At 43.4% G+C, this 121,896-nt stretch overlaps 6 protein-coding genes across 9 annotated transcripts; 5 read left to right on the top strand and 1 right to left on the bottom strand.

Annotated features, from left to right (window-relative positions):
• Positions 1–540: 540 nt before the first annotated feature.
• Positions 541–37,261, top strand: map3k22 (mitogen-activated protein kinase kinase kinase 22). 2 transcript variants are annotated; one of them, XM_056433650.1, is made up of 19 exons: positions 541–781; positions 889–923; positions 12,612–12,695; positions 13,313–13,357; positions 18,250–18,359; positions 19,858–19,895; positions 23,168–23,267; positions 23,910–24,026; positions 24,373–24,487; positions 26,014–26,147; positions 26,984–27,057; positions 27,938–27,999; positions 29,476–29,547; positions 30,051–30,215; positions 31,499–31,647; positions 31,777–31,908; positions 32,952–33,081; positions 34,278–34,455; positions 35,106–37,261. In XM_056433650.1, exons 3-19 carry the CDS (start codon positions 12,677–12,679, stop codon positions 35,332–35,334), a joined length of 1,869 nt encoding a protein of 622 aa, XP_056289625.1. In that variant the 5' UTR covers positions 541–781; positions 889–923; positions 12,612–12,676; the 3' UTR covers positions 35,335–37,261. The 2 variants fall into 2 exon arrangements, with proteins under 2 accessions (XP_056289625.1, XP_056289624.1); XM_056433649.1 differs by having other exon boundaries at positions 541–923.
• cry-dash (cryptochrome DASH) lies at positions 36,652–43,001 on the top strand. The gene is given in 18 exon segments (XM_056434696.1): positions 36,652–36,658; positions 37,923–37,963; positions 38,653–38,825; positions 39,225–39,318; positions 39,410–39,540; positions 39,649–39,767; positions 39,875–39,879; positions 40,226–40,288; positions 40,404–40,477; positions 40,582–40,595; positions 40,598–40,678; positions 40,761–40,832; positions 40,911–40,949; positions 40,952–40,963; positions 41,072–41,229; positions 41,376–41,495; positions 41,708–41,884; positions 42,487–43,001. Coding segments are annotated over 18 exon segments (1,488 nt in total). The 3' UTR covers positions 42,595–43,001.
• A 1,917-nt stretch (positions 43,002–44,918) lies between these two features.
• Positions 44,919–48,783, top strand: myd88 (MYD88 innate immune signal transduction adaptor). Of its 2 annotated transcripts, none has more exons than XM_056434410.1 (5): positions 44,919–45,326; positions 45,629–45,760; positions 46,576–46,753; positions 47,801–47,892; positions 47,992–48,783. In XM_056434410.1, exons 1-5 carry the CDS (start codon positions 45,017–45,019, stop codon positions 48,141–48,143), a joined length of 864 nt encoding a protein of 287 aa, XP_056290385.1. In that variant the 5' UTR covers positions 44,919–45,016; the 3' UTR covers positions 48,144–48,783. The 2 variants fall into 2 exon arrangements, with proteins under 2 accessions (XP_056290385.1, XP_056290384.1); XM_056434409.1 differs by having other exon boundaries at positions 47,989–48,783.
• An 817-nt stretch (positions 48,784–49,600) lies between these two features.
• Positions 49,601–86,608, top strand: oxsr1b (oxidative stress responsive kinase 1b). 2 transcript variants are annotated; one of them, XM_056434031.1, is made up of 18 exons: positions 49,601–49,877; positions 59,380–59,492; positions 64,554–64,662; positions 69,409–69,550; positions 74,894–74,949; positions 75,167–75,276; positions 75,677–75,778; positions 75,895–76,028; positions 76,341–76,389; positions 77,635–77,700; positions 77,780–77,902; positions 80,238–80,273; positions 82,566–82,706; positions 82,839–82,894; positions 83,100–83,152; positions 83,541–83,609; positions 83,841–83,902; positions 84,367–86,608. In XM_056434031.1, the coding sequence occupies exons 1-18, from the start codon at positions 49,808–49,810 to the stop codon at positions 84,439–84,441; spliced, it is 1,566 nt and encodes a 521-aa protein (XP_056290006.1). In that variant the 5' UTR covers positions 49,601–49,807; the 3' UTR covers positions 84,442–86,608. The 2 variants fall into 2 exon arrangements, with proteins under 2 accessions (XP_056290006.1, XP_056290007.1); XM_056434032.1 differs by lacking the exons at positions 80,238–80,273; positions 82,566–82,706; positions 82,839–82,894; ... (2 more) ...; positions 83,841–83,902; positions 84,367–86,608 and adding an exon at positions 78,108–78,985.
• A 1,177-nt stretch (positions 86,609–87,785) lies between these two features.
• slc22a13b (solute carrier family 22 member 13b) lies at positions 87,786–91,981 on the top strand. The gene is made up of 10 exons (XM_056434551.1): positions 87,786–88,306; positions 88,703–88,806; positions 89,317–89,471; positions 89,584–89,755; positions 89,860–89,980; positions 90,074–90,168; positions 90,425–90,639; positions 90,812–90,920; positions 91,047–91,241; positions 91,322–91,981. The coding sequence occupies exons 1-10, from the start codon at positions 87,935–87,937 to the stop codon at positions 91,392–91,394; spliced, it is 1,611 nt and encodes a 536-aa protein (XP_056290526.1). The 5' UTR covers positions 87,786–87,934; the 3' UTR covers positions 91,395–91,981.
• Positions 91,924–100,018, bottom strand: LOC130206640 (xin actin-binding repeat-containing protein 1). The gene is made up of 7 exons (XM_056434694.1): positions 99,879–100,018; positions 99,477–99,524; positions 94,332–99,109; positions 94,242–94,248; positions 93,896–94,026; positions 92,562–92,751; positions 91,924–92,470 (listed from the first exon to the last, which is right to left on the bottom strand). The coding sequence occupies exons 1-6, from the start codon at positions 99,939–99,941 to the stop codon at positions 92,577–92,579; spliced, it is 5,202 nt and encodes a 1,733-aa protein (XP_056290669.1). The 5' UTR covers positions 99,942–100,018; the 3' UTR covers positions 91,924–92,470; positions 92,562–92,576.
• Between the last annotated feature and the right edge of the window lie 21,878 nt (positions 100,019–121,896).

Genomic DNA, 121,896 nt, shown 5'->3' with positions numbered 1-121,896 from the left:
GCCTGTGACCCAGAGGAGCACTCAAATCCTTGGAAAGTGATGCCACTCTGGCCATCAGGCTCAGTATACCTACACAAACTGTAGGTGAGCTCATCGGGTGACAGTCAACATCTGCAAGCGCTGCTACCATCTCTGTGTCAGCAGCTGATCAGCTGTTGTGTCCAGTCTCGGCAAGAGGAGAATACATTCTGTCATCTACACAGGGGTCTCTGCACCTTCAGGAATTGTATGTATACATTTATTTATATATATATATATTTATATAAATAAATGTATACATATATAAGTATACAAATATATATATAAATATACAAATATATATATATATTAAGTATATGAAGTTTTCTGAATTATTATAGAATATAACCACTTCTTTCTTTAAAAGGGCCTTTGAAGCAGTTGTTGCATTTGCTCCAGGTGTCCACGGGGGGGCGCTGCTCCCCGGACTTTGCCGCCGCTGACTTGGAAACGCACCACCGGAGAGCGTCACCACTTCCTGGAGCTCACGTTGTTGCTGACATCAGAGGCGCAGCTCCAGGGGAAAACTCAGCTCCTCTCTGTACCGTCAGTGTGTATGTATGTGTGTGTGTGTCAAGACAAGCAAAGAGCAGGCTGGAAAAAAAACTTTCCTCTGGAACACATCAGCCATTGCAGTGTATTCCTCTCTGTAAACACAGACCATGCACCCGGGAGGAGAGGAGCTCTTTCTGCCTGGACACAGCTTGTGTTTGTGAGGCTTCAGCACTGAGCGCAGTTTCCGGATACCAGTCCACTGTTTTGGGTGAAGATTTCTCTGCATCTGCTGGGATTTTTCCGCTCTTCCTGACGTGTAGGCTATCTGTAATAATTTACACTCGCCAATTAATTTCATCCTCATTCATCCTGCAGCCACAACTACAACATGGAGACACATTGATGACAAGGTAAGAGTCCATAGATTATAGGTCTCGAGTTGATTTGTGAGATCGATGCTTTTAGACTGTTATTTCCTGTTTATAGCAAATGCAAGGCCAGCACAATAAACTAGAGTTGCAGATTATAAAGTTGGTCATTGGTAGTTTAAATAGTTGTTCCATTAAAACACAAACATGCAATCTGTTTCCTGAAAGCAAACTTACTGGATAGTAGTTCACGCAAGTGGGAACTGTTATCTGAACAACTACAGATGCATTTCATTCTGTTTACAGTATTAATTTGGATAAGTAGAGGCACATAATCAGCCCTATAGTTGTTGTGAGAAGATACGCTTTGTTGATAAATTAACCTTTTGTTGCTCATAGAATACATGTTTGGATGTAATTATGAGGGGGTATTTACAGTGCAAGACACTCTTTTCAAATGGTTTTAACAGTATTTTGTACTTCACTTATCATCAGTAGAGTATGAAAGGATTTCTGTAAAGTCGTTGTCATCTTGTGTTTGTCGACTTTTCTCTCTGCTGTCACTCTTCCTGACCCCTGTGGTTCACAGTGGTCAGTTAAGCTAATGTTTTCCTAGAAAGGAGAAATCCTCGTCTCTCTAAGGGTCTTTCACACGTTTCATTTATCTTCTTCTATTTGGTCTTTGCCCAAGTCCATCCAAGCTTATCACGGTATGTTGAGGCTGCTCCCTTGTAAAAGGGACATGGATGCCGGTGAGCTTCATCCACATGAGCTGTGGATGTCTGCGATGGCAGAGAACTCTGAGACAATCCGCCAAATTAGATTTTAATGAGGCCATCGTGTTCATCAAACCAAACCAACATGAAGTGCACTCGTAGGAATCCGAGCAGCCGACTGACGGATGACTTTATCAGCACATTGGCGTGCCCCAGGGGGCTCAGAAATAGCCTTAAAGTGAGAGTTAAACTGTCAAGTGGAAGCCGCCCACAGATATGGTTGGTGTGCCTCCAGCAAAACAATCCATCGGGCTGATAACGATACTGGATCCCACAGTAATTGTGCCAGCCAGAGACAGAAGCGACGGGTTGCTAATTGTGTTTTGATGGAACTAATGAGGAAGAGTTTATCGCTTTCCGTTTTCGCAGGTTAACCAAGATGCTAGGTCTATATTGATCGGCGAGCACTGAAGGAGTGTGATGGAGAGTTATTACGGGTGTCATGGACGGCAGACTTCACTCATGCAGGCTTTTACGTCTCGGCAGAGAAAGTTGTGCTCGTCAATGAACTCCCCTTAACAGCCTGCTGACAACTCTCAGGACAATGTCATGCTGGGAGTCTTCATCAGAACGAGCCTCCTCTCCCTCACGCTGTCCTCTACGCTGAGGAGTGTGAAGTTGTGCTATGAATTCCCAGTCTTGCCAGATGCCCAGTGACCACAGGGCCGGAGGTGAAAGGTTCCGGTGACTCATAGAAACCGGCTTATCGTCGGCCCTTGAAGGCCTGTTTTGGACGTTGCCTGGTTACACAAGAAAGCAAAAGAAGTGTGTCATTAGGCTTCTTAACCCTTGTGTTGCCTTCGGGTCATTTTGACCCGATTCAATGTTTAATGTCGGTGTTCTTTCGGGAGTCAACAAACAAACATAAAGTACCTCACACTTAAACTTGGAAAACAATATTAATTCTAATAATTTTCTGGAGATTTTAATAGCTGGGGTCATATTGACCTCAAGGGTAAAATATGTCAGTAAATATAAAGGTAACAGGAGGGTTAAACATTGAATCGGGTCATATTGACCCGAAGGCGACAGGAGGGTGAAACATTGAATCGGGTCAAATTGACCCGAAGGCAACACAAGGGTTAACATGCTTGACACAGGGTTATTAGTAATTATAATACGGGTAGATGAAATCAAGCATTCACGAGAGGCAGTACTGTATCGTCAATAATGTCCTGTTCAGTGCGCGCCGGGCCGAGCAACACACTTGAAGCGGACATTATTGACGATACAGTACTGCCTCTCGTACCTTATTGCTTAAATAACTGCATAGCTTCTCAGACAGCAATCATCTTGGATTCAGGACAGTAGCTTTGCAAACTATTCCTCCTCTTTTACATATGTTAGTGTCTTGCAGTCTAACAGAAAGCTGCCTGCTCTACGAAGCACAGATATTGAGCTTGAAAGATTGAAAAACTGAAAACGCTATTGATTGTATTATGGGAAATGTAAGAGCTCTTTGGAGCTCGACCCATTCATAAGACTAAAGTGAGCACATCTTGGCCTCTGCTGGTGTTGCCATTTTCTCCCTGATGGAAAAAAAGAGTACACCTTTCTTTCCATCACTCTATAGACGTTAACCCGTGATGGCAAAGAAAACACGCTCTATTGGATCATAAATGCAGAAATGCCTGCCTCACATATGTCACCGACTGCTTAATGCTCCTAATTGAGCTCAGACCAACCTGCTTTTCTTCAGTCTTCATTGCAATAAGTTGAATCTGTGTGGACCAAATACTTTTCACCGGCCACAATAAGCTGTCAAAACCAAGCCATTAATCCCAGGGAATCCTCTGTAGACCTCTTAGAAAGCATTGTGTCGAGGCGAAGAGCCAGAGACGTCATGGAACATGTTTGGTACAACCACCATGACTCTTCCCGGAAGCAGCCACTCTGAGAGGCCTGACTGTAAGAAAGAAAACTAAGTAACCATTGTTAACAGGCGGGAAGGCAACCATCTCTTCAGCGCTCCATCGATCAGAGCCGCACGGTAGATAGAGAGCCACTCTTTAGTAAAACATGAAAGAAAGCCTTCTCAGACCTTGCCAGATGGCACAGACTCTGAGCACGAGAGGAAAAAGATGTCCAACAAGAAAAGAAAACATGCAGCTCTAAATACCAAGCTCCGTCTCTGGCACAACCCAAATAACCACCTGGATTAAACCACCTCTTAGGGAGAACAGGGTGGTTGCAGCACCGTGCTTCTCAGAGAGAGACAAATGAGCTGGGATACATACACATATATTTCATTGAAAAAAATAGCACAACCAGAATTGAGCGATGATTAATTCCTCAGCTGGGCAAAAGTCAGAGAAATTGCTGAAGTGACTTCAGGACAGGGCCCAGATATGAATTGACATAAAGATCCCAGTTTTCCAAGACTTTCTAAACAATGCAACAGAGCGTGGCCTCGTGTGCACTGAAGGATTAACGCTGCACAAATACAGGTGTCCAAAGCCGGTTGCGGCACACCCAAGATGACGTAAAGCGGTTTCTGCTGACTGTGGTGCTTCTGTGTGGTAATACTGAATTAAGAGTCTAATCACATATCAGAATCAGAACCGTCTATTGCCAAGTATGTTTCACATATAGGAATTTGTCATGGCGGGTGGTGCATTACAGTGGACAATAACATTCAACACAGTGCATTGTAATTTGTATTTAAATCTTTACAAAAGCCACAACCGGTTATTTCCCCTCCGGGTATTTTGTGAAGGCGAATGGAATGAAAATACAACTATTGTCACTTTTTAATTATGCCTGCAAAAGTAGAAAGTGAGAGGCTCTGTCAGCCCAGGTCGCCTCTCTCCATCGCGAGGGTCCGGCCCCCTCCTCCACACAAACCAAGAGGAAGTTGCCTGATTGAGCTTTGTCTGCACGGCTTGTCTGAGCGTAAGGACAAAGCCACCAGCGGCAGAGACCGCAAGAACAGCCGGATAGACACAACACTGCCGGACTGGACCCGTACAATAACACTAAAGACAACTCTGTGTCGGATGCCGTGCGAAACGCAGGAACTGGTCCTTGTTTTTGATTGCATTTGATTTATTCCATACATCTATAAAGAAGCGAGGCATGCTTTTGAGTTTGTTGCAGAGACATTAACTGGAATCCACAAATAAAATTGCTCTTGGATTTTTCATTGTCACACAGTACTTACTCAGACTCTTGAGTATCAAAAGCCCAGAACCACAGGCCCTCTTCATGGCTAAAGCTTTGGTGGCAAATCAAAAAATACTTCCCTTCTTCTTCTTGAAGCACAGCTGTTTGACATTCCGTCCCGTGGAAATGGGTTCAGGTCCACGAGCTGTGTCTGCATGGCTGCATTTGGGTGGAGGAACACAGTGAATGAATGTTCTTGTAATGGCATGTCACCGCATAATGGAAAAGACAGCTTACTTTACAGATTGTGCTTGGATTCCTTTCAAGGGGGGGGGGTAGTATGGTATTGGTGATCAAAGCAGTGGATATACTGTGGACGGCAGGAGGATCACTCCTTCGTTTGGCTATTTTTAGCCAGTGTTGTGTGGTTGATGATAATGGCAGATCTACTTATCTGTGAGCCGATAGAGCCATCACTTCCACTGAGGAGGATCCTCTTTCACTGGTACCAGTGGATTGAGTTAACGCAGCAAATCTCCACTCTTCATACGTTCCTTTGGGCCCTCATGACACCGGCTGCTTTCTCCTATATGACTCAAAATGGTTCCACGCGTAAGTGATGAAACTGGAGCTCAAACTTCGGATCGATGAATCTTTTAAGTAAGATTCACTGGGTCCAGATCCTCAAATGTGAGGATTTGCTGTTTCATATCATTTTTAACTGAATGTATTTGAAATGTGGCTTTCTGGTTGAATAAATCAAGCAACTTTCAGGTGTTTCCTTGGGCTTTGTTATTTTATGGGCAAAATTATTAAGTCATCTTGACAATAGTGCACATTTTTCTACAAAACCCTGTTTCAAGACGAGAAAACAAGACCAAACTAAAGTCTACCCACTGTGAGAGTATCCTTGCTTTAGCTAACGGTGAACATCGGCATGCTAACTTGCTCACAATGACAATAGTAGCATGCTGATAGTTAGCAGATAATGCTTTCGATTTCACAAGGACTGCACAGAATGCTGGTCTGCATCGTACTTTACATATTTACCTTCGCATTGAAAATGCCGGAAGGTTATGTTTTGATCGCCGTGTATTTATTTATTTATTTATTTATTTATTTGTATGTTTCGCAAAAAAAAAAAAGTATTGAACCGAATCGCATGAAATTTGGTGGGATGATTGTTTATTATCCGGGGACCAGTTGATTAGATTTTGGGATCGATCGGGTCAAAGGTCAAGGTCAAAGGTCATAAACAGGTCAAATCTTCTTGAATCACATGGAATTTGGTGGGATGATTGGTTATTATCCGGGGACCATTTGATTAGATTTTGGGATCAATCGGGTCAAAGGTCAAGGTCAAGGTCATGGAAAGGTCAACATCTTGTTTTACACCAGCATAGTCAATTTTATCCAATTGGCATGCAACTAATGCCAACATGTTCATAATTCAATGCCCAATCTTGTGATATGCGAAGGTATGCGCTCTACCGAGTGCCCGTTCTAGTTATACATGTTTGATTGAGTCTGGCTCGGACTTGTGCACTAAGTCTGTGTTTGCAGCCACACCCATAGGTGCAAATCGGTTATTTATTCAATGACACACACCTAGCTTAATCCTTCTGTACTTGATGAGGCGTCGTAAATTACAGCTGACGCTGATGGAAATGTCATTAGTGGTCATAAACTAAACCATCAGACAAATACATATGTGTTGAACTTTTCAAGGATAAGTGGACATGTTAACCTGCTGGTGGCATTCGATGAAATGCAAGCGGCTCATCGAAGTTAGTAGCATTCATCCTCTGGGGACCGAGAATGTTTGCCCAACATTTCATGACAATCCGTACAGTATTTGTTGAGATATTTCTCTGCTCGTGGACATATTCTGCTTCCAGATGAAAATGTCAGGATTTGCTGGTCAAGGGGTATTTCAAATATGTAACTTTGGGCAATTTTAACGTTTCAGCTTTTTTCACTGTCTATGTTAAAAATGTAGGAGTGCCATTTTGAACAGTGAAAATAATCTTAAAATTCAACCCTGAATGAGACTAGAGATCGAGCTGAATTATGATCTAATTGCCCCAATTGAGAATGCATTAACAGTTGAAACAAGAGATCCACATGTGCACAATGACTCCTGTGAGACAAAGCCAGGGGAACCACGGTAATGATAAATGAGCGTGGAGGCCCCACATGGAGTGACGTTCTCCTGACACCTACGTCTTCAAGAGCTTCTCTGCTTAGAGAACTGTGTGTGCAGGGCGACTTCCTCCATTGTCTTGTTTCCCAGAATCCGGCAGCTTTACGCTTCTGACTCATGTGGCCACAGCACAGGCTTGGCTAGCGCTCAGCGGACGAGACTCCCCCGCCACCCACGACTGACCTTATAAAAAGAGTAAGTCCTGTGTCGCAATTCAGTCTACCAAGTATTGTGACCAGCTTAACATCTCCGCGTGATATCAGGCCCGTGATGCATCATATGTGACCTCATCAACAGTGGAGATTTGTGTTGTTTTGTTTTGGATACAGCAATAAAATTTTTTTTAAAAAAAAGCCATGTCACTAACACATGACTTGTAATTGTGAAAGGTCAATTCCATTGTTTTGTTTTTTATATATCTTTAGCAATTAAATACACATAATTTACACTTTGCATTGCATCTAACTGTCCTGCTAACCATGCTATTGTTACCTTCGCATTGAAAATGCCGGAAGGTTATGTTTTGATCGCCGTGTATTTATTTATTTATTTGTATGCGTGTTATTCGCAAAACTCAAAAAGTATTGAACCGAATCGCATGAAATTTGGTGGGATGATTGTTTATTATCCGGGGACCAGTTGATTAGATTTTGGGATCGATCGGGTCAAAGGTCAAGGTCAAAGGTCATGAACAGGTCAAAATGTTCTTGAATCGCATGAAATTTGGTGGGATGATTGGTTATTATCCGGGGACCATTTGATTAGATTTTGGGATCAATCGGGTCAAAGGTCAAGGTCATGGAAAGGTCAAACTCTTTTTTTACCATAGCACGATACATTTTTGTCCAATTGGCATGCAACTAATGCCAAAATGTTCATAATTCAATGCCCAATCTTGTGATATGCGAAGGTATGCGCTCTACCGAGTGCCCATTCTAGTTTCTTTATACATTTGCATGTATTTCGTCTACTATTCCAGGCGTCAATTGGCTTCCATTAGAAATTAACTTAATGTAGTTCAAACTTCATGACTCTGATTCATTTGTATTTAAACTAGATTATCACAACATTAAATGAAGTATTAGTTAGTTGACGCAGGACAGCCCGCTGATGGATTGACTAATCACAGCCATTCTCACAGCCAGGCTGTCTCTTTAGATAGGCCTCCCTCCTCGGTGATCTCTACTCCACCAACGCTTCCACATTCAACCGCTGCTGGCAAAGCTCTGCCTCTTTCTCGATACTTTTATCGTGGCTCGAAGGTTAAACTAGTATTCAATGTCTTTCTTTGGGGCTACTCTTGGATACCCATTGCGCTCCCTGTTTCGGTTTAGCACGCTGCTTCTCTAACCCAGAGAGCATTCAGCACCAAGCATTACTGTATTTCCATTTGTTGCAATAAATGGTTAAATCTATTACAAGAAAAAGTTAGTGTATGTTTTGACTGTGATGAATTACACAATATTCACAATTTTATTCTACACATCCATTTCAACCAGCTATTGAAGTATAGCATGTTTTTAAAAAGCTATGTTTATTGGATTTATAGTTTCAGGAAAACTTGGAAATTTTTCTAAATACACTGAAGCTTTGTTTTACTTTATGAGGAAGACTTCAGGACGACGAGCTACAAGCATGCAGGAAGGCGTTAATGTTCAACGCGTCTGTTTTCCAAAACGCCAGAGGGAAGACAAATTCAAGATTCAAGATTCAAGATGTTTCAATGCTCAGCAGGAATGTGCTATTTACAGTAAGTGTGTGTGTGTGTGTGTGTGTGTGTGTGTGTGTGTGAGGTCGGAGTTCACAATCCTGATGGCCTGAGAGGCGCCTGCCTGAATAAAACGCATATGACGCGCAACCCATGATGACATCATTTCGCAATCGTAGTTGGTTTCTTGTCGAGACGTAGATGAGAAGATTGATACCTCTCGCTATTCCTGTTTGTTAAATTTGAAGCTAGAAGCTAGACCGAGCAGCTGGTCAGCTTAGCTTAGTATCAAGGCTGGAAACAGCTGGCCGGGCTCTGTCCAAAGATAAAGAAAATCCAGCAGATTCTTTCCATGTCTTTCATTGAAACCGTTCTTTGACCGCAGTTTGTGTTCTCGTTAAACAAACTCTCACAGATAAGATGTCTTGTCCTCACCGCCGACTGATCTCTGTGTTCTCGTTACGGACGGCCTCTCTTGGCTCGTGACGGCTGTTAAAAGCTGTACTGGGGAATGGAAACCCTGTGAGCACAACGGGCAAGTTGCACAGTTTAGAAGTTGGCGTCCGAAGTGGTCGATTTCTTTGGGACTCCACCGGAGCGATGTCAGACATTCGGTCATCCAGCTCAGGCCACCGGGCAGCTGGAGAGCAGACCTTCCACTTCTCTTGTCTAAAGAGGGAGGGGGGGTGGGGTTCCCTCGGAGACCTACAGCCAACATCACGCTGTTTTCTTGGTTCGAGAGTGATGTAACGGGGCTGAAAGAGGTTACTTAGTGCATAGTCCTGTCCTGGCTGTGATTCTTGCTCGATCCCTCCCAATAAAAATATAAACGCGGCTTGTGGTTGGAGGAGCACGGCTCTGCTTTGTCTGTTTCAGACAATTCCCCACGATCCCGTCCTCTGCCGTCTTCTTTTTAATTAACTTCCTCTGTCGTCGCAGCACAGTCCTCACGCTGTGACAAAAGAGAGGCCTCTGCCAGAGGAACATTGGCCCGGCTCGTGATGTTCTCCACATTTGACAGTGGAGTGCGTCACAGCTTTCAAAGCACTTCTGGATGTGCTTAGCCTTCGTACGTCTCATGCTCTGGTCGAGAGACGGGCCCGTCTTTTCTTGGCGGACGTGCGGCTGCAGAGGGACACGAATGAGTGGCGATTAGCATCTGATCTTCGGCAAACCGCCTTCCTGCCAAGCAGTGTGGGGAGAATTTGGCCGGGCGATCTGTGGGCACCACTAGTCCGGCGTCACGCTGGGCACAGGGGCGTAAACAGATGGGCCATCTGCTGACTCACTGGCACGGGACAGGGCTTTTCTGTTCCCGTGTGCGCGTGGCAAGCTTGTGTGCGTATGTGTGTGTGTGTGTGTGTGCAGCAGCGCCAGACTGGACCACGTGGTGGAGGGAGACCACCTGTCTTGTGGCGGTTCTTCATCTCTTTCATGTGTGGTCATCGGCACCACATTAACACAGCCTGACACAGGAACACATCGCACCCCACTTCAATGTTGCGACCGAATATCGAAGGTACATCAGTTTTAAATAAATGTATTGCAGTCTAAAGTGTGTTTTTAGTTTGCCCATATTTAGCGTGCGGTGTATTTAGAGCCCCCAGTTCTCAGAACGTGGTCGCCCTTGAAAATTTTTGCACAGGCTCTAAATATTTAGCTTTCCCATCCAGCAGCTCTTGTGATTTGTGCCACTGACAGCCGCGCGCCGCATGTTCCCATGTTCAAACTCTGCCGGCACCCTGTGACTCAGGCCCTCAGGCTGCACATTGCTCTGGTGGCCCTCTGTGTTGCTTTAACGAAACGTTTTCTGGCCGACACCAAGAGAAAGTGTTTGTGTCTCTGCAGACGGGCTGGAGCGTTCGTCTGCACTAAATGTTGGGGGTAAAAAGACAAGGGCACATGTAACGTGGACACTGGAGATAGCAAAACCAAAAAATAAGCGAGGCTTTAAGAATGAGAGATGTTTGGTAAGCGCTGCTATTAATCTCTCTGGAGGCTCTTTCGTCTCCTTCCAAATATTTTCTGTTGCTATTGATGGCCTCCTGCTAAACTAAATCCGCCGTGCAACTTTAAATACCCACACTCCTTTATTAATACAGTATTTATATTCTATTTCTTTGCAATCGTGCATTGTTTTGTCTGATACTTTTCTTCCCTGCAAGCATTGTATGAAAGTACACCGCTCTCATCCTTATGTTATCTCATCTTCACACTGTGCTGCCTGCGAATGGAGCGTGGAAATTAATCATGTGATGGAGTGTTTAGTTTACTACACAAATTAATTTTAAAAAAAAGATGTCCCAGCAGCAGCACCGGATCCTTTTCGTCAAACCGCGGCGCTGATGCCAACTGTTGGATGTCTACCATTGGAGCCGACAGGAGCTTGACACGCAGCCGGAGTTGTAGCTTTCAGATCTCTCTGCCATAACAACCTGTTAACCCTTTTCAATAAAATAATCGCCTGCGATGTCAGCATAAGGACTCATGAAGCGTTCTGATATTTGGTTTTCTTTGTGCTACACGTCTTCATTCACACAGAAGAGGAGCCGACACACTAAATGATGTCCTGTTGTCGGTTCTCTCTTACTTACTTCTTCACGATGTTCAGTTGCAAATTGTTCTTTTTCAGATTATGTCTTATTATTTTTTTCATTTTAAAGGCAGATTATGAAAGATAAATGGCACATTGGTCCTCCTGCAAACAATGAGTTGATTCCATAGACAGTAAAAGGCCCTCTACTCCTTCAATACACTCTGTAGTTTTGCTGATACAAGCTCTCTTGGTCTGGTATGACCGGTGGCTTAAGGTGACTCATGTTAATTTAAATTGATGAACTTTGAAAAGAGACTGCTGACACATCTCTAATCTGGTAATTTGTCTTTTTGTGCAACTGGCCCCATGACAGCTTTTACCGTGATATAATTGGCACTTTTAAGCAAGCTTTAAACAAGTCTTACATTTAGCTCAGAGAAGCCTTTTTTGGCTGTGTGCATCTTCCCGTTGGTCAGCCCTATTTCTCTCTGTGATTGATGCTCTCAATACACCAGCACAGACATTTTAAGATCACAAAATACTGTACGGCAGCTGTTTCTCTAGTTCCTCTTCCCCTTTTGTTAAAGCTTGCACAGAAAAAACAAAATGTTTCCCATAGTTTTTGTGTGTGAAACATCTGCACACCGCCTTTTACTGGATATGACCAATCCACTTTTAAAGACAACATTTCACTGCATTATAAAATGGGAGTTGGCTGTACCTAAACAATGTGAAGTGGGAAGTGAAGGTGTTTACTCCTCCGTGTATTTTTTAACTTGCTGTCATCAGTGGGGTAAAAAACAAGAGATAAAACACTCTTCGTTTTTTTCTCCATTATGGGATGTGACAACTGCTTTTCTTTGCTCACCAAGGTAATGCATAAAGAAGTCTCTGGCTTTGTGTTCTAAGTGCTCATGGTCTTTACCTGAGGCAGGCAGTTAGGCAAACACCCACGCCTGCTGCTGCGCCGCAGGATCTTAAGGGCACGTGCATCCTCCATCATCAAAACAACTAGGAATTCCTCCACGGATGCCGTGGTGTTCAGAGTTTACAGCCACGAAGAGACATCAGGGCATTCATAGGATTTTAGATGGATCGAGTTGGCAGCTTCAAATGCATCTCTTAGTTGTGGTGTTGTTATTTGTTTGCCTGTCGTAAAAAAAATCTTTTTAAAGATTACATCGGCCTCAAGAGACTGTTCTGGATAAATAACGATTGTGAAATAACAAGCGGTGACACTGATGGTGGAGAACAAGCTTTGTGTTGAAACTACAACCTGCGTCCTGTTTTGTCATTGTTTTCGCTGTTTTTTGTGCAAACCCAGAAATATTATGGGCGCAAAGCTGAAGGAAAGTGGCACAATTCTTGGTTGTTGAAACAGTGTTTTTGTTTCTTTCGCTCTCAGGATGAAATCTTCGCTTGCAGAGAGAAGTTGAGCTCTGGGCTCGAGTTCAACAGGGCCACTTCCTGATGATGACAGTAAACATGGGTGAGTAGTATTCAGAAGCAGGTTGCAGTGCAGCACAGTACATACAGAAAACTCACAAACATACTCACCTCTCTCGCATCCTCTGGCAGGAACAGTACGGAAGGGAAAAAAAACATGTGTCGGAGTGTGAGGAGGCTGTTAACAGATCCAGATGGCCTGTTTTCTTTTGTTCTTTGTAAATTGTTGTTCGTAACAATGTTATATTCTTGATTATTGTGCTGAATAAACGGATGACATTCTAGTTGCTCACATATCTCCCTCAAAAACCCAAAGTATACCGGTGTTGCACATTGTATATATATTTACACCTACAAGGCCTGAACACAAATGCACTCCCATATCTATGCAGAACCCACCCCTCCCACACACACACACAAACACAGACTCACACACACACACACACACACACACACACTGAACTCAAACAACAGATTCTCCTGTGGTGTATTTGCATGTGCACAGGACCTGCATGTTTTAAAAGCTCAAAACAAAACTCAAAACATAGAATCCATATTTTTGGTCTGTTCTTTCCTTTCAAAACCAAGAACAATGCACTATGTGTGCATCGTAACTTTATTTTCGATCCAAAACCGTGCTGCCTTCCTTTGTTTCCACAGATGACGGTCTCCAAACTGGACCGGGACAGCACAGGAATTCACAAGGTAAACCTGTTGCCTCAGATAAAAAAATCCACATTCCAGAAATTGCTTGACATGTTGTGGAATATGGAGATTCTCTTTCCTGCCAAAGGATTGTTGGTCATGCCATTTTTATCTTTTTTAAAGGGGGAGGGGTCCGGGGATCTTTAGAGGCCACATAGAAGCAGTGCACATCTCATTACATTTGAGACGCAGCGCAGCAGTGTGTGTCGAGTTGTTCTAGTCACAAATCAGAAATAACAATTCAGATCTGTCATACCACATTTATGCAATTCCAAGACTGTTAGTTAATATTCAAATACAATCATTTTGGGAATAGACTAAAATAACACATTTGTAGTGCCTGTAATAACATGCCTGTTAAGGGGAGACTTGTGGGTACCCAAAGATCCCGTTTTACATCACATGTCTTGAGGTCTAGGGACCCCTGTGAATATGACTATTCCAGTTTTTCACTTATTAGCATTATTTAGCCGCCAGCATAGTTTCATATGATACCAATAGCCTTCACCCTAGATTAAAAGACTATCAGTCGTCACTCTAACTGATAGTAAACAAGCTAGCAACAAACTCCATCCACAAATATAGGAGTAGGTGTAAATAACTATATAATAACTATAATAAACGAGCAGATGGGCATTCATCTGAAACAAGTCAAACTTTTCCTCAACATCGACTCAGTGTGCACAGAGTCCTCTTCCAGCCTTGTTACGGAGCGGTGGAGGCATACACGGACAAAGAGAAGGAGCGTCACAGTCTAGATGTTGAATAGAAATGATTGCAGACATTTTCCAATAAAAGACTTTCGGTAGAGACCTTGTACAAACATTGATTGCGCAACCATTTCACACGCCCACAGCACCCAGCCTTACATCAGCCGCATTATTCTTAGTGAAAGATTAACTTCAGGGGTTTAAACGTTCCACCCATTAGGTGGTAAATTAGCTGTATCGGAGTTTCGATAAACAACAAGGTGTGTAGAAAAGAGTGTGCCTGGCTTATTATAGCTGGTGTGTGTATATTTGCGAGTGTGTGTGTGTGTGTTGTGCGTCAGAGCTCGGCCTGTGCTGGAGAGTGAGGACACTTTTGGCTCCAGCTGCTAGTCCTGCCGGATGCCTTTGCCATGATGTGTCTCTCGGCACCAGGAAATCCCCTCAATGTCTTCATTCAGACACACACACACACACACACACACTCACGGGGCTGTGTGTTGAGTTGCAGCACTCGCCTCTTGAAGCCAGTGTTATTCTTTAAACACGAGCAAACTCTCTTAGCTGTACTGGTTTTGGAGAAGACTCCTTTAACTCCTTTAAACAGGTATTTTTATTGCACAATCTCACATTATATACAAAGAGAACACTGCATCACAAACCTGTACCACTAAATTAGAGTTTCGCTTCTTCATATTTGCTGCAGAGGAAAAGCCCATATTTTCCACAAATGTGAGAACAAACCCTTGGAGAGATAGATGTATCTTCTCTAGCTGCAGTATAAGGCGCTAGAGTGCAAAAGGCCACCACGTTGCACGATTAATTACTTGGGTGCAAACCCTGTGGAGCAACAGCAAGTAAAGCAATACAAGGATCTGATCGGCTTTTTAGAGAAAGTAATAAAGATAGACTGACCAAAACATTATCAATACTCGCAGGAGCTCGTTTGTATCGATACAAATCCAGTCTAACTTTCGACAGCGAGAATAACTCCTTTTACGTAAACCATCTTGAACTGGAGTTCCAACTTCGTTTCACTCGCTGACGCTTTCACAGTTCTCAGCTTTCGTGTGAGGAGAAAAAGAAAGATGCAAGAGTGATGATGCAATGCCCAGCAATCAGCCTCCATTGTGCAACGCTGCTCGCTCTGCTTAGCCTCCTGGAATTCCCCCTTTTTCTCATGCTTGTAACATTTCACCCAAGACACAAGTAGAAGCGCAGGAAGTAAACCGAAGGTATTCCGACCCATCCAAATACCAGACGTTGACTTCAGGTTCCTGAAGTTGGTGAAGTTGGTTTTGTGTGGCCGCTGCTGGCGGGGATGTGCGAGCTGGTTGCTTTCCACTGTTTCGGCGGCTAGCCTTGGCTGGCCTCGGCCTGGCAGCAGGCCTCAGTGATGTAATGCATCAATTTATAGGTCGCCATCACTGCCGGCTCTGTTCGCCACCACGCAATTCTCACACTCTCACCACCCCCTTCGCCAACCAGCGCTCACACTCTCGCCCTCTGCTATTATCCTTAGGTCACAAACACACACACACGCACACGGATACGCGCATGCAGGCCTCTGTTGTTTGTTTTGTATCCTTGACTGCCAGTGCTCAGGGTAGTCTGGCGCTCTAAGCCTGCAGAGGCTTGACTGAAACAACACGTGGAGAGAGAGAAAGAGAGAGAGAGATGGTTATTGCTATATTGTTGTTGTCTCAACAGTAATTAATGCACACTTGTCTTGCAGTGCAACAGCAACTTGCTGTTTATTTCACAGAGCGGCCTTGGACAAAATGCTCTCCTCCCTCGTGTCGATCTTTGACTTATTCAATCAAAAAGGCATTAATCTCCTGGTGTGGAATAACGCGGTGAGCCCTGCTCCGTATTCAGAACAGAGATGGTGAGTCAGTTCCTTCCTGGTCGGGGAGGACAGGCCCGGTCGGGCCGTTAGTCATCCAGCGCTCCAGACAGATCGCGGTTTAACAAACCGCGAGCTGGGAGTTTCAGTCCGCTGTGCTCTGCTGTGGTTGGAGGAATGCGGGTTGTTTACATATGTACATGCCATTTCACTCTTCTCTCTATTGTTCCTTTTGGTTTATCTCTTCAACAAGCATGCAGAGAGGAAGACGCCACAAGTGGCTCACCTGTTACCTGAGCTGATCAGTCACAGTGAGGCCTTGACGTGTTGCCAGAGAGAGAAATGTGCTAATGAGGCACAATCACAGCGTCTAGAAGAGACGGGCTTGTTTGGTTGTCTCTAATTATACTGTAATTCTCAATCATTTTCTCATGGTTTGGTGCTTTGACATAATAAGGCGTTAAAGTTATAATTTTTTATTTGCCGATTACCCTTCTCTTGATTTAGTTGGTGTGACTTATCGCTCCACCTTATCTAGCTTCTCCGTGAGAGGAGGGAGTGTGACGCCGTTACTCACGTCACTCCGGCTGCTATATTGGGATTGTCAAACAAGACGTCCACCTCTCTGCTGATTTGGTTTGACCGCAATGTAGGTCCGCTCTGTGATTGGTCCAGAGGTCAGCACGTGAGGTCGCCGAGGAGAGCTGGCAGCTTTCCAGTGAAAAGCAAAACGTCCAAGTGATGCTGGATTTAAAGGGAGAACTTCTGAAGGAATAACATGTACACATTCTTCTTCTTTGGAATTAAAATAAAAAAAGTAATACAGCCTAACTTGGTTTGGTATGACTAGTAGCTTGTGGTGGCTAAATTGAGGTAATTTTGGGTCTTCTCAAGTGGTTAGCAGGTCCGCTCTTTCAATCAAAGGTTCAGCGGTTCGATCCCCTAAGCAAGAAGGTATAGAGATTTTATAATCCTGAGTTGAGGTCTCAGAATGGTTGTAAAGATAAAGGTTGGAAGTGTACATCTGTGTTTGTGTCTGTTTGCTTTGACCCCTGGGCGAACCTAACGGACCGGAACGCTGTCGACAAACGGCTGGCAGCGACAGCCGAACAAGATCAGATGTCATCTCGGACCACAGCTGCTCCCCGTGCCACGACCACACTCTCTATGAATGACATTCCCAGTGGTCTTCCACACACACGGATCCCTTTTCATTTCACGAATGCGGTCTTTCCTGCAGGTGCTGTTTGAGTTACGTGGCGCACACCTGGCCTGGTTTCCCAGTGAACAAAGTGTGTGTGTTTTTTATAATGAATGCACCCAGGGCTCATCGGAGAGGCAGGCAGGAGCTTAGGTCAACGACCTCTTCGTTATATTGTAATCACCGCACTCAGATAATTGGTTCTATCCAGGTCTCATCTGCATGATTGCACCCTTTAGACGTGAGAGAGTGTGAGTGTGTGTGGCAGAAAGAGTGAAGTGGGAGATGAGGAGTGAGGAATGGAACACTGGCGAGTTGCTGAGCGTCTGTCTCTTGCACTCTCAGCTTTGCTAAATGATTTTTTAAGGGTCTAATGAGTGCTCTGTGGACCTGTCCCTTGTGAGAAGTGAGCTATCAATTTGAAACACACTTGACTCGACTTGCCGGCAGCCGCTTTGATTCCGAATCGCTCAGCGTTTGACAAAGGAAAATATCCAGCATCTTTAATTTAAACTAAATAACTATGTTCCTGAAATCTCTCCATTGATGCAGGATGAAATATTAAAGTGCTTAATAACCAAGCTCCACCGCATTGCCCCCTCCCCCGCCACTCATGCTGCATTATTAAACACCTTTTCTCTATTACGGCTTTTGAATGCAGAGTGCAGGAGTTTGAGAGCCACCAGCATTGTTATTAAGTTCATCCACAGCACCTGAACTCCTCACTTCCTCAAACCTAAAGAGCGATAAACACCAGAAAAGATACAGATTTTAAAACAAAACATCTATTTTCTGGGTATCTTTTCTTTTTCATAGGGAATATGTTGTTGTGATTATATCGGAGAGAAACCACTGGATTATTTCCATGAGTGGAAACTCTGCCGATGGCACCAGAACAGGAAGTAACCGACCAGGTGTTGCCTCATCGCCTGGTCTGAGCCAACACATGACAAATGATCAAACCCGACACGCGTTACCTCCTCAGGCTATCATAACTCATCCATGACGCTCTAAATGTGAAGGAATGTTCACACGTGTATACAATGGAAAGTGAGTTTATAGAGCTAGAGGTGATTGTGCAGTTTCAGTTCTTCTATCGAGTAACGTCGCTTAACTAATGTGTATCCTCTGTGTTTAGATGACGAGGAGGCCCTCAACTCCATTATGAAGGACCTGGCGGCTCTGGGTCGCTGCTACACCCAGCACAACAGCCACAAGCCCAAGAGCAGAACCTTACTCTACAAACAGGTACGCATGGCCTCCTGTCATGCTTCATTTAAGGGGACGACGACATTCAGAATATATATATATATAGATATATACATATATCTATATATATTCTGAAATGGTGTCCGTAAAAAAGGTTTAGTTCTTGACCGTGAAGACACGCTTGTTAATATAACTGTGTTCAGTGAAAACATCAGAAACTCATCGAACCTGCATTTTCCTTTGACAAAAGTTGTGTAAAAACACTGCTCCATCAGAATTGCAATCATCAGTGGCGCATGCAGCATGCAATGAGCCATATTGTGAGAAAACAGGGAACGATAGGGACATGCCAAGGAGACAAAAAGTGGATAATGTTGCATGAATAGTTTGAGATGTTTCTGCTGTAAAACCTCCCGATACCATAGAAATCATGAATTCAGTCACAGCTGCTGCTCGTCATGCAAGTTTTAAACTTTTTTACAGGCATTGTCCAAATCTACAGGGGGGCGGGGGAGTGTAGGCTTTTTGAGTATCACATTAAAGCTGTCACACATTCTGCTCAATTACGGTTTATTAACCACACACCACAAGCACAGCGGTGCCTTTAACCTTGACTGTCATTCTGGGGTTTTCACACAAAACCTCAGCATAACTTCCTTTTCGATTTTTGTTTCTCTGGACTGACGGATGCCGGCTGCCAAAGTCAGAGGAAGGTTGTGCTGTAGCTTCAAAGAGTATACGACTGAAAGGAGCTTATTCCGAGAAAAATTCCAACCCATTTTGCAGACGCTAACGGGACACCGGGCTGCTCATTTACATTTATTGGCACGAGGATCCTAGACTTGACTTAAAACTGCTGATTTGCAGGGTGTTGTATGTAGCTGCATGCAGCAGGTGCACACAAACAGAGCAAATAATGAGGGCATTTGGCTTAGCTTTTGCCCCGAGTGGCGACATTGTAACAATGACAAATAGCTTTGCAGTATCTCAGGCTGTTTTAAGATTACGATTTATGGCCGGCCACCTTCCAGGCTTTTATTTCTCTCAATCACCTCGTGCCACTTTCTGACGTTGTTTCCTTGAGCGCGTGTTTCCCCGGTGGAATGATAATTGGTAACTGCTCTTAAAAGCACCGATGTTTAGGATGAGCCATAAACAAACAGCGAGGAGCAGAAAACCCCTTCTTTTGTTCACCAGCCGCTCGCATTGATATGATGTCACTGTTGCCTTATCAGCATGACCTCATGCAGACTGTCAGGCTCCTCCAGATTCCTGCTCCCTTGGGTAATGACTTTAAAAAAAGAAAACGTATATTGTGTCATGCCACCTTTGGAGTCAAGTTGAAGAAAAGATTATCTTTGTATTGCAGGAAAATAAAATGAGCAACAGCCCTTTCAAATATTTTAGAATTATAATTGTTTCTGCCACTTAAATGCCTTGTTCAGCTTCTAGTGTTCATCCATTCAGCAGCCCAAATCCCACGTTTTTACTTTCCACTTCCATAACTCCCCTCTGTTGTTATTTTTCCTCTCAACAGGATTTAAGAGTCAAGCTGGAGCATGAGAGAGAAAAACGGTATGTTGGAACCTCCGTATTGTTTTTTCTACTCCTCTGTCCAAACCTTAACTCTTCAGTTCGGATCCTTTTTGTTATGCTTTGCCTTGCCTGGGATTTTGGTGTCTCGTGGAAATCACAGTTACATGCCAGAGTAGCATAAAGACAGGGAAAATTCCTGCTTTGACATTTAGCCGGGGCCTTGTGTTTTCAGGCTCGGACGGGCAGTTTAAGAGGGGAAAAAAGAAAGAGAGAGGGCCCCGGAGAGGGACAGTGTCCAGTCTTCCAGGCACGGCACGCCCCATATTAATACTTCATCTTCTGTGTTTACTTGTACCTTCTTTCTGTCTCCCACATCCTTCACTGTGCAGCCATCTATCGTCCTTCACACCACCAGCCTCAGGGTTATTCAACAAGCAAAGCATGGTTACATTAACTCTGTCTGGAGACGGTCTTGCGAGCAGTTTTCCCACCAAGGTGCCTTACAGTTTGTTTACCACGTTGGAGCACTTTGAAAGGGAAGGCGCCCAGTATGAATAACAGATCTTTTGTACCGGGAGAGGTTCCATGTATGGATGCAGTATGAGTTGCTTTGGTCCCTTATCCGACCTTTAGCATTGCATCCTGGCAGCGTTCAAGTTCACAGGCAGACTTTGTCCCTGTGAAACCCTCGTTCACCGACTGAACTAATTGCTTTGATTCATCTGAATAGAGACCAGGGGAACAGGCACTGGTTCAGTTAGGCTGTGATTAGAAAACCACAGGCTCTCAGGAGTGAGAAAGAGAAGTGAAACGGCACGCTCCTCTGGCAGAATACGGCTTCACATCGGGCCTCTCTGCTTTTTCACAGCCCTAATTGGCGACTGCTGAGTTTGAGACGAGTTGTTCATGTTCCTGTCTCCCTGCGTATCTGCCTCCCTCTGTTTCTCCGTCTCGCCGTCGAGAGCTCCCCTCACACCACACCGCTCTCTGGGAATAGACACACAAAAGCTCACCGTGGAAGACTCCGTTCACTGATTTCAAAAGCAACTCTTATTTTTGCATTTTTGTTCATCTTATGTGAATTCACACTCTTTTTATTTTTTAAGTTAGTTTTTTGTGATGCGTGTCCGAGCTCTGACCGCTTTCACTTTGATTTTCAGTCGCAACAACTCATATTTATTATCTTAAAGCAGCTCATTATCAATATATTTTGTTATATTAACAATGTATCGCATTATAATGTCAATGTGAAAGGGGCTCGTCCACAACTTTCTCACTGCTCTTACAAGCCGGAAGCTTTTCATTTATTGAGATTTTTTTAATCAAAAAACATTCTCCAGAAACTCATCATACACTACACGCACAATAGAAAATGACTGACAAACAAAGTTAGCGACTAGCTAGTGAACAAAGTGGAGCATTTAGCAGCTAAAGAGTCAGCTATCTTTTTCAGGAGATGGTGGAAGACAAAACAGAGCAAAAAGGAGAGGGAATATTGGACTTGAAGTCAGACACATGATTCCAAAGAAATGCTATTGGGGCGGTTAATGGAGAGTTAATGTTCATATTGTTCTGGAAAAGTACTGAACATCGACCAAAGCTGCATAACATTGTATAGCTAATTCTCAATTTCTGTCTTTAGCTGGGTCTGTGTGTTAACACTCCCAGCTCAGCAAGAAGACACATACAAAAAACACAAAACACGAGCAGTAATACAATGAAAATCCCATAAAAAACAAATGAAAAGCAACCGAGCTACGCTTAAAAAATTGTCACGTCATATTAGATCACAATTATAATCCAAGTTGCAGCCCCGGTGTGAATTACACGTTATATCTGAGCACAGCTCTTGAGGCATTAGGAGTCCCTGAGTCAGGATAACCGTGTTGTCCACAATGAAATCTAATTGGACGATCTCTCTTTTCGTTGGCATGTACTGAAGGTTTGGGGCAGGAAATAGGAGCTGTGTCTCTCTCTTCCCCCTGGCTCTGCCTCGGGGGCTCCTGCCAGAGAGTGCAGGAACAGCGCCAGGCTTTATTTTTCTTCTCTTTCTGGCACGTATGCGATTGTGTCCACGAGAGAACGGGAAAGAGAGACTATGCTGGGATGTGTGAACGCTTTCTTTTTACTTTGCAAATCTGTGTGTCCACATGCTTGTGCAGAGGAAGGAAAGCCGTATCTTTTTGGGGCTGCATCCTCACAGCCCCCACACCGCCCTCCCCCCTTCACATCCCTCCAGCTCTTTATCAGACACATCATCAGCGAGTATAAACAGAGACGGAGAGCGTTTAGCTGTGCTGACGCTCGCCTCTGATCCGCGGGCCTCCCTCTTCCTAGAATCCTCTCCTCAAATGAGGGAAATAAGAAGCAGTCATTAAGATAGCCAGAGCTTCGGCCTCTGATGAGGAAATGATGGGATGAAAACAAGTCCTTTTATCAGGATAATATAAAGAGATAGTGCGCTTCGGAGTCTTCAAACGAAGGGGCGGAGTGGGGGATAGAAAAGAGGAAAGAAGTGCCGGAGAGAATCCCTTTCTCTTTCTTTCTTTTGTCAGGCTGTCTCTTCTTTTATTTTCTCTCTCACAGTCTGTAAATATCTCCACGTCTCTGTATCTGTCACTCTTTAAAAGAGGAGGGAAAGACACACATCCTGCTGCTTTTGCTGTTGCTCCAGATTCCCCCACTCCCCCCTTTCCTCTCAGGAAGTTTCCCATCTGCCTCTGAGCGGGCTTCGTGGAGAGGCCCTGGTGGTGTTGAAACAGTGGCCGATGCACACACTGATTGCGATGCACACTCATGCATGTCGAGTTTTACAAACACGCACGCATCTAAACTCACTCGCTACAAGCACTGGCCGGTGAGCTCGGACAGAGCGAGTGTGCACACTCAGGCGTTCAGTAGATAACACATTCATGTACGTCGAATCAATAAAAGCATAAAAGCTCCGTTGGCATCAGCTAGCTCCTCTCCTTGAACCAGATGACCTCAGCCTTTTTTTTTTACAAACTGGAAAAGAAAGATACTCTTACATGGTCCTCCAATCCAAACACATGTTTGAAAACCCCCCAGTAAATAATAGGAAATAACTAGATTCATAATGTCTATAACACATTTTTATGTGTGCCACAGTGGTATGAAAAACAAATATAACAAACTTGGGAACTATGAGCAAAAGCCACAATTTAGCTGCTAATTTTGCCAAAATATCGCCTCAGATGGGGTTGCAGTCTGAGCTCATGAGTGTCGCAGCTCGACACAACAACGGCTTCTTTTTCCGACCTCTGACCGCGCCGGCGCTCTCTGCTTTCCAGGATCATCCCGTTTCAGAGGCCGCTGAAGATCAAGGAGCTTCTGCAGAAAGTGACCGAGGCCTTTGGCCAGCAGATGGACATGTTCTTCATGGAAAAAGAGGTACAAGTTAGAAAACAAGAAGTCCATTAATGCTTTATGAGGATTCCATTCCAGCATTTATGTATGCTCTGTCAGCAGTTCTAATATCTATTTTTTGAGTTTTTCCTTGGAACTCATAAAAGAAGATTAATGAGGCTTTAAGGGAATTCTCCACCCATAAGATGACCGTTTGAATATCAAGTACTCACCCGTGTTACCCTAAATTCATGAAAAAAAACCATATTTTTCCCCCCCGCTTGCATCAAAGACGAATGAATGGATAAAGAAAAGGAATACAGAGCAACATTTTGATTTATTGAAGAAAATTCGGGGCAACAGTCAGTTCATCTGTGAGAGTCCGGATAATTCCCAAGTGTTTTCAGTACGTCTTTAGTACATTTTTAGTACGTTTTTTTAGCGGGGATTGATGTGTTTTTGGGAAGTAGTGAGCATACGACTGGATAAAGTCATTTTGTGGGTGTAGTATTCCCTGTAGTATGCGGCCAGTCAACGTTTATTTCGGACAAATAAGACTAATCATTTGAAAAACAATAGGTTCCTCTACGACAAAGTCATCACGAGGACCCTAATAAGAATCCGAGCAATTTCAATCGGGTCCGAGCGACTGACGAAGTCATGCTGTATGTTCTCTTGTCCTCGAAGCTGCTGCTGCCCCTGAAGACCCAGGAGGATCTGGATCAGGCGGTGCTGACGTTGGGCTGCAGCGCGGGGACCAACGGGCTGCTCAGGATACTGCTGAAGACCCCGAAGAACAACCATGTGAGTTTCTAACAAAGTATTGAAGACATGAAACTGTTTATTGCAGACACTCTACGATTTGAAATAAAGTAGGAATGCGTCAATAGTAATTCAGTGTTGGGAACAGCTGCAGGTTAGCGTGAACCCAGCTGCACAAAGTCATTGTCTTTTAAAAAGCACGTAACCTTTATTCAATGAAGTCAGCGGCGTCACAGCTTCTATTTGCTGAACCCAGCCGCTGAGAGGAAACAAACGTCCGATATGATGATGTAACGGAACGACGATGTAATGCCACCCTCACTTCCTCTCCCGATTCTTTTCTCTTTCTCGCCGCTTGCTCCACTCACCATGTCTTTTCTCTCGGTAGTACCTACAGGTGAACAGCAGGGACAAGCAGAGCGAGATGAGGTCATCACGGTCACTCGGAGACCTGAAGGGCTCCCTGCTCAAGGGCTCGGAGAGGGTGCGCAAACACTCGACAGGTGAGCCGCCACGTAGAAAACACACACACAGAGGAAAAGTCAATGCCCTTCGGACTAATCAGAACACCATCACAGCTCAATCAGGAGCTGCCAGGACGCAATTTCTCCGAGAAAAATGTAAAATTCCTGCTGATGCCAAGATGTCTTGTGTACCCGCTGAGGCCTCAAGGGTGGCGTGGCAGCGGCAATTTACAACGCAGAGTGATGCCAAGGTCATAGGAATGTTAATGGGAAGATGAGGGACATGCTTCGGCAGAATGGACAAATGCAAATCGGAGGTGACAGTGACAACTTGACCCGCCAGAGAGATGTCGGGTCAAAGCAAGGACAAGCGTCTGCTCTCATACCGAGCAGCTCTCCATCTGCTGAATAGCTCTGATTTTGAGGATGGTTGTCCAACGGTAACAAAACATTCCTCTACATCTCACTGATGAACACTAGACAGTATATTTTGTTTGTTTGGTTCCGACCCAAAACTAGCAGCAACTTTGTTCACTCAGTTTTGTGTGTGGAATAAATAAATAAAATACACCAATGTAGTTTTTGAGCGCCCTGGTAGGCTTGTCAAAGGTATTTTTCTTGCCATCATGTCACACTCGACGTCTGGATAACACGGCACGCTCCAGGTCTGTTGTCCCTCCTGGCTTGTTTAGTAACGCAATGTTTCAGTTTATTTTTTCTCCGTGAAATACTGAGCTCTCCCCCGTCTCCCTTGTCTGAATCTTTTCACTCTGTTCATATCGGGTCTCTCCAGAAAGGTCAAAGTTCCAGTCATATTTCATCCTCAGACACACACAGAAATCACCAGCGCTCCTTTCGCGTTCCTGCAAAGCAGCTGAAAGCGCTGAATGATGGCTGTCGCCACCGATCTCCCTCACATAGCCCCGACAACATCAGCGCCGGCACCACCCCGAGTCATGTGAATCGTATGGAATTACCCCGCTCTCGATCAATTCCCACGCCGGCCGCACGTGGAGAGAGGGTGGAAAGTGGAGCGAGTGGTGGCAGATGAGAGGTGACGGGAGAGCGGTCGCAGTGGATGGTTGAGTGAAGATGTGATGCGATCCTCGGGTACCAGGGGGAGAGGAGAGGATGGAGAGAGGTGGAAGAGGCCCAAAGAAACTGAAGTGTGGAGAGAGATTCGTTTTTTCTTCCCGTCAAACACTGGACTGTTTACTGATATTTAATACATCTTGGCACCTTTTGGCCTCATTGTACTTTTTCAGTGTGACTGCCAGCTCAGCGAGCGACGGCGAGACTTCCAGTCGGTCTTCTTACACTGTCAAGGGCGAATGCTTCAGCTCAGCCGGGGGAGCGTTTGTCACAGTAATTGAGGTTAGAGGTGGCAGCGGTGTGGTTTAGTAAATCTCTTGTCGTAATCCTGGCACTGTTGAACTTCCCATGAGTAACACCGTGAGGCCGTTTTCTCCCCTGTGCCCCTCGCTTTCATCTCTTCATCATCCTGCCCTTGTGCTCGCTCCTTTTTTAAAAACATTTCTCCTCCTTTACACTCTTCCTATACCCAGGGTCCCTGCACACGGGTCGGACATCCCCACCTCCCGGCAGCGTCCCCGAGGAGCAGCAGCAGATCGCCCGCCAGGGCTCCTACACCAGCATCCACAGTGAAGGGGAGTTCATCCCCGAGACCCACGACCAGAACGTAAGAGCAAGTCAGGAACCAGACTGGGTTTGTCTGCATTTACCTTGACAAGAGGGGCCTGTTTGTCATGGCCACTTTGCAAAAAAGCATTAATTTTTTTATTATTAATTCTTTTAGTTGTTTGTCCTGGTAGCACTCCCAGTTAAAGCACAGCAACCACTGCCATTGGCTTCATTTCATTATCACTAATTGTCTCTTTTTAAAGTTCTGTTTTAGGAATACTGCTCTGCTTTACTTTAGTTTATCGTTGCCTTTGCCCTGGCCTTTATGCCTGGTAGAGCCCCTTCATAAAGGAAACAGGACCAGAAAATGGCTCATTTTCAGTCAATGTTTTTGGCTGAATGAGATTCCCTCTTTATTTGACCGATACGAGGTTTAAAGAACAATTTCTTTCTTTTTCCCCCGAACCAAATGGTATTTACATGTTCCCTGTCGTGTATTATTGTGTGCAGCACAGCAAATCTGTCCTCAGTAATCGTGATAAATCATCTTCCCACGGCAGTAGTTCCCAGTTTATTGTGTGTCACATATATAGGGAAACTCAATTCGTCGTACATTTGTCAGTGTTTACTTATGGAGCGGAAGTACAGTACATTATTATTGATCGTACTGGTATTGCACATGCCTGCATAAGTTACGGCTGAGAATAGTTTTTTAATGTAGCGGCGTACAACAGGGATATGCAGCTTTGGAGGAGACAATCATCCGTCACTCATTCCCATTCTTATGTTACACTGCAGTTATACACACTACTCTTTCTGCACTGCTTTATATTCTATACCACATGATTGCATGCTCCGTGACCCTCGATTCCCCTGTGTTATTATATCTGTCAGATGCTGGATCCCTTCGGGAGCGCAGACAACTCACTGTCGAGCAGCTGTCAATCAATAGATCAAGCGCTGGACAGGTGAGTCATCATGCAAGGTGTGATTTATGACCCCCGTCGGCTTAGATTCAGATGTATGATGTGCTCATTCATATTGCAGAGCAGCATTATTTGCAGAGATATGAGACTCGCTTTGCAGCATTCGTGCCTGCACACCCACTTGGATGTGATCTTGTACACACACACACACACAGAGAAAGAGAGAGAGAGTCAGAGTAGGAGACGCGAAAGATTGACCAAGAACATGCTGGATGAGAAGGGAACATTGAGCCAGAAAATAAGAAGTGTTAAAAGAGTGAGCGTGAAGTTGAAGAGTGAAAAAGATTGAATGTGAATCCAATGGAAAAGAAAAGCGAGCAAGAGTGAGGTTGAGAGAGAGAGAGCGGAGGACGGAAGCAGCTCTACCTGCACACGGCTTATCTGGCCTCCAGGCTGCAGAACAATGGCAGGAAACCAGCGCATGGAACTTTTCCGTGCGAGGGGGCATGCGTGCCCCTTATCCAGGGGCTCGTGGCCCCGCGCCGCCCTGCGGTCAACAGAGACGTCACTCTCTGCTGGGTCGTCGGGGGCCGGGGAGGGGGGGGGGGGCTGGATGTACATTGCCAAATTGAACAAGAGAAAGTTAATTTCACTGCTATTTCAGCATTCCAGCGCCACACGCTTTACCTTGTTATCGTTAATGCAGAGAGACTCTCAGCTTATCTTTTCTGTTTCAGCACATTGTTGTTCGACATCGATTGTGAGTGAGCGCTCGGTCGTTTGAGGCGTTTCGTGCTGCTTTACAGTCTGAAGTTTCAGACCAGCAGCTGTAACCAGACTCTGTTTGAAGATAAGGGGACATTAGTGACTTAAATAGCAAACCGTCTCTCAACTTCTTCCCCCTGTTCTCTTGTCCTTTCAGTCCTCCTTTCTCGCAGAACAACCGTGACAATAATTACCTGAACCTCAACTATGAATACAAAGGTAAGAGAGGAGAGGAGCTGCAGAAAGATAAAGAGCGCTGCAGAAGGCTTGTTCATTCTCGGAAAGTTGTGTCAGTGCCTAGTTCTCTGGTAATTATAGCCACACAATCAGTGTCACAGAAACGGAAGTAAAGCTCTGTTCGTGCGGCTCGTGATTATCAAAAATGTTTCCTCGCAGCGAATACCCTCTTGAGATTACTAATGAGGGGGGAGATGATGTTATTTGATGGTTTTTATCTAGGAGTAAATACTTAAAATGAGGAATGGGTTATTGTGGAGATATTTAATATCTCGGTTGTATTTCTTGTGTCTCAGGAGGTGATGAAGGGAGTGTGATAGCATCATAACTCTTCCCCGCAGTCTCCTCCATGCACCCATTGTCCATCTCATCTGCCTCTCTCATCCCATCTCCACTCTTTGCCTCCCATTTTTTAAATATTTTTTAAATTTGGTATTCAAACTCCAGTTCCAAAAAGACATTTCCTGTCTTTTCATGATCACTTCCCTTCTCTGGCCCCTCACCTCTTGATGTCCTGTCCCCCTCGTCCCCTGAGCTCCTGGCTCCATGTCTGTCCCCTTTCCTGCAGAACACAGATCAAATAGAGCAGGATGACAGATAACGCCGCACTAATCCTCGTGAACAGACCAACCACAGCGGCTCTCCCAATCTGGTCATTTTTCTCCCCTCCTCCGCCACCCCCGTGCTGTAAATTAAAAAAGCTGTGTGCACAGGCTGGGAGCTTCATATAGCTGCAGCAAGCACTTAAAGACTCACTTGGGCACGCATGTGTGCATGTGCCTGCGCACACACACAGACACACACTCGCCCCTCCCAGAGGTAACGCTGTGTGGCCCTTCCTGCTGAGGGAGAGGGTATTTGTTTACCATTCCCTGTGAGTAGATTTTTCCTCTCCATCCCGCTCTGCCAAACACAAAAAAATAACCCCCCGTCTCCATGGGATACGGCCACAAAAACAGTGCGAGGGGAGGCAGTCATCTGACAGAACAGCTGCTTTCAATTGCAAGCAGCTCCACTACACTCCATTCAGTGTGTGTGTGTGTGTGTGTGTGTGTGTGAGCGCTCGCCTGCGTCAGCAGTGCTCCCCACCTGCCTTTAGTTACCGCTCCACTGGGCTCAGAGCTAAGGCTAAGCTAGCACACATGAGCTGTTTTCTCTCTTGGCAACAGCTCTGCTCGGCGTGTGAGAAGCCGTCTTCCATCGCGCTGCTTTTGAGCTCCACTTTGAGTTGACGAGCAGCGATGAGCAAAAGCAATGTGGTGTCTTGTCAGATGTGTTGAGCATCGGTTCTCCTGATCAGGCATCAATATGTTTGCGTTGCTGACGAATTACATCCGCATTGTTGTCCTTGAAACTGTACATTCAGGCTCATTGTGGCTATGAAACAAGAATCCAGTTGTTGTCCAGGCTGCATTTCTTTCCCCGGCTCACAGCAGTGCCTCTTTGCTCCCTCTTCAGGTCGCCATGGGAAAGGAGGGACTTTCCCTCGCCAGTTCCAGTTACCCAATCGCAGCAAAGATTATGGAGACCGTAAGAGCAATAACAACAACACTATTGTTGCACAGATTACACAGATATGCTGCTGTGGACAACACAGATTCACACACCACCTCCTGTCTGGTCAGATTTGTTTCATGCATTTAGATGAATTCTTTACAGTGCCGCCTCCTCACATTTACTTCACTTTCTTTGCACTTGGGTATATTTGGTACATGAAGTGCTGGCTTGCTGTTCTAGGCAGCTGCGAGTAATTGCTTACTCAGAGGCTAACCTTGGCTCGCAATGATTTATGTTTCCCCGCGGTGAACCCGAACTTGTATAAAAACACAGCGCCCTGCTTCCTGTCTGAGGGGAAGTAGGACGAGGTGGCGAGAGGCACTCTGCTCTGGCCGGCCCTGACCAAGAGCTCACTTTATACACCAACTGTTTGAGAAGAGTGTTGAAATCATTCACAGTAAAAACTAAAATATTCAGCGGCCTTCGCGTGTAAATTCATTCATATGTCTATTTTCTTTTATATATTTTGTTTTCAGGTCGCAGGACACTTCCACGCAGCTTCATGCCACAGGAGAACCTGTTTCAGCTGGTTCCTTCCAGTCGCACGCGCAGTTATAATGGAGACAGTTCGATGCAGTACAGCGACCTGCGCTCACTGGGCCGCACCGCGGACAAAAGCTGCCAGCGTGGTTCAGCCAAGTGTAAGTAGTACACGAGGTCTGACAATAAACTGCATCGCTGGCCTTTGCTGTTGATGTGCGTTGTGTCGTCTGCTTCCCGTGGAGAATAAGACGCGTTAATCCAGAGATGAAGAAAGAATGTTCAGACTTTTCTTCTGCATGTTAAGAGTGGAGAGAGGCATTTCACGGCTCAGTACGTTTTACATTAGTGCTATAAATCTCATGATATATGTACAACCATATGTCCGCAGCATTTATGAAGTCGTAAACATGAACATGGGTGGGCTTTAAAAATTAAACGTCCCTCCTTGAATAATAAAGATTTTCTCTGGTAGCAATTTAAAATGTTCTATCTGAATTCTGGCATAAAATGGTTGTTTATTCATAATCCTGTTTACTTACTTCAGATAATTCCAAGTTTAGTGACACATTTTGCCAAATGAAGACTTTTTTGTTAACGGCTTAAATGTTGTGCAGATGCATTTTCTCTGAGACAACATTAGCATTTGAGCACTTTGGCTTCTTTTGTGAAGTGAACATTTAGAGAAGTCAGGCCCTAAAATAAATAGAGTATTGGTACCAAAACGCAGGTATCCCGTAAGCATATTATGAAATACTATTATCAGCCCTTCTTGAAAGTTGTCCTGGGAACACCACAAAATGTGAATTAGAAAAGAAAAGAAGTCGTCTTAAAGTAAAACATAACAGTGTGACTACGTTGTTCAAGAATACAAAACAGGGATAACTTCTTCTCCAGTGAACACTCGATGGCTGTCCAAAATGTTTGAGTTCTTCGTCGTAACAGGGAGTACTAATCAGGCAGAATTCCCCTCTCATCATCCATCCCCATGCTCACTACTCACATGCGTCCTCACTCAGTCCACATGAGGCCCAGAAATGGTGTTTGTCATAAATCCAGCTCAGCTCAGCAGTCTGTGGCTGACGTGCAAGTCTCCGGTGTCTTTTCACCCTCACGAGAGAAAACTGTCCAACCCGACCGCAAAGCCCGTTAACACCAAAACAAAGTCTCACAGTCTGGGCCTGTGAAGATGAGCGTAGTTGAGATGCTCTCTCTGAAAGGGTGGTTCCCCCATCTGAGAGGGTCCGCAGTGGTAGATTATTTAACGACCCTGCGGTGGGCTGTTGACGTCTGGTCTTGGTGAGGTTGCTGTGTAAGCTACAGTCGGGTCTCGCGGTGGATTTTGATTCACGCTTCAGTGTTTTCTCAAACGAGTATGTCACAGTGGGCCTGTGCAAATGAATTACTGGAGGGTTTTTCATCATGTGGTGTTTTGTCTCTGCAGCGCCGCGGGCGCCAGTCAACTGGCGGCAAGGAAAGCTCCTGGGCCGCGGGGCGTTCGGGGAAGTCTACCTCTGCTACGACGTGGACACAGGCCGCGAGCTGGCCGCCAAGCAGGTGCCCTTCGATACCGACTGTCAAGAAACCAGCAAGGTGAGCGAGTTCACCTGGAACCGGTTTGGAATGAGTCAAAGACTTGTCACTTTGTGAGTTCAGACTGAAGATGCCGTATATGCGAATTGATCTCCGCTTCTCGTACCTGTCACACTTGTCTTGCTGTAGGAGGTGAATGCTTTGGAGTGTGAGATTCAGCTGCTGAAGAATCTGCGCCATGAGCGGATTGTGCAGTACTACGGTTGTCTTCGGGACCCTGAACAGAAGAAACTCACCATTTTTGTGGAGTTTATGCCCGGGGTGCGTATTCTGCAGCATTTTTTTATTTGAATACAGTTAAACTTTTATAAGGCACATGTCGTACAACAGTGAGGGAACACTCATGAACATTTAGATACAATGAGACTAAAAGGCTGTGAGTGTCCTATTTGGTCTTGTTTGGGCTGCAGAGATAGGCACACAGACAAACACCAAATCCAACCCATGCGGGAAACATCTGCAAAACTCTTGAAACATCACCAGTCGTCAACAAACATGTGTTTAGTGGTTGATGTCAGCAGAACAGCTCAGTTTACGAGAGCCTTTGCTCACAAAATGAGCGCCCTAGTGAGCCGCTGTCGCCTGTGGACCCGGTCCCCGAGCCTGGGTTTAATATTTTCTGGGCTAGTTTTCTCTCAGTGCCGTTGAGTGTCTTAGTCACACATTGTCTGGAAATTGGAAAGTTTCCGTTTTCACCGTCGTTTTCTGGCAGAGGCAGATGGGGGGGGGGGGGGGTCAAAGCTAAGTATGTGTGTGACTGCTCTGCACTGTAGTCGGCCACCGGGACGAGGACAAGTGTCCCCGTGAGAGACGGGGGGGCCTCCGAGGTGTCGTAGCGTGTGTGTTTGCACTGTGTGAGTCCGGCACCGCGTCCCAGGTGTTACCGGATCAGATCTTTTCTGCTGTTATTTCAGCATGAGGAACGAAAAACAGGAAATGAAAAGAAATGCAGGACATCGAAGGTGTTTGGAATCAAATTCTGTCAGCACATTGTGTTTATGCACTTCGGTTTTTGGACTTAAAAATTGGCTCAGGGGCCACCTTCACAGCAAAACCAAATACATCTGCTCCAACTGGAAACACATGTTAGTATATTCCTTACAGACGGGCACACATTGAAGTATTATATATATTCCATAATTCACATCCTTCCAAGGCAGAACTTCTATAATTGTATTAACTACAGCTGTGGCAATATTAGTTTAAAGACAATATACAGATCATGAATGCATTTGTCAACCTTCTACTCGTTCTCTCGCTGAATTTCTGTTTGTCTCTCTCTCTCTCTCTTGCCGTCTCTCCAGGGCTCAATAAAGGACCAGCTAAAAGCCTACGGGGCCCTGACAGAGAAGGTGACAAGGAGATACACCAGGCAGATCCTTCAAGGAGTCTCCTACCTGCACAGCAACATGATTGTACACAGAGACATCAAAGGTAACAGAAACAATGCGACAGTCAGGATAGTGCTTTAATTGGATTTGCAACCAGAGAACACACACACTTGACAAGCCGACCGCGTGTAAACAGTCTTTCCTTGTGGTTCAAATTGCAGCAACAGTTGCTGAGAAAACTCCCGGTTCATTCATTTTATTCTGGTTGTCATTTCCTCATTCGGTTACTCACCGTCTACAAAAGGAGCCTGGAAAAAGTGTGCTATTTTGAACTCCGCTTGGTGATATATTAGGCTTCATGCTGGTGAAATCGACCAGGCTAAAAATGTCCAACGGCGGATGGAAATGCTTTAGTTTGGCTGCTCGTACGCCGGTGGTCAAAATGAGTTAAATGTACCGTCTGGTGGAGGAACAAAGATAGCAGGTCTCACAGGACGCAGGCAGGCCCTGTGAGAGTAAATACGTGGGTGGGATTTTCCACTTAAAAATGCTCTTCATGTGTAATATACGGTGTGTGTGCTCATCTCGCCACACAAGACCTCTTCTGTGTGCAGGAAAAGAGCCGTCAGCACACGGCGGTTTTTCGGATAGAGCTTGGCATCGCAGCCGTGACATTAGACTATAAAGTGTCTGCGAATTTAATGTTCCGAGGAGCCAAATAAAGCTGTAACATGATTAATTAGAGAGTCTCACCTTCTCTAAACAAACGTACAGGCGGTAGAAACGGCTTTTGAAGAAAAAAAAAGGGAAAAGAGGACAGGTCACTTGTCTCTCAGTCTTTTATCTGCAGCCCGCCATCCTACAGAAGTGTGGAGAGTGAGTGACGCGTCCATTAGCCACCGATCAAACACGTGGAGCGCCTGAAGGGAACAGTATAGACACAGCTACATGTCGGAAAATTACTGAAGAAGGAGGAGGTGGGGGGGGACTGGTGTTTGGGGTTCGATCTATATTTAATATCCTGTATCCGTAAACCAACGAGGCCTTTCTCCAATGTGAGAAGCGGATGTGTGGAGTTGAGTCAGTGTGGTGTTGGTGTAAAAACTGCTAAAAGGTATACTTTAACACTGCACTTTGAGGAAAAGTTGACCTTTCCCCTCCGGTGGTTCAGTCAGTTGAAGTGCTGGCACATGCACTTTGTAACCGCACCACATTCACTAAGTACCCCTCTAAGGATATTGACGGTCCTCGTGAGACCCCTTTGAAAAACTCTGAGCTCATTTTGTTTCGTTCCACCAGGTGCTAACATCCTGAGGGACTCCTCGGGGAACGTGAAGCTGGGAGACTTTGGAGCCAGCAAACGTATCCAGACCATCTGCATGTCTGGGACGGGGATCAAGTCGGTCACTGGCACCCCCTACTGGATGAGCCCGGAAGTCATCAACGGGGAGGGCTACGGCCGCAAGGCGGATGTCTGGTAAGGGATCAGATGATCAGATGGAGCTGTAAAGAGGCCCAGAGGGGATATTAGACTGCTGCAGCACAACACTGTTTATTACAGGCAGAAAAATACACGGCCGCAGTTGAAGCAATAAAGTGACCTCAGCCAATGTGCGGTAAAGCAATACACATACAGCAAAACGTTTAGCAGGCACCATGACATGAACGCTATCTTGAATGTGTACACATTTGTAAGGTTTATGGTGAGATTACCAAGTTCTGCACCCGGGGCACGAGCGCTATGAATATGACTGCTGGTACGACGAAACGTTAAATGACTATAACCATGTTATATAGTTATTGATGCATTAGACTCTTGTCATTGTGGTCATTTTCAAAAAGAATGCTCTCGTGTAAATAATGTAGTTACAATGCATCGCGCAATACCTGTTTTTACTTTGCTATACTGTATGTGAGCCAATGCTGGTGACAGTTCAATTAAAATATGCTGTATTACTGGGCAATAAAATGAGCCGTCAACCACATGTCAATGTGTCCAACCACAACAATATAGAAACATACATGCTTAGAAACAGCCCATTAAACTACATGTGAACTAATATTTGCTGTGATTAGATAAGATGTTCTGACGATCAACCGCCTCTGCTGGATGTTGTTTGCCCTCAGGAGCGTCGCCTGCACTGTTGTGGAAATGTTGACCCAGAAGCCTCCGTGGGCCGAGTACGAGGCCATGGCAGCCATTTTTAAGATCGCCACCCAGCCGACGAAGCCCATTCTTCCAGAGAGCGCGTCGGACGCGGCCAGGGACTTCCTGCGGCAGGTGTTCGTGGAGGAGAAGTGGCGGCCCACTGCAGACGGGCTGCTCAGCCACCCGTTCGTCCAGGGCTGCTTCTGAGGCCCGCGGACCCCCTTTTCCCTCTCCTGCCTGCGAGGCCTCTCGGCACCTCTCCTCCCCTCCTCGGCTGCCCGGCCCATCCCCCCTCCCCACTCTCCTCCCCTCTTCTCCCCGCCGTAACCGGGCCTCAGCATCGCTCCAACTCCCTGCCCTGCCATCCATCGCCAGTGTCTGCCTTGTCAGGACTCCTGCACCTCTCACCAACTAGCTCAATCCGGATTCCTCACCGAGAGGCCAGGTTGACTGCTGTCAGACCCCCTGAGTCCTCTGAGGCGTCGCAGTGTTTTGCCCCAGGAGGGGACAGAGGAGAACGCACTTAGCAGTCTCACACGCTACAGACTGCTGTCCATTAACAAGAGCAGAAAGAGTGACGCAAGAGAGCAGTGGCTTCTCATGCTCATTTACTGCCGCAGAACAGTGTCCAGGTCGGCCGGACGCTCCGTGATCGTGACTGACTGGTGACACTGATCACATCTGACAGCACTGTAAGCAGCAGCCTCAGTTAGCTGCGTGTGAAATTAAGATGGTAAATATTTTTTATATGGCATACAATAACATATGAAGTCGTCTCAGCCGATGACTTTTTTTATTATCACCTTCAAAATTTAAATATATTGTTGTCAACGCCTTACAATGAGAATTTGTAAGTAAGAATGTCTTTTTTTATTTTATTTTATTTTTTACATCTTAGAGGGTTAAATTATCCTATTTTCATGGCACTCAGAACCCCATTGAGAAGGATTGCCAGTGTTGCACTTTTGCTATCATGCATTGAAACGTTTCCAAACCGCAGGATAATCAACTGAGATATTTTTCTATTTGAAACATTTTTTATATCATTTTCGTAAAGGAGAATTGTGTAGTGTAAAAAAGAAGAAAAAAAAGAAAAAACTTTTGCATCAGTGTGCAATGTCTATTAAGCAATACCAACACTACTGTTGGAGTCTGTGACATCCATTCCAGCTTCCCATGCAGTGAGCCTGGAGTCTATTAAAAAAAAGTGGCCATAGAAAAGTTTCAGAAACGTCTGGTTAAGTTAGTGCAGTATTAGTCATTTTGGTTTCACCACCTCAGAACCCTTCCTATAGCCTTTTCTATATTACGGCAGCTTCGTGCACAGTAGACTTGCACAGACCAAATCAGATGCATCGACGTCACATTGTGTTAGTATGAAAAGTTGAGGAATTAGATTGAAGCTCATTTACATGTTTCTTTGTAACTTCAGAATGAATCCAGTCACCCCATGCCTTCACTTTGCTTTCCACACTACATGAATGGGTCACATACTGACCACCGGACAGCACAGCTCACTGTGGGATGTCAAGTGAGATAATATTTCAAGTCGCCAAAAAGGGTCACAGTGGAATTCTGGAGCTAAATGCTGTATTCTTTAAAATAGCAATGAGATGAAACATTAACTGGGGATTTTAAAGTTGGAGGTGTCCTTGCTAGCTGTAATACAGTGGCACTTAAAGAATGATCAAATCTTTGTTTGACCCTGGTCAGTGCCTGAACTGAATCTGCTTGCAAACACAAATGTTCACTGCGAAAGCAGGACGCTTCTTAAAAAGGTGAGCAGCCGTTCAGTCGAGAGCACACACAGGATTTGCTGAAGTTCTTTTTTTATGGAGAAAAAAAATGGATTATACTGTAAATAAATATTGTTCCGCACTTTTGTATGAAATTTATTTACATTATATACAAATCTATTTGATGAAATAGCTACGTTATACAGTAGATTGTACTGTGATTTAGACAGGAGTATGTATAATTGTTTCTTTGAAAGCTGGTAGGCAGGATGAAAAGACTGGGAGGCTTTCGATTGGGACAGTTTGTTTTGTCTAAATGACAAAGCCTTGAAACATGAAATGTATCAAGTCATTGATCTTTTGTACATTTAACTTAATAAATCCAAGGTCTAAGACTATTTACCTGTCTTTTTATTGTGTTTTTGTGTGATTGCATTGCCCAAGAAAGTCTTTGTTTCAGTTTTATCCACTCTGATAATATTATTATTTTCTTCGTAGCTAATACCTATTTTTTGCACTAAAAATATTATATAATCCAATTGTAAAATGTTTTTTAGTCTGTTTTGATTCTCCCCTTAAAAACATATTTGTGTTCTTTTTTAATTTGATTAATGTGTTAATGATGATCCCATGCTGGTGTACTGACGTCTATTATATTGAATAACTATTATTCTTAACCCCGTCATGTAAAAGTATAGAAATGAGGCGGACCTGCCAGTGTGTGTGTGTATATATCTATATTTCTATAAATATATATATATATGTGTTTATAAACATACATGTTTGTAAATATACATAGCCTATATAAATATATATACATATATGTGTATGTGTATTTATATGTGAATATATATATATATACATATATGTGTATGTGTGTATTTATATGTATATATATCTATACATATAAATACACACATATATATGTGTATGTGTGTATTTATATGTATAGATATATATATACATATAAATACACACATACACATATATGTATATATATATATAGCACACAGCTTGAGGCAGCTGTTGAACTACCGCCTTATAGAACCTGATGTACAGTCATATGTTTCCTGAGAAACGACTTGCGACTCCACGACGAGGTACGACTATGAATCTCTTACGAGCCTATACACTATGACGTCATGTCGTTAATAAACTTATTGAATACATATTTAACCGACAACTAAACGTGTCTGATGATCGTTCTGCGCCTGCGTGTGCTATTTGTTTTGTCACAGTCACTATGAGAACATTGTGAGCATATTATTCAGCTAGCTTTAGTATGTTTGTTACTTCCGGTGTTTATTCTTGAGAATTTAAAGCCTCTTCTTCACAGTTAAATGACAAGCAATGTTTAATTTATCACAACAAATGCACATATTCTATTAAAAAAACAATCCCCCAATCCTTCTTTTATCCCTTGGCTTTGTTAGATAAAAACTGCAGGTCTTTCGTTTATCAGCCACACTGGAGGATGTTGACGTTACATGTAACGTTACAACTTCCGGTTCAAAATAAAACACATTATTTTCCAAACTGAAAAGAAAAGTAATTTGTTTACTTTTACTGTCTCTGAAATAGCTATTTAGATGTCAGGTTGTCTGTTAACATAAGCTGGCATGGTGTAGTTGTTACCATAGCAGTGCACTTACAGCAGCCACAGTTGTAGTCCAAAACGGTCTGCTTAAATAACTAAATGTACTGTTTTAAGCATTTGTTGCAATTAGGCCATAGCCACTTTCCCTTAGAGATGATTGTATTTCCCATACTCTGTACTCTTTACATGCAGCTTTTCCACTGGGCTCAGAGAAATGCCGAGTGCATTGTCCCACTGTACTGCTTCGACCCCAGACATTATGAGGGGACATACAACTACAACCTACCAAAGACTGGGCCTTTCCGTCTGCGCTTCTTATTGGAGAGTATCAAGGACCTCAGAAGCACACTGCTCAACAAGGGAAGGTGACTAAACAGCTGTTAGTTGACCGTTTAAAAAAAATATGATGTGTCTTCTACTGCTTTATTTATGGTGCTGAATACCTCCACGGTGTAGATCTGTCTTTGATATCAAATTAAAAACCCATAATCTCTTAACAATATTTAAAAGTGATCATGAAGTCATGTAATATGTTATTGTTACACATACACTTGGTAAATACATAGGATTTATTGATTCAGTTGCAACAGGATCAGGACACACCAGAAGGTTATGTTGATGTTAACATGGGTCCGGCACACACTGTTGCCATAGTCTTTTAATGTCAGTAAAGGGGAAGTTGCTAGCTCTCTACCCAGGATGCAGCTTGCATGGACTGGGACTTATGTAATGTGTATGTGTGTGGATTTATTTATGTGTGACAGCAACCTCGTGGTCAGACGAGGTAAGCCGGAGGAGGTAGTTGCAGAACTCATCAAGCAGCTGGGATCTGTCAGCACAGTGGCGTTCCACGAAGAGGTACTTTCAAACACTTTTTAAAGCGATCACGTCTTAGTTAGTTCCGCTCGTGATTTTTTATCATTTGTTCCTTCATAGACTCATGTTCCAGGTGGCCTCGGAAGAACTGAATGTCGAGAAGCGAGTGAAGGATGTCTGTGCACAGATGAAGGTCAAAGTTCACACCTGCTGGGGATCGACGCTGTACCACAGAGATGATCTTCCATTTCCCCACATATCCAGGTGAGAAAGGATATGGCTTGCATCCATGTTCTGCTTGACGTCCTGTTTTCGATTCCTGGCAGTTTTGTTGGAGACGCCGGTTAAGAGCATTTCTCCGTGGTTTGTCAGGCTGCCTGATGTGTACACTCAGTTCAGGAAGGCAGCGGAGACCCAGAGCAGGGTGAGGCCTCTCCCCCAGGGGTTGGAGGAAGGAGCCATTCCTACAGCCGAGGACCTGGAACAGATAGGTGAATAATGTCTTTTCTGCTCTATCCAAATGGGATTCATTCATTCAACCTTGAGCTTTATCTTTTGTGTCTTTGTGTAATGGGAATTTGCTGAAAGACTCCACCAGTGGATGTATCAGTATCACAACATTACATTCCTGTGTATTTATTTTGTATGCTTATTTGATTTTTTCCCCAAATGACTGTACATGCTGCTGGCAATCAGAGAGCACACAGTGCTCATTTCATGCAGCGCCTCTATTAAGTAAATTGATGCTGCTGCTACTTTTAGAATTCAATAGGCAGACATCTGAGCACAGATTTCCTCATTAAGTGCCGGCGAGCGAGCCGACCGGCTCGATTTCCACGTACAAGATGAAGCTTTTATGATTCTGCGTGTCTTAATGCACATCAGTGACAATTTAACTTGTAGGAAATTATTCTGATGCTGACATTCTTCTCTTGTTTTATTCTCCTAGAGCCTCTGCAGTGGTGGTGAAAGTCCAGCTCTGGCCAGACTCAAACACTATTTCTGGGACACTGTGAGTACAACATCATTACAAACAGGCACTATAGTTTGCTGCTTATAAAATAACACCCACAAAAACTCATAGGGGATGTATAGGTGTCATAAATATAGTTTTTTCTGTTTTGTAGGATGCGGTTGCGACCTACAAGGAGACACGTAATGGCTTGATTGGGACAGATTATTCCACTAAATGTGCACCCTGGTGAGTGTTATTGCATAATTTCCTCTACTGATGAATGCCTACAAAAGTTTAATGTTCCATTCCTATAAATATGTCACTCACGGTACTCCTCTGGCATTCTGCAGGCTGGCGATGGGTTGCATTCACCCAGGTATATTTATCATCAGCTCCAGCAGTACGAAAAGGAGCGAACAGCCAATCAGAGCACATACTGGTGAGTCTGGAGAGCAGTGAGATAAAAAAATAGAAATGAAATCGACTCAATCATAGGCCATTATTTAGTCACAACAAATACGAATGTGTCTTTATTTATGTCTTGGGGATTACTTTAAGTTTGTAGGCGTCAAGTATGGAAACAAACTGTTTCAGATTAAAGGTAAAATTAACACGTTTTAAACACATATTTTTTTTAACACATATAAATTTATGTAAAGCTCATGGTAATTTTTCTCAGGACTCCAAGATAAATCTGTTCCATGGAAAAAGGACACGAGGCTGCTTGGAAAGGTTTGCACCATTTTTCATCAAAGTTCTCAAAAGATACAGTAGTGAAAATTGAATGAGTGTTTAAACGGATACAGGGCAGCATTATTTATGTTTTATTTGTAATTACAGAAGGACGAACAGGAGTGCCTTTCGTGGACGCCAACATGAGAGAGCTGGCGATGACGGGCTTTATGTCCAACAGGGGGCGGCAGAATGTTGCTAGCTTCCTCACAAAAGACTTGGGCCTGGACTGGAGGATGGGAGCGGAGCTGTTTGAATACCTTCTGGTAAGTTGTTATTAAATAAAAAAACAAAAAGGATTTGTATTTTAAATACAATAAATAAAACTACCGGAGTCTTTTTAAAATGTTGTATTGAGATGATGAGAATCACAAGAGCCTTGGCTTCTAAATTAAAAAATGTTTCTCCAAAGATCGACCACGATGTCTGCAGCAACTACGGCAACTGGCTGTACAGCGCTGGCATCGGGAATGACCCCAGAGAGAACAGGAAGTTCAACATGATAAAGCAAGGCCTCGACTACGACAACAACGTAAGCATCATTGAGTGTCTTGTAAAGCGCTATATAAATTCAAAGTGTTATTTTTTTGTTGAGAAGATGCAGGACTTGACTTTTGTGTTTGCGGTCACACGATGATGATGATGATGATGATGATGATGATGGAACCAGGGAAATGTCATGGAAGCTGTGATGTGGAGATGTCAGCCGCTGACGGGTTCCGGTTACACACGCCTCTGTTTCAGGGCGACTTTGTGCGGCAGTGGGTTCCCGAGCTGCAAGGGATCAAGGGAGGCGACGTGCACGCGCCCTGGACCCTCAGCACCGCTTCGCTGTCGCATGCTCATGTGTCCCTTGGGGAGACCTATCCCACCCCCATCGGCATGGCGCCTGAATGGAGCCGTCACGTTAACAAGAAGCCGGTGAGTGTTGGAGGAAGGGGAAGTGGACAGTACGATTGGTTGTTGCTGCTGTGAAAGCATTTACTCAAGCACTGCAGTTACTATGGAGACCATTCTGTGGTATACTTAGATATTTTACTCTGTATGTCAACTCCACTATACAGCACCATATCTTTTCTTTCTGACTGATTTTTCCTAAAACTATTGATGTTATTTATATTTATGTATTGTTTGATATTAAACCTTTTTTGCTTGCCGCTCTTTACAAAAAGTCTCTCAATAGCAGTTTCACCAAGGAGAGATTTTCCCAATAAACTTCTCAATTTGTTTAATTTAAAATCTATACAACAATAATAATGTCTAATATAATGATAAATCACTCACATGAGCTATTATTCATAATGAGTATTTAGATTTTTTTATTGAAAGTCAATCATCAGCAACATTCACTTCCTGAAGTATGATTTTGAATGCAATACTTTCATTATAAAGTAATTATTAGAATATTATACCTCTGGCAAACACGTAACAGTTGAAATTGTAAATGAAAAAAAAAAAGTGTCATCTGTCTTTCTTGATATCATCACAGTAAAAGCAAATGTTTGTTTTCCTGTTTTTGTCAGAGTGGCACCGGGCCTTCACCAAGAGGAAAGAAGGGCCCATCTCACACTCCCAAACAGCATCAAGACCGAGGCATTGATTTCTATTTCTCCAGAAGCAAAAACCTTTAAACCTGTCTGAAAGCAAACACTGAACACGTGGACGGATGCTCAGAGGATCGAACCGCCAGTGACGCCAAATGTGACTTTTACTGTAAAATCGGTGTTGCGAACTGCCGTGTTGTTCGAGGGAAGTTGTCTGATGAGTTAAAGAGGAAATGCTTGTTCTGCTCCAACACTTGAACATGTCTGAGCTGTTTGACATCAGATAAATAGCTCCAATAAAGCACCTTCTATGGAATTGTTTCCAGTTAGATTGTAGAAACTCTTAAAGCCACAATGGGCTCTTTTAGTCGTGCTGATGTTTTTGTGCAGATAATTTGTTTTTATGCCTGTTTGGATGTACAGTTTCCCCCTTTTTGTATTCGTGTTCAGGGGTATGTGTTGCAGTTATAAAATAAAATAGCTACATTAAGAGATTTTTTTCTGCAATGAGGTAATGTCCACAGTGTTCTGCTTTTTAAATCGGATATGATTAAAGGAAGGAGGGAGCACCGATCTGTCAGTGACAGTTATGAATGTGACGTCACAGGGAACAGAAACACTTCAAAAACAGATGAACTATATTCCCACCGATAATGTTCCTTTAGTTCCTATTGCAAGCCGTTTCATCAACAAAACATACACTACCGTTCAAAAGTTTGGGATCACTTAGAAATGTCCTTATTTTTCAAAGAAAAGCATTGGTTTTTTTCAATGAAGATAACATTAAATCAATCAGAAATACACTCTATACATTGTTAATGTGGTAAATGACTATTCTAGGTGGAAACGTCTGGTTTCTAATGAAATATCTCCATAGGTGTATAGAGGCCCATTTCCATCAACTATCACTCCAGTGTTCTAATGGTACATTGTGTTTGCTAATCGCCTTAGAAGACAAATGGATGATTTGAAAACCCTTGTGCAATTATGTTGGCACAGCTGAAAACAGTTATGCTGGAGATATAAGCTATACAACTGGCCTTCCTTTGAGCTAGTTGATTATCTGGAGCATCACATTTGTGGGTTCGATAAGACTCTCAAAATGGCCAGAAAAAAAGAACTTTCATGTGAAACTCGCCAGTCTATTCTTGTTCTTAGAAATTAAGGCTATTCCATGCGAGAAATTGCAAAGAAACTGAAAATTTCCCACAGCGGTGTGTACTACTCCCTTCAGAGAACAGCACAAACGGGCTCTAACCAGAGCAGAAAGAGAAGTGGGAGGCCCCGGTGCACAACTCAGCAAGAAGTCAAGTACATTAGAGTCTCTAGTTTGAGAAATAGACACCTCACAGGTCCTCAACTGGCAGCTTCTTTAAATGCAAAACGCCAGTGTCAACGTCGACAGTGAAGAGGCGACTCCGGGATGCTGGCCTTCTAGGCAGAGTGGCAAAGAAAAAGCCATATCTGAGACTGGCCAATAAAAAGAAAAGATTGGTATGGGCAAAAGAACACAGGCATTGGACAGAGGAAGATTGGAAAAAGGTGTTCTGGACAGATGAATCCAAGTTTGAGGTGTTTGGATCACACAGAAGAACATTTGTGAGACGCAGAACAGGTGAAAAGATGCTGGAAGAGTGCCTGACACCATCTGTCAAGCATGGTGGAGGTAATGTGATGGTCTGGGGCTGCTTTGGTGCTGGTAAAGTGGGAGATTTTTACCAGGTAAAAGGGATTTTAAATAAGGAAGGCTATCACTCCATTTTGCAACGCCATGCCATACCCTGTGGGCAGCGCTTGATTGGAGCCAATTTCCTCCTCCAACAGGACAATGACCCAAAGCACACCTCCAAATTGTGCAAGAACTATTTAGGGAAGAAGCAGGCAGCTGGTATGCTGTCTGTAATGGAGTGGCCAGCACAGTCACCAGATCTCAACCCCATTGAGCTGTTGTGGGAGCAGCTTGACCGTATGGTCCGTAAGAAGTGCCCATCAAGCCAATCCAACTTGTGGCAGGTGCTTCAGGAAGCGTGGGGTGACATTTCAACAGATTACCTCAACAAATTAACAGCTAGAATGCCAAAGGTCTACAATGCTGTAATTGCTGCAAAAAGAGCATTCTTTGACGAAAGCAAAGTTTGAAGAAAAAAATTAATACTTCAAATACAAATCATTATTTCTAACCTTGTCAATGTCTTGACTATATTTTCTATACATTTTGCAACTCATTTGATAAATAAAAGTGTGAGTTTTCATGGAAAACACGAAATTGTCTGGGTGATCCCAAACTTTTGAACGGTAGTGTATGTTTCCTTAGTGTCATAAGAGCAACTCTCTTTGGTGTCTGGTGGTACAGTTACTCCTCCCCCTCATGACGCGCAACGCAGCATTTGTCATCACTTCCTCCTGTTGCCACTGACAGTTAGGCGGTGGACGCCGGACTTTAGGTACAATGTTTCCCTGTTTTGAGTTTTTTAACTAAAGCATTCTCGTCGCAAGGCACTTTTTGAACATGGCTTGCTTCGACTCAGAGTTCGACCTGTGGACGATTCCTCTCGTGGCGCTGAACATGAGCGTGCGCAAAAAGTTGGGTCTGTACCTCAACCCCAGGAACGCAGTTGCCGCGGACTGGATGGCCGTGGCGGAGGCCATGGGCTTCAATTACTTGGAGATAAAGAACTACGAGGCGTCCAAAAGTCCCACCGAGTCGGTCTTTGAGGACTGGCAGGCCCGCTCCGCAGACGCGACGGTCGGGAAGCTGCTGTCCATCCTGGAGGAGGTGGAGAGGAGAGACATCGTGGAGGATCTGCGTCCTCTGATGGGTGCGTTGTTGTCATTTGGAACGTGGGATTAAATACGTATCTCGTATCTCATGGGTACAGGTGGCCGACATAAGAGGTGCTAATTTATATAGCATGAGTGTGTTTTCATCGGCCATCCTGCCCGGTGCGCTACTCCAGGAAGTGATTCACATGTCTGAATTCTCAGTCTATTTCAGTGTTGCAACACATGTGTGCAACAAAAACAACTTTTTATAACATCTGGACCAACTTATTGTTTGCAAACGTGTGTGTGCTTGTGTGTAGGCTACTCTAAGTACATGAACATCTTTTTCTCCTACCAGATGAGGATGTCAGGAAGTATGGTGAGAACCAGAAGAAGAATTCAATGCCCCCCCTGCAGGTGCCGGAGGTGGACAGCTGTTTCCCCCGCACCTCAGAGAGGATTGGCCTCACCCTGCTGGACCACCCCGAGGGTCAGTGTGTGTGTTTGTGTGATTTAAAAAACAAAGTACATTCACAAAAGTGGTGCACATTTGCAAAAGCACTTAACTTGAATATTTCCATTATTTGTACAACTTTATACAAGTCCCCTGTATTGTTGTAATACAATGCTGATTACATGTTAATACATCTGTATTAATCATGTTATAACACTCTAAATGAGGCCATTTAGATGGTACTTTTGCTTAATTAAAGGACTGGCCTACTTCTTCCACCAGTGGTAATGAGTAAATTGTTCGACAGTGTCAGATTGTGTTGCAGTCAACTTCACTTTGAGCGGTTGTAAATGTTATGATCAATGTTTAGACTTAAAGTTGGTTTACATATGTTGTGTCTGACTTGTTAGAGGGCGAGTGCACAGCTATTGTTTGTCCAACTGCAGGACAACCACTTATAAGTAGAAACCTTCAATAATAGAACTACTTTAGGTTGCCAACAATCAATAGTTTCTAACGGTTTAAAAAAAATTCCATGTGACTTCTCAGGTTCTCCATGACAAGTCTTCATGACCCCCTAAATGTCACGCAGTGGCAAAGATATTATACATGTGTGACTTTGCGATGCAGTCATCATAGCGCCAAGCCGCCAACATTAGTTCAAGTCAGATTGGAGAGAGCGATAGCAGCAGTATTTTCTTCACAGCAAATGCTCGAACACGTTTTCTAATCCGAATCTCTCTCATCACTCGTGGCTACACAGCTGCATGTGGTTTCCTCATCCCGCTCATGTTTTGCTTCTGTGGAATAAACACACGTTATTGAATTTAATCAAACTGAATTGAATGCAGCTGCTCCAGAGCGGTTTGATGCCTTCATCTGCTACTGCCAGAAGGACTTTGAGTTTGTCCGTGAGATGATCCGCGAGCTGGAACAGACCGAGTACAAGCTGAAGCTGTGTGTGTTCGACCGAGATGTCCTCCCGGGCTCCTGTGTGTGGACCATCACGAGTGAACTCATTGAGAAGAGGTACCATGTTTGTGTTTGTCTGGCCAGTTCAAACAAACAGGGAGGCCAAAGCACGGTCTCGTTTACGTGACCTTGTGCTTTTTACGGTATTGTTCGCTGGCAACACTTTGTATTGCTTACTCACACTATATAACACATTCTATATATATGTATATTCATCCCCGGTGTCTGAGGGAGAGGTACCACAAGTCCTTCCTTACTGCTGCTGTCAGGCTGCACAACACACTGCAGTAGATTGCTGGAGATCCTGGCAAACTCTGCACTTTACTCTACTCAGCACTTTACTTTGTTTTCCCCCTGTATATTTAGTTTTGTGTTTTATATTTATTTTCATTGATGCTCTGTGTCAGGTCTTTGTGACGGGGTGAGGCTCAGGCGCAGAGAGACAGGCTGGACGCAATATAAATAACAAAAAAAGCACTCTTTAATGAGGCAAAACAGTTTACAAAAAAACAAGGTCCAAAAGGGGCAGGCAGGGGATCGTCGGTCAGGGCAGGCAGGCAGGCAGGCAGGCAGGCAGGGTCAGATACGACAGACAGGACGACGGGAAAAAGACACGGAACTAGACGACAATCCGACAGCAGACAAGCGAAAGACTGACACAATATATAGGGGGGGAAACAGGTGTACGACATCAGACAGTAACGAGACAAGAGTGGCTGAGGGCAGGTGCAGGGAATTAAACAATTAAGACAGAGAAGACACAGAGGAGATATAGGAGACACGGAACACAGGAGAGACAGAACCGGGTGTTACACTCTGATGTGCACCGCTGCTGTGATTTTTGAAATGTCCCCACTGGGGACGAATAAAGATATCATATTCTACCTTCACTAGCGCTGTTAATAATCTCTATGGGGAAAACCATTTGAAATTGAAATTTCCCAGACACAAAAGGCAGGAACGTTTCAGTTGTGGGAGAAAGGTAAACTTTTCCTATTAACAGTTTAATTCTGAATTGACATGAAGAAAGTCACCAGAGAGAAAGAAATCACACTTTTCTGTCTTAAAATCTCCTTAATTTCTACATTTGCTCTTGTGTTTCAGGTGTAAGAGGATGGTGGTGGTGATTTCTGATGAATACCTCGACAGTGATGCCTGCGACTTTCAGACCAAGTTTGCTCTCAGTCTCTGTCCCGGTAAATTACATTTATGTTCTGTTAAACAGCTTCCTTTATCTGACATGCCTGTGCATGTAAGGAACTTACTTTTCCCCTCTCTCTCTCTCTGTTGAGGAGCTCAAAGTAAACGGCTTATTCCAGTGATCTACAAGCCAATGAAGAAGCCGTTCCCCAGCATCCTACGCTTCCTCACCATATGCGACTACACTCGGCCGATCACACAGGCCTGGTTCTGGGTACGGCTGGCGAAGGTTCTCGCCCTGCCCTAACCATGGACCGGGCAGTCAATTGTTTTTTAAAGGTTCCCTTTTTATTCTGTAAAGGCAGGTTTGGATAATGACCACATTTGACAAGTTAATGTTATATGCTATGGCTTATGATCGACGTCCTGCACAACACATACTGAGTTTATACGATATAGTGTGTATATTATGGTGGAAACTATTTGTTTTCTATGAAGATGACACAGAGATTTCTGGATAGTGTCACTCTGAAACTCAAGCTGTACAAGGATATCAAAAATGAGTAAAGTTCTCACTGGACCAAGCCATTATTATGTTTTAAAAAACCAAGTTGTGCCAGCCACTGTGATGTATTTCTGTTGAGAGAGTGTAGGCCAACAGGATGTGTTTTATTTTCGGGGCAGTCTGTAAATGCTCTATGATGGATCTGTGTTTGTTTTTTGTTTTTCGCTGGCCACTTCCGCTTATGAGTCAACTTCGAGGTCGGATTGTAGCGTAGGCTACAAGGAAGCGATATTGTGATTGTGAGTCTTCCACTCGTTCAATTTTAATGACTGCTGACACCTTCCTTTCTCTGTCTCAATGTCTTTACATTTGATTTTGTACTTTTAATATGGTCATTACAGAACAGTTTATTAAAGTGAATAAATTATACATTGAAAACATGGCCTGAATATTATTTTCTCAAATGATTAACACAGTTTTCAAGGGCCTTTTTCTTTCTATGTAAAAAAAAAGAAAAAAACATTTGTACTGTAACACAAGCACAGTATGTTCTGATCTTCTACACCACGTGTCGCGATTGTGCAACTCCTGCATGTTATACAATTAACCAACGGGGGTGTCGCTAATTGAATGCTGTAAGAAATTATTCCGACCATTTTACAGTAAAAGCATAAGCATCCAATCATAGAGCAATGTATGTGTGTACTGTCCAATCAGAGGACAGGATGCTCTTATAGCAACACGCCTCTTTTCAAAGAACCATGAATTATATTCTGCCCCGAATTTAGCCTGTCAGGTAGATCTTCACAATTTATTTAACAACAGAACAAGCACAAATGAATGAAATTGTTGTGGGTTAGGAAGGATCGAGAGTGTTGTGAGTTAATGTGAGCAACACGTATTTGGTTTGTTTGCTTTAGGAGAGAATGATTGCCTGCAAGGCTGAACTCTAGGTTACATTTTAACCAAGCTGTATACCCGCCCGCCATTAAAAGTGTGGCGGAACCCAAAGGCATGACTCGTTTTATGGGCATGTTCCACCCAAAGGTTTTTTACGCTTTTTACCTAATATTTGCACACTCGTTGAAGCACCAGCTTTTACATAGAAAGTAAAATTTACAAATATAATTTTGGGCAAATGTCTCAATGTTTTTAGCGCACGTTATTAAACAGTTGTTATATTTTTGCCACCGGTAGTTTCCTCCTGAATGCCTATTCTGAAGCTGTTAGCGGTCCCACTCAATATGTCCGCCGGGAAGGTCTAATGTGCTCAGTCGGAATGCAGTAGGCGGGGCCGCTACGCTCGTGTCAAACTTTGGGAATGACAGGAGTGCTGCAGGATTCGATAAGAAGGGGAAGTGTCGCCCTTGTTGGTCCCGTTTGGATTACTTTGACTTCTTTTTACACACAGACTTTGGATTCACCAGCTTTCTAAAGATAGGACGGCCTCAGCACACTCCTCAGCCATGTCGGAGGACCTGAGCGCCCAAACCTGGTCCATCAACAAAGATGATTATGAGCTACACGAGGTGATTGGTATGTGATCCAGAGCTCGTTAGCTTAACGTATGTGTCAACCGACATCATTTCTGCCGTTGGCTTCATAACGAGGAGGCTCGTCACGGCGGACGCTGGCTCCGATATTTCCCGAGTGTAAAGCGAGCAGAAGGCATCTTCTTCTTAAACTGGAGCGATGTTAGGTTTACCACGTTTTGCAACTTGGCAATCCAGCCGGGCGGTGTTGTGACTTGTGAGCGGTTAGCCCCGTCCGCTGGGGCTGTACCGAGGTCGTAAACGAGCGTCATAACGTTACTGCCTTGTCAGGCGCGGACTATTTGCTGGAAAATAACTGCTTTTATAGACCTGAGTATGTGAACAGCCAACGTTAGCGTAACATATATATATATATATATATATATATATATAGTTTTAATGTAACACACTCTGGGTAAAAAGCGTCGAATATCTATGCAATTACAAGAACTATATCTCGCTTAAATGTGTCAGTGTTGGTAAATTATATGAGACTGAACCCATCCTGCAGAGCAGATTTTATATACATATATATATATATTATTATTTGGGGAGGGGATGACACTATTGTAAATGCTAAACCACATCAGCCACCACTGATGGACACTTAGTTAAACTGTGTGTGTGCGTGTGCGTGCGTTTTCATGCCGATTCCCAATTGAAATACAGTTCACTGGATATTCAGGAATACAGAACTTTTTCCAAAACACTTGTGTTGCTAGTGCAGAGTCCAGAGATTAGACTTCCTTCCCGGAGTAGGGTATCATTTTGGGCAATTTGCAGCCTGAATGAATCCATTTATGTTCCAGTCGGCCTAGAAGGTATTTTCTTTTTACAACACAATAATTGCTTTGCATGGCCACATTTCCTCCAGTGTGACAGGAGGCATGTCACACCTTTCCTGTGCCATGTTCAGCCTTGGGGTGTTCAGAGAATGGCTTGCAGGTTGGCTGGCCTGAGGAATGACGGCAATTACTTTAGAGGTTTTGAATAGTTCCCCTCCACAAATATCTGACCCCGTTCTACCTTTGGCTGACTTCGTTTCATAAGTAGCAGGAGAATAAAGAGGAGCGTTTACCATACAATAAAAGTAGTGTCTGCTCAAATCAGTTGGTTCTGGCTCTGGTTTACTTTGACCTAAGTGGTGCCTGCTTCCTCTACAGGGAATCTGCAGGCCCTTCGTGAACCTTTTTGTATATATGTTTTATAAAAGACTGTGGCACTTTCCTACACAGCGTATGACACACATTTTCACCATGGGTTTGAAACCGGTTTGGTTGTGTTCGAGGTTGGACTACATTGTGCTCAGGGTAAATCGGTAAATTACAGGGGAGCTGCTCACCAGTTCACCCGTCTGGAAGGTCGTCTGCCTTGTCCATCATCTAAATGAGCAGAACCCTCTGTGTGAGGCTGTGTTCCCAGGCTCCTCCTGAACACGAGTTAAACTAGGAAACTCTAACTGTTTGGCATTTGCTTCTGTTCAAATTAAACCTGGCAAACACTCCTGTGGATCTCTCTCTCTCTCTCTCTCTCTGTCTCTCTCTCTGCCCTCATACTGCCGTCTTTACTTCATGGTCCCGATACAGCTTTAAAAGTTGGGCTCTAGATCTGAGTGGATGCAGTTGTCTATTTCAGGCGTCCTACTAGATCGGTGATTTTTAAAAATCTGCTGTTTCACCCCCACTCCTTCCGTTTGGTTCACATGTGGACATATTGGTGAATAGTCTTTTGCTACCAATAGATACGCTGAAGCGCTCTTGCTGTTCTCGTGTAGATCGGGGATCACACTAAATCAGAGTCCTCAGGTTACCAGCTTGACATTTGCCATCAGGATTTTCCTAAACATATTGCCCTTTTCTAAATCACAGGAGATAATTGAACTACGTTGGGGGGAAAAACTCAAGAGACAGAAGCCTCAGTAAGCCTTCAGAATTTGGTAACTTAATTTGCCAAAGAAATTGCTCAAGCTTTTAACTTTGGTAATGTGGGTTAATGTTCGGTTGGTTTATTCTCGACAGTCAGGGGTGGGTGGTGGTGTTTTGTAGTGTGTATTCAGGGAGGAGGGTGGGTAAACACAATTGCAGTATTCAGTACTTCAAGTGACCAAATGTGTTTAGGCTGCTTTTAATATAAAAATACTTTTTAAATTTAGAATTGTCTCAGATTGCAGAGGCAGGTAACATGAGTTTGTCTCTCCATCATGTTTTAACTGCTTACGGCATCACTGATTGAAAAAAAAGGTGTGTTTTTCTTTATATTGTTAATATTTAGAATGTGTGGTACGGTACAGTATGTGCACATACTTGAAAACAATTGCAAAGAGACCTTCCTGTTTTCCCAGCACAAAGTGCTACAAATCCATTGGATCTATATATTCCGGTCATAATCCCTCACGGTGATATCATCAAATTGCGAATTTTGTCTGACCAACACTTTAAAACTTTATTACATGTGAAAAAGAAAAAGCAGAAAGCCCATAACATTTTAAAATCCGAAAACAGAAAATATTTCTCGAATCTGTTCAAAGAATGACCTTAACTGTAAAATAGTGCTCATCAAAATATAACTAACTAGAACGGGCACTCGGTAGAGCGCATACCTTCGCATATCACAAGATTGGGCATTGAATTATGAACATGTTGGCATTAGTTGCATGCCAATTGGATAAAAATTGACTGCGCTATGGTAAAAAAAAGATGTTGACCTTTCCATGACCTTGACCTTTGACCCGATTGATCCCAAAATCTAATCAAATGGTCCCCGGATAATAACCAATCATCCCACCAAATTCCATGTGATTCAAGAAGATTTGACCTGTTTATGACCCTTGACTTTTGACCCGATCGATCCCAAAATCTAATCAACTGGTCCCCGGATAATAAACAATCATCCCACCAAATTTCATACGATTCGGTTCAATACTTTTTGAGTTTTGCGAATAACACGCATACAAATAAATAATTAAATAAATAAATACACGGCGATCAAAACATAACCTTCCGGCATTTTCAATGCGAAGGTAAAAATCAAAGAGAAATGCGGGTAATTTTCCTGTTGCTATTCTCATCGATGGAGTGAGTGACAGTTTCAGTTCTACTTGGTTACGCAGCATTTAAACCCTTCTAACAGGTACGGCGAGAGGAATGCAGATCTATAGCCACGTCGGGTCACCACTCCAACAGAAAGGCTTGAAGATGCTGCATGATGTGGAATGCAGGTCCACTGGAAGGTTGGTGGTCTGAGGATGGCCCTGCATACCCAGCAGAGCTATTGTTTTGGTAACTTCCCCAGAGGACTTGTTATGACATGGTTCACACCCACCTCACTGCAGTGAACATTGGATCTGACTGGACTGAGCCCACTGGAAGAAATACAAAACACAGCTTGCTTTCTCATTCTGGTCAGACTTCAGATCCTTCATGTTGGCAAATGTGGACTGGCAACTTTCTGCTCCATCTGTTTGTATCCACCAGCAACCATGTCTCCTCCCTGTTGCTTGTCCGGTCCCTCAGATAGTAAAAAACAACAATGATGTTGTCGTAAATTTATCAGAATTCCAAGCAACTCATCGGGCAGCATTTCTGTAATTTTATGTAAACTTCAAGTTTAGGACAGATTCATTTTTAGAATATTGCAGCCTGGGATGTATCAAGGGAGTACGCACCATAATTCAGTTATTTTCCCACGTGTACATTTGTCATTGTGGCTTTGAATAATATGTTTAATATCAGCCAGGTATGCAGAGGAAATGTATTAAAAGTAGGGCTGTCAGCGTTAACGCGTTAATCTATGCGATTAATTTGGCCGCGTTAACGCACTAAAATATTTTAACGCAATTAACGCAAATTTTTTTTATTTATTTTTTTTATTTTTTAAACCGCGGCAGTACGGTTTGACACTGTTTCCGTTTTTAAAACAATCATTTCTCCGCGAAAATAAGGAGCAGAAATCAGTTTAACTCGTGGATGAATCAGTCGGGTTTCCTCCTCCTTCCTCCCGTCTCCCCCTCTGAGACACAGAGGAACGGAGGGGACCTGTCGGGTGACGCGGCGCGGAAAGAACGCGACACACGAAACCTTCAACGTGATTGGTCAATCCGTTTGTCTGTCAACATTTCGGGGGGAAAAAAACCAATGAACACTCAGTAAATCACAAAGGACCTCCCACCTCACAGGTTAGGCTCATTTAGCAGCCTGTCAGTCAGAGAACCAGAGGACACGGCGCGAGGACAATGAGGCTCATTTCAGAGCTGAGATTGTTCTGGAATGTTTGATGTATAACACGTGGGGGTGTGTCACATGCAAAAGACTTTAAACGGTGAATTTAATTTATTTTGTAAAATGGAGAACATGCCCCCAGCCTCCAGAGGGTTAATGTGACATATTTGAATGTCAGTCAGTTACCAAGGCCACTGGTTCTGCTGTTCAGTGGTAAAGATGACAGGACCAATGGGGTCTCAATATACTTTTTTTTTTACTAATCTGATGTTTCACTGAAGAAACAATTTATCATCCACGATATTAAATACCTCGCTGGCACTTTATATGTAGGAGCCTCTTTGAAAACACAGCTCTGTGTGAAGTTTTGTCTTTAAAAAGAAGGGAAACACTTTTAACCTTTGTGTTGCCTTCGGGTCATTTTGACCCGATTAAATATTTAACCCTCCCCCCGCCTTTGGGTCATTTTGACCCGATTCAATGTTTCACCCTCCTGTTACCTTTATATTTACTAACATATTTTACCCTTTGGGTTCAATTTGACGCCAGCAATTAAAACCTCCAGAAAATTATTAGAATTAATATTGTTTTCCAAGTTTAAGTGTGAGGCACTTTATGTTTGTTTGTTGACTACCGAAAGAACACCGACATTAAACATTGAATGGGGTCAAATTAACCCGAAGGCGGCAGGAGGGTGTCATATTGATTCGGGTCAAAATGACCCGAAGGCATCACAAGGGTTAAACGGTGAATTTAATTTTTTTTGTAAAATGTATAAAATGAGCCCAGCCTCCAGAGGGTGAACGTGACATATTTGAATGTCAGTCAGTTATCAAGGCCACTGGTTCTGCTGTGTTCAATGTTAAAGATGACAGGACCAATGGGGTCTCAATATACTTTTTTTTTTTTTACTAATCTGATGTTTCACTGAAGAAACAATTTATCATCCACGATATTAAATACCTCGCTGGCACTTTATATGTAGGAGCCTCTTTGAAAACACAGCTCTGTGTGAAGTTTTGTCTTTAAAAAGAATGAACTTTTAACTTTTAACTTTTAATTGCGATTAATCGCGATTAATTGCGATTAATCGCGATTAATTAATCGCAATTTCAAAAGGTGCGATTAATTAGTTAATTTTTTTTAAACGATTGACAGCCCTAATTAAAAGACAATTGACGTCAGGCACCAAACTGTCCTGGTGAGGGCAGGAAAGATGAATTGGGAGGTGCTGCCTCTGCATGTGACCTCCTCCACTGAGGAGTCAAGGCCATGCTAATCTGATATAATATTGATATATAAAAAAGTAACTAGATAAGTGGATGTTACCAAGTGGAATATTTTCACCTCTTCACGAGGCCAATATTGGCTTATAATGTGAGTTCTCATTATGAGGATTATAGATCTCATGAGCAAGAACACATTTACATTGCCTCTTGGTATTGTAAAGCTCTTTGAGCTGCTTGAATAGTTTTTAATTAAAAGAGGTGGATTCTACATTCTAAAAATATAATGGCGGCAAACAACGTTCACGCTTTCAGTGCATGTTCCTGCATGTGAGCTCCTTACAGTACATACTCCATACAGCTGATGGTGTAGCACAGGGGTCGGGAACCGATGGCTCTTCCGGTGACGGCATATGGCTCCCAGACAATTTTGAGTTGAGAAAAAAAAAAAGTCTCTGCCCGCCCCCTTTAATTTCCTCTATCGTGCCAGACTACAGCAGAAGTAATTTAAGGTCCCTTTTCTTAAAGAGCACGTCTTTGTTCTTTTATTAAACTAAACAGCCGTCTGATATTGATCGTATCTAACCAGCAGCATGTCACTCTGTCTCTACGTGTCGCGTTAACACTTCTCGGCCCCCCCCCTGTAGCATCATGCAGAAATATACTTGGCTTTCATGGCTCTCCCAGTCAAAAAGGTTCCTGACCCCTGGTGCAGCACCTCCGGTTCCCCCTCAGGTAAACACTGTTCGCTCAGTCGGCACTTTCGCCATTGTTTACGCCGTTAGCCGCAAACCGCCGGCTTGCCTTCGCCTTGTTGAGAGCCAATCAAAATGCTTCCGATCTCGCACCTTATTAAGTGCAATACTGTCGCTTTGTCAGCGCCCTTCATCAGCTTATTTTTCCTGTTTTGCGATCTATCTTCTTTAATCGACTTCACGGAGCTGCACACGAATCGGAGGAATGCAAACCTTCCACGCTCTGACGTCTACTTCTGAAAGAGCAAACGTGTCAACCCGCCGGTTAAAGTAACTGCGCCCTTAAACATGTTTTTCTTCTTATAGCTATAAACTGAAAAATATGTCTGTACTGGCGGGGTGTGATTTTTGTCTCATTTATGGTCTGATAAACAGTAAATCCACAACATTCAGTGCCACATGCCAGAATCGCTGTTTTCCAAGCACCTCATGTGGAAGCTGGTTTCATCTCTTCGCACCTCGCCCACTTTTTCTGGTGCTCAGTGGATGAATTAGGCTCCGACCTGGGGGTGAAGTCACACTCTGATGGCACACCCTCATGGAGTATTTATAGCGAAGCACTTATGTTCATTGTAAAGACAAAACTCTGGCATGACCCATTCACTAATTAGCAGGTTCTAGTCTAATGCTCACGGGACTTGTTTTGAGGAAACATGCTTACAGAAAACATTGGGTGCTTCTTCCAAAGATCATGATTGTTGTGTCAATGTTTTCCCCACATAGTGATCAACTTGTCCCACCCCGTCTGCAACCCTTTTTCACTATCTAGAATAGACCTTTACATCTAGTACATGCGGGGGTGTTTGACTTTCTTTTTTGGGGGGTTTTCTTGACATGTTTTGGGTTTTTATTTAGCTTCCGACCAACGGAGAAAGAGGAGCAGGCTTTTTTATTCTCTAGGCTGTTCATCTTAAAATGTTAACAACCCTATAAAAAAGAAATTGAAATAAAATGGTGAAAAAAAACATGGCAACAAATGGAAATCGGCAAACCAAAAGGCGCCATTGATTTAATAATCCTCGGCTACGTTAGAAAACATATTTCTAGCTGGATCATCTTCATTTGATTCCACCTAATGTTGTAACTTAATCTGTAGATTTGATTTAGCCGTCGACTTCCAAAACGAGTCAAATCGCTTGTCTGTGCTCCTGGAAGAACGTTGAAGTTTAAAAGAAAAATCTGTTTCTGATTCCTGTTCTGTTTGTAATGTGACCATTTCTGAAGTAATTTACAAAAGATAAAAACCAAGCGACTGCACGATCTGCAGCCTCTATGTCGGCGCCAGACTGTTTAGCAGATTAGACGTCGGCCAGACTTGTTCAAAGCTCTGGCGCTGCTGCAGTGCTCCCCTTCTGTGAGGATGGCTCTTTCGTGGGCTTCCTCCCCATTTCGGACGGAGAGGGTGATGATGATTTTTTTTTACGTGAGAATGTCAGAGAAGTGACAATGTGTGGTTTATTTTATTTGCTAAGACTGTCTGTGTTCCCCTGATGACATAATCACTCCGTTTACAGCTTTGGTTAAAAACCTCAAAGGCCATGTGAAATATTTAATAATCATGTCACTGCATCCAAATATAAGAGACACGACGACTCCGATCAGAACCGTGTGCTACGCCAGGAAGTATATCAAATATCAAAGAGCATCAGGGCTGCGTTTACTCAAGTTTCCGACTGGCCAGCGTTCAGTCTAATTGGTTTGCAGGGCCTTGGTGCCCTTTGACCTTGCGTGCTACAAACTCATATAAGCACATATGCTCTCCAGCTTGTTCAGCCACCCCTGACGACTGGCTGTTTATTTGGAGGAATTTACACTTCAACTTGTGCAGGGCAACCGGCTCCAAGGCTGAGCTCCTCATCACTGGCCGGCCTCCAGAGGTTTGTTTGGTATTGCTGCTGGTCGAGGTGCCGGGGAATATGTATTTACAGCCCCGTTCAGCCCCATTAGTTTTGTGCAATGGTGGAGTGAGCTGTGAGTACTTGGATACGGGGGGAGTTGAGCAATGCCAGCAACACATTGTCAGAGGTTTCCAGTCAACAGATGGCACCCAGTACAGCTGTAAGGAGTAGGCTTTCACGTCCAGTATAGTCCGAGGGCTTTAAGTGACCTTTACATTCTGTCAATTACACGGAATTGAAATTGTATTGGATTATTTTAGAGGACAAGAGTTTGTGGTTAATCCCAGTCTTTGCTATATTAAATAAGTTTATGCTGTTTTGTTCTCCTCGTCTCTCGTATTGGCCTGAAGTTATACTTATGTTGAATGGAAACAGTCGAATGCTTCTATGTCTTCAGGGACAGCTTTACTTTTGAATTAGAATCAGAGAATGTTTTTTCTTCAATGTAGCTCCTTTAAAAAATGAAATCTCCACACAATGAGCACTTTGTTAATATTTGGGCATAGCGATGAAGAAGGTTAGGAAAAGCTCATAGGAAGGTGGAGCGACTCACCAGTAACTCACGCCCCAAAGCCTGGTGCCAGAGGACGATGTGCTCCCAGCAGTGTGTGTGTGTGTGTGTGTGGGGGTGTGTGGTAAGAGCACTGAGGAGCAGTGAAGTCACTTCTCACGAAGCAGGAACAACAGGGAGGATATCACAAGCTTCTACTCTGACTGTCATACATTATTCAAAATAGAGATTAGCCCACTGCTGGAGGATTTAGGATTTAATTATGATAATCTATGTGTTGTTTGGTTGTACATTACAATAGAAGTGGTGTAAATTAGCATAAACCTCCCACTAATTTAACTAACCGGTGTGAGAGCTACAATCCTGTTGTGGTATTTGGTGCTGCCAGATATGAATGAACGGCGAACCAAATGTCTGTACGGCGTAAGGACCGCGCTGGTTCCCTCTGGAGATGTCTCGTTCGGCAGAGCCACCGGGCCCAATCGGGCCCGCTTCATCAGGCAGGATTTGGGAAAGCTGATTCATGATTGATGAGCAGACGGTTAAGCCGTGACAAAGAGAAATCGGATGAACTCCTCTTAACCCTTGGTCAATTTGTCAACAAACAAAGTGCCTCACTTAAACTTGGAAAACAATAATTTTAGTAAATATAAAGGTAACAGGAGGTGACCTTGTACTTCTTGGATTTTAAACTGCTAAAAGTTAGGTTTATTATTCTAGAGTAGCCATTATTTTTTTGGACATAAGTGTTCGTGAAGGGCCAAACAATTAAAAGAAGGTCGGCCAGCCTAAGGATGTGAATATGACCTGAAACGAAAGTGCAGCATGTGCGGTTCCACAACCTGAGATGACGATGAATCCTAATCAACCTGGTAACGTGTTCTCCTGTCTGTTCTCAGGGAGCGGGGCCACAGCAGTGGTTCAAGCGGCCTGCTGTTTACCACGCAAGGAGAGGGTGGCCATCAAACGCATCAACCTGGAGAAGTGCCAGACGAGTATGGACGAACTTCTGGTAAGACGCCCACAACACTGCGGAGTCGACGCGTCTTAGACTGAAGGTCCAACTGCAACTGAATATCATTTATTTTGGTCCGCTGCAGCCGATAAAGTCTCGTAAGAAGCGATCAAGTTCCATCTTTGGCAGAGCGGACGGGTTAGCAACCCGCTCGCTTCACGTCTCGTCCCAACGGCCAAACGAACACTCAGCGGTGGGCGAGTGCACCGCTCACGCCCGTTGGCCGGCTAGTGAGATAATTAACTTAGCAGCTCAGCTGCAGCTCATTAAACGCCACACAGACATACCTGCAAATGTCACTTTGGTCGAGTTGGATGCTGGTCATCAACACTCTCTGACCATGACACGATGACACTTACCTTGTCTCTCGTTCCCCGCGGCGTAACACCGGCACTCTATCAACCTCCCAGCTGTCAATCAGACGCCAACACGCCCGTCCAGCCGGCTTTAATATAAATGAAACTTCATATTTTTCCTTAAAGATCTTTTTCTTCATAATAAAAAGTGATGAGCTATACATAAAAAAAAAAATATTGACATTATTTTTTACCCCGTGAAAAAAAAGAAGGTATGACTAAATGAGATTTCAGTTGGCCTTGGAACGTTTCCGTGACCTCGGGAGCTCGTCCCTCCCAGCGCCAGAGTTCATTCAGGGCGTTGTCTTTGTGGTCGATCCGTGTGCACGGAGTGAGCTCCATCTCTGCTTTTCATGACTCGGTTTCTCCGAGCCCCCCTCCAGTCGTCCCCATCACTTCAAACACTGCTCTGGTTTGTTCTCCGAAGAAGGGCTCCACTTACTGCCAGGAAACCATTAGACCACCGTGGGACATCCTCCTGAAGGCCGTGCGGGGTCTTTACGCCCTCAATGCAATCTTGTGCCGAGCGCCGTACATAACTTACTGTGCGACATGTGCTTTACGACTTCGCTCAGGAGGTGGAAGGATTACATCGGGCTCCTCTGCAGAGATGATCAGGTGCTCCACATGTGTTCCAGCTTTGGAGATGGCACGGAGTTTCTTGGGTGCAATATAGAAAATTGCATCTTAGCTGTCCATAACCTTTTTGTTGATGTCAGTTTTTGGTCTGATTTCCAACTGAGATCGCCAACTGTTAAATGAGCTGTTGGTAGATTAAACCACAGGAGGGATTGGTGGATTTTTCCAGTCCGCGGCTCTTCTCATCCAAATGTCTGCGAAGGTAACTTGTAACCTGCAAGCTTTTTATCCGTGTGCATGGAAGATAACTTTGAGCTAATCATTCGACAAAATCAAGACTGTTTGCTGTCCTGGCTCCTCGGGGGTGGAACGAGCTCCCCACTGACATCAGGACAGCAGGAAGTTTCTACATCTTCTGCCGGAAACTAAAAAACACATCTTTTCCGACTATACCTTGAATAAAAACAGATTCGAAATTCAGTAGCACTTGAATAGCACTTACTTATGGTATTACTTATGGTATTACTTATGGTATTTTTGTAGTTTGGCTTTCTTGAAGGAATGTTTCTTTCGTGATTCTTGTTGTTCTGAGTTTGTACTCATGGTTGATGCACTTATTCCAAGTCGCTTTGGATAAAGGCGTCAGCTAAATGACATGTGATGTCATGTAAATCATTGCTTGAGATTTCTCACTACTCACTCACAAGACTAAATCGAGGACAAACCCTTCCCCACCCCCCAAAGATATCTGGAGGATGAATTGGGGGAATAATCCTCTTGGATTCTTGGAGCAGCCGGTCACATGGAATACAGCAAGGTCGGATTTCCTGCCCGTTTACAATCATTAGCGTTAATTATTTGTCGAAACTTACGGGAAACGACATGCGTGATCCTATGTGGTAACGGCTGATTACCAACACGGTATCGAGAGATACATTTCTTTATCGCTTTAAAACAATATCGAGAGTTGGTGGTAAAAATGGTGGTTTACGGTAGAGGAACTCTGAAAGAGAAGTGATTCACACGCATATGTGTTCTCAGCATTAGGATCACATTTTCATAGGTTCCCCAATCTATTGCCGATCGGCGCTTGCGTGTCTGTGTGCTGCAGTGTGATTGGGTCGCAGTGTGTGTGGCTCTGAGTAACCGATGGTGACGTAACATTGCTTATAGTGGCTTCTCTGTGTTTCTGCCGTCAGTGTGATTCTGTGGCACCAGTTTTGACCCAGCACTGTATTCTTGTGACAATAGGTCATTTATTTTGAAAGGGACTGACTATCAGCTGATGTGATTCACATTTGAGAGGTAGAGACAGTTTTATTAGATGGACAGAATCAAAGTACATTTTATACGGTAGAAAAAACTGTTTCTATTTCATTGGCTATTTGTTGTTAGATTGAACTTTAACCTGAATCCAAACAAAGAATAATCGAATAGCATCCGCAACAGTTACTGCTCAGGTTTATTTTCTTTTTCTAAGGCTTAATTATTGATTTAAAAAAAATTCTGTCTGATGCAGTGGGGAGGGAGAGAGAAGACGTGCTAATGGTATGCACTTCATCAGTGCACAGATGATGATTATTAAAAGTCTCTTGACAATGATGTCCTACACGGGTCCAACACGGGGACTCAAGTCCACGATTTTGACTCGTCACACACACACACACACACACACACACACACACACACACACACACACACACACACACAGACTGAAGACTCGTCCTCAAAAGACTTGAAGCGTTCATTCGTTATTACAGACAGAATTTTCCGCATTATGGATACACCTGTTCCAGCTGTGCTTCTCACTTACCACATACAGTTTTTTTTTATGATTAGAATATTTACAAGAGCACACAGTTCTTCACAGATCTCGCTGCTTAATCAAGCTTTCAAAGTGCAACAGATTGATGCAATTAACTTGGACTTCTATTCATCTTTTAAGATGTATCAGAATGTTATGCTCTGAATTTAAATGTATCCACATGGTATACAAAATGGTATCGGCTCTCAATATTTTCCAAGCTATTGTATTTGCAACTCCAGGATCGTGACAGCACTGATACGGTATGCCAATAGATAAAGGAGTGATGATGACACAGCTGCTGCGTGCTTTGAATTCCTTTGAAATAGTCATGAGGGTTTCTCAGCCGACCGGATGTGATGCCGAGGATAACGGAGCGCTCGTTGCAACACGCCGTCTGAAGGCCTTGTGTATCAGAGTGAGGTCATCGCAACACCCACAACCAGACACACAGTGCTTCCCTGTCTTAGTTCTCATTGATGGTAATAATTCTATATTTGGTGGTTTTCTGGAATCCTGTAGTTGACACTTGTGATGATATTTGGCAATCACTGGGACAACCTTTAAGGGACCTGGATCTGTTTGCACCATTCACACGTGCACTACGTTCAGGACCGTTTCCGTCTCGATGGTTCGCCCGCTCCACGAACGAGGATCTATCATCAGACGGACGTCAACCGTGAAGTGATTGCCCCCGCAACGTTACTGCTTCCATTCACCACGCACTTTGCTGCAGCATCGCCGTCCGATGATCCAAGGCAAAGAGTCTCTCGCATTGTCTGCTGGAAAAGATGTGAAAACTGCTACGTCACCATTTCCTCCTTGTTATCCCATTGTTCTCCTGTTCTGGTGTTACCCTGGCCCACGGAGCTGCGATGACCTTCCTTTTCCACAGAGGAGGGGGGGGGGAGGGCAGGCTCCACTGAAGCCAGTTATAGCAGCCAACAGGCTATGTCATTATTGTTCTCCCTCAGCCGCTCGTATCCAGAGACTGAATGATAGGGGAGACGACCCGCAGAGCTCTCCGGCCAACCCGACGGACTGCAAGTTGTTCGACTGCTTGATATTTTAAAAACCGCTCTAGTTTAGGAGCAGAGGGGCTCACCTGTTGGTCCAAAAGGTTGTTTGCTGCTCAGTCTGAATGGAGTCTTGTGCTCTGATCATTGTGGCCCCGCCCCCTGCTAATGGTGCTCTGAGGATCTGTGTGCATTTAAACATGCATGTACCTTTCATGTTCCAATGGCTTTCATGCTCAGTCTGTATCCACCGTCATTAGGATTCAGATCTGTCAAGTGTTTAAACAAATTTTTTTATGGCATCATGATGTCACCTTCTTGTCCCGCCCTCTCTTGGCGAAGGCTCTCTTGGAAGGCCACGGGCTCAATAGTGATGACTCCGCTGCAGAGGCATCCTGCTGCTGATGCGACATCAGGCTTTATTTATTGATTAATGCCTTTTTAACTAATGTTTTCAGCTGGAGTTGTTTTCCGTCATGGTACAACACTCTCAATGTCTATTTTAAATAACACTGGACGTTGGGGAAATATGGTCATTTGTGGTGAAAGCCATCATTAGATGAGAAGGTCAATATTGATTTCACCTCAGTGCATTCAATAAAGAGATGCTGCAGATCTGGCACATGTTAGTAGAGCTGAACATGGAGGCTGGGAAAAAGGAGGAAATGCATCATATGATGCGATGTATGAAACTTCCTTTATTTAAGACGTGGAGCTGGGGTGGATGTCAAATAATTGTATTTTCTCCAATTTGTTACTTAAATTGAAATGTAAAATGATGTTCCTATGTAGGGTTTCTATTGTTAAATACATTCTGCATGATATTGTTTGATGTCGCCCAAGGGTGGCAGTGAGGAGAAATGTTATTCATGATTGGAAAACTTATCATTTAATTTAATTGTGTATTAATCTGTTGATTCTTTTCACAATTCATTAATTGTTTGGAATATCTTATAGAATATGTATCAATATCAATCAGAACATAAACGTCATTTAAATTGGCTTGTTTTGTCCAGCCAACAGTCCTAAAAGCAAATAAATTAAATTCACTGGTCAAATAATTGATTTGACTTTTTTATTTTCAGTTTAATTAAAGGTAGTATATTTCTATTAATAGTTTAAAGTCATATTGATAGTATTATATACACAGTATCCCCCCCCACACCTTGCTGCTACAGGATTAATGATGACGTGATAAAGTGTCAGATTACATCACTTCTTTTGGGTCAGTGTCAAAAAAACAAGTCTGTCATTAGATCATCTGAAGCGTTTGTACATTTCTGTATTTGTTGTCCTCCTACAGAAAGAGATTCAAGCCATGAGCCAGTGCCACCACCCCAACATCGTGTCTTACTACACCTCGTTCGTGGTGAAGGATGAGCTGTGGCTGGTCATGAAGCTGCTCAGTGGTGGTGAGTGCATATGTCTTCCACAGTCATCTTCCATTATCTGTCCAATCTTTTATTAAAATACCTGTGATCTTCTGCCTGTCACTCTGAATGTTTTTCACAGACCCTAGAGAGGTAAAAATATCAATCTCAGTTTTTAGAATACGAGTAATCACTTGCGGCATTGTGTTATATCCCAGTTCAGTTGGCTTTGTGCACACAGGATTTGATGTAGTGTATGGTCCTGGTCTTAGTTATATATTAAGGGGGTCCAGAAGGGCCCCTTGTGATGAGACCGGGGCAGTAGGAAGAGCGGGGCGGCTCACTGCCGGTGGTGTTGGCTGTGATTGTAGGGAATGTGACAGCACTGATCTTTATTGTGTCCCATGTGAGCTGCAGCTCTTTCCGGGCTTTAACTCCGTAACAGTGCAGGAGTTAATGACAGGGCAGAGCTAATAACAGCCCGCAGGCCGGCATTATGGCACTCATGTGGCAGCGCTGCAATTAACTCGTGAGAGGAGCACGAGGAGAAGGCCACCATGGAGAAAAAGACCTCAAAATGCGACGGTTGCATCTGCTCCCGATTGTTTTCTTCTTTTTATTTTTTTTACCAGTAAGTGTCATGTTTGTGGTTCTGGATCAGCCTGTAAGAGAGAACCACTTTCTACAGAAGACCTGAGAGGGCTGCCAGACACAAACATGTCGATTCAGGCGTCCTGTACCAAGGATTCCACAAGCAACGAGCTCTGTCTGTCGCGAGATGAAGACGGCCCGATAAGACGAGTGCCCTTCTGTTTACGAAGAGTCCCACATGTGCCCTCGCTCCCCTCTCAATCCCACTTTCAGTCTTGCACAATAAACATTTACACTCCGTTGCCACCCCAGGAGCTGACACCACTTAAGATGGCCTCTCTGGTTCCCCTCATCCGAGTTAAACAGAGGCCTTTGATGTCGCCTTTTATTGTGCAGTGTAATTAAATGATGGCCATGGCGATGTCGCCATGGAGACGGACGTCAGACGAGGTCGGGTTTCTAGAGCATCGCTCCACAGGACCGGGCATACCAGCCCCCTATAGGCCAACCGCCGTCTGCAACTCTCCTGCTAGGGAAAGACGGGTATCGGCTGCACACTCGATCTGACGAAGCCCCGACGGTGTCTGTTCGCCGAGTGCTACGTGATGACGCAACCGAGTACATTCCCACGTTTCTAAATCACTTGTCTGGATCGGCTGAGTTTCACCTCACTAAGCGTGCTGGTGGTACGCTGCTCTTGCTCTACGCTGCTCTTGCTCTACGTTTCTCTGCGGTTGATCGGTATGCCACTGCTGTTCTATTGGCTTAAGGCACTTATACAAGTTATGTCACTCATGTTGCACTTGCAGCATGACACTCGGCATGCCTCAGCAGTTGCCAGGTGGGGATGGGTGCGCTTGAAAAGCTGGGTGTTGGCCTGCTTCCAAGTGGACTCTGGTGCTGTTCCAACCACTCGACTGTGAGAGCAGACTTGTGATTTATGGCATCGTTTCAGGGAGATCGATCTGCAGGAAGAAATCTTCTAATTGATCCGTATGTGGCCACGCTTATAAGTTATTCATGCAAATCCACACGTCGGCGTGGTATTTTTCCTGATTAATAGGTCAAAAGCTGTTTAGAACTGCTTGTATCTGACTCTGTACTTTGTCGGTTCATTAAGTTCACGTCCAAGTGTGTGACGGCGATCCCACAGTAATAAGCCTTGAATCATTACTGTTCAAGAAGGTTTTGTACAGCCCCGTCTCTGCCTGTCAGTCATTATTCATAACATGCAGTCCATTTGCCGTCTACTAATGGTGCTGATGAAAAGTAATTTTTTTGTAAAAGCTCTTTGTGTCACCGGATAACTTAAATATATATGAATCAAAAGCATTCAATTGCTGCATAACCCTCCTGTTGGCACCGGCTCTCATCTCCTTCGTCCCCTCCTCCTTCCCTCACCCCTTTTACTCTCTCATCCTCTCGCTCAGTCTTGAACCCTGTGCTCTAACCAGGAGAACAAAAAGACTGTAAAGGTGATGTCGCTGGATGAAGTAGAGTTCAATTCATGTTTTTTTTTTACACCTTTAACATTAAATCCTGAGAGAAAGACAGAGATTGAACTAATCCAGCATGTATGTGAAATGCTGATTGAGCATTTTCCTGAGTCTTCGCATGCTCTACCGTGCCCTGCACTGTGTAGACGTGATTTATCTCGTGTGATATAAACTCTTATGCGAAACTCTTCCTCTGGGGCCTTCGACAGGCACCGTTTTAAACCAGGCCAACAGGTGTCATTTGTCTTGGGAGTTGTCGTCTTTTCCGCGCTAAATGGACCTTTGGATTGTTCGCCTGTCAGTCAGAGTCTGCATGTTGAAACAACCTAATGAGGCATGAAGAGTTCAATCAGAGGAATTTATAAGAGGCTGACAAGGCTGGCATTTAGTGATCCCCCCAAAGCCCACATCACGCTGTGTGTGTGCACTTCGAAGTGTTCTCCTCACAGTGCCAACTCTGCTGAAAGGAGACTTGTCAGGAAAAGGAACTATTCTCTATTTGTTTGGCTTTTCTTTGTCTTCCTCAACACTTTTCCTATTCTCTTCAAGGAAAGGTTTAACACATATGGGGGAGTATTTTTTTTTCCTGCCGCGAGTTGGATGAAAAGATTTAATACCACTCTTCTCATCAAGGTGTATAGATAATGGAGTTTAGGAGCAAGGAGTTAACTTCTCATCTTCAAATGAGTGAGCAAGGATGAGCTCCTGCTCATTAGCTCTTTTGTATAATCCAAATGTAATGTGTTGGCTCTGAGGCCTCCATCTCCCCACCTTTTAAATGTGATTCTATTCCCATAGCCTGCTTTCCTCAGACTCTTCTCCATTGTCACCTGTCACTTCCTTTCCTCCCTCCCGCCCTTTGAGACAAGGAGGTGAGCGTCAGACTGAGCAAAGAGGAGGGAGAACAGAGGAGACACAAAAACATTACGTCAAACAGGCTGCCTTTTCTCAATGAGCTTCAAAGAGCTGTCGCAAAGGAGACGCCAGGCTGCACTATCCTCTCGCTTCTTGGCAATTCTCACCCACGCACACACACATCCTCTATTTGAATGGTCATGGTTTCCTCGCCGCTGAATCCTTTTTACTGCCGTCACTGCACGAAGAACCCGTTGAACCCACCGTCTCTCTCTCTCTCCCGCCCTCCCTCCCTCCTCTCTCACTCTGCCTCCGTGTCTCGCTGCGTCTGCGACTCGCTGCAGTAACACCGTCTCGTCTCCGGCACTAAGGCCTGAAGTGATGGAGCAAATAGATAACTTCGCACTCGCAGCCTGCCGCCGTTTCCAAAACACAATCAATTTCGACCTGGGACTGTATCGCGGACAGTCTTTCAGGACCTTGAAAAGGCCGTGTCTATCATTTGGCGTTTGGGTATCACTGCAGCACAATGCCGCTTGTCAGGCAAGTGGCGTTCTTCTCGCTCCCCTGCTTCCCCCCCCCCCCCCCTCCCCGTTCACCAGCGTCGGCCAACTGTCTGTCATATCGAATACAAATGTCGAACCCCTTTTCAAAGAGATGTTCTTTATTCTGTGAAAAGTGGCACAAAGGAGATCATACACTGACTGCGGTCTGACTTGTATTCAGCAGGAGCCCGTCTGAGGGAGACATGGTGGCCTGCCAGGTCAGGGGGCAGAGCGACACTCGTTCTCCATTCAGCTCGGGCAACTGAAGACAAAGAAACAGTTGAACTCTCGACCTCAAGCGTTAACATGCACACTAATCGTGCATGCAGAGATCTGGCTAACTCCGAGCGCTTTAAAGGCACATGCACCCGGAAAGAGAATTAAATTACAGTCACAGTGCGATGGTGTTGTCACAAAGAATGTAATCCTCGAGCCGCTTGAAAGGCAGAGGAAGGACATGACTCTGACAGCAGCTGTGGTTATTTTAACTGGGCACTTTTTCTGATTGCCAGCTGTGCCTCCAACATCCAAATGAAACTCATTTGGGGGAAAAAACCCTTAAAAAAATCAATCCTGTGAGCCGATAGAGACAATCTAATTAAAAGTCAATGGACCAAGTACAAAAAAATGCCCCCTGATGAGTGACATCATGAGTCCAAGTCTCTTTGCTGTTTAGTCACTGCGGCAGTTATTTATGTCTCAAGTATCATCATAGATAGCGCAACATAAATGTTCTTTAACAGTGGGTTTACCTTTAAACAATGAATGTAAACACACATTCTGATTCCCTCTCCACCATCCTGCAATTAAAGGAATATCTAATCTAATTTATTCTTTGCCCTAACCACATTAAAAGATCAAGGTTTTGTTTATGTTAAAGGATTTTGTCTTAGCGCAGCTAAATCTTTTGTTTTTTTCTTCAATAAAATCAATCTTACTGGAACTGCGGGGGAAAAAAGCTCTTTGTGTATCCACAATCTAATTTATCCAACAAATATAATATTATACACACATCCTCCTGACTGAATGTCTGCCAATTCATCAGGAAGTTTGTGTTTCCATAATGATGTTTTAGTTTAGAGTCTGCCTAACAAATGATAAAGGCGAGCCTGAGGGGACTTTCTCATTGATCATCAGATCAGACGAGCAACAACTTATTTACCCAGCTATTATAAAGACATCCATTGCTGGATAGTTTTAATTTCTCTCGGAAATTGATGTTGACAATTGTGTTTTTCAACAAAGAACAATGAAGCCTCCCTTTTTGTAATTCTTTTTATCAACCTGTGGTTTTCATGCAGGCTCTGTGCTGGACGTGATCAAGCATATCATCTCACGAGGGGAACACAAGACCGGCGTCCTGGATGAGCCCAGTATAGCCACGGTGCTGAAAGATGTGCTTGAAGGCCTGGAGTACCTCCACAAGAACGGGCAGATCCACAGGTAACACGCCGGTACTGGAATAACACTGACGAGTCTTTCTTGACATAGCTGACTGTTTTTATATTACTGTGACTAATTGTATCATTTTGTGACCTTTATCATCATGTGGTATCTGTTGCTTTCATACTCTCCATTGTTCTGTGATCTTGTCACATATTCATTCTGTCTTAGTAAAAAAAAAGTAATTACAATATCTAGGATTGTTTGCAAATACACAAAAATGTTTTTAGAGTGTGGTTTAATGCAAAGTAAAATATATGGAAGTGTTTTCTATTCTGAAACATACCAAGGAAGTGGCATTTTAAGACGGGCACTTTTACTCCTAACGGTTAGCGTGTTCCTGGGCTGAGACGAGTACATTCCCCAATAGGAATGTCACAAGTGTTCCAGAACTAGAAGAAGCAGTATTGATGCGTGTATTGCTTACCACTAAAGGGGTTATGAAGAAAGAAAGAAAAAACTCTCACTATCTTTTTTTATCTATTTCAAAAACCGTCAGTGTTTTTTATGAAAGGAAAACAACTTTAAGTTGCTTCAATAAGTCTGTAAAGTAGACCATGACTTCCAGGCTGATGTAATCTTTAAGAGGTACAGTATGAATATGGAATGTGTGACTGGCAGATTTGCGTGCCACAGGAAATGAAATATGTCTTCTAAGCCAGTTCATGACCGGGCTAAATCCCCACTTAGGCTGTTACAATGAGCCCAGTCGACACACTGGCTGTATTTAATACTCCTGACTCACTTGTTTATCGTCTCCTCTTCTCTCCCAGAGGCACGCATGTCGGTGAGACATGCTACATGTGTAAACTAGAACGGGCACTCGGTAGAGCGCATACATTCGCATATTAGAAGATTGGGCATTGAATTATGAACATGTTGGCATTAGTTGCATGCCAATTGGATACAAATTGACCGCGCTATGGTAAAAAGAAGATTTTGATCTTTTCATGACCTTGACCTTTGACCCCATCGATACCAAAATCTAATCAAATGGTCCCCAGCTAATAACCAATCATCCCACCAGATTTCATGCGATTCGGTTTAATACTTTTTGAGTTATGCGAGTAACACGCATAAAAATAAATAAATACACGGCGATCCAAACATTACCTAAGGTAATAATGCATTGCTTTGTGGCTTGACTAAGTGCTCAGCAGCTCTCAGACATACCAACAGAGAACCGGAGAGACGGGCTTGATTGAAGACTTTGGATGAGGAATGTGCAGATGAGAATCAACATTCCTTAACGTGGCAATAAGGAAACCGCTGCATCCTATTCAATCGATGGGGGGGGGGGGGGATTTATGTGTCAATTAAAGGGAGAAACCCGCTGCAGTCGGCCTCTGCCGCAGCGTTTAAGTATCTACTTTCAGCATAATGAGACGGGGTGACCGGTCATTGCCAGAGAAGCGGAAATGTTTTTCCCAGATTCAACCTTCCTCCAACTCTGTACTGCCTGAGGAGACACACTGGGATCATCAAGAGATCATTCACTTATCACCTCTGTCCACCTCTGAGCTACGCCTTGTGAAAAAAGGAATTGTGAAGTAATGCCGCGGCACTGAACGTCATCGCCGAGCCGAGAGCGGCGACGCGGCGGTCAGTTGATCTGCTGACGCAAACGGGATCCGGGGTGACGGAGGGAGGGAAGCCTGACAGGGAGGGAGAAGAGAGAAGGAAGTGTCACATGATGCGTTCCATTAAGTGCCAAGACGGCAGGAACGCAATTAGAGTCTCGCGGCCCGGGTGTCGCCTCGGCCAGACATTCACCACAAGACTTCCACATTCACAGCAGCTCGGAGAGTCGGAGATTCAAAGGTGACACTTGTCCTCTAACTTGAGCAGCACATGATGTCAAAGGAAGAGTCTGCATTTATTTCAGTTGCATCTTAGAAAAGCAGCTTGCACGTTAATTCCGGGGAAGCCGTGTCGGGGAGAGCTCTGTGCCTCACTCCTCTCTGAAACCTCCGAGGGGACATGGGAGGGCTTTGCTAATTACTCGGTATGTAGTTTAGTAAGGATGAGGTTATGACTGCAGTCTCTGGGCGAGACTCTTGCTGTGGATTTAAAGGACAATTTTAAAAATAAAAACTGATTTCAAAAAATGGATGAAAATCAGCAGAATGGAAAAAGCAATAAGGGAATGAAGAGGCAACATCGTTTTTGGCACGGTAAAAGAGGGGAGGTATTTTGTCCCCGTGGGAAACCCACAGGGACGGAGAGTCTCATGAACCCTCTTTTACGGCCCTGTCAGCGGCACTGGGAGCCTGGCACCAGGATGTGATGTCACAGGAAGCGACCTGCTGCATTATGAGTGATCAATCTTCTTGACACTTTCATGCCGGAGCTGTTCCCGCCTGGCTTCTGCCCGGCTGTCAATTCACCAGCTCATAAATACACAAGGACCACCCATTCATTGTTCAATATTCTTTGAGGGCATAATACGTTTTAGTGTCTGGATTCATTTCTAATGAGCTTTAATGTCATCTAACAAGCCGATATAAGCATAACATGGCAGTTGTCCTTCAGGCTGAATTTCCTCCGACTATTGTAAGATGAGGCTGGATCACGAGTAGGAGGACCTAAAATGCAGCTTGGCTTTTTTCCTCTCCAAACTGTATTTCTTTGAACTTGCATGGTGCATTGTGTCACCACCTCCTCCTCTTCTTCCTCTTCCTCCTCTCCTGTGAATGTTAATGACTGTCTACACTCTGCAGCCTTTTTCTCAGGGCATTACAGTCTGCTGCAGTGAGCCAAAGCCTTCGTGGTTCTTGAAAGATGTTCAAGTTGTTCTGTTTAATGGCTTCAAGCTCTGGCTTCATTGGTTTGTGAAATAAAAACTATTGAGCTCTAATTTAACGACCTAACAAACGTAATTGTTTCTGATAACTCAATCGTGGTCGGTATGCCAGGAGCAGTTTGGGGGCCCAGTGCTTTGCTCATGGGCACCATGATGGCACCGAGCTCCCAGTCCACACAGACTGAGCCACAGCCATTACAGATATCCATCGCCATGTCAAGATATCTGAAAGATGAATTGTGTCACCCAGTGAAATACCTCAACAAATATTCGATGGGTGGGCACAACGACGTTTACAGACATTCATGTTTCCTTGAAGATGAGACCTGCTGACTTTGGTGATCCCCTGACTTTCATCTGGAACGACCAGGCGGTCCCCGTTTGTGGCTTTGTGGGAGATATCTGTAATGGCTAAAAGACGAATGCATTCCTACAGCTATTTTTTTGTGCAATGATGAGTTGGCAGGTCTTGTGCCATGGTGGTCAACTGGCCTGGACTGGACCGCTGTACCACATTATTAGCCCAGGCTAAACCCTGAATCACAAGACATGAAGACATGACTGGACTCCTTGAGAGAGGGGACTGTGGTTGCGTAAATCCAGGAAAATTATTTTCGGATAATCCTAAATTTGTCTTCCAGCCTCAGGTGGTCAACTCTGCACCTCAAGCTTTAAATCCTTAAAAAGCAACTCCTCAAAACGAACAGCCGTAAATCATCCTCGCCGGTGGAGCATGAGCGCGTTAATTCGAGCAGAGGTAGTGAGTGCAAGAAACTGGAAGCCGCTGTGACCCGATATCACGGAGCTGCGATGTCTGTACGGCCGGAGACATTTCTAACGGCGCTCTTTCAAAGGCTGTCGTGTCCATTTTACGTCCAACCCTGGTGTAAAAGTTGCATTATATAAGTTGTTTGGACAAGAGGCACATCAAAGTTTGGCCACATGTAGGACACAGACGACTCTTTCTGCCAGAGCTGATTGCTGAAAACACTCCCAGCATTGATTCAGTCAACTAAACGTCTGTGTGTCGGATCCCAATCTGCATCCCAGCAGCAATGTTGTCCTTCAGTGGGAATCCCAGTGTTTTGCTTTCAGCAAATGTTCCACATATGTGACAGATGCTGCATTCGTCCCTCTATGGCTCACTGTTTGCCTGTCCCTGTCACTACGAGATCTGTTGTATGGAGCACTCACTGCAAAAGAGGCCTCAAGTATTTAGCAGCATTTGAGCAAAGATCTGAACTCTGACCTGCCAACTCGTGAGCCTTCAGCTCATTGTGTGTCTTTAATGGGTTTGCTTGTAAAGATTGTACTTCTTGTAGCTACCTAGGAGGAGCGCTTCAAGCCAAAGTGCATTCTTCACAACCACCACAGAAAAGAAAGGTTCAGGGCCAGGTGATGTTTGCTCGTGAGCCAAGAGGATGCACGCATTTCAAGTTGAAGGCGTGCTTCAGCAGTGTTGTCTGAGACACACGCATCGTTCCGACCACCATCATTATCTCTGCAGCATTTGTCTCCTGTGTATCTTGTGTTTGGTCTGTCTGGATTGAAGTATACGCCTAAATAAAGTGGTGTAGTGAGCCTTTGTTTTTTGGATGCTGAGTCATGGCTCTTATATATACCAGTACTCCAAAGAATAGTTATTTTTTACATTCATTGAGACCAATGTGCTGAGCACTATAGGCTCGAGCTGTAAGTGTTTTACTCCAGTGCCCCCGTCTGGTAGCAATGTCAACTGCTTCCTTGTACTCTTTTGAACCATTAGTCTGCTTGTCAGTGCAGATTTAAGATCGTCTCCGGGTCATTTCTGCACATGAAATCTGTTCGAAGTAGTCTCAGGCGGTGTAATGGCCGACCACTCTGATGTTCTCCGTCCTGTCAAAGTCTTTCTGACACTGTTCTCTTTGAATGTGTTCTTTCTCTCCCTGGACGCGTGGACAGCACAGCGAGCTGACGGATGTCCTCTGTGACACGTACTTTTTTTATTTCCTTGTCTCACACTTGACCCTTCGACTTCATCTCTGAAGGTCTGTTGCTATGACAACTGTCTGGCTGGTGAGGTGGCAGTATTCGTTCTGTGCAATTGTGTTCAAGTGAGCGCGGAGGCAGACAGGCAGACAGGCAGACAGGCAGACAGACAGACAGGCAGTGAGGCAACCGTCCCTGCTGAATCCACTAATCACCACCAGGGGAGGCTGAACAGGGATGAATACATTAACTGCACATTGTGTGTGTGTGTGTGTCTGTTTGCAAAAAAGGCTAAGAAATAAAAACCCAGATTGGTGGAGTGAAAGTTGTACAGCCTTTTCGTTTCACCTACATGTTTATAATCCTGATTTTTTTTGATACATCAGTCAGCCGTCAAGTGAAGAAGAGACCCTGAGTCTGCAGAAACTGGGAGTAGAAGTAAAAAACGTCAAAGTGAATAACTGAATTACTTTGTGGTTTGATCCACCAGAGCTACTTCACTTGTTTTTCTTCGACAATTCCTCGACAGAGATGCTTATTGATTGTAAAGATTCTTGTCTTGTCTTTCACAGAGATCTTAAGGCTGGAAACATTCTGCTCGGGGACGACGGCTCAGTGCAAATAGCAGGTATTTATTCACGAGGAAACGGCTTTCAGCACCCTCTCTAGTGCGAAGAAATCCAGGTTGTTATGCTGCAACCTCATTTACCCCATTAGACCCACTGTTCATGCACAGAGGTCTAGTCTGGAGGGCATTTAACCCCTGGACGATACCGCTATTGACTCTCGGGGCCGGTGTGTGTGTGTGTGTCTAATTTTATTTCCTCTCTCTTCCTTCCCTTCAGACTTTGGCGTCAGTGCCTTTCTAGCCACAGGTGGTGACATGACTCGAAACAAAGTGCGCAAGACGTTCGTGGGGACGCCATGCTGGATGGCCCCGGAGGTCATGGAGCAGGTTCGTCATCTTTACACCGTAACCATGACAACAGAAAACTCCCAATCGCACCCAATTTTGTCTGAGCACGCGAAAAACAGACATTTCAATATAAATTGGTAGCAATAAAGTTCACAAAGAAGCTATATCTTTGTAGAAACCGGAGGCCTGTAGCCATATCTGAGCATCTCTCCTGCGATTTATCACTCAGCGACTATACAATAAGACGCCAGCGTCCAAAAAAATGTAAAGATTACTGATGATTAAATGATGAAAATTAGTACATTGCCATCTTCAGAGCGGCCATGGCCTCCGAGAGTGAATCAATTTCTTCCATGAACACGATGTATGTTTGTGATATTTTAATTTGTGGCTGACATGCCAACACAATATGAAGACGATTCCGATTCTGCTTCCACAGGTGAGGGGTTATGATTTCAAAGCAGATATTTGGAGTTTTGGGATCACCGCCATTGAGCTCGCGACGGGGGCCGCACCGTATCACAAATACCCGCCAATGAAGGTGAGAACACTGCAGAGGAATCTAGCTCGGCTACAACTGTGGAGTTAATGACCCGGGACAAACGCAGAGTCACTTCCTGTCTTTTGTGACCTTTGACCGAACGTGTCTCTGTTCAGGTCTTGATGCTGACGCTGCAGAATGACCCCCCAGGTCTGGACACCGGCATCACGGACAAGGAGATTGTGAAGAAATACGGCAAATCCTTCAGGAAGATGATCTCCTTGTGTCTACAGAAGGACCCGGAGAAAAGGTGTGGATTGTGATGCTTTCACATAGGTTCTTTCAATGTTTTAGCCTCAGAGGCAGTATTGTCAATATGTGCTACTTGTAGAAATAAGAAGATTTACATGTGCAGTCATGGTCAGTACATTATCGGAGAGTGGAACTGATTTCCATGTTAAGCACATCAGTATATCAGTGCTTTCATTGTTCTGACTGCAGTTCCTTTGTTTCCCTGAGCTTCCCTGGTTCTTGTTAACATATATTGCACATTTATTTACTATTCTTGGGAGTATAAAAGCTCAAATGAACAGATATTCATTGTCATTCTGCTGCTTTTCAGGCCGACATCCTCAGAGTTGTTGAAGCATAAATTCTTTCAGAAAGCAAAGGTAGGTGCTTGAGCTCCCTCTGGGCCTGAGACTGATTAGTTCCACAGTGAGGCCGCCTCGCCCCTGTTTCAGGCATCAGCTGAGCTGCTTGCTGAATGAGGAAGTGATCTGAAAGGCTTCTGTTTAATACTAAGCTGCTCTTTATGACTCTAGGGTGTTTTGTGTCGAACTTTTGGAATGGTTGTAGAAGGGTTCAGTGTAAGGACAAACTAATTAGTGATGCATCAAGAGTTGGAAAAAAGATTAAAGACTCAACTTGTGTCTGACCCAAGCTGAGGCCATTGCAGTACTCCGCTCATTATTGACCGTACAGAGCCGTTCCTAACAAAGTAGGGATAAGCAGTCTCTGTCCAGCCTCCGGCTGCCCAGTGCCCGAGCAACTGGAACAACTAGAGTGCCGGCTCAGCATGTTACACTGCCCAAATACGACCTGATACATGACCGTGGGCAGAAGCAAGACCTGCAGTACTCTGCATGTACAGCAGAGGGCAGATACGCCTCTTGAATAAATGAGAACACTTTGTGCCCCTGAGCCTGCAGAATGAATTCAAATGGTTATCTAGGAAGCATATCATTATTATGTTGATGAAATCTGCTCATTAGTTCTTTATATATATATATATTTATATTATATACATATATATGTATGATATATATATATTTATATATGTATTATATATATAATATATGTTTAATATATATATGTATTATATTTGTATAATATGTATAATATATATATATATACATGTGTATATATATGGATGTATGTATATATATGCATACATATATATGTACACTTGATTTATAAAGTACTGAATCAAACCAGGGCTAGTATTTGATTGAATGATCAAAGATAAGCAGCAATTGTTTAAGGTAAGGGTGCATTCATTAAATGCCCCTGAGACTAAATAGGTCTTGAGATGAAATTTAAAACATTTACTGACATGACCATCAGTGGGAGACTTTCATACTCTGACAGCCCGGACGGCTAACGCTTAGTCACCACTGCACTTTAACCACTGTGCAACCGGGGGCCCTTGTTATGATGACCCGAGAGGCTTAGTTGTGAAAGGTTTCAAAAGTAATGAGATGGATTTTGAATCAAATCCTACGTTTGACAGAAAGCCAGTGTAGCGAGTCACTTTATGGGTCGCAGTTACATTTCTGAGCAATACAAGACTTCAGGATACACAGATTTAGAGGATGTTGGAGTAACAGCCATGTGTTTCTTTCCTCTTGTGACAGACCCATGAGTATTTACACGAGAGGTTGCTCCAGAGGGCGCCCACAATAACCGAGAGGTCAAAAAGGGTAAGACGCCAGAGCTTTTGGACACGTTGTGCTCCATTGCTCAGAAGACAAGCTCACTGTGGTGCACGTGTGTGGTCAGGTACGCCGAGTGCCAGGTTCCAGTGGTCGGCTGCATAAAACGGAGGATGGCGAATGGGAATGGAGTGATGATGAGCTGGATGAAGAAAGTGAAGAGGGCAGAGCGGCCGTGGCTGCCTTGCGGGTGAGACGAACCTGCAAGTTGTTTTGCTCCCTCACATGCACTCGGTAACGCCTTCGGTACACGATGGATGTCCTGTCAATCTGATGTTTGAACTGTCACTCATGTCTGTGCAGCAGCATGTGTCTGTCCTTTGTCTCTCCACTGAGTCTCCCGTGTGTGTGTGTGTGTGTGTGTGTGTTCTGTCTGACGGCCGGCCGAGGAGCAGCAGGTGAAGCCTGTTAGTGCCACCAGGCGACAAGTGCGCTTCGCCTACCCACTCGAGCTGCCTACGTCCAGGGTTGTTCACTTGCCACCACAATACAGATGGCGTTCCCCTAACAAGGAAGGACTCTCACTGCACATGCTAGCTAGGGAACACGAGACCGCGATAGAGGGCAGGAAACACCTTGTTGGGTGAAATAACCTTTATTGTTAAGAGTGAAGGCTGGAGGCGTGCTTTCCTAAAGCCTAAATACAGGGACTCATTTACTATAGTTAGGAACTCAGATACTATTGGTATACAGATTCTCAGATACTATAGTTATACAGGGACTCGGATACTATAGTTTACCTTTTGTGTTTTTGATAAACAAGATTTTCAGGCGTATTCTCTTCAGAGGTCCTTGAAGGAATGACATTTCCTCTCACCGGAGTAACTCCGGCACACAGCGAAGCTCTTATCCTTCAGATAGCGTCTTTATCTAGCATTATGTAACTTTACAATAACCTATCAGAATACCCAGCCTTGTGATTACGAGGCTAAGTGTTAAGCGACTGATCTGTCGAAAGGACAGGTTGACGACATAATTTCTACATGAAGCAGAAATCCGTGCGTGCTGTCGATTACACGCGAGTCGGATTTATTCACCTTGTCAGGACCAATTACTCAGATCTCTAAGCACCTTTTTAAACGGCGAGATATTTTGTGTCTCATATGAAGTAACAGAGTTTATGCCCACATAAGTAGATATGCATTACTTTCAATTTATTTCCTAAAACTTGGAAATAAGGAAGATTGTCAGATACCACTGTTGTTAGCTGTTTCACGGTATATGAGTTACTTTGAGGGAGCAGTATTTAATTAATAAAGTGAGAGTTACTTTTCCTGGAAGCCATCTGTATTTCTATTTCTCTGTGAATCACTTTTTATTTATACTGACCAAATCACATGTAATCAATACAAGGCAAATTACTGATCAACCCTGCAAATGATTTTCAATCGGAACACTAATGACCATCAAGGGATTCCAAATGTTTCCATATCGCTTCTGCTTTCCTCTCCTGGCTACTTGATGGCAAACTGAACTATCAATTATTACACCGGCTCTCCTGGATGTTCTATCTCAAAACAAACTAACGCTCATGATTAAAACAAAACCTTTTTGTTTTCATCTCCCAACATGAAACGATGTCTCTTCTGCCCAGAGAGAGAAACGTGTTGTTCGAGCCCGGCTGGGTGTCTGTGTGTTGGAGGTCAACGCGGTCTCTTCTGTAACAGCCCGACATTGTTTGGTGTGAATCCGACAGCAGATTCCTGAGCCGATGTGATTTCTGAAATCAGACCGATGCCACATCACGGCCTCTCAGTCGCGTCAGTTTGCCTTCATTTGGGCCTGCAGGGCTTCTGTCCGACTCTTTGTTCCTTGGAGTTGGTTTAAACTATTTTTTATTTTTTATTTTGCAGATAAACAGTTTGACCCGATAACATCGTGATTTTTCTTTTGATTTTGTTTTCACTTATAACGCTTCTCTGCTTTTAGAAATCTAAAAAGTGCCTATAGGCGGGCTAAATGCAAACGATATTCTATTAAGGTAAATGTCATTTTACGTCAGGATAGATACGGTTACAAAGTAAGTTTTCTGTAAATAAAAAATCAACTCAAGTTATCAGATTAGGACAGGCTGTTTATTTATTAATCCATTAAATAAAATCACAATACTTCTAATCCTGGAAATCCAATATTCCCATAAATCAGCTCTGATTACTGAGTTGGAATATTGCTTGAAATAGCCGAATGCTTCTAGAGATATGTAACGGTTACGGTGTAACTCCCCTAGACACTGTTGACATATTTCTCTCATCTCACTGAATACGCTCATATCGCCCAGCTAGTGAAGTGTAGTGGAAGCATTATTAGCATTTGGGATCTCTGTTTTCCCACTTTAATGACATCATCTAAGAGGATAAACAACCTGGACCGATGAACGAGGAAAGCAAAGGAGTGAGCCGTTTTAATCCGTTTACTCTTGCTTCCTGTGTGTTCTTTGCATCAACGCGTGCTGTGTTTGCTTTGCCTGAAGCTCATCACAGTGATGTCCTCCTCTGAGTGGTCTCTTCTCTTTCTGCTTCCAACAGTCACCAAGAGTAAAAGAGGGATCACAGGATTCAGAGGTGAGTTTCCGGAGTCATTTCGTTCCCTAACAGCGGCCTGAGTCCCATGCTCGGAAAACACCGCGGGCAGCAGCCGCTAAACGGATTCCGTGTCATCAAACTCTGAGAATTCCTGCTAAATATTTTGCCATGACATTATTTATATTTTAGATAACACTTGGATAATCCTTTTATGAGGGAAATGTGCAAGTGATATCAATGATAAACAGTAATAAAAAAAACAGTAAATAATCGACATTTAATATTTTATATTTTATATTTAATTTAATTTTAGTCATTAGTATTGTATTGTGTATGCATATGTTATATATATATACATATTTATTTTATTTTATCTTTTACTTTGTATACTTGTATACATCTATATCTTTCACTTGTATACATCTATATCTTTCTCGTGTGTTTAGTTTATTGATGCTGCTACTGCTACGACAAATTTCCCCTTGGGGATTAATAAAGTATTTATCTATCTATCTATCTATTAACTGAATCTTATATACACAGACAGAATACATTTAATATATCTTAAGCTCCGCTTTCTGTGAGAGAAACAAACTTTGAAGACACCGGCACTTCTCTCCAGCCCTTCGTCCCGTATCCACAACAAGTCGCGGAACATGATAACAACCGGAGATAAGATCCACTTTTAGTGGCCGTAAATTGATGGTGAGAGATTGCCCGGAGCAATTACAATTCAATAGTTAGCCCATTTCCCCAAATTACAAATTTGTCTCTTGTGCTTTTTACAATCACTCTGAACATACCTGCACAACCTCAAAACTGGAACGGACCAGGACCCTTCAAAATAAAAAAGAAAAGAAAAGGAAGGGAGAAAGGAGGGAGGAGGATCCAGATCTAGGATGGACAGATGCAATAGATAAATGTGTAAGATGGAAGGAGTGAACAGTTTTAAATACAAAAGATGAATAATGAATAGTGTATGAATAGTTCATAGTAGGCATATTCATAGATGGAGACCCGATCACGATCCATCAGGCAGATGAGTGGGGAGGAGGAGGGAGGAGAGTCTCAGGACAGTATGGACAGTAGCAGAGCAGAGAGTGCACATCCCAGCGACCCCATCAGGCATCAGGCAGATAGGATCTTCTTATGGTCGATTGACCCCGAGTCATGACCCCAAAGTCAAAGGACTTCGGGGAGAGCAGAGAGAGTGAGTGTGTGAAAATTGAAAATTCATCCAGAAAAAAAAAGAGAGATAGGTACTCAGTGCATCCTAAAGCTCCCCGAGCAGCTATGCAGCTATGGCAGCATATCAAGGGCTGGAGGAGCTGGCAAAGGGCTAAGCCCCCTTACTCCCTAGCTCTGTCAAGGAAGGTCTTAAAGTCTACTTGTGACTGGTGCTGCTGTCCGGACTGGAATTGGAGGTTGAAGCTGGTTCCATAAAAAGAACCAAAGGAACTAACTAATTCTACTTCCATTTTCTTAAGACTAGGAACTACAACTAGTCCCGCCGCATTTGGTAGTAGCTCTCTAGTGGGGCAATATGGTGCGACAAGCTCCTTAAGGGACTAAATTTATTATAGCAGCCTGCTAATAAGAGAGGTTGCAGTAATCCAGTCTCAAGTACGTAACAGCGTGAACCATTTTTCTGCATGTCCCTAAAACGATCAAGCAAGACTTTACAGTGGTGTTGGATGCCAGGGCAATGCCGTCTACAATGTTTTTGTCTTCTTAAGACATTTGAATTTACAGAGTTGTTTTGTCTCCTCTGTTTTTATCGATAAATATAGTTGAGTGTCATCTGAGGTGTTTCCTGATAATATTGCCCAAAAGAAGCATGTATAAGGTAAATAAAGATTAACGTTGTGGGTGGTTAGGCGTCATCGTTTACAAATACAATAAAGGGATTTAAACCAAATTAGTTGCGTGCCTGAAATGCCAATCGACTGCAATTTTCCACAGTGCCCTCGGTGCTGTGGTGTTTCTAATCCTGATGTAGAAAGTCGCACAACTGATTTGCGACCACTTGAGAGCAATTAAGGCAAAAACTTAAGCAGCGTCCCTCCGGATGGGGTCCAAGACACAGGTAGTTGTTCAAGTAGAAACCGCACAGATTGCCGTCTGCAGCGCTCTCGCTCAACACTGGAGCGGTTTGAGAAAGAGTTGTCCCCACCAGCCACTTTGACACCACAACATGGGGTTGTTCATATCTGCAGTGTAGCAGGTCAAATAAAGATTTAGTAGTCGCCTTGGTTTTCGAAAAAGCCAACAACTGCAGTTATTACTTGTATTTACTTTATTTATGTTCAACCTGACATTGCCCCCCACCAGGTTTTCCAGACTCCTGAGCCTTTAAGCAGTCAGTCAGAACCACCTCAGGCTGCGGGCCAGGTCCCACTGCAGCCCGGCAGCACTCACCCCGCTGCCCAGGCTGCGTCCCCCACACCAGGTGCACCCGCTGCTCCCTCACAGGTCGGTCTTGTTCATCGTACTCGCTTGAAATGTGGCTGATCCACTGATTTATCTGATATTACTTCCTTCTGCTAATTTTTTTTTTTTTCAAGCTTTCATTCGATTTAAATGTTTTTATGTGTATTTTGACAGGTGCAAACTGCCTCAGGGGATGTCAAGGCTCCTATTAGTTTGGTATTAAGGTTAAGGTAGGTCTCCCCATTGCTACATATAAATAATTAAACCAGCTCGACGGTGTTTGTTCCATCATTACCACGTGCCCTCCGTTTTATTTGACTGTATAGATTGCATGTTTCAGTTGAATTATAAGTTGTATTTGCTCTTTCAACCAACACATTATAGACGTAACTCCTCTTCTCCTCCATCTTGTCTACCTCTCTTTCATCTCTTCAGAAATTCCAAGAAGGAGCTAAATGACATCCGCTTTGAATTCATGCCAGGGAGAGGTGAGTTAAGTTTGTGTATTAATCAAAACCCGTCCTCTGTTAGCTGGTGTTACCGAGCGGTTTACATAATGTCCTGAGGTTCAGACTTCTTGGCTGCGGATGCCACATGGTCAATCAGTAAAGGAAACTGACAATTTAGACCTTGTGCTTTATCAAACTTATTTTGCTCTTTCAGCTTTCAAACCCAAACCAGCTAACTTCAGTATTTATCAGCGCTGGTTGTTTTTAGTGCAGTCCTCTGTGTGTTTTCTCCAAAATAAACAGCTATTTGTGTAAATGTTAAAGCCACAGTTATGCCCTGTTTATATATATATATATATATATATCATTTTAAATATGCGTTTTTGTCCGCCTGTCACAGTTGGTCTTTTCTGCTCTGACTTTTCAGACACAGCAGATGGCGTGTCCCAGGAGCTGGTGTCAGCAGGCCTGGTGGACGGGAGGGACTTAGTAATAGGTAAGTGATTCAAATATATATATATATATATAAAAATTCAAAGCTATATATATTCCTCTGCCCCGACACACAATTCTATCAATTTCCTCAGAATAATTATTGTGATAAAAAAAAATAAAAAAAACACATTGCAACAATCTCACATTTTCTTACATGTCCCTCTCATCAACAAAGCACACAATATTGTTTTGTTTGTTTTCATTGAGCTGAAACATTGTTTGTTTTTTCCAGTTGCTGCCAATTTGCAGAAGATAGTTGAGCCTCAAGCCAATAAAAATGTCACTTTTAAGCTGGTGAGTGCTCCGCCTTCATCTGTCAGTGATACAAGTGGTTTTGTCATGGACATATTGTGGGGTTGAAGTTTTGCTGAATTTAAATGAGTAGTGATCACTCAGTATTTACCAAATCTTTTTGCTAGAGTAGCAGTGATTGAACTGGAAAAGCCCTGAAAGACCCAGTCTCACCAGTCGAGAGAAGTGGTGGAGAATTTTAAAGTAGAGAAGCTAAAGTAAAATATGTCAGACCGTTCTGAATACAATACACACTATAATAATCATATGTGTCAACACAGCACGTTGTGGTCGCTGCCCCAGTTCTCTCTCTCATCATTTGTGTCATTATTGTTCATTTAAAAAAATAAAACAATGTCAGCACGGATATGTCTCGCGAACGTTGCTGTATCAGATGGCTGCTGGAGTCTCCTTCGCTGCCTTTGTTGCTCACTCCTCCTCCTTCTTCTTCCCTCCTTGTTCCCCAGGCCTCTGGAACTGAGGGATCTGAATTACCAGACGACGTCAAGCTGATGGGCTTCGCTCAGCTCAGCATTAGTTAAACGGTTGTACTACGTGGGACCGTGACTTGCCTAAAAAATGTGAAAATACAAAAAATATGTAGTTAAATTAATTTCTCTTTCTATGGCTGTAAAGAAACCAGTACCTTTGTGTCAGAATTATACAACGCCGCCTCGTTGAATTCAGCTGAAGTATCAGAGCGCACGGTGTAAGAATCACTCAAAACAAAGTTTACAGCTTACATGTAGAAGGATGAAAATATCTACAACGAACAGTTCTCACTTCCCATTCTGGTCTCCTTCATCCTGTTCTTTCTTTTCTCTCTAATATGTGATGCATTTGCACAATCTCAACTCACGCCCTTGAATCTTGATAAGTGTAAAAATGCCTTATATTCATCAGAACTACTGAACGCACGTTTTTGGGGACGTCCCCATATGTTGTCTGAAATGTTCAAATGTGGTTTCTGTTGATGGCGTCAAAGGTTTTACTTGATGTTTGAGAGACGGGAGTTTACTAAGCCAGCTAAAGTTAAAAGTTTCGACACACTTCTGTACTCAGCAAATGTAATGTGAATATACTTCTTCAGAATGAAGTGAACACTCCCAACCGTGGCCATCTTTAAACGATAAGCTTTTATTCGGTATTTCCTGTAATTAAAATGTTTCTCTATCTGTATAAACACAAAGCAACAATGTGGTCGTCTCAGAGGTCATATATTCTATTCTATATGTATTTCTACACTATGACAGCAGCAGGAGGGTGTGTGTAGGATTTACTCAAAATAAACTCCCCTGCCGATCACCCAGTGCAACCATTTGGCCTAATTAAGTATTTGTACATTTTTTTGGGGGCAACAAACAGACATTACAAAAATGTATAAACATTGCCAGTCTCATACTTATAAGTATTGATACAACCAGCGTCATTTGAAAGGAAGGTCTCCTGATGAAGCTGTCTTTAAGTTATTACACGTGCGTAGATTGTCCAGTACTTCAAATTGATATCAACTTCAACAAATTACCTAAATTACCTAAAACATTGATTTCTGTCTTTATTTTTACTATTGTCCAATTTGCCTCCTCTCCTTTTACTCCTGCATCCTGGCCTGAGGTGTTAATTTAATTCTACGGTGACGTCGTCGTAACGTACAAGAAGTTTAACGACAGCGTAAACCATAAGTGTTATGTGAGCAGACGTGTCTGTTTGGAATCAGTTGCTCAACAACAACAAGTGCATTTGTGTTTATGTGAATGAAACACAAGTACTTGGTTCAACCTCTAGTATGTAAATAATAATATTTAGCTTTGATTTGTTTTTCTACTGGGCGTCTCACTCTTGGCCTTCTTTCTGTCCCGATGACACCGCTGTGGGTTGTAGCGCTGCGTGAAGGAACGACACTAATAACACGGCTTAGGATTCATCTTGCGGGACATGCTGTCCAATAACCGCATGACATTTATTTACATCAAAATAAAGTTTCCGGTGTTCACTTTTTGCCTTTTTGAAAAGTTTGAATATATTTTACCGCGATGCAATGCAAAATAAAGAAAAATACATGTTTTGCTTGCAGATCAAAGGTTACAAGGACATCTTTGTATTGTGACTTTAAACATGTTACGTTTTACACTCTAGCCTCGAATCGACGACCTAGTGTTGTTTTAGTTTTTCTGGCATAACGTTACGGTTTTGGTTCAGATTTACAGTGTCTTTAAAAATGGAGATCTTGTTAAGATACATGAAATAAATATATACAGGTTGGCCGACCCTGCGTTCTCCTCAAAGGGGAACAAATACGTCAGAAACCTATGTTACTCTACATTTAAATACTGCAGTATTTGGTGCCATTCTCCTGGTTTCGTCCGCAGCTGACGGTAGACAAGGACTGTGTGGGTGTTTGGGTGTGTGTGTGTGTGTGGCGTAGGTTGAGCCCTGCTCCTCACAGGGTTCATGGCTTTGTTCTCATTCTTTCTTCAACAGTCTCTTCTGTCTGCCTTAAATGTCGTCTTACAAAGCTGTAGCAACTGAAAAGATGACCGGCAACATTTTTTTTGACCAGGCAATAACTCATCAAAGCTGTAATATATTTGAATTTTCCAACCTGTTTTTTTTTTTTCATTCTTTCATTTGGTCGTTTTTGGAGTTCACAGCATGTTTCTCTTGATTATTTCGAATCAATAAAGAATAAGCATATCTGCTTTGGCACTTTTCTGTTTATTCTATTATTTTTTATAAAAATCTGTCTGGTCACAATCCCCAGGTTTCCCCCCCAGCACACTTGTTGTGATGTTTGGCGAGATACTATATCTGTCGCTCTGCTCTGTCGGTCTCGTCCCTCTATCTCCATTGCAACTGATAAAGGAGAGAGAGAGAGACAATCACCCTGATTAACTACAGCTGAGGCCAATTAGGCCTCTTCCTGGCACCTGTTCCCTGAGCCACTCCCACACACCTCCACAGCTGAGTGTAATCACGCCCCAGCCACCACACTGTCATTTTGAGTCAATTGTTCCTGTCAATACTTGTTTGTAAAAATAAATAATACTGGGGGAAACACCAATCACCTTCACTTCAGTCTTTTTCTAAAGTTATATTTTACTAATTTATTCTTATTTTATAGCCATTTCACAGTTTGAACTCTGTCTTTCCTCTGCTGGCCTTCCAGTTTACTGTTCTCACTATCTTTATGACTGTAATCATCCTTTTACAACCAAGAATATAATTTGAATTTTATGCTTGGTAAAGATTAAATGGTTACTGCAGCCATTTAGTAAATCACTTTTTAAAACGTTGAATATATATATATATATATATACTGCCGAGTTAACACATAACTTTTTCTAGCCCTTTCACGGGATCATTACTTCGCAACAAGGAAAATAGTTTTTTAATCGGTGGAGTATAATTTAATAATAATAATTCAAACGTATATAGCGCTTTTCTGGATAAACAAATACGCTTATAAAATGTGGGCTTCAAATGTGGACATGGACCAATATGTGTTGTTGCTGATAAGAAAGAGTGACAGTGAGTATAACTTTATGGAAATATTGTGTTTTTCCTCTTCAGAGTCACCATATTTAAAAGATTCCTGGCCCACATGTTTGTGACCAATCAGAAAGGGAAGCTGGTGGTTTGAAGATTGAGGCCGAATGTCAACCCAACTTAGACTTTGAAAAGCATTGCTGATAAGACTTTAAAAGCCCTTCAATGCACACTTTCTCTGCTGGAGAAAACTACCGATCCTATTGCTGTAAAAGCAGGTGTTTGTACACATCGAGGAACTCTTAAAATTAATAACTGATTAAGATGAGCTGCATAACAGCTGGACTTCAGCCAGAGGGACCCTGACACACGTTTTAATACTATGGTAGTCTGTCTGTTCGCAACTTGAGAGATCATAAAAGCGCTGCGACTGTCAGTTTAAACATTAACTTACGGGACAAGAGTGGAGCTGGCGGTTGGTGGCTGGACGTTGCTGTGAGCCGGTCCCGTCTCTGCTTTTCACTGCTCTTCGAACATCCAGATGCCAATATGAGCAACTTCGGGCAGATCCTGAAGGAGATCGGCGAGTTTGGTTTGTTTCAAAAGCGTTTAGTGGCTGCATTAAGCATCCCCAGCGTGTTTGTAGCTTTTGATGTGATCGGTCAGGTGTTTACGAGCCTGAGCTTCCCACATCACTGTAACACCGACTGGATCTTGGAGCGTGGCCCAAACCTGACAGCCGAGAGACAGAAAAACCTCACCCTCCCTGTGAACACGGCTGGGAACTATGAAAGCTGTCAAATGTTCACACCTGTGGATTTGGGTTTGGAAATAATTGAAGCATATGGGATTAACACTACAACTGGATGCATAAATGGATCGGATTTTGAGGTTCCCAGTGCCTCCAGCCTTGTGACAGAGGTGAGAGACAGCTGTTTATTCACCACTAGAAGAACCCACCTCACTGCACCATTCAATGCGTTTCTTGTGATGTGTGTGAGCATACATTTGTTTAATAAAAAATGAAAAAGATACCATTTTAACTCTAGCAATAGCAGTAATATTGCATAACCTTAGCGGCAGAACAGACTCAAAACACTTTGTTCGGGATACAATTTTCAGATGATGGAATGACCTCCACTGATCTAAATAAAACGCTTTTTTTGTTTTTGACTGCCATTTTCAGTTATAATAATAATAATTCGGACTTCTACAGCGCTTTTCTAAATATTTGTAGTTATTAAACCCTCTGAAATACGGGCTAAGAAAAACAACGCTTCAGTGTCCCGGTCTTCCCCTCTCACCTTCCCGTCACAGTTCAACCTGGTGTGTGACAGAAGCAGCTTGATCGAGGCGTCCCAGTCCATCTTCATGGCCGGGCTGCTGGTCGGAGCGCTGGTTTTGGGGCAGATGGCTGACAGGTGCACATTCCTTCTCACCTATACTTGATAGTTAGGATCCTGAACGGGTTGCTCTTTACTTTTAATTCCACCGAGCATCAAAATAAGTTTTTTATTAAGAAAAGGTGCTAAATTTGAAACTAACAGTTTATGTTCATAGAGTAGCAAACAACTATTAACGATGTAACATATATATAGTGGCAGACGCCATTACCCTCTCATCTAAGATTCTCTATGCTTCTAGATGGCAGCACATGCATGTTAATACATGTGCTGCCACTTTTAATGCCCACCCCCAATCCCCCTTCAAGTTAACACTGTTAGCATCGTTAGCTGCTATGGAGGCAATAACTCAATCATCGATATGCTCTGGATTTCAAATGTAGCACCTTTTTAACAATTCAAGGAAACACTTTTATACATGCAGTCTATCTGTTAAAATGAATAGTATCACTCTGAATTCATAGGGGAAGATTCATATACGTCCTGATTCAAAGCACCGATGTGACGGTTCTTCTCTTCTCTTTGTAGGTTCGGCCGACGCTTTGTGGTCCTGCTTTCACTCCTTCTGCAAATGGTGTTTGGTGTCGGTGCTGCTTTCTCACCCAACATCTATGTCTATATTGTTATCAAATTCCTAAGCGGGATCTCCGTTTCGGGCATCCTTATTAATGGATTTGTGATAGGTATGTACGATTGTCACGACTGAAACTTCGTCTTCAGAGCATTATTGTTACAGCATTACAAATAACTTTTTAGAACTAACTTCTTATACACCATGTTATTATTGCTTTAAAGGTGGAGAGTGGAGTGATGCCTCCAAGTTTGCGTTGTGCACCATTCTCTGCCACTCTTCGTTCCCTCTTGGACTGATCCTGGTGTCTGGCGTCGCCTATCTGATCCCCAACTGGAGGATCCTGCATCTGGTGCTCTTCAGTCCTCTTGTCGTTGTCCTGGGAATCTTTTACTGGTCAGCAGCCTCTAAGACCACATGTATTTAATGTTTTAGATGTGAATCCATTTTTAACTGTATGAGAGAAAGAAAAGTTTATTTAAAACCTATACGTCAATTAGGATTCTTCCAGAGTCGGCTCGCTGGCTCATCACCCAGGGCAGGAAGGAGGAAGCCATAAAGGAGGTCAGGAGGGCTGCCAAGGTGAACAGAAGGAAGGTCCCGGAAGATCTGCTTGACAAGGCGAGCTTCTTAAACCAAAGTCAAATCAAACAGCATAAAGCTCCGAGCGAAATATAGACTAACTCCAACATTTTTTACACCCGCATTGTTTAGCTAGACAATGAGACTACATCCAAAAAAAGAAGCATGCTGGACATCTTCAGGATATCGTATCTGAGAAAACGTGCATTGGTTATGAGCTGCGTGTGGTGAGTATTCATTTCAACCCCGACCTGCTGCCGTGTCTACAGCGATACCTTTGAGCCAGAGACATACTTGCTTTTAACTTCACCTCGGCGTGCGCACGGTGGAGTATTGGTTGTGCACATCCTCCCAAATTAAGTTCTATATGGTGATGAATTCAATTCACGGCGAAGAGTTTTCTACGTGAAAGTGACGCTAAGAAGCAAGTATATCTCGGGCCTTATAGTTGCACTAAATATATCTCTGCCATTCTGTTAATAGGTTTGGAACGAGTCTGGTGTACTATGGACTGAGCCTGAATGTAGGCAATTTTGGTCTGGATATCTACCTCACACAGTGCATCTTTGGCTTAGTAGAGTTCCCTGCACGCCTGGGCTGTTTGCCTCTTATCCAGCGCTTTGGGAGGAGAATATGTCTCGCGGTGCTCCTGCTCTTTGCTGGTGCAGCTTGTCTTGGGATACTTGCTGTTCCAAAAGGTACTTTGTCGTATAATAATTGCAGTCTGCTCTAATCCGCTTGAACACATCATTTACCTGATTCTTGATAACGAGGACAAATCCCATTTTTAAAACAAAAAGACCCAGTGATTCTTGCTACATCCAACTTAAATGCACAAATGTGTTTTTTAATTCACCATTTGTCCATCAGACCTTCCTGTGGTGGTTACCATCATAGCTGTCGTTGGAAAATTTGCCGCCACTGCCAGTTTCTCCATAGTCTATGTTTATACTGCAGAACTATACCCAACCACTCTAAGGTAAGTTAGGTAGTGTCCCAGAGGTAAAACATTAAATCTGTTATTGTGCTCTAGTGGCGGAATACGCCATGTTTGCCATTGGTGCATGCACTGAGGGGCTGACATCTCCATTGTCTATACTGGCAGGCAGAATGGTGTCGGTCTGAACTCCATGTTTGCCCGTGTGGCGGGCATCTTCGCTCCGCTGATCAGGCTGCTGGACGTCTACCATTACACCATCCCCATGCTGATATACGGCATCGTCACCATTGTTGCTGGGGGTTTGAGTTTTCTCCTGCCTGAAACCCTCAATGTTGAACTCCAGGACGAGGCTGAATTCCTGTGAGTTGATGAACACTTTCACAACAGAGTGACTCATACTCAGAGCACTATTTAATAATCTTTTTTGTGATTAATTACAGAAAACCTGAGACTGGCACGAAGATGCAATCATTCAGTATAGAGGAAAAATCAGAAAAGAGCACGAAAATGTAAGGACACAACAGATTACTGGTAACCAATGTTTTGCTGCTGCAAAAGTGATGCACTGTACGATAACTGAGATTTGTATATGCATTAAATGATGCATTGTTTTTGCTAATACATTTATTTGTTTGAGTTTTCTCTTCTGAATTTAATTGTTGAATAATGAACAGTGTTATTCCTTCTGTATGTATTTATATTGCAATAATGTAACGGTAGGTAATTAGGCTTTTTGATATAGTTTAACTATACATCAAGTTACTTTTGTTTATCTATTAGTTGTAGTTCATCTGCGCAACTGTAATGTCTTTGACACTTAATGATTGTGATCATAGGATAACATTGAGCAGCAAAAAGAACAATGTATTTATCGTTGAGTTATTTGGTTGAATTTAAAGCTCCAGCTTAATGATAATGTTGCTCCATGTCTGATGTAACCTTTGTTGCAACTTGAGGTTAAAAATATCTGTTTCAAAATGCAGCATATGTAACATATACTGTACTTGACTGTATTGAGGATAGAAAACCAAAACACACATCATATTGTTTCATCATATTTTATAACTGGACCGTTGTAATAAATTGATTTACACCCACAATGATTGTATTTATTTGTACAGTTCTGAGAAATTCACATGATAAATTTGAATAAGCCAGAATGTGTCCGGTCCACCGTGTCAGTTTATATTGTAGACCACAGTATCCACGTGACGGGTAGAAATGTAACTGATGGAATAAAGTTGATGAGCATTGAGGAAGGACACACACTGACAAATACCACCGATGTGGAACCAACTCAATTATGTTGGTTTTTGATTATTTACTGGAGCCCAGTTAACATCTAATTTACAAACCACTTTGTGTCCAAAAGAAATAATTATACAAAACATTTGTTGTAATAACTGAACAAAAAGAAACAAATCAAGTCTATTCGATACAACTGACGGCATGATTAAGTCATTGTTGCAATCAGGTTGTGGGTTCATGTTTCAACGCCCTCATTCATTACCAGTGTATGAACACACTGTTGGCCATTGCATGGCGCCTCACATACATCTTTACATCGGTTGTCAGTCACCAGCGATCAGCTGAGGACAGAAACGGAACACAGTTTTAATGGAGGGCTGCATCATTAACGAATGATAATGAAGATAATAAGAGTTGCCCGTTGGTACTCACATTGTTCCTCAGTATTTATGCCTCGGACTCGCTCTCATTGCACACCACGCCAGCAGTGTTCCTGAGAAGCCAGCGGTTCTTGTGTTGAGCACGTCCAAAGCCCTCGTCGTAATTCCCTTTTCTTCTGAACAGTTGTTGGTAGTGAAATATGCAGTAGAGTTCTCCATTTAGAGGTGCGTAATTGTACATGCTACAAACAAGCACAATGAGTCAGGTACAGTTTAATGTATGGACTACATTTGCGACTGTTCTGGTACTGAAGTTAGCGGATGTTTGCAGTTGCAGGACCTATGTGGCACATAGGTTTAAAACTTGTTTGATTAATCACGTGTATTTAATTTGGCATTTTATAAATCATCCTTCAAAAGTTGTCATATCTCTTAACCTCTTAGCCAGTCATTCCCAGACATTTTTTTGTCTTGATTTGTACAAGTCACAGAAATAAAAAGTACAGGTGTAACTAACAATATTAATGATGACTCGGTTCCAGCTGTTACAGTACTGCAATGCAGCCATCAACGCTTGTACAACTCACACCTGTGGTTCAAGAGCCAAAATGTCATTTCAACTTTATTTTCATTTGACATTTGTCTCCCGGGTCATGTGGCCCCTCTGTTTGGGAACCAGTGCTCCAAAGAAAGGTTTCAACAATTTTTAGAACGTCCAAGATGAGTTTGACTAAATGTGAAAAAAAATATTGTAGTTATTGCAATACTATCGTTAATGTGAATTATTTTGCCTTGGATAACTCTTGTGAACATCTGATATTGTAACTGCCCTAATACAATATTTCATCAATCAATTATTAATTGAAAGATTTTTTATAATATTTGTAAACCATTGAGTTAATTGTATTTATTGGCTTGAATAGAAGATGAAGTTTCTCATAACTATGTTTGAAAAACTGTGGATGTATTATGTTTTACAACAGTGGATATTTGGAGCCAGCACAAGACAGAGCTAACAGAGTGGGCCTGGGACTTTAAGAGTGTTGCATTATGGGTTGTTTGTAGCCTTAATATTGCTTGGCTTAAACCAGACATTATTTCCCTTCTGTGCTAACGCCATGTTTGTCTTCTTCCATGGAGGAAATACATTCATAGATAAGTGGAAACAACTATCAGAAGACAACACGCATGGAAAGGTGATCTAAAAGATGCAAACAGTGAGAGAAAATATTTCACGTGCTTTGAAAGTAGGCAACTGCTGCCAAAGGCTCTCAGAAAAGAATATGTCGAGTGATTAACTAATTTTGTCACAGACAAGAAATCATATTAGAAATCATTTGATCAATGTTGCAGGTGATTTTCCTGTAAAATATTTCAGAATCTCACCTTAATTTTTTCTTGCACTGTTTACAACAAAAGCAAGTCTGATGAAAAATGTATTTGTCTGCAGTAATTTTTTCCATCGAATAAACCGTCTTGGAACAGGCGGAACACATCTCTCGACACGCCGGTTGAAACTGATGAGAGAAATGAGACCGAGCTGGGTTAAAACCAAAAAGATTTATATTAAGCATCAATATCAACAAACACAAAGCAACAACAGAAACCAATAACACATCTGTAATATCAAATGCAAATTAAAAACAGCTTTAAAGAAAATCCTTAAATATCAATAAGTACATTTGAAACCAATAATAAGAAATAAACAAACAAGCAATCATAACAAACGTACTGTATATCTTCGCAAATAAATTATGGACATAACTATGATAAAATGTATGAGAACATGGTAACAAACTGCACCCGTCAGTGAAGGAGTTACGGGTTCTGATCGATGGGCAGATGAACTTCTGGGAGTTTGATCTTGGGTAAGGTCGCGTCCGACTGACCAGTAACAACCGTGGAGGTTTTGGAAGAATAAAACCGTTTTTCCGAGCTGTCGGTCTTCCCGTAGTTCTCCGTGACTGTTTTGATGCCCATAATACTGTTCCCCTCACGGTCAGTCTGCACCTCCAGCACACTGAGCTCTCTTTTCGGGTTGCAGGAGGATTGTTTTTGACCTCCTTTTCGTGGCTCCCTTTTCCTGTTTTGAGCGGGACTGTTGCACGTCAGGGTTTTAGTGGTCCGGAATTTCTCGTCTGTTTTTGGGCTGTTCTGACATGTCGGGCAGATTGTGTTCTCCGGAGGAAGCAACTCGGATTTGTCGGTCTTTCTCGCGGCCGACTGGATGGAGATGAAGGCGGGAGAAGATGGAGGACTTGCTTGTTGTTTTACAGGTGCTACTTCAAGTCTTGCACTCTGGCTAGCAGGCGGAGCAACACCTCCCTGAGCTTTGAGGCTTCCCTTGGTCTGCAATGATTTAGTTCGGCTTGACCCAATGCTAATTTTGCTAATGCTACAAGAGGGTGCAGTGCCTTGCTCGGTCTCTAGGGACTCTTTGAACAGGCATGATAAACCAGCAATATCTGAGTCCGATTTCAGGGTAGAGACGGAATAAAGAGCCTTCTTTATTGCTTCCTCTATGTCTACAAGTCTGGCTAAAGTCTGTTCTTTTAGATTCATGATTTCCTCACTGGCTCGCTCAAGATCTCCAAAAACATGTGCCATTGAAGACTTGCTTTCAGTGCCGTCTTTCTCGAGTGGCAACCTCTCTTCCTTGTTTTCTACTTTTGCCTTCTTTTGTTTGATTTTGTCTGAGCTGACAACCCAGTCAGGGACGTTCTCGAAGACTCCCTTCAGATACCTGACATCGACTTCACTTGTGTCCTGTTCAATTTCTTCAACTCGACTGAGAATGCTGTGCAGTTCCTCCTTCTTTCGCAAGTTGTCCACAATTTCCATGGCTGCCGTGATGTTCCCTCTCATGATTTCATCCATGTGAACTGACAGCCGCTGTCGGCGTTGGTCCTCTGTCTCTGTTCGTCCTTTCTTTTCCCTCATTTCAACTTTGCTTTCTTGTTTCATTTCTTTCTTGGGCGTGTCTTTGCTGTCAGGAGTTCGTCCACAGGTGTTTGGGTGATTGCCTGATGGACCCGTTAGAGTTTGTTGAGGTTCCTCAACCACATGTTTGTTTGTTTTCTTGTCAAGCTGAGCAATTTTAACTCTTTTTGGCTTTACGGGAGCATTCTTTGATGAAAATGCCTTTTTACCTCCAAATTTCTGACATGCTTCTTGAAAATCGACATGGCTTTCATCTGTGTCCATCATATTGTCTTTGTTGGGGAGGTCCTGGGTGCTTTTCTTTTCTGCTTTGGCATTTAAATCTTCTTGTAACTTAATGTTATTATTATCATTATCACTTTCTAAGACAACGACTGAACCATGGACTTCAATTGATTTCGATTTATGTATAGCTTCATCAAAAAGCGTATTCCTTTGATGATCCACTAAGTCAGGCCCTGAGTCCACACCAGTGTTCATTTTAAACTGGCCTTGCTTCTGTTCATCCTTGCGTGACATTGATGTCATTGGTAATGCTTGAGGAACGGTGTCTTCAGGTCTTATCGAGGTACTTTGGGTTGTCTCTGGATTCTTTGTGTTGGTTGGTTGACTCTCTATTTGTTTGACTTTCAAATGCTCTGGCTTAGGTGGGATGACAGGCTTTGGACCAATAGGTCTTGTGCTTTTCACTGAGACAGCACTTGTAACCGGTTTATTTTGGTTTTCACTTTGACTTGGGGGCTCTACAGCCACGCGTTCTTTGGAGACTTCTTGTCTCAGTGGCGCTTGAGTTGCTTTAGGTTTAATCACAGGACAAAACTCCTCCTTCGTGGGCTTTTGAGCAGACACTGCGTCCACATTTTTAGATCTTTCTTTGTGAGGTTTGGACCCATTTCTGTAAATCATAGCTGCTCTGAAGTCTCCTTTACTGACGTTGATGTTGGATTTCTCTAGGGAATCCAACGCTGCTTGAAGTTTACCCTGAAAAACAACTTCCTCATTCTTTTGCTCTGCAGCGGTGGTTTCTGGACGACATACCACCGTAACTTGAAAGGGGAGTTCCTGGACCACATCTGAGCCTTTTTGACCCATTTTGCTGCACGTCTCAGTAGTTTTTACTGCTTCAGAATGAGTGCCTCTACAGCTTGTCTCTGTATTCTCATGTTGGTGGTCTGATTTATGTTCTGAGGTGATGTTGAAGGTTGATGGGAGTTCATCCCACGTTGGCTCAGTGAACGGGTCCTTTCTTTGGTCGTAATTATTTTTAAATAGTTCCGCTTCTGTTTGTTTGACATCTGTTGTAACCGAGACAACAGGCTCTTGAATAAGGAATTCATGTTTTTCTTGTGGGTGTTTCAAAGATGTGGCCTCAATTGTGGCCTGTTGGAGGCAATGTATTGCAGTGTGGAGGTTATATATCTCGTCATTGTCATGTACCACCTCAACTAATTCAGCTTGGTGCACCCTGCCATTGTCCTGTGTCTTACGATGCAGATATGGTCCCTGTGGTGCTTCTTCCGGTGTTTTGCCACCACAGCTATTCTTTACTTGGCCATGAATGCATTCTGTAAGAGAGGACTGGCTATTTCCAAGTGGCATATTTTGACCTGTGAATGCACAATGAATAGTGGCAAGTTGGGCACAGTTTTCACATACATTTTGCTTTGGTTGGGTTGGTCTTTGATCTCCAGAGAAAATGTTCCTCAGTCTCTTAACATCCACTGGGACCCATTCTGAATTCTCCTCTGCTTGATCGCCGCTCGGTTCATGATGAAGCTCTATTCCTTGTCCAATCACATTTGGGTTTGTAGGGAGTTCTTGTTCTTGTTCTGTTGGTTCAGCCTGAAGAGTTTTCAAATACTCCAAATCTCCCTTTTCAATACAACTCCTGAACAGTTTAACATTCCCTTTGACTGTGATTTCAGGCCGTGTGGATTCATGGCAAGTTTGTTCTTTAGGAGTTTCTAGAAGGCAGCTTATGGTTGATTTAATGACCCCCTTTCTTAGTTCTTTATTGTCTATGGTACTCACATCACCTCTTTCTGGCTCTGGTTCATCATACTCTGCAACTTGTGGAGGATAATAACTTCTCACATCTTGCTCATCATAGTAATTGTAGAGGGAGTAAACAATGACTTCAGGACATCTGTCCACATCCTCTTGGATAACTACTCCTTTCCGCAGAGAGTTATCTTGATTGAGAATATCCTCAACAACCTGAACCACATTGGCAGTTTTAAACTCTGTGTCTTGGTTGGTAGGGAAGTGACGCTGGTGTATGAGTACATTAACTACTGTGGCCTCCATACTTCCTTTACTACCCTCCCTAAGGTACGTGATCTGAGGCTTTAGGTTTTCCCGTGGTAGCAACTGGAGGATGAAGTTTTGTGCACCACCTTCAGCCACCTCATCGTATTGTATCTGGGGCCCACTCTCTGACAGAGTGAATTTGGCTTTTTTGGCTATCATTGTTTCATTTACCTCAATGATTGATCCATCTGAGTGTATGGCATTGCCACGATAAAGGGAATTCAGTATTTCCTTGATGTTCTCCACCATCGTCTCAATGTCATCCTTGCTCTGATGCCCAATTTTGTCAAATGGCATTGATTCAAACAAGTGGGTTCTGTTCTTGACGTTAGTGATCACAGAGTCCTGAGCTTCCCCACTCTCTCCTGCTGGGCTTTGTAATTGTGATGTATTCATAAAGCAATGCTCTCTTTCAATGTTTGATGGAATAAATGGGTTGTTTTGGAAAAGCGCTGCACTTGTTTCGATTTTTTCTTGATCAAGATTGCTCGTAGGCTCACCCTCCAAGACTGTTTCCCCAGGAGTAACATCTTCCCTCACTGAAAACTCATGGTCAGTGCCTTGACCAACGATATGAACACAAGGGCCCGGTTTATTGAGCTGATTTGTCAAATCCAGACTTTTGGGACATGCATTGCTTTGGTTTTTACTGTGTGAATTATATTTGCTACACATTTCAATCTCCTCTTTTCGTTTTTGAACTGCCCCTGTCTCCTCCCCGGAAATAGAAACGTTCCCCTGGAACTTATTATCTGGACTTAGTGTGGATGTGTCCACAGTTTGACTCTCAAATATCTTTTTGGTAGCCTGAATATCTATTCTTGTCACTTCCTCATCACACTCTCTTTTAGGATCTGGACTAGACCCAAGCCTTTTGTCATCCTCCATGATCCCTTCATCACTTTCACCACATGGCTTCTCTTCATGCTCCTCAAACACAACAGATGTTCTCGTGACATCGTCTCTTTCTGCCTTTCCCATCACCTTGTGCATCATGGGGGTGGAAGGAGATATTTTGTTACTCAGGGCACAGTTCTCGAATATCAAGCATCTTGAAAGGACCTCTCCCTCATATCCGGTTTCGCCAGCTGTCAGCCAAGCCTCCGAGCTCAAAACCTCAGCAAGCTCCTCATCCACAACGTCATCTAACATCTTCAGCTCTGGGTGAGTGTGCTTCAGGAGCCTTCTCAGCTCACTTTTATGCCGCTGTTGGTGGAGCTTTTCTTTGGAAAGTTGGAATGGCATGGGCTGTGGGGAACGTGTCTCAGAGATGCCTTCTGGTCTTGGCTGATGACTGCCTGGAGGAGGTGCAGGGAGGCCGTCTTTCCTTTGTTGTGATTCTTCGGCCATCTTAGAAGAGCACATTAACATTCTCATCATTGAGTCCTTTGTCACAGGTATGAGTTCTCCAGTGGTAATCATGCGCAGGACTGTGCAGACATGCTGACAGCAATGAGGGATACCTTCCAGGTCATGCCAGTCGACTTGCTTGCCACATGCCAGGCGTCAGTCGGTTAGCCGCGCTCCAGAGCAACCAGCAAACACAACCACGATGATAAATGAAATGTAATTTTGAGTGGAAGACGTCCAATATCAGTTTCTTGCGACTTTCAGAAAGAGCAAGCATTTGGTTCCTTGAGCTATTTAACAGTGTGGAAGATGTTATTATGACAATGCAAATCCAATGCACACTGACATGCCAAGTGTCTGGTTTTACCTTGGTTAGTTTGATTCTTCTCCCAGATTCAGAGGGCTGACCTTGGGCCTGGGACGGAAACAAGGATCATTTCAGGTCAGGTTTAGCTGACATACTTGATGTTGCTCGTAATCATTGTATGATACATTTTAGTATTACATTGTATGTTGTATAACACTGTAAAACATGATAATCTGCAGTGTGTAGCTATGAATCTACTTTATTACAAGTTGTTAAATACTCATTTCTGATTGGTCTTCATGCTAAAAAAAAGGATCATTTGAAATAGGTAAGTACTGATACCAATGCAATACCTGGGCTTTGGCAGATATAGAGTGTGTTTTATTCATTAGCTGTATGCCTCACTGTGTGGAAGTCACTGTGATCATTCGTTTAAATAAAATGAGTCGGGCAGATGTTTACCGGTTTTGAAAGGCTGCGTGTTGAATCCTGAGGTACGGCCTTCGACAGATAGAGAGCGGACATAGCTTTGACCGAGACAGACAGTTTCTCCTTGGTTTGGTTGAAGGAGCTGTCTCGGAAATCTGCAATTGACCTCCTCTTTACATCTGCAGACACATCAGACACAGCCGTACACATCAATACAATGTATTTAATACACAGTATAGCACTTTAGGTATGAACCTAATCAGAGCTTTCGGAGATCCATGTTGACAATTGTTTTCAAGTGTTTGCTGTAATGGAAACGGGCCCTCACATTCTGCATGTGTAATTTGTGGTTAAAGGCAAAAGTAATCATAATTTTGTCTCATTTTGTTTACTCATTCATAAAAACCGTTAAACAGGCATCTGGTGTCAAAATACAGTGCTTTTTTCCAGAAACTAACTATACATCGTATGCAATTTAACAAGATTCAACACGTGACTAATTTTCATAAATTACTTTTATGTTTGCATCCATGCCACGACAGTGTGTGTAAATAGTTCTCACACTTTCATAGCTGATATGCAACAGCTGGCATGTGGTCGAGTTATAAATGTCCCACTTGTGATGGAGAGGACAGATACCTGACTCCACTGACACAAATACTGAGAGTTAAACGGACAGGCAGGCAAGTCACCACAGCAACAGTTGACTAAGCATAGAAGACCAGAGTAAACACAAATATGTCTTAAAATTATTTGTAGAAATACAAATATTCCTTCTTCACAAGCAGCTGTCAATCAGGAGCACATGGCAAAACAGACACTGTCACATATTAAGGGAGAACTTTTTGGAAAAGTTTGGCTGCAACATTTAGATCAACCTCTAAAGTCTCAACCCCTGATATTACAAGATTTACATAGCTGTGAAAAATCATGGGTATTGTATATATATATATATGTACACATACATATATATATATATATATATATATTGGAGTACACAAGTTTTCAAGAGCATGTACAAGCCATTTATCATGCGGGTAAGATGATTTCTACCCAGCATACGCTGATCATTTTCTATTTGACCCATTCGATCAGAATCCAAACGTCTACTCACAGAAAATGAACAGCTCCTCGCTCCTTCTGACCTGAATGTCTTCTTATTTCCTCTCAATCTTTGTGACTGTTAGGTCTGATTTCCTGTTCGTCTCAGTCTGGTAATGGAGCCTCCGGCGCTCTCCGTCTCTCCCTCGCTCTGCCTCATTCCTGCCCCACTGACGCTGACCCTTTCACCCTTATAGCTTGCTGGTTATTTTTGTCCTGTTCTCAATTGGTCTTCTACGCCCACACAGGTTGAGTCAATCACTGCTTGTTGCGTAGTCACTGTGCTGATATTCATCTCCATTTCACCTCTTCCCTTTCATTCATACCATCCACAGCTTTGACCTGAGTCACAGGACTCAGTGACGGCTCTCCGGGAAATGTTTACTAGAGGAGTTGGCATCTTGTTCGGGTCTTCTCAGTTGATTTAGACACTGAATTTGGCGGATATTTGCCATTGTGATGGATCGAAAGCAATGTTGGTGCTGTTGATGTTTAATAAAGAGGTATGTACCGAGTCAAACATGACTTTATAAAAAAAGCTCCATTCTAAAAAGATTAAAAGACTCTATATGGTAACATCTAAATAGTTAATTCATTGGAAGAACACAAATTGAACACTTTCTCTGTTTTCTGTTAGTGCCAAGAAACAGGAAGTTTACTATTTATTCCATGGTATGTGTATAACTCTGACAAATCTTGTGTCTATTAATTAATGCAAAGTGTCTTTTAAACATATCATTTTTTTCTTCCTTATTTGACTTTGAACTCCAATCCAGCTGTGGAGCAGCTTGAGGGCGTGATGTTACAGTTCCCTCAACACCTCTTTGTTCTAGAAGTGTATTGAGTTAATTTTAAGATGCTTTTATTTTTGCCAGATGTAGTTTATGACTGAACTTTCTATTATTTGTATTCCTCATGTTTATTTAAATTTCTGCCAATCAAATTGACCAAATTGACCTATTTGAATCTACTGATAACTCAACAGATGCTCCTTCGGTTGGCCTACATAGAGCTCGGCTTGGCGTTTCATCACAGGAGCACGTTTGGTGAATATTTTCTGGTACTCACCAGCTCGAGAGGCAGCCATTGTTTCAAAATCAATACCCCCTATTGTTTTTCTCCTCTCCATCTTGGTCTGATTCACCACCTGGAGAGAGAAATAATGAACTGTCACTGCTCCTAAGTAGCCATATATACACTACCGTTCAAAAGTTTGGGGTCATCCAGACAATTTCGTGTCTTCCATGAAAACTCACTTTTATTTATCAAATTAATAGAAAATATAGTCAAGACATTGACAAGGTTAGAAATAATGATTAATATTTGAAGTATTAATTTTGTTCTTCAAACTTCAAGCTCAAAGGAAGGCCAGTTGTATAGCTTATATCACCAGCATAACTGTTTTCAGCTGTGCTAACATAATTGCACAAGGGTTTTCTAATCAGATATTAGTCTTCTAAGGCGATTAGCAAACACAATGTACCATTAGAACACTGGAGTGATCGTTGATGGAAATGGGCCTCTATACACCTATGGAGATATTTCATTAGAAACCAGACGTTTCCACCTAGAATAGTCATTTACCACATTAACAATGTATAGTGTGTATTTTTGATTAATGTTATCTTTATTGAAAAAACAGTGCTTTTCTTTGAAAAATAAAGACATTTCTAAGTGACCCCAAACTTTTGAACCGTAGTGTATGTGGCTATATGGATGTGATAATATTAAGTTTTAATTCTATTTTTGGAACTAACGTGATGGAAGCTACACAATGGAAATGACGATACATTGGATCTGTAAGCTGTTAGAAGTGATGATATTTACCTTTCGAGTAACATGATCTTTTGCATCAGTTTTAGCAGCGCTAACTGGGGCGTCAGCAGGAATTTGGATCTTCGGTTCCTCTGCAGAGCTCTTTACCTTTTCAACCTCTCTATTCGCCGCCGGCAGGATGTCGGCTGTCTCGTTTGGTGGCGAGAAACTCACCGCTCTGAAACTGCTCTCCGGCTTGTTTTGTGTGGCTGCCTTTGACTCAAACAGAGCCTTCAGGGGCCCAATGGACCTGGCGCTGCTTTGAAGGCTCCCCATTGACTTACTGCGGGTCAAACCGGTGCGGTCCCGAGACTGTTCCCTTGCATCCCTTCTCCTCCCCAGAGTCTCCAGATGAGTCTCTTTACTCTCAAGAGCAGATGGTGTTTTCTGACAGTGATGCACAAAGAGAAAAAAAAACATGTTTGAATGAATTATTTCCCCCAAATTGAAGATGCTTTGCGTTTGAGTCTGAGGTTACCTCTTCTAACACCTGCTTGGGCTTTGCTTCATCATTATGGACAGAGGCGTCTTGAATAGATGAGCTTACTTTCACTGTTATTTGATACCTTACAAAACACAAGAACACATGAATCACCACCCAGATACTGCATGTAGGAGGTTACAGGGGCGCTCAGTTGTCACAGTTGACCAAAGAGTGAGGAAGATGCTGTTTCTGTCACCTGGCAACGAGCTGGGACACAGATGTTATTCTGTCCCGCGGGCCTGCCTCTTTCCAGGTGGGCTCGTCGGCGACTGAGGGGACGCTCCTCAGTGACTGGGAGCGTTTCAGGTTACTTTTCCATTCCATGACCAATCACGTCACAGCAGCGCACAGTTTGCAAAAAGCTTTATCACCTAATGTACATGACAGATAATCAATTATATTATTATCCATTAGCTCCATTAGTGCAGTATGTTTTTTTGTGTGGAGGATGAGCAGACCCTGGGTGTCACAGTGTGTTCATTCTTTAAGCCCAGCAATAAATTCTTGTTTAACAACGGCGAGTAAACGTTTTCTCGACTCGTAAAGCTAAACATTTTCCGCCTGGTTTGTATAAATTGCAGGCTTTAACGTCAACAGTGCGCAGCTTGTCACGAATGACAAGATGTTGAGGTTGTCATGCAATTTAACAGCTTTGCAAAGGAGTGTAACATTATTCAAACTAACGTTTCATGAAAACAAGGTTTTGTGATATTTAAAGGACATTTTGAGTAGAGTCGTTACCTTAAGGATGTCGGTCAGTGTCTGTCCCCGCTGACGATCAGAAACCCTGCCGCAGCATCACAAGACTGGCACACGGCATGAGGCGTTGCTGAGCAAAGTCCTTTTTCCTCCTGATTAACATGATTCATGCAACATGAGTATAGCGATCAACAGGATGATATACGCAAATCTGTAATGTCCTAATTACCTTCGCATTGAAAATGCGGAAGGTTATGTTTTGATCGCCGTGTATTTATTTATTTGTATGCGTGTTATTCGCATAACAAAAAAAGTTTGAAACCGAATCGCATGAAATTTGGTGGGATGATTGGTTATTATCCGGGGAGCATTTGATTAGATTTTGGGATCGATCGGGTCAAAGGTCAAGGTCATGAAAAGGTCAACATCCTCTTGAATCGCATGAAATTTGGCGGGATGATTGGTTATTATCCGGGGACCATTTGATTAGATTTTGGGATCAATCGGGTCAAAGGTCAAGGTCGTGGATAGGTCAAAATCTTCTTTTTACCATAGCACGGTCAATTTGTATCCAATTGGCATTCAACTAATGCCAACATGTTCATAATTCAATGCCCAATCTTGTGATATGCGAAGGTATGCGCTCTACCGAGTGCCCATTCTAGTTCTGGCTGTTTTTATCTTCAATTAAGAAATAATGGATCCAACATCCACATTTTACTCCATATTATGTTTTTTGTTTGTTGTTGTCATTATTGTGTGTTTTGGCTCCTGTGTGAGATCTCGGGAGAATCCTGGATGTCCTGTCAAACCTCCAAAGCTCAGATGTAACTGCTTGATCTCCGGGCAGCAGCACGCCACTCATTATGATACGATTCACCGTATTGATCTTGAGGGGAAGTCGTGTCATTACAGCAGCAACAAGTGGGACAAAGACAGAACAACAAAGAGATCATGTGGGAAAGTACGCAGCTGTATTGCTGAGACAGCGTTCCATGTGGGCTTGTGTGGTTTTAATGATTAACACAGATTCTCAGGTTACAGATTTACACATTTACAATGCGATATAGAAACATGTGAGCACTGTAACACCTACAGGAGTTGATCTACACGTGTAGATAGATGTTCAGGAGATATTTAAACAAAATGCTTACAAATATATATGCCTGATGGATTAATGATGATAATTATTCCCTAAGTATTGGTAAATGACCACTTGAAACTACAATTATTTCTGGAAAACCACTAATGGTCCTGGATTTCAATGGTGTTTAAGAAATGGATCAAGAAAACAGTTAAACCAAGCCAACACATTTAATAGAAAAAAATACATACTATGCATCGGGTTGAAAGGTTTTCAGTCTTAGAAAATTCCCAAATAGCTGTTCAGCATTCTGCCAGTTGAATTTTGGTGTGTTGACATAATTTTTTAGAATAGGTTTACATTAATATTTTTGCTTACTTACAGCACTCCTATAGAAGTCCCAGTTATATATATATATATATATATATATACTGTATTCATCCCCAGGGGGAAATTAGTTTGAAGCAGCAGCAAGCATTTTTACAATATATACAATACAATAAAAATAAAATAGCAAGTCAGGACAGAGTACACACATATATTAAGAATTTAAATAATTATTTAAAAAATCAAAATACAACATCATCTTTTTCACTTTCACCTTTGTAATTTTAATTTGTTCAGTGTTGCACTTTACTAATATATTATTTCTACTTGAAATAATGATTAAATCTGGCAGCTGTAAAACTGTTTCTGCTCAAAGATCTGAAGTTTCAAGAAGCTTTGGTTAGTGCAGCCCTCTTTTAAGTCTGCGCCCCACTTTGAACGCTCAATTTGAAATAGCCTGGAAACACCAGAGAAATTAAACAATTATTTGTTACTGCTTCTTTGAAAGGCTCTTAGTTCTTAAATTAGGTTTCATCTGGCTGGGTTCAGTCGCCCCAGCCATGCGAGCGAGGAACAAGTGTTGTGGAAATTCGTCTCCACCCAGCAATTCAAAGACCAGCTGAGCCTCAGGGATCAAGTAGGAGCAAGAGGAAGCTCTGCCCCCTCTTGACCTCGCCGACGACAACGGCACCAACCCTGACCCCAGACAGACTCCACCTGGCACATGCTGCAGCTCAACTGCATCAACTAATGCACGTCTACCCGAGTGCAGCTTTTCCAGAGATTACATGTACAAACAAATACAATTTGAATGTCAAACAAGCTAATTAGACACATTGCTTTGATTATGATTTGAGATTTCTGATTGGTACTGCACCATATGATCACGGTCCACATACACACAGCAGTGTTTCCTTTGTTTGAAATGATAGGCGATTTTGATAATAATGCCATCTTGTGGTAAAATATCTTAATTACAGTAATAAATATAGAGGCTTGGACAAGATTCATTGCATTGTCTAACAACTAGGGCTGTGAAACAAATAAAAAATTTAATCGGATTAATCACAGGTTTTTGTGGATTAATCATGATTAATCACATATTACCGATATTCTCGGTATATTTTGTGAGAACATAGAGATTTATGACAAAAGACGGATATATACATTTATACATTCTTCTATACAATGGTGCTGCAACTCAGCAGTTATTTAGCAGTTTTCTTCCATATGGAACATTAATACATCTTCATCCTAAACAGAATGTTTAACCCTCCTGTTACCTTTCGGGTCAATTTGACCCCATTCAATGTTTAATGTCGGTGTTCTTTGGGGTCAATTTGACCCCAGGCTGTTTTTCACTGTCAAACATATCAGAAATATCAACTTTTTTATTTATTTAAAGGGCTATTTAGGTAGTCAACAAACAAACATAAAGTACCTCACACTTAAACTTGGGAAGCAATATTAATTATAATAATTTTCTGGAGGTTTTAATTGCTGGGGTCAAATTGACCCGAGGGTAAAATATGTTAGTAAATGTAAAGGTAACAGGAGGGTTAAACAGAACATTTTTCTCTTGTTTGTCAACCATTAACTCCACCATGATACAATCTAAAGGTGGACAGATTGACAAGTGACTTTTTTTTTGCTCGGTCCCGATGCGCGCGCACGGAGCTCTGTGGCGCGCGAGACGGAGATCGATAAGTGTTAACGCAACGCTAAGAGACAGAAATGACATGCTGCTGTGGAGATACGATCAACAGACGTTTAGTTTAATAAAAGAACAAAGACGTGCTATAGAGAACGTGTCAGGGGGCGGGCCAATCTCTTTAATGTCATGCGATCTACCGACACTACGCCGCGATCGACTGGCAGGTCGCGATCGACGTGTTGAGACCCTGATCTACAGGAAGTAAAAGTCGTAACAAGGTTTCCGGAGGTGAACCTGCGGAAGGATCATTACCGATGAACAGACCGTCTGCATGAGAGCGGACAGAGTTCAGATTGAAGTGGTGTATTGGAAGCTCATTTTGCAAGTGACTTTTTTTCCGTCCCGACGACCAACAACAGACGGATTGGAAGCTCATTCTGCGCATGCGTTAAATGCGTAAAAAAAACAAAACTAGTTAAACCTGTAATTGAATTAACTGAGTTAACGCGTTATTTTTCACAGCACTACTAACAACTCATTTAATACTGGCACACTCCTTATTCCGAGGGCCCCTTCACTGCCATTTGACATGCTTCCATCAGGTGTGCCCACCACCACCCCACGGTCACCCCACTACCCCCCACACCTCACCACACCTCACCTTCCTCAGCTGCAGTCGCCTCCCTGCCCCTCCCCCTTGCATAACTAATCAGCCTCATCTCTCAACCACCTTTAGCAGCCCGCCCAGTTTGCTGCGTTCTTGTTTGTCTTTTTGTTTTCCTGTTTCTGGTCTCTGGGTGGTTCTTATTATATATATTATTTCTCTCTAGGGCAGGGGGGTTGAAAAAAGTTATAACATAACCACTGTACACAGTTTTTGATGTTACAAATGTGAGGTACTGATACTTTTATAACTATTTCCAATCTGTAATACATAATACTGTACCGACTCCACTACATGATGGCTGTATAGTAAACCCGTAAAATAAAAAAAGGTATGTGAAGTGGTGAGAGCTCATGCCACAACGCCCAGCTGCACCATAACATTAAAAATGGCCTTTGTGCATATGAATGATCTTACTTTTGTGACCTACATACATGGTATTTAGCTATTCAGGGCTTGTGCTACGAAAAGTGTTTTTGTACATTGAGTGAAAATAGAAATGCAACATTCTGAAGACATCTTTGTAGTATCTTTTATCTGGGGACCCCTCTATTTCCCACATGTAAAATGCAGTAACGGTCTGAGAGACGATGGAAGCTTTTGCCTAACGCACAATTCATATCCACTCTCTTTAGTCTTGCTTTCTGTTAATCAGTCTTCAGACAAAGACGGAGCAACAGCAGCAGCACACACCCCTAGGGCAAAAATGAGAGCTTCAGTCTGGCTGTCTCCCCCCTGCTCCCCCTACAATCCTCTCCCCTCCCCTCAAACCCCACTCTCAAAGGCACTGCGGAGATGAAAGGGAATATGCAATGCATCGCCTTTGACTGTGAATTGTGCAGTGTGGTTAGGGGAAGTTTACAGGCTGTGTCTGCATTTGAAACACACTTGCTCACACTCGGCCAGCTGTTTTGGAGGCAGGATCCGTGGCTACCAGGAAGGAGACTGAAATACCTGCAGATTACACTCCGCGACTGGGGAAGAGCTGCAAAGAGGAAAACATAAATCCACTCATAGACACATCTGGCCTTCTTCCTGTGTTTGAATGAGTTCAAACATCTGTGAGAAGGGATTCACATCGTTCCCCGTGTGTAGCACTATCAGGCCGTCCAGCAGGGGGCGGTAGAGACCACTGAGACGCAGCGCACTTTCGGGTTATTTGGGAATATTACAGTGGGGCTATTCGAGGCCAGCCTGGGTTATTTCAGTGCACAGAAATAACCCAGAATGGACAGCAGTGAGAGTTAAGGCAGACAAGATCAGCATTGCTTACATTTATTTTGCCGGTGACGCAGACATAGGCCTCAGCATATTTTATCAAAGAGGGTGAAATCAATTGTTATGCAGTCTGTCTTATCTTTTACTGGACAAATGTTCTGTCAAAAGTTCGCTGTGGTTTCCTCATTGAACCCCGCTGCATGGAAAGCGCATGACACCAGATGACCTGTGGGATGTGAGCGTCACACACACACACGTACACACACTCACACACGTACACAAACCTCACACAGCCAGCAGTCATGAGTTTGCCTGGAGATGGGTAATATGCATGCATTATGACACGTGGTGCACAGTGTGTGTGACTCAGCAAAGTGTGTGTGTGCATGAGTGTTTCATGCTGCTACTGGTGATGCTACCCTCCATGTAATTGAGTTAACGTAGTTCCTCCGTAGCCAAGATACTTGTCAGAAAACATGCCTTTCATTTTAAATGTTTATTTATTGATTTCGTGCTAAACCTGTTAGACGTCAATAGTAGACTCAACCGGTTATCTTGTTAATCTCATCATCACACTGCAAAAGTAATTCTTCAAATCCTTTTGGCACATGTTGGAACATCTTATGTATTCATTGCTTGGCCAGCCCACTTTGAAGCCAAGATGAAGCCCAATTAGTAAGAAATGTTCCATCTGTAGTTTACATCTTTTTAAATCAGACCACCCTTGAAGAGGCAAAAGCGTGCAACATAAGGAAGCACACTTTAATATACTTACTTTTCCTAACTATTTATTAACACTGTGATGGTCTGACTTTAATTCTCTTTGACAGTTTAGAAAATTATCATCAGGCCGACGGTACATAAACAATGTATTTCTTCCTTGTACGTACGACCGACTACCATAATATCATATGCACATAAATAATAAGGCTTATGAGTAAGTGGTTTGTGCTGTAGATGATCAGAACTTTCTCCATCCGTCACGTCAACCACGACACAATATCAGTTATTAGTGAGCACATCTGCTCCAACTCGACACGCACTCATCTCTTCTTCTCGGCATGTTTGACATGAGAGCAAATGTTCAGCGTATGAGAGACGGAGAACAGACGAGGATTCCCTGTGGAAAATATGGAGGATGCATTGGATGATGATTTGACTGAAAATAGTTAGTTTTGTTTTGTTAGCATATTCACATGTTAATCGATTCAAAGTTGCTGCATGTGAAGGAGCATTGTCACTACTTGACAACGTTGATCTTTCAACCGAACCGTCGTTAAAACTTAAAACAATTTGATAAATATGTTTCCTGTTACACTTCCCCAAAACCGAGAAGAGCCCATGAAATGTTTGAGACGAACACTTTGTATCGGCAGAGAAGAGAGAGAAATATCGGCTCAGGATGTATTTCAGATCCTCACATATTTGTGAATCTATCTGCTGCTGGTCTCTACTGGCTATAGCTCTTCTATTCTTCACGGGGCAGAGAAAGGTGAGGAGGAGGGAGGAAGACGAAGGTGTATATATTTATATTTTCGCTGAGTCACACATTGAAGAAACAACTGGAGAAGAGCTAGAGCTCGGAAGGACTCACACAGCTTACTTTATGCAGGAAGAAGCCACAATACTGATGAGCACATTAATTAAGTCATGTATTGGCTTTAGTTGAGGATAAGAAAAGACAATAAAAAGCTGGAATTATTAGATCCCTGATATCACCAGCAACCAACGGAGGGAGTCGACACAATGTCAACGGAGAGAAGGATAAACACATTCTCGTTCTGTTGTCAGAGAAATTACATTGTTTGGCTGTTTTTGAAGCCCATCATCGATCCTAATTAGGTGGAGCAGTTCACCCACGCTGCATCAAGTTGTGGACAACGGTGAAGGAACACAGAGAACAGAGTTCTCCCAACATTGCTCAGTTCATTTGTTCTCAGTGCCTGATGTTTGGCTCTAAGTGGGAATCTATGTGTCACGAGGAGAGTCTATTCTTTCCAGGACTGAAGAAAGAAAAAAAAAGTTCAGGAACAGTCGGCTTCTTCCAACACATGGCTATGATTTGTAGAAACACTCCCTCTTTCCTATGAAGAACATGAGACATGTGTGTGTGTGTGTGAGAGAGAGTGTGTTCTCTGTCCCTTTGCCCTGCATGCTTTTCTGCAGGTATGTGTGTGTGTGCGTGCGTGTGTGTGTGTGCAGTGTGTTGTGCCTGAGGGGGAAGTGCTCTGGTACAGCTGAGTGGGAGTGACTATGACCTAACCCGTCCCCTCTCTGTTCATATGCAGTCGAACAAGCCCCCCCCCCCCCTGTGACCATGCACAAGCAGTTACAGGCCTGCCTGCAAGTGTTTGTGTGTCAGTGAGAGTGCACGTTTCACACGTGTGACCACCGGGGAGGCGGCCGAAGCTCTAAGCTGCTTTGCGAGGCTTTGGTGAGGGCAGCCACTCTCTGGCTACTCAAAGGGCCGTGTTTGCTGCATGCCTGGAGGGGCTGACGGCATAGCTGAACGCTGGAGCACGGTGCCCAGGGTTTCACATGACAATGCTGGGCCAGGGGCAGCCCACAGAGGCACTGCACCCAACTGCACCACCCAACTGGACACGGCCTCAAACACGGCTCTTGCTCGGCAGTCAATGAAACTGGGCACACTGTTAATCTGCCGATGGAAGTCGGAGTATTTATCTTTGCTTGATTGGCCAAGAAAGAGCTGCTATTTGTTGATGAGTAATATCTGCTGGATGTGCTTGACATTAATGTGATGAATTTAAGGGATTTACATCTATTTAAATGTTCCTCTTGGTTGCAGTGGGAGTGCACAGGGAAAGCAGGTCAAACTCTGCTGACACAGTCCCTCAACTTGCTTTAGTCGAGGATGATTAATTGTGGTGCAGATGCACTTATAGGGAAAAAAGAAACAGGAAAGCACACACAGACATATAGTGTACCACACTGTGGAGAGTGAGTCCTGCAGGACTTAATGTTCGCTGCTGTTGGTATCAAACACAAGTACACACTCTCCCTCCCTCTAGGTTCAGTCCGTGTCGAGAGCTGGAATATCAGGTTTCCTGTCTTTGTGCAGAGTTTGTACTCACGGCGTCACCTTTGTTCCTCCTCTGTCAGCACACAGCGGCACTGCATCAGGGCCCTCTCTGAGGATATACCAGCCAAACCACTGGCAAACTCTGTCGCCAGTGGATTTCGAGTTGCCAGGAGATAATTATCACAGGGAGTTCAAACCGCCTTTGTATGCATGTGGGTAATTTGTAGCACAGGAGCAACAATGAATCCTAAAAGTGTTTTAATGAGATTTGTTTTTGGTCGGCGCCAGGCTTTTGCTGAACAGTGTATTTTGTGTGTGTGTGTGTGTGTGTGTGATTCATTCATGGTTTCACTTGGTGAAAATGTACACGGTTGTTGTTTCTACGCATTCCCCTCTGCCGTGGAACCCCAGATGACCCTGCTGTGGCGCCAGTAGAGGCTGGGCACTGAGAAGGAGGAGGAGAGGAGGTGGAAAGAGGAGGAGGAGGGCAGAGAGGGAGCAAAGTGAAGTATTTCAGGATATGAGAGTACATTCATGAAGCTGGAGAAAGACAAAAACCGACAAGCACATAATACCGCAGTGTAGTCACACGCAACACGGGAGAGAAGAAACACGGTGTGTCTGTTTCTTGCCAGCTCAGAATGAGTGTATGCGCGCATTTATCTCATAAGCCAGTCCTGAACTTATTTAATGCTTGCGAGCAATCAGCTGGACCAGAAGGAGGTCTGTGGTTTTGACTGTGGGCCACTGGAGCCCTGCCTTTTGAAATGTGATCCCATGTGTGAGACGTCACACGGCAGCTCCTGGAATGTCCTGCGTAGAGAGACAGAACAAACTCAGAGGCCAACTGTAATCTCTTATCTGTGGCTGTGACACTTTGTACTGCAGGCACATATCTGCACCGCGTATCTGCGAGAAGCCACAATATTGGCATATTTTAAAGAAACAATTGCTCTGTGATTTTGTGGAGACTTTCTACTGATCAATCAGTGTTGATCTTCCCAATTAAGATCAGTTCATTGATCGTAGGGAGAACTACTCAGCCTGTGGAGACAGCTGTATGTCTCCGGACCCTTTAAAAGATTTAGAACATATCCCCTTCTGATCAGGGTGAATTCGTTTTTTGGCTTATATTATAAGTTGTACATTTTAAACAGAAATCCTGAGTTACAGGAGCATGGCATTGTGGGCATTTAGCAGACAGGAAGGGTGTAACAATTATGGTATTTGTGTAGTTTGGGAAGCGTAGGATGAAGTGTTTTTGAAGCTTGACTTCGGTATATTGGGGAATACAAGTCTGAATGTCTTGATTTTTACTTCATAATTATTTATATTTCATCCAAGCACACCCAAATTGCCGGAATACGAGTTAGTATACCAACACAACATTTTTTGTTGTTGTATAAAATCATTAAAATATTCCTAATGGCGTTTAAACTCATATCACATACAGGAGTGGATAAAACCACAGTACTACCTAGCAGTATCATTCAATACTACAAACCACAGATGTACTGTCATAGTTTAATGAAAACTGAACATAACATAAACATTTGTATTGCTTTATGCTAAATGGACTTATTTTAAAGTCAAACGTGTTCATGTTATTTTCATAAGGACCTGTTTGGGTTATACCGCCCATGTCCACTGGAGGCAGTGTTCTGCAGGCTCCCATCACACGGTCCTTGTTCATGAAGATGCTCCTGGAGACAATGATGCAAGCATGTTGAATATCATCACACTGTTGCAGCATTTGCTCTCCTTTGATGTTGCATTTGCCGCGCGTGTTTCAGATGATGAAGGGTATGATGATGTGCGAGGAGAGGAGAGGAAGTGTTTCTTACACAAAGAGGAAAAATACATGAACATCAATCACATTAACATCATGTCTTAATTGCCCAAAACATGTGGTAGGTTCTTACAACCCATCTCCGCTTTCTGTCCGTATGAATGTTGAATCTGACCGGAGGATGTTCAGGCGCACATGTGGCGCTTCACATGCAGAGCCCTCTCTTTTTTACACAAAGCAATCACTGCACATGTGCATGTGTGAGTTGTGGAAGCTGAGGGCTCAGCACACCGGCTCAGAAATGATGAATTGCTGTGGCTTTAAAAGTCCCTTCCATAGAAATCAAGTGTGATTTGCACATTTGTGCGCGCTGCACAAACTGGTTAACATAGAAATCTTCTTTACATATGAATCGACTGATTTGATAGAGATTATTACATTTATGCGTCCTCTCTGCTTAACCCCATGTGGTTCTTCTGATTTATGTTTGATGTATAAATCCCACACGGCTGAATCTCTCAGGGGTTGGATCTGGAGATCTGCACTTTCTCAAGGCTGATTAGCAACGTGCAGCCGGCGTTTTAGCCTCCTGTAATGTAATTCATGTTCTGCAGAATCCAGCTACAGTGTATGACCTGTTGTTTACTCATATGCTCAACATGATGGGCAGTCCTCACTTATCACGACCCACGGACATTGTTGAGCCGTGTGGTGGTCAGGGTGAGACGGTAACGTGACTCAGACCACGTCCTCATTAAGCTGAAGTCAACTGTGTGCACACATTGTGGAGGGACGTCAGAGAGAGAGAGACATAAAGAAGCCTTTTGTTGGAGCCTCGGTCTGCAGAGGGAGGTTGGAAAGAAATATGACTGCTGCCTGTGTGTGCAGTGCTGCTGAGTTGTGTCTGTGCCCCCCTCCCTCCCCCCGGCTCCACACACTCCACACACACACACCTCAGCGCCGTACTCTCCCTCGCGAGGCACGACTCTGGTCACCGTGGATATTAATACACTGCTCCGCCACTGAGTGCGCTCAGCACAGGAGGGAAAATATCGGACAGGCACTATTTATAGACCCTTGCAGGCGGACAGGCGGAATCCACGGCAACGCGTTGCCAGCCTCTTCTTGGAGTCGTGTTCCACAGAAATCGCCGCGGCGGAAAGGAGCTGCGAGGCCCGGTGGGGCCCGGCAGCACCACCGGGCCGCGGCGGGGGAAAGAGCTCTTTTATAAAACGCCAGTGGCAATCATGAGCGGGGAAGACTGGAGTGGAGTGCACAGATGAAAGAGACACACATGTGGCCGTTAAAGCAAAAAAACATGTTTTGTAATATTCATGCAGGTGTGCACTTACTTATATCTTATACGCGGGGCCCCTGGGTCATCGTCCTGCACCTTTAAACACACAACCTCTGTGAGAGTCTTCACTATAGATGTTGAAACAGTGATGCGATCGCTAAGGAATGTGTGTTTATGTCATTCTTATTATTACATATGCTTTTAATTGGGATCACATTTAGATTTGGAGCAGGCTTGAATCACAGATGAATCACACACACCGGCAGAATGAAGAGTTTAAAGCGGGTCAGCTGGGTGGCTTGACCTTCATTTGGCTTGTAGGCATTCCTGTGTCACTCTGAGAATGTGGACACAAACGGAGAGGTCGGCGATGAATAATGAAAAGCAGGCTGACCTTTGTCCCCTGCCTGGAATCCCAGACAGAGCTAAGACACAAGGACATAAGTACAGTATACCTATAGCCTTCGTCATCACCAGTGGAGTCTTGATAAGGAGTCTTTATGATGGACAACAAAACAATTGGACTTGTCTGCATTCCAAATAATGTCCGTCCTCATCACACGTGGCTGCCAGACAGTGTTTGATTGCGTGTTGGCAGGCCACAGCTCTACAGCCTGATGATACTTTGTACTTTTGGATACGACCCAGAGGCTGCAGCCGTGTTACTGTAGATGAGTTATGACTCACTGGCAATATCGAAGTGATAAGCGGAGTAAATAATACACAGTATAACCTCATTATAATATTCCCTTCTAAGCTTTGTGTACATGCTACTATGCAACACTTGTATTGAATGCATAACACGATATCAGATGCAGTAGTCGGGCCATCTGTGCACCACTTTGCTGCAGGCTGAAATATCTCCACCAGTATGGATTGCCATGAGTTTAAAAAGTATTCATAGTCACCAGAAGATGAAGCTGCATAAAGGATCCCCTGAAGTTTTCTCTGGCGGCACCATGAAGTTGATATTTTTTCAATATGAGATGTTTTGCCATGGTCACACTCAGGATTCATTGTAGTGACTTGGGGTGGTACCTGAAGGCCATCGGCCTAGTCCTGCACGGAGATGGTGAATTACAAAGAGCGATGCACGGAGAAAGTGACACTTATGGAGCGACCATTATTAAAAGTTGCGTGGCATGAATGACAGATATGAAGAACGAGAATGTCCACAATTGGCGGGGAGTCGTTAGAATATTTTATTAAAGGGGAAATTTTATTTCTTCATTTAATTTAACCCAAGTTTATTTATGAGCACAGGCTTTGTGAAGCGCCTGGAAGCACTGGGGGTTCAGTGCCTTGCTCAAGGACACTTCGCTGCTTGCACTAATGGAGAGCGGGGATCTAACCCACACCCCTTGTTGCAGCAGGACGGCCCTCTTACCCCACTGAGCTAAAGCCGCCCCAACGTGGTTAAGGGTGGAGACAGTTATTAATAAGTCATTACGCTATTTTCATTACGGGTTACTTTCTAACCTTAACCAGACATAAGCATTCATTTCACAACTTTAACCACGGGACATTGTGTGTTTCGGGAATATAATGCTGAAACTTTGACACTCAAAGTATCCTGTGGTTTGCAGGAATGTATATTGGAATTTTTTTTCTCCTGGAAACAAGGTTGTTTCTTCAAACTTACATTTCTCATGAAATATGTTTCTCCTCTCCTGTCCCTCGCCTCTCTTCTCCTTTCTCCATGTGTGCGACTTTGTTCATGCCAAACTCCCCCTGCTGCTCCTCCATCTCCTTTTGCTGTTGTAGCAGGACTGGAACTTGATGTTCAATGGTCTTGACAGGTCCCAGTTGCCCCAGGGCAGCCTCATCCTCTTCTTCTAGACTCCCCGATGCAATGTATGTGTGTGTGTGTGTCACAGAGAGAGACGGTCACAGAGTGGTAAACAGACGGGCTGGCAGACGAGTCATCTGCTTGTCTGCTTTCAGACTCACCACACGTTACCTTTTTGTGGCTACACCGTGTACTCGCTCGTTTGAATAAAGGAGGGAGATGCCTCCTGTTATCAGACAGCGTGTGCTCTGCCTGAGCATGTGGAGGCAGTCACATGTTCCTCGCCACGCTTTCCAAGCCTGTCTGCTCACCTGGTGGTTGCCATGGGAACAGCCAGACAGCGGCAGACTTTGCACCAGCCTCCTCGGGGGATTGTGAGAACAGAGAGGAGGTTTAAAGGCGAGGGATCTCTCCGGGTCTTTAAAAAAAAGCTTTCGGGAAAAACCTCCAAACTCTACAATAGTTGTGTATTTTTAAAGACATCAGCAACTTTTGTTCTCCTCTGTCTAAAGGATTTTATAAGGACTCTTTGTTCTGTTTTGTCAATCCATAACATTTGAAAACACCTTTTAACAATCAACTTTATACCCCACTGTGAGCTTTTGGCAATTTTAGACTAAAGGAGTAATGTTAGCACACGCAGATATATCCTAGCAGCACATCTGAGGTTAAAACACACATGCTTTGTAGTCTCTTAGTATGTCAGTGTCTCATCATTTGCATTCCCAAGAGGGGAGAACAGAAAAGCTCTGTTGTCCTTTTTCCTTGTGTCCTAAAGACATCCCGCAGCTGGACTCAGGCGCTGCAGTGCTAAGCTCTTGCTCTTGTGGTTTTTAGGGGATTTCTCTCCCTTAATTGTGCCTCCAGTTTATTATGCTGACGCTTGAATAGCAAGATGTTCCCAGCTTTATCGCACCAGTTGCACACTTCTCTCCTTTGTATTGTGCTCGCTACCCTGAGAGGAGGAGGAGGGGTGGGGGAGGCGAGGGGTGGATGCGGCTGAATGTAGTGCACTACATTTTATTTATAGTATGTGAATTGATGGGTTGTTATTTTTAAGATATGCTCTGTGTTTGCAGTGAAACAGGCAACACTGCGAGTGTATTCTATATATTTTTTTGTCGTGCAGATCTGCACGTCTTGTAGTAGACGTCAACCACTGTTGATGTTTTTGGCCTCGGTTCTGATCTCTACTACGTCTGGAAGGAAACAGAATCGGCACCTGTGATCTGTCCTCCCCCTCTTCCCACCTTTCCTCACCCTCCCTATCGCTGGCTCCTCCTGCTCCTCCTGCTCCTCCCCGACCCAGCTGCAAGCCATTCACGGCCAGGGGTGAAGCAGGGAGCAGCAGCAGGAATGAAAAGAAGAGGAAGGGAGGGGTAGACAACAGAGAGACAGGCAGGGGGGGGGGGGGGATACAGACGCTGGTTGTTAGAGACGGGACACTCTGAGGTCCGGTCCTGCCGAGCCTTTCCCCGTCCAGCCACGTGGGATGACCACAACACAAACATGTGAGGCTCTCCAGCAGGCCCGCGGGCCGCAGGGAGACACTTACATGAAGCAGCTCCCGTTCTCGCTCGGCTCAGTGAGACAGGCACTCTGGGTTGCCGCTGCCACTTTCGCTCTTTCCCACCCATTTGTCTCTCGCTATCTCTGCACGTCACTGCAACACTCTACCACACAGACAACCCGACTGAAACCCGAGCGTTTATCATGCCGCTCTCGATGCGCTCTGATCAGTCAGTCTGCAGAGGGACGAGGTTAACTGACCTCGCCACCCTCCCCCCTAAACCTCTGGCTCCTGTCCCCCACCTCCCACCCACTTGCTTTTTTGTGTCCTTCTCCCCTGACCTGTGTGCCGTGCTCCTGGTCGAACCCCTCCCCCCTGGGCCTCATGGAGGATTTCCAGAGGTCATTGTGTGATGTGCATCTGTCGGGCGAAGAGGAGGTGGAGTGTCAAGTGCTGACTCGATAGGAACGGCTACCCACATGACGTCACGGTCACAGTTTCAGCTCCCAGCATTCACAGACTCCCATGCGGCCTCATGGTGTAAGCAGCACAGCCTCCATAAACATTCAGTCAACATCCCAGCTCGCCTGGGACGTAACACAAAGCTTTATTTAGTTTGCTTATAGGTTCAAAAAAGGGATTCTGAAGGATTATAAAGGATAGTAAAAATCCCATTATTGTGTTCATTTGGGAAAGAAACATTCTCTTTCAATGTCATTTTGGGAGAAAATGTATTTAATAATCTATTGATTTATAGTCTATAATATATTTAAAAAACAGTGCCTTTTGAAAGTTCGACTGGAAACAGACAGAAGTTGTTGTACACCTTAGTTTAAAGAATATAAAAATGTTCTTCTAAAAAGAAAAATATTCTACGTCACTAATGTTTGTTTCTTGACCTTAATATTTTATCTAAACAAAATATTATTTAATACCTTTCTTTTGAATGAAGGTCTTTCCACATAAACCTGATCTCATAAAACATGTTGAGCAACCAAAAGTATGAAACAGCAGCACTGGAGTCAGGCTGCAATGTATTGAAACGACAGAGATATGAATGTGTCTTTCAAGCATGTTCATCATGAGTTACTGCTAATCTAAAAGATATACAGTATATTGCCCAAAACTGTAATTATAGACGTCTGGCACCAGGCACTCCTGCTGAATTGATGTTAAAATCTGACAGATATACTTGTAGCTGTCGTCAGGATCGAGGTTCATCCTAAAGACAGCAACAGTGGGCTGCCGACGTCCTTCTAGGAGTCACAATCATAGAAGAGACATTAAAAACACAACAAAACTGAATCAATCCGCCATTCTCGGTAAAACAAACCCATTCCCATTGTCTAGAGACGCCACACTCCGGCCTTCCTTTGCTGCTTGCTGTGTGGGGAAAAGATCCCTCAGATTGTTTTCTATCTGTACACATATTCTGGGCGTGCTTCCCACTCGGCAGATCGCCCTCGGCACTGCCAGGCGTAGCGAGCCCCGATTCCTCCCTGTGCCCCGCCTGCTTCCCTGCAGCTCTGCTCCAGTGTGCCACCGCCGGCCCGCAGACCCAGACGCTCAGGCAAACCGGCACGGCACACAGCGATCTAGACAGGATTATCTTTGTCGAGGGAAGAGATCAAGACAGATCATCGCATAACAGTCCTCCCCACCAGTATTTCACTCCCTCCAGGGAACACAACAAAAGTATTTGATTTACGCAGATTATTATCAGCAGAATACAATGCTTAACTCATTCGGATGCTCGGAGGACGGAGCTTCAACAAAAGGGTTTATCCTATATCCGATTTAGATGTTGTACGCCAAAGATCGGCTCCTGATTTGTCTCTCCTAGACATATCACGGTGGTAATCTTATTTCTGGTTGTCAGACATATATTGCTGAAACGGGACAAAACTATGAATAGTTAATGAGAACGTGTGAATTGAAGCATTAACATTCTGAGTCAGAAAACAATCTGTGCATTGAAACTCTGTGATCGCAACAGTGTCGGCTTTGTTGCAGGACTTTATTAGCCAATGTCAGCCTTTTTTTATTTTTTGCTGATTATTGTCACAGTTATCTTGGGAGGAAAACACACTTCCATTGTGGTTATGACTGTTGGCTTATGTGTGCTCTTTAGAAGAACAGCAGCTTCTGCCTTGAGGTGGTTTAAGTTAAGAGGTCACAACTCTTGTGAGAGGAGAGTGGTGACTGGACGTGTGAGGGTCTCTGTTGTCTTGTGACTATGATTGCGTTCCTTTTTTGTCCTCTTTCAAATACCATTTAATATATGTCATGGTAAGTTTGAGGAGTTTACTGATAAAAAAAGAAAACATGAGACTACAGTCGGACCCTGTGTACTTTAAATGAATGATATCCTTTGGACTTGAATCCTGCTCCATTGACGTCGTACAAAACAAAAGTACTATCCAAAAGCTTAGTGGCTGATTCACTAGAAACAACGATGGGTTGAGATTACCACAATTCTTGGTTTTTTGGCAGTTGCAATCTACAGATTTGTGGCACGGGTATTAATCGTTTGGATTATTTTGGGTTGTTGTCATTGAGAGCTTTTTACTTTAAGTACACGTTGTAAAAGATTCACATTATTTGCAAGAACAATGCATAACACATTGTAAACTTAATTATGTTCAATACTCAAAGTAAACAATGAGTGCCTTGAGCACATTAAAACACTTTATTCGTATAAGTGTGTTTATTATCCATTATGGACAGTGAGTCAAGTGTTTCCTTTAAAACATTTTTTTTAACAATTATTATTATTATAACTACTATTTTTTTATTTATTACTTCTATTATTACCCAGTTATTTTCCAGAATGGAGAGGAGGGACTTGAGAAAAGAAGGATCAGTGCACATTCAGTCCCGCTGGTGTTCTTGAGTTAAAAATGGGTTCATAGATTGTAAACAGTGGAGTCATGGTGTCTTGGTCATATGGTTGCCCCGGCAACCAATCCATACATCGTGGTGCATGAACACACTGATACACAGGGGACCCGGTTGCTTGGCGACCTGGACTCAGAGAAGTCATGGGCCAAATGGACAAAGTCTCTGAATGAGGGGCTCAACAGGGGAACAGAGGGATTACCCCCCCCCCCCACACACACACACCCCACCCCTGATTTTAATATGCCACAATACTGCTGTGATCTCTGAGAAGACACATCATGTGCGTCATGATCTGTGCATCACAGCCGTTATCCACTTAATTATGTCCTGAGAAATGAACCACTCTGCCATCAAAGCTTTCATAAAGCTATCTAAGGACTTTGCATTTGGTGCACGACAGAAACTCTTTGACCTATAATTTAATATTCTGATGTATCCAGAGCTTCGGGATCGCCGTAATCATGAACATCTTTCAAAGCTGCCTTTTGACACGTCTTATTTCTCTCTTACCTACAACCCCCACGCGTATTAAATGCTCCGGCTGGAGCCAGAGAACAGTACCACAATTTGTCCGCCCACATTTTGTCCGTGAGTTTGAACGAAGACAATAAGTAAAGATAAATGTAAATAAATAAACAAATATCTCACTGTAACTGTCAGAAACCCATGATTGCCA

The sequence above is a fragment of the Pseudoliparis swirei genome, chromosome 16 (genome assembly GCF_029220125.1).
Source record: "Pseudoliparis swirei isolate HS2019 ecotype Mariana Trench chromosome 16, NWPU_hadal_v1, whole genome shotgun sequence".
Taxonomy (NCBI): domain Eukaryota; kingdom Metazoa; phylum Chordata; class Actinopteri; order Perciformes; family Liparidae; genus Pseudoliparis; species Pseudoliparis swirei.
Note: the sequence above shows the minus strand (reverse complement) of the source record. Positions and strands in the feature narration are given on the sequence as shown.

Bases quoted from the DNA above. Each gene is read 5' to 3' on its own strand.
- map3k22 (XM_056433650.1), top strand. The intron at 23,268-23,909 runs GTACAAGTTAGA...TTGTCCTCGAAG, and splicing joins TGTTCTTCATGGAAAAAGAG to CTGCTGCTGCCCCTGAAGAC. The intron at 29,548-30,050 runs GTAAGAGCAATA...TTTTGTTTTCAG, and splicing joins CAGCAAAGATTATGGAGACC to GTCGCAGGACACTTCCACGC.
- myd88 (XM_056434409.1), top strand. From the start codon at position 45,017: ATGGCTTGCTTCGACTCAGAGTTCGACCTGTGGACGATTCCTCTCGTG. The intron at 45,327-45,628 runs GTGCGTTGTTGT...TTCTCCTACCAG, and splicing joins GGATCTGCGTCCTCTGATGG to ATGAGGATGTCAGGAAGTAT. The intron at 45,761-46,575 runs GTCAGTGTGTGT...AATTGAATGCAG, and splicing joins CCTGCTGGACCACCCCGAGG to CTGCTCCAGAGCGGTTTGAT.
- oxsr1b (XM_056434031.1), top strand. From the start codon at position 49,808: ATGTCGGAGGACCTGAGCGCCCAAACCTGGTCCATCAACAAAGATGAT. The intron at 64,663-69,408 runs GTGAGTGCATAT...GTTTTCATGCAG, and splicing joins CATGAAGCTGCTCAGTGGTG to GCTCTGTGCTGGACGTGATC. The intron at 77,701-77,779 runs GTAAGACGCCAG...GTGTGTGGTCAG, and splicing joins TAACCGAGAGGTCAAAAAGG to GTACGCCGAGTGCCAGGTTC.
- slc22a13b (XM_056434551.1), top strand. From the start codon at position 87,935: ATGAGCAACTTCGGGCAGATCCTGAAGGAGATCGGCGAGTTTGGTTTG. The intron at 88,307-88,702 runs GTGAGAGACAGC...TTCCCGTCACAG, and splicing joins CCTCCAGCCTTGTGACAGAG to TTCAACCTGGTGTGTGACAG. The intron at 90,169-90,424 runs GTGAGTATTCAT...TTCTGTTAATAG, and splicing joins TTGGTTATGAGCTGCGTGTG to GTTTGGAACGAGTCTGGTGT.
- LOC130206640 (XM_056434694.1), bottom strand. From the start codon at position 99,941: ATGTCCGCTCTCTATCTGTCGAAGGCCGTACCTCAGGATTCAACACGC. The intron at 99,525-99,878 runs GTAAACATCTGC...TTTCCGTCCCAG, and splicing joins CACGCAGCCTTTCAAAACCG to GCCCAAGGTCAGCCCTCTGA. The intron at 92,752-93,895 runs GTGAGATTCTGA...GCTTGTTTGTAG, and splicing joins CAGTGCAAGAAAAAATTAAG to CATGTACAATTACGCACCTC.